Below are 109,091 nucleotides of genomic sequence, written 5' to 3' on the forward strand. Positions count from 1 at the left end.
AAATCACCATCCTTGGTATTACCGTCATCATCATATTAACTACCACTTACTGAGTCATCACTATAGTAGGTACTCTACTGAGCCTTTTACATGAATTAGCTATTCATGTAATTTTAACCTTCACAACAACTCTATGGAGCAGATTCTACAATTTTTTTACAGATAGTGAAATTGAAACTCAAAGAAGCTAAAAAACTTATCCAATATCACAGGCCTACAAAGACAGGATTCAAAACCAGGTCACCTCTAGTTTCAAATCCTCATGATAATCCCCCATTAAATATATATAATACACACACACAGGAATATAGGAGTTGAGTTGCAGCTGACTATTTGATATAAAATCATATTTTGTAGATTTATTTAAACATTTGTTAATGATTTTATGGTTTTTTTTTTAACCTTTTGGGGTCAATAAATATTTTTGATGCATCCAACACTTGTCAGCTCTTGAAACATTCTTAGGGTCTATAAGCTAGGTCTCTGGTTTCTAACAAGTGAAAGATGCCATTGAATAACAATAGCATTTAAAGAACATGGACAAGCTGCTCTGAAAAATTCCTATTTTGGGGGAAAGGGAATAGTATAGAGTATGCTTTTAAATTTACATAGTATAGAGTATGCTTTTAAATTAAACTTAAAATTTTTAGATTGTTGTAGATGCACATGCAGTTGTAATAAATAATAGAGAGGGATCCTGTGCACCTTTTACCCAGTTTCTCCAGAATTAACGTCTTGCAAAACTACAGTACAATTTCCCAGCCAGGATATTGAATTAGTAGAATTCACAGATTTTAGCTCTTATTTCATATATCATACTTAAAAACACACACACACACACTTAAAATCCACATACCATAAAATTAACCAATTTAAGTATACAGTTCAATGATTTTAGTATATTCACAGAATTGTACAAACATTACCACTATCTAATTCCAGAACATTTTCATCACCCCCTAAAGAAACTCCAAACCCATCAGCAGTTACTCATCTCTTCTCTCAACTCCATCTCCACTAAAACGGACCAACACTAATCTACTTTCTGTCTCTATGGATTTGCCTATTCTGGACATTTCATATAAATACAATCATAATATAACACAGCCTTTTGTGACTGGCTTCCTTAATGTTTTCAAAGTTTATATTGTAGAATGAATCAGAATTTTATTCCTTTTTAAGGCAAAGTAATATTTCATTGTATGAAATATATCACATTTTATTTATCCATTTACCAGGCGATGAACGTTTATGTTGTTTCTACTTTTTAGCCATTGTGAATAATGTTGCTATGAATATTGCTGTACATGTTTTTATGTGGACATATGTTTTCATTTCTGTGGGTATACACTCAGGAGTGGAATTGCTGAGTCATAGGGTAACTCAATATGTCAAACTCTTTTCTATAGCATGTGCACCATGTTACATTCACACCAGCAATGTAAGAGGGTTCCAATTATTCCACATCCTCATCAACACATTATCTGTCTTTTTGATTATAGCCATCCTAGTGGGTATGGAGTAGCGACTCATTGTGGTTTTGATTTGTATTGCCGTAATGGCTAATGATGTTGAGTATCTTTTCATGTGCCTATTGATCATATGTATATCTTCTTTAGATGGAGGTAGATTACCTTTAAAAGTACTAAATGTACTTAATGACAAAATGAATGTAACAATATGCTTACTACATTTTGATGTTAGAAGAAAAAATATTTGTTTTTTATCCATTTACTCATTCACTCATTAGACATATTCTGAGCACTTATGATATTTCAACTACCAGGAGGTATAGAGAGAAGAAACCAGACAGTCAATCATGAGAGGTGGCATACAGTCAGGTTCCTGGCACTTTTATAAAGATCTGTTTCTGACTTATCACCCAGATGATTCATCTACATTCTTGGCAGGGGCAGAAAGGCAATGAGACAAGGTCCCTGAACTCTAGTATCTCACTGTCTAGTGGGGAAGACAAACACATCATTGCAATCACAATACGATGTCGGTCGTCTGTCCAAAGAGTTATAGAAGCACAGAAGAGGGAACAATGAATTCTGTTGGGCATCTAGGAAGGGTGCGTAGGGGAAGTGACATTTGAATTTGGTGTTAAAGAATGTTTAGAGGTTTGACAAATGGAGAAAGTGGGTGTTCTAGGCATCAGGCACAGCGTGAGCCAAGGTGGAGGGTGCAAAGTAGGGATGGAAGGGAGTGTGAGCCAAGTTGTATAGAGCCACACTAAGGAGTTTCTGTCTACAGTGTGGATTTTCATTTTTTTAAAGCAGAACAGTGGTGTGATTGGATCTGAGGTTTAAAAGATTGCTCTGGGAGTAGCCGGGTAAATGAATCAAGAAGTTGGTAAACTCTGTAAAGTGCCAAATAGTAAATATTTTTGGCCTTGCCAAAATATGATCTTTGTCACAACTTCTCAGCTCTGCTGTTGTAATGTGAAAGCATCCATAGACAATACTTAAATATATAAGCCTGGCTGTGTCCTAATACAGCTTTATTTACAAAAACCAGGCAGAGTGGATTTCTCAGGAAGACCATGGTTTACTGACTCCTAGATTAAGCCAAGGGAAGAATAAAAGCAAGGAGACCTAACTATCCAGAAGTTTTCTCATTAGCTGTGAAAATCAAAATGGAGCAAGGAAAGTGAAACCTTGAACCAAGGCACAGGGTATCTTTAGACTTTAAGAATCAGGTCTTCGACATGGGTTGGGCTGGAAAGTAGAACTCTGCTCCCCACCGAGGGTGGGGTGTTTCCTACAAGGCAAGGCAGAAGCCCCTAGAACCACCAAAGCACACTTCTCAGTCAGGCCACCTGCAGGTCCTTGTGTCAGTAACGTGGGAGGTGTAGTGCCTAAGCCAGTGACAGTCCTGAGAAGGAACCCACAGCCACAGCAAAGAGAAGCCTCATAACGAGGCAGAAAGTCTTGGCAAAGGTCATTTGTTCTGAGACAGAAAGCCTTGATTCCAATTAATTTAAGTAAAGAAGAATTTGTTCAGGGCACTTTTAGAACCCAGAGGGGATGCACGGGTGGGCCTGGACTAGAGCCACCAACTGGAACGTTAGGAGCAGGTGCCTCTGGGCCTCTCTCTGGCTACATGGACTCCTCTCTTGGTGTCTGCTGCAGGCTTTGCACACCAGCTTCTTGCCTCGGGGTGCAGCCAGCTCATCAGTTAGTGCGGGGTGGAGACATGGAGATTTATCAGTGGCCCCATAAAAATATGCAGGCTTTCATAAAGCCGTTTAAAAGGCTCTGCCTGCTGATGAAAACCGCCAAGTTTCTTTGCTCTTGGCTAGGATTATTTCAACTCAAGGTGGTAACACTGGTTAGCCCAGACTAATCCGATACTCTGATTGGCTACTGGTGACATAATAGAAGCTCGTGAATGCGATTGGTGGGCCAGCTGCCGGCTGAGCCCAGGAGCAGGAAGGCGGGGGATGTGAACAGCGCATGCCCATAATGAGAACAGCCGAATAGGGGACGGACGAACCAAGCAACCAACCAACAAACCAACATCTTTTAAAGCTTTGGACTGTGTTTTAAATAATAAAGAGATCTTCAAGACTGAAATCCATGTACCATTCCTGAGGTGCACCTGGGTTCCTTTGTGTTGCTTCTGCCTCACCTTGTCCCAGGTGTCTCTCTCGCGCTGTCTCTCTCCCTGGAGACTCGCAGACAGGTGCTAACACGTCTGCCTCCACTCCCAGTCCCTTTCTCTCTGCCCAAACCTGCTCTCTGGAGCCCTGAGGCGGGCATCCAGCTTACCCACTCTGCAGCCCAGGCTGGGCACCAGGGCCCTTCCCTACAACAGGTGGCCGCAGTATCAGCATCTCAAGCTGTGGCCTCGTGCGTCCTTGACAAACTCTCCAGAGCAAAGCCATTGTGGGAGGAATAAACATAACAGGAAACACAAATGTGTGGGCACAGTCAAAAGGGGAGTGTTTTCTTTAACAGGAACAGTAACTAGGGGTTGGAGACAGGCTCACCTGGTGAGTCATTGCACATTCTCTCCTTTTGGCTGGCTACCAAAAGGTAAGAGAACACACACAACAACTGGTGACCTCAAGGGACAATGTGGGGCATTTTAGAAAGGCTCTGAGTTTGCAGAAGAGAATAGCACAGCACAACATGGTGGGGAAGCTGCTGGGGGTAGGGATTCTGTGCCTGGTTCTAGAAGCAAACTTGCCAGTGTGATTTGGGGCTTCCTCTTTTTGATGCTCTGTTGCCCCACTGTTGAATGAAGGGAAATAATCCAATCATATCTAGGCCTTTTCCAGCTTTTTTTTTTTTTTTTTTTCCTTCTAATGGAACACTGGTGTTTCAGGAGCCAGAAATCTTCTGATACAAATAAGGTTAATAATGGTTAATATTATTTGTATCAGAACCCTTGATTCCTGTCCTTTAGTAAACCTCCTATTATGGGCCAGGCATTGTGCTAGAGTCTTTATATTTTAGTATGTGCTGCTGAGGCGAACACCAGTCTTCATGTACATTAACACTCATCTTGAAAATAATCCTGCCAAGTAGGTATTATCTCCATCTTAAAGGGAGCAGATTCCAAAAGGGTTAGTAACTTGCCCACTTTCACATAGCTAATATTCTAGATCTAAACCCACGTCTTCTGACTCCAAAGACCTTCAAATACAATATTTTTTTCTTTTTTCTTTTTTAAAAAAACAAATATAAACAAAACCAAAAAGCTAATAACAACTAGTACTTTGTCAATTTTCAAGTTTTTTCCCCATTTTTTTCCCCCCTAACTACTCTCAAGTCCTAGCAGAACATCCAAACCTACTGGCAAATGAATAATGAAAATGTCATGGAGACACTTGGAAGCTGGAACCTGAGCAGCTCAACAGCTTGTTTTCTTCATGAACCAGTATGCTTACGGGCGTGATTTTGTTACTTTAACAGTATGCACAATTAATTAAGCAGGCATTTCTACCCCAGCCCAGATGCTAAACCCATTGATATAGCTGAGTTAAATTATGGTTCACATGATAAGAAATAGAAATGCCACTGTTTCATCATCTTCTGCAAAAGCAGCTGACTTCCAGATGCTCTGCCACCTAAAACAGGTTTGAGGAACCTTGTTCTCCCATTCTATGAATACACACTTTATATGCAGGAAAACTTCCTGGACAAAACATAGAAAGGGAGAGTTCTCTCCTCACCTTAGAAGCCTTGTCCCTGGGGGTTGTTTTCTTTTCTCTGGAATCAGAAGATGTTCTTCCCTTTATATGTGCACCTGCAAAGTTCTCTATCAAACCATTCTAACACAGGCAGGCCCTCCACCCTGCCAACAAAAGTGGTTATTGAGTTCAGTGTGACTCTTAACTAGGTGGCCAGGCTAGCACAAGATTAACTAGTTGTGCAGTGGGCAGAGGGGGAGCACTTTCCATGAAGCAAGCACACGACACATGCCCAGGGGTGGAACCTGCAATTTCCTGGCTCCCAAGACTGCCTCTGACTTAATTTCTCTGAGGTTCAGGCCATGAGCTAGAATACTTTTATAACTATCTCCAAATGACGTCTGACATTCCCCGTGGACTTTGGAGCCCAGCTCACCATCTCCCTTTCTGTTGCATTCCCTGCCTGAATGAAGATTGTCAACATCCTGTGAACAACTCATTCTTCAACTGTTTTTCAAGACAGCTTTACAATTTCATCGAGGTGACCAGGATCCGGCTATTCTGTAGTCGCATTTTTACTATAAAAATTGCTACAATTTTTAAGAATGTGTGTGCCAAGTTTTCAAATAAAGTCATGCCAGTGTGCTGGTGGAAGCAATTCAGATCTGGATGTTATGATTATTTACCAAACTATTGTAAGCTAAGTGTTACCATGTGTGTTGTCTTAGTGGACCCTAAAGGTACCCATGTGAGCTTTCATTTTCTTATTTAGAGCCAATGTAAAGAATTTTTTGTTTCATTTTTTAATTCCCCAAAGACCTCCAAATCATATCATGAAGGCTCACCTTAATATTTGGCCAAGTTGGTACTGAAAAAAGACTAGCCATTAAAAACAGGTTGTGACACTATTATTCTGGAGATGATTGGATTAGCAGCATGTTCTTTATCAAGCTTACGTGCCTCATTGACAAGATTCAATGCTCAAATTTAAGCAAAACTTACTTGACTAATTTGGTGAAGCTGTCACAGAAATGATAAGTTTCAATACATTATATAACACATAAGACAAATGAACTGTAAATTAAGAACTGGAGATGTTAAAAAAAATGCTTACAATAGCTTTTAAATTCCAACAAACACAACCTGAGCAACTCTTTCAAATAGTAGTGGCTTGTTTTTAAATTTTTCTTCTCTTTCTTCCAGTTCTTGTCGGTATTCTCTCATCCTTTCCTTTTCACTCTTTCCCGTGGCTTGTTCTCTTCCTCTGGAAGATACTGTGGGCATTGGAGGGTTGCAGTTACACGGCACATGCTTTGCACTTGCACTTCTTACTAGTGACTTGTGCTTTGGAGACAGATAAGGCCAACATTTTTCTTTTAAATTTTCTTCATCTGCTTCAATGCCCGCCAATTTTTTTTTCTTTTAGTGGATGCATGTGAGGCTACGTGAAGATCAGGTGGTTTACAGACAGTTAGGGGTTTTAGATACTTCTATTTTAAGGGGTGTTTGTTATCTCTCAGAAACGTCTCCAGTCTGGCACCTAGCCTTGTGCTCACACTTCAACTTTTCAGTCTGTTCAGGACACTTGGGCTTCCTTGCAGCAAAACTTCCGTGAGCAGGTCTACGAGGTAAAGGGGGTGAATTAAGTAAAAGCTCTTGGGCTCTCAGCTGTGTCCTATTGTTTCTGTAGAGCTCTTCTTCTTTTAACCTGTCACTGGAAATTAAACCATAAGTAGATCGAGGTATAGGTCTGGCTTTAAATCAATGGTTTCTTTTTAGACTTAAAAAAGTCTCTCAGCTGCTTTTCCCGGATTGCTTGCTTCTGTTCCTCCCTTGCAATAAACTGAAAGGGCTTTTGTGAGGCCAAAAGAGCTTCTTTGTATTTCTCCTTCATAGTCCTCCGTTCTTCATTTTGGTTGACTGTATCATGATAACAGGGGAGAAAGACAAATGCTGGAACTGAATTGGCTCAGAATTTTTTCTTACACTCTGAATCTTCTTGTTTTTTTGAGCAGTTTTTGTACCATTTCAATATCTGATTTAGATTTCATGTTCTCTTTTCTTCTGTTCTCTAATCATCATTTGAAGAGGCTCAGGTACTGTAATCTTTGGCACCCATTCTTTTGGGTTCTTCTTTGTTTTTTCAACTGCCGGGAAGTCAGCATCTTCACACTAAATATAATCTTTAACAGAAAGTTTCTCCACATATTGTTGATGAGCTCCTTAGCATATCATCCTTCTGTTTTTCTCGGGATACTCCTTTTTTAAGTTGGGCAACTCATCTTCAGAGGAAGTCATCATCAAGGAGGAAGCATGACTTAAATCAGGCTCTGAAAGTGATGTTGTTAACGAGATAGGGTGACAGGAATTCTTTTCCAATACGGACATGGAAGAGACACTAGGCGCTTCTTTCCTGATGATCACTTCATTTAATTTATTCTGGTACATTTTCTTTAACTTCGCCATAGTTTCCATGTGGGCAGCCTTCGGCTCTTCTAGTTTCTTGAAATGTTCATTAGAGTAGTAAGAACCAGAAAAGTCCATGTTCTTCACTGCTTATATGTGTTTGTCCATCCACTCCCAAAACGTTGGTGTTAAAATCGGCTGCGTAAAGAGGGTCTGGACAGGGCGCTGCCCCTTCACTTCGCTCAGTCCAGCCGGGACACTCAGCTCTCAGCCTGCATCGGGCCCAAGGGCAACTGCTTGCAGGAGATCCTGGCAAGGGCAGGGTTTGGGAATCTCCAAAAAGGAGTTTAAGTGCTACCATATGATGTCAGGAGTAATACCACTGCAGCTTTACAAATAAGAAAACAGTATTAGGATAAATGTTGTCCCCAAGATCACATAGTAATTTGCATAATGAACACTTGAACTTAAATCTACAAGGTACAGGGAGAAGAGCAGAGTACAAAATAGGAAAATTAATACCTACCTGGCAGGGTAATTGTAAGGAAAATGACACAATTTATGTAAAGTCGGGGTGGGGGTGGGGTGCAGAAGGTTCTTTAGCAGTGTTACCTCCTTTCCCTTCCAGTCTTCAAATTTAGAGCTCTTTCCATTACACCACACTGCCCCATCACTTGAATTCATCAGAGGATATTACATATGTAAATTTTATAAAAAACTACAATAATAATTTAATTTGAGCCTCATCTCAACCCTTGCAAGGTAGGTATTATCCCTATTTTCCAGAAGAAGAAACCCAGATTCTTAGAGGATATGTGATCTCCCGGGGCCACTCAGCTGATAAGCAGTAGGGCCGGGATGGTGAACTCAGGTCTGACTACCCCAGAGACCATACCTTTCCTGTTAAACTGTGCAGTCACTTTCTGAGTTGATAATTAGGTTTCTAAGAGCATAGAATAGGATTTAGAATTAGGTTTCTAATAAGCATAGAAAGGATATTTATTTCCTTTAGATAAGTTAATAATATGTAGAACCATTATTTGGGAACAGAAAGTGGGAATGCTTTACCTTTTGTCCTGTGAATAAAAGGGAAGAAGAAACTGAAAGAGTGTTAGCTACATAATCCTATGTACATATGTAATCATGTGTAAAATAATCATATAGTTTAAGGTTCACATGCCAATCTGATGGAAACAAACAGCTTAGTACATGTTTTTAAAATAAATGTATTATAAATGTATAAATGAGTTTAACATTTCTAAAATGCTCATTCTTTTATTGGGAAACACCCCCTGCATTTTTGTCTTTAATAAAAATATCTGGACAACATATGTTTGTTGTTCTAGTCAAATAAAACCATCAACAATTGTACTGGTATAAAAACAGACATATAGATTAATGGAACAGAATAGAGTCCATAAATAAACCTAAGTATATATATATAGACAATTAATTAATGACAAAGGAACCAAGAATATACAATGGAGAAAGAACAGTCTCTTCAATAAGTGGTGCTGGAAAACTGGAGAGCATCACATCACGAAAGAGGATGAAACCGGACCATTATCGCACACTGTACACAAAAATAAACTCAAAATGGATTAAAGGCTTGAATTTAAGACCTGAAACCGTAAAATGTTCACTGTAGCATTATTTACAATAGCCAAGACATGAAAATAATCTGTGTTCCTTGATAAATGGATAAAGAAGATGGTATAAACAATGGTATATTGTTCAGCCCTAAAAAAAGAATGAAATCTTGCTAACTGCGACCACATGGATAGACCTCGAGGGCATTACATGAAGTGAAATAAATCAGACAAAGGCAAATACCATACAATATCACTTTTATGTGGAATCTAAAAACAAACAAAGAAACAAAAAACCAAAGCAAAGTTCATAATTACAAAGAACAGACTAGTGGTTGCCAGTGGCAGAGATAAGGGGTAGGTGAAACGGTAAAAGTCAACAGGCACAAAGTATCAGTTATGAATAAATCATGAGATGTAATGTACTGGCAACAACAGTTAGTAATACCGTATTGCATATTTGTAGTTGTTAATGTTTGGATAACATAGTCTGCAACTATGTAGACTAGTAACCAATGTTAACCAGACTTATGTGGTAACCATTTTGCAATATTTACAAATAGTGAATCATGTTACATACCTGAAATTAATATGTTGTATGTCAATTATGTACCTCAATTAAAAAAAAATTTGTGCTACCTCTACTCCTAATTAAAAGTGAAAATATTACCTCATACCCATGACTGAATTGAAAATGGGTCACCACTTCCCAGTGAAGTCATAGTTATCTGTTTCAATTAGCTTCATAACTCTACGATTTGAACAAATTATTTGCCGCATCTGGTCCTCCCAAAAAGGAAACCTTAAAATTATTTTTGAGTTAAGAAAGATGCATAATAAAGTTATGTTAAACAACTACAGTATATTTACGAAAGAAAAATTTAAATATAATCTCCTGTGCTAGGGATCAAATGGGATTCAAATAAATATTTAAATCACAATGTTAATGCATTTGATTAAAATTTTCAGTCAAGGACTTTGAAGTACAATATAGACTGGAATTCTACTCATTTGGTTTCAATCAGTTTTTCAATATAATAAATATGTAATTAGCCAAGGAACAGGGTCAAAACCTCAAATCCCATAGGGCCAGGAAGGTAAAGTAAACCAGATTTTGGAGAGAGTTTCCTCACTTATAAAATGAGGATAATAAAAATATACATATCACTATTATGAACATTAAATTAGATAATGGCTGTTTACAGATATTAAGACTCTGCAAATAGTACCCATTGTTATTCACCAACCGCTTTTTTTGGATGACATCACAATGTCCTAATAAGCTACCCTTTCCTTACACACCAACCACCCACCCACAATCTTTCTTCTTTCACATTTGTGATGAAGCTAAGAATCTGATGAAATAGCATAGCAGCATCTAAAAGAAGGAAGTAAAACAAAATTGGGATGTTCTTGCTTCATTGTTTTCCTCCAAAGACTTTTAGGAGAGCTTACTATGGGCAAAGCATGGTTGACTAGAAGAAATATAGTTCTTACCAGTCATCAAATGAAGAGAGAACTTTCTTCCCACTTCAGGAAGAAAACAGTGTAAACACAGTTTGAAAAGGTCCATGACAGCACTGCCCAGTAGAATCTAAATTGTTTAGTAGTAGTACATTTAAAAAAAAGCAGGAATAGATGAAATTGGTATTAATATTAACATTAATAATAATATAGTCAATGGATCCAAAATATTTTAATTACAATCAATATTAAAAATTATTGAACTTTCTACATTCTTTTTTCATACTAAGTCTTCAAAATGTGGTGTGTATTCTATACTTAGATGACACCTAAATTTGGACCAGTCATATTTCAAGGGCTCTATGGCTACACGTCATGGCCACCCTATTGCAGCACAGGTCTATGAGACCTTTGGAGAGAATCGCTAAAGAAAAGTTAACATATAAGTGTTTAATATCTGAAGGTTTGTCCTGTATTACAAGGGCTCTGAAGGTTTATAGCTGAGAAGGTCTGGAAGTCCCTTGTGATGCTCACACCAGCCAGATTCCCTCCAGAAATGGAGCGAATATTCCTCCAGCTGCCAGGCCTGTAACTGGCGTGGGGATGGGCAAGTAACTCAAATAGGGCCTTGAAACCAGACAGTGGCTTGCTGGGGGCTGCTGAAAAGTTTTCTTGCTTTTTAAAGAGGGCTTCTGAAAGGAGCCGTTTCCCTGAATGTGCATGGGAAAGCACATAGCCCCTGAAGTTGTTGCCAGCGGTCTCAGAATTAAGAGGGAAGCCAGCCTAAGGCACACTGTGGGGTTCAAATTCCAACATGGCAAATGGCAGGGAGAGGAGAGGTGGAAAAAGAGGGTCCTGGATGATTCTATTAATCTGCTGAATCAAACCAATTCTGAATTAAGCCCATCGCACCTCTAACTTATCAGTTCTTTGAACTGAATGAGTCTTGTTAATCAAGGCACTTTGCAGTGGGTTTCCTGTTATCCAAACATTCCTGTTACAATAGGGAAGGCTCTGCAAGGCGTCTGTGGCAGGCTCCTCATCCCAGTCACTGCCAAAGACCAAAATAAAAAACTTAGGTCCAGGAAAATGTTGATGCAACACTTGTGATCTCTTAGTGGAAAAAAGACAACTGAACAAGGATGGAGCCTAGGCAGAGAGAGAGAACACTTTCCCCGCCTGTAACCCCCGGAACTGGAACTGCATGTCCACAAGCATACACTCAACTTTTCAGGTCTCTTGACTCTCACATACTGGAAAATGCAGAACACAGCTAAAGCGCTTATGAAAGTGGATTGTTCTCTCTTGCTAAATCCTCAAAGGAATTTGGGTCCCCCCACCACTTAAATGTCTAATACATACATATAAAAACAAGTCAAGTGTAGTAGTAAATTCTTACTTAAGATTGCCAAAAGGTTGGAAAGTGCAACTTTAAGCAAAACATATAATGAAACCAATTTTACCTTCGCCTAATTGATATAAACAGGATTTAAGTCCCTACAGTAAATATATCTCTGATCATAAAATCATCACCAATCTTCTAAAGACTGAAAATACTTTCAATATTAAACACTGAAATAATTGTGAGCTATACATACATTTAAGAAAGATTAATAAAATCAAATAAGATCATTACTTTCCAACCCATTCATTCCAGTTCAGGGTCCTGAGTGGCCAGAGCTTATTCTGGAAGCTCTGGGTGCAAGGCAGGACTCAACCCTGGGCAGGATGCCCTTCCATTACAGGGCACACTCACTCACCTACCCACACTCAGACTGGGACAAGTTAGACACAACGACTCACTTCATGTGCACAGCTTTGGGATGTGGGAGGAAACTGGAGTCCCCAGAGAAAACCTGTGCAGAAATGGGGAGAACGCGCAAACTCCACACAGACAGTGGCTCCACCTGGAAATCAATTTTTTTCTTTCTCATCAACATTATAATCAAATGACATTGAAAGAAGTAATGTTATTGGATGATCTGCTGAATTTTACAAACCAAGGCATCTTCAAATTCAAACAATGGGTCAAAATAACAAACACTGTTTTGTCAAAAAGAAACTTTATTCATCTATGCATAACATATATAAAAGCAAGCAAAATCAGGATGTTTTCCTCAGCCATCCTTTCCACATTTTATGCAGTTTTAGCGAACTGTAAATCAATGATTTCTTCATGCCTAAAATAGAAAAGAAGACACAGTTGAGAAAATTAAGGCTTACTGGGTGGATACTCAGCTAGAGTTCATGATATGTGGACCAGAGACTTGTCTTCGTAGTGAAGCAGTGGGCTGACTGAAGGGTTTAGGAGACCCTGGGAGCTGAACGTCATTCAAAGTCACTATGATCAATATAAGGAGAAAAGATTCTGATTTAGGCATCTATTGAAACAATGATATTGATGTGAAACGTACCTGAGTTTTGGGGATAAGTGAAATCTTTTAAGGCACAAGCATATTGACAGCCTTTAAATTTAGCGGCTCTTTTTAAAAGGAGGAAAAAGGAAGAACAAAGAAGAAAATCTGTATGTAAGTGGGCATCCTTGGCCCCTTTACCTCCCAATGCCTGCATCCCAACCATCCCCAGCTCAGTGCTTTTGTGTCACTGTGTATGTGGCTGATCCGCCCAGAATGAGTACTGTTTCCATCACTTTCTGTTAGGTAGATATTGAAGCCCCTTTCAGATTTCTTCTCTAGAAGTGCCTTCCTTGACTCCCCAGGCCAATTCAGACACTTCTCCTAGTCCCAGAGAACCTGAGCTGACACACAGCAAAGAACGCTCTACTGTACAGTGCTTGTCAGTTTACTCACCTCACCCTCTGCCTAGACTCATAATTCCTGGGACAGGGATCTTGTCCTTTTCATCCCTGTATCCCCATGTCCCAGCATAGTACACAGCACAGAGCAGGTGCTCAGCAAATGCCTTTGAAATGACGAAAAAGATATCTGCACCTCATTCAGATATCTGACCTTCCAGTACCCTCTATCTACTTATTCACAAGTACCTGATGAAATAATCAGAGAAGAAGCTCTCTGGGGTCTTTTGAGAAATAAATAAACGTGATAGAATCAATGGGATGTTATTTGTCTGTCAGATCTAATAAGGTCCTCTTTGCAGACAGTATTATGGGCTTGACTTCTTTGTATTAAGGATGAGATCATCTAGTCTGTGTTTTGGGGTGTGGCTCAAAGATCCCAACAGTCTTTTTCACCATGAGATACAAACTGTGGTCTGTGCTGAGTCTGAAACGCGCCCCTGGCAGTGCACTTTGTAAGCACTGCTGATGAGATAACAGGATTAGTTCCGGAGACTCCCTAACACTAGGGTTTAAGCGATCTCTTGAAAGTACCTGGCCATGTTACCTTAAGCTGCCTAGTCCACTTAGGACCTTTAAAGAGGCTACTGTAGGCAGTGGCAGGTTAACAGGCAAAAGGTATCAGTAAAATCATTAGCAAGTACTTCTAGAAACTCTGGCCTGGCTTGTCTGCTGACTGCTTGCAAACTGACATAGCCTAGTCAAGAGGCTCAGAGCTCCTTTCCCTGCCTCCACCCCTTTTAATTTTCTCCCTGGAGCAACCACTCTGGTAAACCTCACCCACTTGAGCATTGAGACTGGAAACTTATTACATAAGGTGCTTTTTAAAATTCCAGCCAGAACCAATCAAGACACTAAGCAGAATACAGGTAGTTGCAAATGGTAAGGTTCAACACACCAACCCCAGGTCACAGCGTCCCAGCTAGAGGAAGTTGCATCAACCATGCTAAGTCCCAGTTCGACTTCAAAAACTTACTCATAGACTCCTTGGAGCTTAACATTTAAGGTAAATACATGAAGTACATGAGCAGCACCATACAGCCAGTTTTTGCTGTTAGGAAATAGAAACCTCCCTTAATTGAAAACAGTCTCTCTCTTCCATGGCTCTGTTAGAGAGAGATTCTCAGACCGCAGCAGAGAATCATTACAAAGAGCACTGGAAGAAGAGTCAAGAAACCTGGATTCTAGTCCCAGCTGGGCTACAAACTTACAGTGTGACTCCACCCTCTCTGGGCCTCGATTTCCTCACTGGCACAATGACTAGATTGGACTAGGTTAGGGGTTCTTGAACAAGGGGCCCATGAACAGGCTTCAATGTCAGTCTGTGAACACCCTGGAACTGTAGCAGTTTGTTGTGTAGATATACAAGCGCACTCCTGTGCAGAAGGTCCAGAGTTTTAGCCAGCTTTTCACAGGGAACCAGGATTTGCAAAAAGTTAAGAACCAGCAGATCACAATAAAGTGTTCTTTCTGCCTTAATATTCTAATTGCAACAAAGGTGGACTTAAACGTCATGAATCTGGAGTAGGCCAAATCTCCTAAACAGGACACAAAAAGCTGCTAACTATAAAGAACAAAATGGATAAGCTGTCTTTTCACCAAAAGACATCATTAAGAGAATGAAACAACAAACCCCAGAATGGAAGATTTTTGTATTACATATATCCCACAAAGGAGCCACATCTAGACTATACAGAGAATTCAGCAAGAAAAGGCAGACAACTCAACAGAAAAAAGAGCAAAAGACTAGAATAGGCACTTCACAAAAGAGGAGATCCAAATAAGCATATGAACAAATGCCCAATTTAATTAGTCATTAGGAAAATATAAATTATAACTCCAGTATGATACCACTACTCACTTACCAGTGTACCTAAAAGGAAAAAGACCCATATCGAGTTTTGGCCAAGAATCTGCTAAGTGAGAGCGCAATTCCGACAACTGTTTGGTAGTACCTACCTCAGTTAAACATTCACTCACTTTAGACCAAATAATTCTACCCCCAAGTTTATACCTAACAAAACTGCAGAAATACACTCACCAAAAGACAGGTATAAAAACATGCACGGCAGTACTACTTGTAATAACTCCAAACTGGAAACAACTCAAGAAATCATCAGAAGTAGAGTGGATAAATTGTGTACATTCATACAAATGGCCTGGATGCAATGAGAATAAATGAACCAGTACTATTCCCAACACCATAAGGAATCTCATTGATGTTATGGAGAGAAAGACACAAGAGAGTGCATATTTATATAAAATTCAAAAACAGAAACACGGCATTAGAAGTAAGGACAGCAGTTAGTTACTCTTGGAGGAGTAGTGGCTGTCACTGGGCACAGGGTGGGTTCTGGGGGACTAGTACTGTTTTATTTCTCATCTGAGTACTAGGCTCATGAATGTGTTCACTTTATGAAAATTCACCAAATGTATGATTTGTGTACTTTCCTGTATATCCGGAGATTTCCCATTCTACAGAAGGTCTAGAATCTTTAATTTATTCAGTTCCTGAAATACACTGAATGAGTATTTCTTGAGCACCCATATATATAAAACACTAAGTGAGTTGTTGGGGATACTGGTATGAACAACAGTTACGGTCTCTACCTTCATACAGCTTACACTCCATAGAATTCTACTTGGCCTATATAAAAGCTTACTTTCAGTTTCTTCTTCCTTTCTAAAAAAAGGATGGTGATTTGGGAAGTTTGTATTTAGAATGTGGCTTGAGGAAAGACAGCCTGATAGAGAAAACTGTCTTTTTTCCTTCCCCAATGGATAAAGATGCAACACCTCTTCAGATACACCTTCTTTAGACAGATCCTTATTTACCTACGGATGAAATGTTTTTAAACCATTTTTTACCTTATTTACCATTATGAATTCAGGATTTTGTTTTCGAAACATACAGAAATCTACTTCAATGTACAACTCCTAAGGTTTTTCTTCTGTTGCCTTCCTGCTTGCTTCACATGACCTACAGCAAAGTATGTAAGACTATAAATTCCCTGTGTGACCTTAAACTGATGGGTCCAATGGCAGACAAAATTCTCCAAGAAATAATGTGAGTCAGAGATGATTAAGTTGTGAGAGGTCTCTACCTTCCCATAATTCTATATTTTGGAACTTTAGGAGGGAAAAATCAGTAAGCTCTCAACATTTTTCCAATTAATATCCAAACACAGTTAGATATATCTACAAAGAAAACCTCTTCAGAGGCAGAAGTACAACTCATTTAAAAATGTTTTAGTTACAAGAAATCAGAACCGGAGGTCAATGAATGATCCATTCTATTGTGTTCCAGGAAAGGGCTGGTAAGAATCAACTAAGGCATGCCAGAATCTTTTTAGTAACAAGACTGAACCTGCCTTGTTAATTCAGTTGAATCTTTTGAAGCTAGAGAAGTAAACAGGTACCTGTCCCCAGAGTTAATTGTGATTGACCAGAAAATCAGGTGAGGAAAAATAAAGCCAGATTTCAAAAATTAAACTCTAACCTTCCTCACATCCTGGAATAGCACCATCTATTGCTTCCTAAGCCAGAAACCTGAGAGTTATCTGTTACTCATTTTTCTCCTTTATCTCCCATATCCCTCCAGCCACTAAGACCTGGTAATCTGCTTTCCAAATATTTCTTGCATCTTTTCTCTCTGCTTCTACTGTAATGACCTGAATCTGGGCTTCCAAAATTCCTCACCTGGCTGCAACCATATCTAACCAGTTTCCCAAGCAGTAGCTTTATCTTCCTTCAATCTGTTCTCTATTCTCTAGCTACAGTGGTCTTTCTATAGTTCTTCAGTGGCTTCCCTCTATTCTCAGAGAATAAACTCTGAATTCCTTTCCATGGCTTTTAATGCCTTCCCTTATCTGGCTCTGGCTTACTTCTCAGTCTAATCACTAAATTCCCCCACTTCTCTCCTAGTTCCCACACCAGAATACTCAAACAGTTCTATTTCTCTCCAATCAGATTAGAAACATAAAAGACTGCTGCTGCTCAGAATATGAGTTTGCTTTAGCTGGTCTTCTGTTACCGGTTTGAGATGTGATGCCATCTGCCGCTACTGTGAAAGGAGGAGCAGGCACGTGTTAGGAGGCCGAACAATCTCAGGCTACTCCTAAGCTGGCTGGCTCCAGCTGCTGATCCACTACCCCGATGATAACTCTGAAATTCTACCAAGATCACAGTCTAAGAGAGGGCAACATTATTTTTTAAATGATCAAATCTCAAGGTAAAGGGAAAAAAAGGGTTTGGTTTTGGAAGCATTTCTGTCCTTACTTCTCTGGGTGTATCTGATGGTCAGGGAATTTCAAGGGAACTTATAAAGACAGAATGTGAAAAGACTGCATAAGAATATGCTGCTGTGTTATCGAACATGGCTTATGAGAAAGGGCAATCCTCTGAGCTGGTTATAGATGCCTGGCTTCCAGCTTTTCTAGGAATAGAGTGAGATTTAGACTAGACTCACCTAAGTTTGGGTAACATACTGGAGACTCTCAGAACACCCTGTAAACTGGATATTAGTGGCCCTGCCATTTTAAGGCAGAGGGCTAACTAATATACCAAGGTTACAGAGCCAAAAAATGAGTAACTGCAACTTCAAGGCAATGTCTTCTGACCCCAAGCTTAGCTCCTGGCTAGCTACTTGTCTGAACTAAATTGTATTTGAATATAAAAGGTATTTGCTGGATAAGAGGAAGATTGAAACGTTTTTACCCCCATTATGAGTAGGAGGCTGCAAAGAAGTGGAGTGATAATGGCTACAAAGGAATAAAACTTCATCTACGGCCATGCTACCCTGAACAAGCCCGATCCTGTCTGATCTCGGAAGCTAAGCAGGGTCGGGCCTGGTTAGTATTTGGATGGGAGACCACTTAGGAAGAGCAGGTGCTGTAGGTGTAAAAAATAAAAAAATAAAGGATTGTAAGCTGACAAGGTCCTTGCAACCTATGAGGTCAATCAAGTGTTACCTCGCCTAAAAAGTAAAAAATAATAAAAAAATAAATAAAAATTCAACCAAACACACAGGTTTTCTCACCCTGCAGATGTACGTTGTTGACTTGAAAAGTGAACAGATGCAGAACTATGAAGATCTTGAAAAGATGAACCCAGCAAAAGTAAGGTGAAGCAACATCTAAATCTGCAATAAGAGGACTTCTAAAGAGCAAAGTGTGGAAGGATGGAGGTTCTGAAGCTTGCTGTGTAGTTAAGAGGAAAGAGAAACAAGCAAACCAGCCACTCAGTTCCTTTCGTTGCTAGTTTACTTCATCCAGGTAGAGGTTAAGGGATTGGCTAAAGGACTAATACGATTTGAATACTACAGTGCAAAAGAGCCATGTCCTAAAGGGAGGTCAGGAAACTTAGAAAATGATATCAAAAGAAGAAAGACTAGGCACAGTGTTAGATGCTTTTATATATTCAAGATACAATAATCTTCACAACCTGGAGAGGCAGGAATAATTACAGCTGTGAAATTAAAACTCAGAAAAATTATGTAACTTGCCTAAGTCATAGCAGTTAAGTTGGAATTTGAAACCTAGTCTCTGGGGTTCACAAACCCTTGCCCGTAGCCTGTGCTCACTTCATCATAGCCCACAGCCACCATAAACCTGAGAAGCCAGAATGTGAAGGGATGCTCATCACTTTCCACAATTTCTTCAACCTCAGTGCAGGTTACAGACTTTCTGTTACTCTGGACTTCTCAAGCCAAAAAGGCATGTTTTAGAAGGGAAAGGGAAGCAAACAGTAAGCCATTAGAGGACCCTACAATGGGCACTCCACAGCCACACAGAAATCTGGGCTGTGTGTTCTGTGAGGTGTTCCCCACTGCCCTCTGGTGGCAACTGGGAAGGACGTGTGGAAAGAGGACCAAAGATTCATTCAGGTTGAAGTGTCAAGAGATGATGCTGGATTTTAAAAAACCTTTTATTAGAGAAAAATTAAAACTTATAAAAGAATAATACAATATGTCTCCATGTATCTTCATCCAGCTTCGACAATGTATTAACTCATGATCGATCTTGTGTCATTTACTCCTTACTTCCCTCCATGTTTTATTTTGAAGCAAATCTCAGACATTTCATCTGTAAATATTTTAGTATGTATTTCTAGAAGAAAAGGAACTTTTCAAAAACCCTGTCACACTACCATTCTCACAACTAAAAAAAAATCACCAATAAATGTAGTAATTTCTTATAGCACAGGAAACCAAAAAAAAACAAGAAAACAAAAAAACAAAAAACAAAAAAACCACAAGTAAAAAATTCAAGCATTCAGCCACACCCAAGGAGTATTATAGCAAGGGAGCTGCAATCATGCAAAACACATATTAATAGCCTGAACCACCCAAGCAAACAAAAGCACCTCATCTTCAGCCTTGCCAGGATAAATCAGCAGGAACACAGATTAAATAAATATCTTAGCTGGAAATGCAAAGCTATATACTCCTGAGTGGTAGGAAAATCTTCAGTTGAGAAGGTATGGCACAAGTACTACCAAATCTTTCTTGAATCTTTGGCTGAATCTTTCCAAAGATTCAGGAGAGCCACACAGTGTCCTTGAGGCCAAGTTCTCTGCTGTGTATCCAGGACGCTGGGTGAAACATTAAGGGGTGTGACCAAGACGGCTCCTTGGCTATCTCAACCCAGGGATCAGAATCAGGATACAAGACCACTCCCTTCTTTGCGTTAGCTCTGAGCCAATTATGCCTGTCTCCCTTTCTAGATTATGAACTTCTTGAAGGCGGGATGGTGTCTTGTGTTCACTTTCTAACCTGCATGGCTAGCACATGAGAGACGCTCAGTACATGGTTACGTAAGAAAGACTGAACTAGAAAAGGCCATCGGTTGACAGTTCCAAGTGTTGGAAAGAATGGGGAGAAACAAGAACTTCGTTTACTACCAGTGGGGCTATAAATTGATATAACCATCTGGGAGGGCAATGTGGCAAATATCCAAAGATATGTTCAAAGGCTTAAGTCCATAAAACAAGAACGGGATGTTTTAAAATTTATATATACATACATATACACACATATTTCAGAGAACGAAAAAAAGAAAACAAAAAGAACTGCTAGAAATTGAAAATGTAATAGCAGAAATTTAACTCAATAGAAGGGCTAGAAACTAAAGTTAAGAGAGCAAATCAAAAGGACAAAGAGATCAAAAATAGGAGAGAAAGAATGAAAACCAAAAGACTAGCCTAGGAAGTCCAATATTTGAACAAAAGGAGTTCCAGAAAGAAGAGAGAAAACAGATAGAAAGAAAGTAAAGAAAAAAGATTCTGAGTTTCCCAACTGAAAGAGCAATGAATACACAGTATAACAGATAAAAACAGACTCACATCGAAGCACATCACTGAGAAATTTCAGAACCCAGGGAGAGAATAAAGATCTAACATGCTTCTAGAAAGGATGTACACAAAGGATTAAGAATCAGAATGGCTTTGGATTTCGACAGCAATCCTGGAAGTTGGAAGAGAACTGGAGCAATGACCTCAAAATTATAAAGAAAAACTATTTCCATTCTATCTGTAGCCTAAGTCTCAATTAAGTGTGAAAGTAGAATAAAGATATGTTTAGACACACATAGTCTCCAAATTTGTCTTCCATGCACCCGTTCTTAGAATTTACTGCATGGTGTGCTGCACCATAACGAGAGTGTGTGCCATAAAGGCAAAGAATGTGATATGCAGAAAAGGAGATACACAGATGAGACAGGTAAAGACAAACCCCTTGGAAAAGGAAGTTGTGCAGAAAAGGAAAAGTATATTAGGTGGCTGACCCATGAATCTTATTAACATGGTCATACCATGTAAACTGTGAAGACTGACTTTACCAAAACTACAATATAACTAATATTAGGAGGACAGAGGGGTGTGAGAGGGTTGAGGGTGTGTCATAAGAGTGCATGGAAATATGATGGCTAGGTGGAGGGCCAGGGGAGGGAGGGAATAGTTAGGGGGATCGTTTTATGAACTATATAGATGTCTAACCAATGTATTATATACTTGAAACTAGAAGCTTCATTAAGTATACAGATTTTCTAAAGTTCTTAAGTAAATTTAAAAAAAAAAAGAGTGCATGGAAGAGTTAAATTCTATTCTACTACAGTGAGAAGGCAATAGATAATGCCTAAACTTGAAAAGCAAAGAAGCAGTAATATAAACATTATTTAGAGAACTAGCAGTGAAAACAAAAATAACCCACTAAGAGTTGAAAGTCATTTCTGGAGAGGGAAAATGGGGGAGAAGGGAAAGAAAGGTACTGCTGTTTCTGCAACAATATGCAACAATAACTTTCATAAGTAAAAAACATGAGAGAAAAACCTACACGTAAGGAGTTAATCAGAAAACTTAGAAAGGCAGTAAAGCCTTCCAACAGTACCTCACATAGTTTGACTTTTTTTAGATGACCAGATTACAGTGCTGTCTGCCTGTCTGTACGTTATTGCAATGTCTCAGTTTATGAACAGCAAAATTCAGCATTTCACAAGTACTTGCAGGATACAAACAAAGCTTTACGTTTTAACCAGGGATGCTGAGGTCACTCAGTCCAGAAGCTTCATTAAGTATACAGATTTTCTAAAATTCTTACCAGCAGTGAAAACGCCTTTGGTGCTCTGTCTCATACTAGAAGGTCTCACGATTGCTGAAAGCCCTGTGAGGAAAAACCAACAAGGATGCCAAATAAGCCAGATGTTAGTCATCTCAACACTTTTAAAACCTGGAACTAAATATTCTTTCTAGTTATCCAAATAAAATCAGCGAATCTATCTCTGTCCTAGGATCACAGAGTGACAGTGGAAAGGGTACCAAAATTGAGGGCCCGAAGACGAGAGCTGCCAGCCGTGTCACCAATGAGCTGTGTGAGCACAGGCGAACGACTGACCTCAACCTGGGCCTGGGCCTCCTCATCTTAAAGTGGGCTGGGTTAGTGACCCTCAAAGACCATTTTATGACTTTAAATCTGCTTAAGGCTGTTGTTTGTTATCAATTCCAAGATGTAAAAAGATAAAACAAAACAAATGTTTCTGCCCAGAGGAAAAACTTTCATTATGAAAACACATACAGAGGACTCTTCAGTGAGAAGCAACAGCACAGTCCCCCATGCTCTCAGAAAGGCAACAGAGATCACACTGTGACCGGAATTATATTAAAATGAAAAACGACAAATGATATGCCTCCATATTTACCTTCAGAATAGGTAGCTGGTGACCTAAACATATACTCTGACAACCTGGGGCAGGTCCCTGAAGGAAGGACTGTGCATGGAGCCCACTTACTGTAGCTAATTGTTCAATATTGTCACTATGAACTGCACCTAGCACATTGGTTTGCACCTTGGAGGAGCTCAGTAAATACGCACCCAATGAAATAGGAGAGCACACTCTTCTGAGGGAAGAAGTCATTTTCAATTTCCTAAATATCTCTTTACTGACTGACCTCATAAATTACCTTTAACACCTCAAAGGGAAGTGGGTCTCTGAAGATAAGGTTCAGAGTTTTGGGAAAACATTTGGGAGGTCCTGGGGATGATGTGTGGAACATGGGCCATGTCGGGCGTAAACTGCTGAACACACAATATAACATTGAATGGGAGTTGGCTGATGAAAGCTGTGTTCTTAATGGTATCTGATGAAAGCTGTGTTCTTGATGCTATAAAAGCATTAAAAATGTCACCAGTCTCCTTTCTTCTTAGACCACCATGAAGAAAACAGACATGTCTTTGAAATAACTTCTAGAAGTTATGTGCTTGGGACCAAAAGAAACATTGCTTTTCCCCTTTGACAGTGATTTAGGACCCATGAATCTGAAAATGGAAGTACTTTAACCACCCCTACTTCAAACAAATGAAAATTTAGATTTGGAAAAAATCCAGATTTTTACTGCTTTCTTCTTCCTAGAAGCAATCTATCTCTTGATCTTACTAGGTAAGAAAGAATAACGAATACATCTCAGTCACAAACAAAGTTTGCTTTTACCCACAGCCAGCACTTCCTCAACGTCAAATTCATAAACATACCTAGTCGCACTACCTCTCCACAGTCAGGATCATGAGCAACTTGTAATAAAGTTTCTTCTACATCTCTGTTTTTTCCAGGAGGGTCCATAATTTGATTTATTTGTTGCTGTAAGGTTTTGGGCAATGTCATCAGCTGAGTGAATTGTCCTTCAGGGCTTTTATCTATCTAAAAAAAACCAAAAAAACAAAAAAAAAACCCAGATGATGTCTATGGAAAGTACTTTGAATTCTATAAATACCCAAAGACACACAGCTTCTCTTTAAAGTCACACAAACATATATGAACCCACACCCTAGAATAGGCGGCATGCTAAGTAAACAGTCTCCTTTCTGAAACTGAATGTGTAAGTGTTCAGAATTCTAAGTTCCTTCAAAAAAGCCAATTCTTTTCCTTTTATTTCAGTTCTACAAGAGAAAAGAATATGAACTTCTTTTTAGGATCAATTCTGACTCGCGATTTTAAAGTTTCTACTTGTCTTAAATGCAGCAGTTAGAGGATGTGGGGCTGTAGTTAACATCTATTGAGGCCCTAGGAAATACCTCTTCCATAGTAAACACAGGCACTCAAATTACCTCTTCCATAGTAAACACAGGGACACAGAGTAACACAGCCAGGATCATGCAGCCAATAAGAGAGAGTGTCCCTTGCCTTTAGGGCTTTTACACATCATGCTGTATTTCATAAACTGTAGGAATAAAGTGATGACAAAAACTAATCTTATTCACTTTTAATCCCCTGGTATATAGGAGGTACTCAAAAACAATGGTTGAATAAGGGGATGGATAACTACATCAATAAAACATAGTTGTCATTATTTCTTAAATAGGAGTAAATTACATCAGTGCTTTCTGTTCTCAATGTATTCTAAAGTACATCAAATTGAAAAACAAAGAAATAAAACACATAAAACCATGTATCAGACTTTACTTGGAAACCTTAGAATCAAAAGTTAGCCACAGAGCTGAGGTCACACCTAGCTTCCCTAACTCCTAGTCTAATATACTTTACTTCATGGAACTAAATTTTCATAAAATTATGTAAATACTGACTACCTGCCAAGTTGAGAACCAGTAATACTGCCCTCAACAGCTCATCACATTATTTTCCAAGTAAGAATCTTTCCGGTATTTTTTAAATAAATGTTTAGGTTTTAACTTTAATGGTACGAAAAAATTAAACAAATGAATGTACTAAATTTTAGATTCAGATTTTCCACACATGACCAACTTTCTTAATAACTGAATTCACTCATTCTATCACTTTTTTTCATTCAACATTTATTTAGTACATGCCAATGTCTGGATTTTCTAGTTTTATCTATAAAATCTATGCAAAGTAGGAAATGCTATTATTTAGTGGCTCCAATAAAAGTAAAGAATTTTTTAAACCTACTTCACATTTATCATTCAAATGGTTCTAAATTATTAGGATTCAACCTCTAGTCAGCTTTGGCTAAATGGCAAAAAAAATGTGGATATTTCTGTAAAATATGTTAGAAATGATATTTACAGACTGAAATTTTAGGGCCAAGTATTGAGATTAGTCAAAAGGCTCTTATATTTCAATAAGGCTTTAATTATAAAACTTCCAGGAATATTAGAGATGTCAAAATGGCTTGAGTACTATAAGGAATCAGAAAATAGTAATAGCATTTGCTATTTTCTTTTGAGGAAAAGAATGCACTGGAATTTTTGCTTGAAAGCATGTGTCTAAAGACAAAATATCAGGTGACATGTCAAATAAACTGTTAAATTCTAATTATCCTTACTCTTTAATTCTTCATGTTTTAATGACATGAAAGCAAAAGCATTCAGTTAAATGGTGAGAGTCAAATTCCATTTTAAAAGCATCATGGGAAAGACCACATACTGTATGATTCTATTTATATGAAATGCCTACAACAGACAAATTCATAGAGGCAGAAAGTAAATTAGTGGTTGCCTCGGGGGAGGGGAAACTAGGGACTGCTAATAGGTATAAGGTTTCTTTTTGGAGTGATGGGACTGTTCTAAAATTAGGTTGTGATAATGGTTGCACAATTCTATGAATATACTAAAAACCACTGGATTTTATGGTATGTGAATTACATCTCAATAAAGCTGAAACTTAAAATAAAAAGCAAATATGGTCACATGATAGTGGATGCTGTGTTGCACCACCCAGATCCTGACTTCAGAGCCAAGGTACTCATTCCATAGCTGCTGGGACTTTCTCAGAGTCCCTCCTAGAACTGTACTTAGCTAAAGCAAGCTGCCTGCATCCAATGACTGGAAAAGCAGGAGTACAAAGGCCTATATTCTTTGTCCATGTTGGGACAACTAGGAAGGACCATCTAGCTCCATAGTGCCACGACAGGATCAGATGAGGTCTTTGTTTCAAGTCTGCCCAATCCTCCGCTTACACAATTGGTACCAGGAATGGTGCTATAAAGCATACTCTGCGATGGCTTTTTGGAGCTGTCATAGAAGGCCAAGTGGAAGCTTCTTAAGTTGCCATTCTCACATTCTGGCCAAAGGTGTTATTAAAAAATAAAAACATCCTGGGAGGAATGGCAGAGGTTAGTGTCACCTGTAGATCTAAAGGATACAGGGGTGTGATGTTTATTGCATCAACTTGGCTAGGCTATAGTGCCCAGTTGCTTCATTAAATATTAGTCTGGAAGTTACTGTCAAAATATTTTTTTAGATGTAATTAAGTCAGTAGACTTTAAATAAAGCAAATTACCCTCTATAATGTGGGTGGGCCTTATTTAATCAGTTACAGGCCCTAAGAAAAAAGACTACCGACTCCTGATGAAGAAGGAATTTTGCCTCCAGATTCCCCCCAGATTCTAGACTACAACATACTCTTCCCTGGGTCTCCTGCTTGTTGGTCTGCCCTGCAAATTTCAAACTTGCCAGCTCACCACCATCACGAGAGCTAATTCCTTAAAATAAATCTTTCCCCTTCTCGTTCTATATATCCTATTGGTCCTGTTTCTCTGAAGAACTCTGACTAATTCAAGAGTTGATGGTCTTTGCCATATTTCCATTAAGTCTGGCCCTCACATAATCCAAACAGATTCTCTAGACTGCAGTAGACTGCATATTCTGGCAGACTACCACAAACTCAACTGAGTAGAAGTCCTAATTGCATCTGCGTGCCAGAGGTGGTAAACCTGCCAGAGTAGATCAACAGAACTGCAGGTATCTGGACTGGGCCACAGACCTAGCAAGTACATTCTTTTCCATTAGGAAAGAGGATCAGAAGCAGCTCACATTCATATGGGACAGACAACAGTATACCTTACGGTTTGCCTCGGGGCTATGTTAACTCTCCCATCCTCTATCATATGATTTTCAAAGGAAACCAGACTATTTGGATTTTGGAGGCCTTGGTAGATATATGCACTACAGAGTGTAGAAGAGCAACCCTATAAAGTTTCAGGAGCCTATCACAGCAGTGAATTTTTTGGGGGTGTCAAGTGGCCTGGAGCATGCTGGGACGTCCTTTACAAAGTAGAGGTCAACTTACTGCATCTTGCACTTCTCACCACTAAGAAAGAAGAACAATGCCTGGTAGGCCTCTTCAGGTTCTAGAAGCAGCATCTCTCACTTGTGAAAAATGCTCAGACTCATTTACCAAGTGATATGAAAGGATGCCAGATTTGTGAGGGGTCCAGAGCAGACAAGAAATCTGCAATAGTCCAGGCAGCAGTGTAAGAAGATCTGCCACTTGAACCATACAAACCTATAAACTGCACTAATGGTAACTTCAGTGTAAAAAGAAGCCATGGAAAGCTTATGGTGGGCTCCTAGCAGGAGAATCACAATGTAGTCTGCTAGGGTTCTGGAGCAAGGTCATGCTATCTGCAATGAAGAACCATATACCATTTGAAATTAACTCCTAGATGCTAGACCTGGGTAAAGATAGAACTTCTAACCATGGGATAAAAAGACCTGGGATATAAAAAGAACTGCCCATTGTGAGCTTGGATTTGTCAGATTTACCAAGTCTTAAGGTAAGAAAGGCTCAACAGTGATCCACTATAAGATGGAAGAGGTACACTAGCATAAGACATGAGCAAGGATAGAGGGCAAAAGTAAGCTGCACAACCAGGAAACCTAAACTCTCATAATATCCACTATGCACTATTATATCATCTGTTCTTCTTACCCATTGGTTCATGCATATAACCACATGGAAGTCCCTCGTGACTGGTTTTTGGGGGAAGAACAAGGACAAGCTTGCTTCATAGATGATTTGGCTTAGTATGTATGAACTGAAAATGATGCAATACAGCCTCACTCAGGGATAGTCCTGAAAGACATTAATGAGAGGAAATCCTCCCAATGGGTATGCTTTGGGTGGTATACCAGGTAGGGCTGCTGATATACATCTATAAGTACCCCTTGCCAAATTTTGATGCGACATGGACAAGTACAGTAGCCACAGCCTGAGATGGGCATGGTGACCAGAGGTTTAGACTCCTCAGGGATGAGGTTCTGGGCTACCTCATTTGGACCAACAGAAGTGCTAGATGACGGTGAGGGGAATTTAGTATGGGTAGTAGAGGAGGAAGAAGACGGGTATCAGCTTCAGCCTCAAAACCCGATATAGTGCTGGAACTGTATGTAGCTCAGGCTACTAATCTTAGTTTCCCCAGGATAAGAAACCATTTAGAACCTAGATCATGTGGGATTTCATAGGCTATAGTAAAAAATTTGGAAAAGTTTACCTTCATAGTTAAAAGAAATTCCCAACCCTTTTCCCTTGCTTAGTTTCTAGAAAGTTGGCAGCCAGGCACATTATTCTTCCCATCTTCTAACCAGAACAGATGATGTCTTGCTGGAGAAAGTCTATAGATACTGACAACAGGAGTCCTCCAATAAAACAGCCAAGTCTTTATCCCAAAATTCTACAGTGAAGCTCACCAATTGATAAGACTTATCATTCACAAAGAACTTCTAGTCTCTATTTTTTAAAAATGTGTTGCTCTTTAAAACAGGCCACGAAGAACATCCAAACATTTGAGGAAAGTCTCTATTACAGCAGATGAGAATGAATCAATAGGAAAATGAACAAAGAGAAACAGAGACAACAGAGAGAGCAAGAAAATTTTTAAATCATAATAAAAATAGTTAAAGACTTTGAGGAAAAAAATGGTGTAGATGATAGAGGCTTTGTACATCCCTCTGGTGACCAAATCAAAGTTGTGATGAAAACAAGGAGCAGCAGCAAGGAAAAATCACCTGGGATGAACAAGCCATACAACTAGGGAGAAAACCAAGAAATCACCCTGCGACGGCAGAAGGTGGGACGGGGCAAGGACACAGGCCTACCTCGTCTCCAGAGGCTAAATGAGACAGAGGCTGCGGCAGCGGCAGAATCCTCATAAAGGGGCCGTGTTTGTGAGCGCATTTTCGTGGTGATGGACCTGCTCACTCTGAGCACCAGTGCCAATTAGGCTGTGCCCAGGGGCACCAGGGACTTACAGGGAGACATTGTCCAAGTGAGGGCCAAGGTGAGACTTTCTAGGTACAGAAGTACTGGCAGTATCCATTGTTCCCTGTTGAGTCCTTCTCCCAACCGAACATAGTACCCCCATAGCCATGACATCATCAAACTGGATAACAGAGGTTGATCCAGAGGATTCCCTGAACCCCGCCTTCCCCAACTTGCAGCCCCACCCAAGCCACATCTAGGTATATCCTCAACAAGTCAGGTGCTCCTTGCTGAGACTCACATTGGAGGAGGCAGCTGGCCTCGGTTTCTGGTGTGGCTTTTTGAGGCAACTATAAGCACAGCATCTGTGGATTGCTTGCTAAATCTTAACAGGTGGCTCCAGAGGGGTAGATGCCTGGGCTAAATTTGGCCTGAAGCTGAACCCCTCTCAGGACTGTGCCACTGAACACTTACTTTCAAATCCACACTAATAAGACTGGGAGACTTAGGAGCTTTGCTTAGTACATAGAAATAGACATGGAAAGGCAGCCAAAATGGAAAGACAATGAAGCAGAAACCTATGAGAGAAAAGAACAGAAATTCAAATATAATGGAGTCATGTAATCTAACAGATACAGAGTTCAAAACATTGGTTATAAAGATGCTCAATAAACTTTTGGGAGGTGTAGAACTCCAACAAGGAGATAAAAAACATAAAAATGGAAATGAAAATTGCAAAAGGGAAACAGTCTGAAATGGAGAACATATTACCTGAGAAGTATATTAAATGGAATAAACAAAGGAATAAACAAAGTGAATAAAGAAAAGGATCAAATGCCTTATCTAAAGGACAGGAAAGCCAAGAACACGCAATCATAATGGCAAGAGATAAGATGCCAAGACTATAAAAATAATTTAAGGAAAATATAGGACACCGGGGTAAGGGTCCAAATATCCGTTTGATAGGTGTAACTTATGAAAATCAAGATGTTGAACAACTGTTTGAAGAAATAATGATGGAAAACTTCCCTAACCTGGTGAAGAAAATAAAACCCCAGGAAGCTCAGAGAATTCCAAAAATGCCCTGATCCAAAGAGGCCCACACCAAGACACATCATAATTAAAATGCCAAAGGTTAAATACAAAGAAAGAATATTAAAAGCAGCAAGAGAAAAACAGATAGTTACTTATACGGGACCACCCATAAGACTGGCAGCTAATTTCTCAAAAGAAACTATGCAGGACAGAAGGGCTTGGCAAAAAGTATTCAACAAGATGAAGACCCAGGATCTACAACCAAGAATAATTTATCCAGCAAACCTATCATTTAGAATTGAAGGACAGATAAAGAGCTTCCCAGGCAAAAATAAGCTAGAGGAATTTATCGCCACCAAGCCAGTATTACAGGGACTTCTTAAAAAAAAAAAAAAAAAAAAAACCTGTATCAAAAACAGGAATAAAGAATAGTAACAACTACATTCCTATCAATAAGTACCTTAAATGGAAAAAAATTAAGTGCTCCAACCAAAAGATAGAGTGCCTGAAAGGACAGGAAAACAAGACCCCTACATATGAAAAGGAAGGAGATGGAAAAAGATATTGCTTTGATGGACTTAGAAGGTATTTAAGTCAGACAGAGAAAAATAAACACTATATGATTTCACTTATATGTGAAATCTAAGGAATAAAAAAAACAAACTAATCAGAAACAGACTCACAAATATAGTGGACGATTTGGTGATGGACAGAGGGGAGGGAGTTTTGGGGGACTGGGAGAATGAGATGAAGGGCTAAAGAAGTACAAATTAGTAGCTGATGGACGGTCACGGGGATGGGGAGCATGGCATAGGGAATACCGTTAGCATTAATAAGTTAGCTAGGTGGAGGGTCAGGGGAGGGAGGGAGCAGTGGGGAGGATCATTTTACAAACTATATAGCTGTCTAACCAATGTACTGTATATTTAAAACTAATTAAAATTTAAAAAAAATTTTAAAGACTTTAAAGAGATAAGGAAAGAAAACATGTTCATAAAAAAGAATAGAATGTGATAACAAAGAACATTCAGAGGAAATAGAAACATTGATTTAAGTGTCAGAAGATCAATTTGAAAAATTCTTCTGGAAAGCAGGGGGGAAAAAAACACCCCAAAGAAACAAAAAAGAGGAAAGAAAGAAAAACAAAAAAATCAAACCAGAAGGTCCAACAACCAACTAACAGGAATTTCAGAAAGAACAAACTAAGAAAGTGAATATAAAGAAATTATTACAGAAAAAATAAAAGAAAATTCGCTAGAATTGAAGGTCATTAATTTGTAGATTGAAAAGGCTCGTGAAAAAACAGACATATACAAAGACAAAGGCAAATCATCATGAAATGTATGGATACTGACTATGAAAAGGAAAGAGATCCTAAATGCTGTCAGAGAGGAAAAAAGGTTACATTCAAAGGATAAGGAATCTGAGTATCATTGGACTTCTTAATGTAACACTAAAAACTAGAAGAAATGAAGCTATGAGTTAAAAATTCTGAGGGAAAATTATTCCCAACCTAGAATTTGATATCTAGCCCAAACTATCAATCAGTGCAAGGGTAGAATTTTTAGATGTACACGGTCTTAAAAAATTTACTTCCTTTACAATCTATGCTAGCAAGATACACTTCATTGAAATTAAAGTATAATCATGGAAGGGGAAGACAAAAAATTCAGAAAAGAAAAAACTAGCAGAGGAGAAAGGCAAAAAATTTCTCAAGGTGACAATGAAAAGAAGTTTCAGAACAGTTGTGCAGTAAGCCTACAAAACTACCAGTCCAGAAAGGAATATGGGACACAAGGCTCCATGCAGATTGTCCCCCCAAAAAACAAGAAACAGAAAAAATACCTGATGTGTTTGTCTATAATGGGAGAAGTTTTACAGAATTCTCAGAGTATGAGGATGAACTAGTGGCAAGTATGAAGAAAACCTAGCAAGTGAAAAAAATGAGACAATTATTAACGCCGAGAAAAATAAAGTTATATGGGGAAGGGCATTTCATAGTCACATATCTCAGCAAAGAAGAAAAAGGAAGCTGTCATAATAAAGTAAATACTGAATATTAACCTAACCAAAACTCATGAATAACTATACGTGGAGCAACAATGAGGAGGGAGGAAAAGTGTGTGTGTGTGTGTGTTGATGAGGGTGGCATAAAAGAGTAAAATATCCTCACCTTTCATAGATGAATGACAAAAATAAAGTATAAGATTGGAAAAAATCAAGAAATGACAGTCAAATCACATTATTTAGATATATGGAGGTAAATATCAGAAGAATCAGCTAACGATATGAAAGCAGTTCCCTCCAGGAAGTAGCACTGAGATGTGAGAAGGTGTACAGCAGGGAATGCTACTTTTTGTTATAAACCTTAAGGCACCACTTGGTTTTTAAACCATGTGCATGCATTCCTTTAAGAAAAGTGAAAATTAAAAACAAAAAACCTAAATCTGAAGCAAATGCAGCAAAATCTGCTCAACACAGTGGTGGGTATTCTGGAAATTTCATGTTACTCTCTATTCTTTCCTTATGTTTAAAACAATTTCTCTTCTTTAAAGTCCCTTTAAGTTCTAGAAATTCTATTAATTTTTATTTAGTATTAGTCGCTCCTATTTGGAAGAAGAGGAGCATTAAAAAAGTAAAATACAGTATTTTTTATGCTAAAGATAAAAAATAGTGGTTTCTATAGTTAAAAAAATTCTAAATCTAAATTTTTTTCAAAAAAGGTTTTTAATAATTATTTTCAAATACTTAATATTATTTAAAAATACTTTGAAAGAAAGTTTTATTTGATATAGCAAAAGGAAAGTTCTAAGACAATAAACATAAGATGGGAAAAAAATAAGCTTCAGGATAATATGTATGAGTCCACTTACGTTAAAACAAAACCAAATTAAAAAAACTACCATTTCACTTCATGCACATGTATAGGTACAAATATATACAAAAAATGCATACAAAAAGATCTAGAAGAATAAATGCCAAACTGTCAGAAAGGTAACCCCTGGAGAAGCAAATAGGACTGGGGATGGAAAGAAGGTAATCTGAGTTTTTTCACTTGTTTTTGATTTGTAATTAATACACACAGTAAGAATTTCAAACGGCAAAAGAGATATACATGGTGAGGACAAGCTCTGCTCCCATTTCAGTCAGCCAATGGCCCAAAGTGGCCTCTTATTACTAGCCTCTTGTGTTACCTTTCAGCATTATTTAAAATATATAAAAGAACATGCTTACACACAAAACTTTAAAAAATATAAATGTTAATATACTAGTCATACTGCTCTAACCCTTACTTTCCCCCTTAATATAGCTCTTGTCTTAGAAACAACAGAAGTTACTTTCCACAGAGTTACCTCCAGTCTGCCTTGCTGGATTTTATACACCACTTGGGGATTCTTCTGTAGTATGTTGCCATAGAGCTCACGAAAGTGGACTATGTTGGGCTTTACAATATTCAACACTTTTGTTTTATCCTCTCCAACCACCATCCGAAAGTCGCCTGGTTAAAATAAATGGGAAAACAAATTTTCCATTGGTAACCCACATTCTGGACTATGAACTACAGCCCCCAATTGATCCTGCACTAGTTCAAGATGGCAGCATCCCCCATTCAAAACATTTCTTCTTCCTTAAAACCCATTCCATTACCCAAGGAATGCAGGCACTTGTTTGGAGGAAAAGAGAACCTCTCAAATCATAAAGCCCTTTATGACAGTTAAAATATAGTTATCTAAGTGCAAAAGGTAATCATCATTGAGAAGCTAATCTGTTTTTGTTTTTCCAACGCAGAAGTTTCTGTACGTGAAAACTTTCATCTTGTGGACAAAACTCTGCCTGTGACCAGGCATGGAGATAGGGGTTGTATCACCTTAGACATATCCTTGCTACTACTCAGCTTAGACATGTTTGCTGTGATTACATGAGGGCTTCTGAGGTGCTTTATGAATATAGACAACCTTATTATACAAGAGCAATGAATGTTAAAAGTCCTAGCATCTTGTTTACATTTAAGATCAACTTGAAAGCGGATACAATTTTAAAAATTGTAGGTGGGGAAAAAGGGGGCTGAATTGAGCTGTAAAATAGATAATTATAATGAACGAAGAGCAACTTCCGGCACAAATTTAAATTTGATAACAATCGGCAAATTATGGGGGGAAAAATGATAAAATGGGAAAACTTAAGTGAATACCTATTAGGCTAATGTTAATTCATAACAGGATGGGCACATGTGAGGACTTCCCAGGTTAAGTTTGGGAAAAGCAATGCGGCTGAAACCTTTGTTGGACAGAAAGTCACCTAAGGGAGTAGTGAGGCGGCAAGTGCAGGCAAGATAACGCAACTGCTGAGGAATCCCCTGGGATGAGGTGACCATATAATTTATTATCCAAACTAGGTCACTTTTGAGAGTGAAGGCGGGGGGGGGGGGGTTACTATGAATAATTCCACCAAGACAAGTATAAATTGGGCAAACCAGGACATATAGTTACCCTTGTTGATGCCTTTTCTCATGAAGGGAGGGGGAGCAAACTATTAGTTTTAGATAAGATAAAATGATACCCAACAGTATGTACTTCAATAAGGAATAAAACCCATTAGGTTTTTAAGCTTCAAAGGACCAACTTTTGCTACAATTTGGTGGAAAGCAGCTGGGGCCTGAAAGCTGCAGGAAAACAGATTTACAAATAGCCTCCAGAACCCAACTTTTGGGACATGAAGTATGACTGTTCAAGGCAATGAGCAGAAATGAGTCTAGGTCATAACAAGCTGCCCAAATATGGATGGACTTATTTTTCACTATTAAGGGAAAGAGAGTTACACATATAAACCCTGGGATGACTGCTGGTGAGGGTGTAGAGAAACTGGTCTTTTCTTATAATGGTGTTGACATCATAAACTGTTAAAATCTTTCTGGAAAGCAGTGAATAAGGAAACCCTATCTCTGGAGAGCGAACCTAAAGAAATAAACTCAAACAGAGGTTAAGAGGTAATGTTACTGAGCATCTGGTAAGTGTCAGGCACTGTTCCAAGTGCTTTGCTCTATTACCTCATTTAACCTACACAGCTATCTTCTCAGGTAGATACTATTTTAACCCCATTTAGCGTCAGGGCAACAAAGACAGAGAGATGAAGTAACCTTTGTCAGACTTCCCAGGGGCAAAGTGAATACACTACACACATACAACTCTTCACTGAAGTACTATTTATAATATTGCAACCCAAATGTTAAACTACGATGGTACACTCATACCTACCACAGAACAGTGTGCAATCATTAAAAATTACAGTAATCACACACAGTGAGATGGAAAATGATCATACAATAATGTGCAGTAAGAAACCAGGATACAAAAATACAAGAAAATAACTATAAAAAACAGGAAAAACAAGACAAAGGGACTATATATAAAAATTGTTATTTTTGCTCTAATAAGATACACATTTATTGTAGGTTTCTGTGTGTGTATACTTTACATTTGCTATTTCATTTAGTCCTGGCAAAGCCTCATAAAGTCTAATTATTCTCAATTCTACATATGGGAAGATTGAGGTGGCAATGGCAACTTGTCCAAGGTCCAGCTGCCTCTCAGTACCAGGGCAGTTACATTTTTAGTGACTAGTTTTACCCTACTTTGTAATTTTCCTCCATTTCCCTCACTTCTGTAATGTTGGCATATCACTTTTAACATTTTAAAGTAAATTCATGGGATGCAGAGATGTGATGACTTGGCAAATGGAAATGGAGAGCAGCCAAATTGCATTATGTAAAATCTTATGCTTTTATTTAGAGCCTAAATGAATCCTATTAATCTGAGAAAGGGTGAACTGTCATCACATTCTGGATCTAACATGACTGGCTCTGAAGTGAAAGATCAGTTTGTATCACCGTTGAGTTCTAAACATTTGTGTCATTTTTCTTTTTGTACATTCAACAAACAAAAAGTTCTTATACCTTAGATAGCAACTTTCTGAGAGAGAGACTGTATTTTACCAAAATATAAAACGAATCCAAATCCTCCCAAAAGAACAACTGCATCCATTATTAAAGGATCTAGAAAATACTATGGACCCTCTGAGAACAAGGACTGGGGCTTACTCATCTCTTTCTCCCAAGCTCCTTGCATACTGCCTTGCACATGGAAGGCACATCAATAAATTTCTGCTGAATTGAATTTCTCCAACTGTTGTGCAGCAGAACTAGCTTAGCCACAGGGAACAGCAAGTAAATGGGCTTATTATCTGTTTCTTCAGAATGAAATAAATAAAATCGTGGGCACAGCATGAACTAGCATCTGATAAGAATTGATTTTTCTTACTCCAGAGATATTTGCGACAGAACACAAGGATTGAAGAAAACTGACTACTGATTTATTTTATTTATGCCTTTTCTGATGGGTTTAACTCTTGACTGCTCAAGTCAGAAAACTAACAATCAAATATAATGGGTAACCAAAAGGATAATTTCTCTTTGACTCTGAAATGAGACAAACTCAGAGGCTTGTAAACTATCTGCAATTGGCCTGCTCTGTGATTCTAGCCACCAGTGGTCAGGGACCTAATTATGAATGTAGGGATGTGAGGGGCTGGGGAGTACAGTGGGAAAGCACTGGCTTTCAAATCTGGCGATACCCCAGGGTACTAGGGATTAACCTTCCTGAGTCAGTTTCCTTCTCTGCAAAATGGCTGTAATGGTCATATTAGCCTCACTAGATTGCTTTTAGATTTAAATGAGTTAATGTATTTGATAATGCTTTGTAAACACTAAAGCAGATGTTGTTACGAGACACATATATGGGATGGGCATAGGATAGAAGAAGCCCTGAGTCTTTGAAAATCATGACTGGCTAACTCCCCCCTCCCCGCCCCCCCGCTTAAACTAACTGGAATTATGCTATCATTTCAGTTCAATAAATATTGGAGTGGCCATTAAGTACTAGGAACTGTGCTAGACATTGGAGATATAAAGATATACACTCTACCTCAAGCTGCAAGTGACGTGAAAAACAGATCTTCAGTGCAGGTTATGGAAGTGGGTGTTTCTTATGTAGTGTTTAAGAACAGTAGCCCAAAATGGAGGTTAGTGTGGCAAAATAATATTCATTTTGAACAGCTTTTGGCAATATAATTCATTTACCATATAATACACCCATGTAAAGTATACAATTCAATGTATTTAAGTATATTTATAGAGTTACACAACCATCTAATTTTAGAAAATTTTGGCTTTCCTAAAAGAAATGCTGTATCCATTAGCAGTCACTCTCTATCTCCTTCCACCCTTCCACCCCTAGGAAAAGACAAATCTACTTTGTTTCTACTGAATTGCCTATTCTGGACATTTTAAATAAAAGAAATTGTACAACATATGGTCTTTTATGTCTTAGCATAATCTTTTCAAAGTTCATCATGTTGAAGCATTTATCAGTACTTATTCCTATTTATAGCTAAATAATATTCCATTGAATGGATGTATCTCATTTTATTTATCCATTCCTTAGCTGATAGACATTTGGGTTGTTTCCACTTTTAGGCTATTATGAATAATGCTGCTATGAACATTTGTGTACAATTTTTGCATGTGGATATAGGTTCTCATTTCTCCTGTGTAGATACTTAGGAGCAGAATTGCTGGATCATCTGGTAACTCTATGTTTAATACTTTGAGGAACAGATAAACTGTTTCTCCAAAGCAGCTGTACCATTTTACAATCCCACCAGCAATGTATGAGAGTTTCAACTTCTCTAGATCCTTATCAACGCTTGTTCTCATTTGTCTTTATGAGCATAGCCATTATAGTGGGTGTGAAGTGGTGCCTCTGTGGTTTTGATTGGCATTTTTCTAATGACTAACGATGCTGAGCATCTTTTCATGTGCTTGTTTGTTATTTGCATACTCTTTGAAAAAATGTTTATTAAATCCTTTACCTATTTCTATACCGAGTTGTCTTTTTATTGCATTCTAAGAATCTTTATATATCCTGGATACTAGTCCCTTAGGATAAGATACGTGATTTGTAAATCTTTTATCCCATTTTTTGGTTGCCTTTTCACTTTCTTCCGAGATCAGACAAGATCGGGCGCATTCAGGGTGGTATGGCTGTAGACATCTTTTCACTTTCTTGATGGTATTGTTTACAGCATAAAACTTTAATTTTTTTTAGTCCTATGTATCTATTTTTTCCTTTGTTGACTTGTGCTTTTGGTGTACATCTAAGAAACTACTGCCTAATACAAAGTCACTCTTCTAAGAGTTTTATAGTTTTAGTTCTTACATCCATGATCCATTTTGAGTTAATTTTGTGGACAGTGCAAGTTAGGGGTCCAACCTCATTCTTTTTCATGTAGACAAAATTATACTTATTTAAACAAAGATGACTAAGGCAGTGTTTCTAGGAGGTAGTCTAACACGCCATTCAAATGCATCCTCTAAAATATCTCCATGGCTGCAGAAGACACCCTATTGCCCTAATGCACATGTGGAAGAGAATGAGATAGAATAAATAACTGACGTAAATTTGATGTAATAGTGATGTAAATTTGAACCACTTTTATATACTTTACAGAACACAAAATGGATGGGGATGGGGAGGGATGGGGAAGAATCAGGTTTATAATAATGGTTAAGGAAGGAACCAATATCACGACTATTCATTTATTTATTCATTCATTCCTTATTTACTGAGTACCTAGTATTCTAAGCATTGGGGTACAGTGAGCAAAACAAGACAAAAATTTCTGCCCTCTGCATTCTAGTGGTAGAACATACACCAACGACAAACGAATCTACGAACGAATAAACAGTATTTCAGATGATAGAAAATGCTATGAAGAAAACACAAGGAGAAAAAGATGACAGGCAAGCTACACAGGTCCCTGGGGAAAGAGTGCACCAGGTATGAACTAGGAATGATACTCATCATGACAAACCCTTTGTAGAACAGTGAAGAGTTAAGAGTGAGGGTTCTAGAACCAGACCACCAGTGTGCAAATCTTAGCTGGGCACTTACAAGATATATGACTCAGGACAAGCTACTTAACTTCTCGGGGCTTTGGTATCCTCAAATGTAGAATGAAAGCAATAATAGTAGCTAGTTTATAAGTTTCAGGGATTGAACACATTAACATATGTAAAACACTCAGAACAATATCTGACAAACAGTAAGTAATCCATGAATATTAGATATTATTGACAATATTCCTTCGTGAGTGTTGCATTCTCAGAAATTATTGATGAGTACACAGAGTTCCAACTGAGACTTCAGCAAAAGCTTAAGCTTGCCAAGCATAGAGAAATATGCTTCCAACTTACTGAAACAGCCAATCCCCAATATACAAGTCATTCTGTCAAATGATACTGTCTGCAAGGTTTCACATGGTGTGAATTTCATGGAATAAATTTTAATAGCTTTCACTCCAGAGAAAAAGTTTCTTTACTGACTTGTACCAGGATGCAGAAATGGGGATGTTCACTCACACTTTAGAGGGCTGGAACCCATTTCCAATTTTTTTCCTCCAAGAATCACTCAACTGGCAACTAAACTTCTTCACTGCTTTGTTTTATTCCTAGAAGTAGCTGAGCCTGTGTTTAGACAATATGGCATTGAAAGAAACCCATTCTCTCTCTTACACAAGAGTGCTTGAAGTGTTTTTCATTCTTAAGGACTATAAAGGGCCAAATGAGTCCACCTGATCTAAGTATTCTGCTAATTTTGTCAACGTGTAATAAGTTTTATAATTCTTATAACTGACACAATTCCACTTTAGAGAACATGTCCAAGGAAGTAAGTGACCCCTTGGATCCTTTCCCCATGACAAAGTAATTTGTCCAAAGTGATTCGTAGCAGTGTCATTAATAAAACAATGATAAGTTGAGCCAGCCTGAGTGTCCATCAATCACTGAATGATTGAGCAAAACATGGTGTCTCAACCTACGGAAAACCTATGTAGCCAGCAGTAACACATAATAATAGTGATAAATAACAACAATCATTTTCTGAGCACCAACTATCAATACAGTATGATCTTGGGGGCTTTTATATGTTATTTCGTTGAAAAACTTTTTATGAGATAGTTATTTTCACTTTACAAATAAGTTATTTCCATTTTACAAATAAGAAAACTAGGGCTCAGAAAGAATTAAGCACCTCTAGAAAGCTAGTACTCAAATTCAGGTCTGACCACAGTCTTTCCCTTTCTGTTGTCTATTATATAAAATGACCGTGTTAATATAAGCAAACACATATCTAAATTAATAATGGTTAACATTTAATAAGCATTTATTATGTGCCAGCACTATGCTAAGCACTTTATATGTATAATTTAATTTACTCTGTATAAAAACCTTCTTTAGAGACAAAGAAACTGAGTCATAAGGAAATAAGAAACTTGCCCAAAGGTGGAAAGCTAATTAAGGGTACAACTAAGATTGAAGCCAGGCGTCTGACTCCAGAGAACCTGCTTTAAACATTTCTTTAACGCTATCTTCCATGAAGTAATATTACATTAAAAACAACAAAACAAAACAAAAAGCAAGGTTCAAAATAGGATGCTTAATTTAAGTAGTTAAGGGTTTAACACGGATTATTTTCACATGAAGTTTCTCACTTCACTGAGGCACTGCTCTGGTTCAAGCCCTCATCATCATTAACACTCATTGGTCTCTTTGTCCATCCGTCCAACAAATATGTAGTGTACCTACTATCTGCTACACAGTGTTCCAGAGGCTGAGGTTACAAAGGCGAGCGAATACAGACACAGCCCTAACTATGCTCCCAGCAGGCTCCTCTCTGCCTAGACAGCTCTCATCTGAGCTTTCCTCACAAGTCCTCATTTGTTGGTGCTCAGATCAAATGTCACCTCCTAGAGAGGCCTTCCCTGGTTACATTAAAGTAAGCCATGTTCACCTTCTTCCCCTATTTTAGTGCTGCCACTTGTTTGCTGTCTGACTTTTCAACTGGAATGAAAGCCCCACAAGGGCAGGGACCATGCCTGCCTTGTTTTGCTTCCTTCACTTCCACAGCTTAGAAGAGCTCTTGGCATAAGAAACTCTTGTAATTATTTGCTGAATAAAACTTTTCACCTTTTTAGTCTTTTTTCCTCCTGCACAGTGCTGCCAAAATTATCTTTCCACAACAATAAATCTCAGACCATCTTATAATGCTTGAAACCTTTTTATGGCTTCTAGTTGTGTATAGCTTATCAAATTCCAATATTTTTCACTTTGGTATTCAATGTCCAGCCCAACCTGGCCTAGGTCTAACCTCTTCTCCAAAATACCAGAGAGGCAGTGAAGTTAAATGATTAAGAGTGTGGGCTAAAATTTCAGCTCACTGCCTACAAACTTACCTTACAACTGACGTTAGAGAGATTTGGGCCCCAGTTTTCTGTAAAATAAGGCAATATAATACAGCACCCAAATCAAAGGGTTGTTGTGAGGATTGAACAAGCTATTAGATCAAAAGTATTGAGAGTCATTCCTCATACACAGTAATAAATGCTGTTTTCTCTTGCCATAAGTCTTGGACTTTAGTCATACCAATGTACTCCTTCTTCCCTAAACAAGCCATGTTCTTTCACACCTCCCTTGCCTTTTTCACACGTGTTATTTTGGAAGTCTACCACTGACTCACTATGACTGCATGTGTTTACTAGTGTGAAGTTCCTTCACACTAGCAAAAATTGTATCTTCAATTCTTTATAAGGTATGAAATGCTGATTCACTTGATAAATTAAACCAGGATCATTACCTAAAATTAGGTATTTTAATAGTTTGTACTTACATAAGAAAGTTCAGAGAGAATCTTTAAAGTTTTTCATTTTCCTTTTCTATTCACTTAAATACTGACTTCTAAGAACAACTGAAGGATTAGAAAGCTTTCTCCTCCACAATTTTGCAGGCTCTCATCTTCCACCTACTCCTTTCTCACCATCATTTACAACAATAATGCCATAAATATTGACCCCAGGGTAGTCAAAATGATCCTTAAATACTATATTAAATGTAAAAGGCTATTATTACTACTAGTAATACTGACAGGTCTTGCCTCTACCAGCAATTCCTAGCAGGAACTTGTCCACTAACATGGAGAAACACTGTTTTCCGTCTTTCCTGCGCCCCCTTCCTGGGAGAAATGTTTAACTTCTCAGGTTGGAGCCAACATATTATCGCTTAGCTAGAAACAGGTGGAAAATAAATATCTAAGTAGTAAGCAAAAATGAGATTGGTGGGTAAAGTTTGGACTATTCTGAGGGCTTAGGAGTTTTGGATGATTTGCCAAAGGGATAGAACCCTATTAGTTCAAGGACACTGGGTTCTCCAAAGCCTAGTAAAGGCAGAAGAAAAAGCTTCCTTTCAACACATCTCCTGGGGTAAGTCTCATAGCTGTGAAAGATATCTACCTTCAGGGGTTAGATCTTTCCGTATTCTCACTATTCTAATCTAATTCCATCTTTCTACAGACTAGGTAACTGTTAATTATATTGTGTCCTGGCTTGGGAACAACCATCATGTATAATGTTATTTCAATGGGAAAATGGTCCCAGTTCTAAACAACTGACTTATAGCAGACTTTTTGGAAAATGTCTCATTCATAAGCTATGGACTACACAGAGTTATAACCAGTTCCCTCCAGAGAGGATTTGCCAAGCATCGTGTCCTAAGTTTTGCGGTAAGAAGCAGCCAACTTCACTGAACTGAGTAATATAGGATACTAGGCCAAATTCTCAGATCCAAATCTGGGTTAAGCAATAAATAATATCACGGCAAGAAAACAAGATACTAGATTTGAAATGAGAGGGACCAGAGGCTGAGAAAGCCAGGGTCAGATACAGCAAGGTTTGAAACCTGGCTCTAGGGAAGCAACTCCCTTTCTCTGATTGCTCTTTTCCCAACAGCCCAGGGCTACTCTTTATCAGTTTAGATCTCAGCTCAGATGACACCACCTCAGAGAGCCATCTCTGACTCTCCACTGTAAAGACTAAAGACGGCCCTACTCTCATTCTGATTTATTTTCTTCTCTTCATAGCATTTAAGCACTACCTGAAATTACCTTATTGCTTCTTTAATGTCTGTTTCTCCCTAAAAGAACATAAACTCCATGAGATGTTTCACTCATGCCATGTTCATTAGTGTCAGCTCACTAGGGGTAAGGCCTTGCACAGTATAAGAAAGACGATAAATATTTGTTAAACAAATAGGGCTGTCGTGTGAAAAATTAATGGTGGAATAAATTATCTACTTATTTGTCTGTCTGTCCATCCATCTGCCCACCTGCCCACCCACTTACCTGCTATATAGCAGCTCTTAATAAATATTCTAAAGGGAGCAAAACAGAAGATGATACTGTTATGAATCAGCAAATATTTACTAAATAACTTGTATATGTCTCAAAGCCAAGGAGAAACCAGGTGTATGAAACACAGTCCTTTCAGGAGGCAAAGCAAAAATCAGCTGAAGACTGATAGCAGCTTGAATGCTAACTTAAGGTTTGCAATTAGGTGAAAATAGTTATGTCATTTGGTAAACATCTTTAGTTAATGTTCAGAATTTATAGATAACTAGAAGCGGCCTTATACTTTGCTAATGTTGATTATAGGGGAAAAAAATATAGGAGTGGTCATGGTATGAGCAAAGTAGATAACAGTTCTGCATTTTCTCCCACCAAGTCAATAAAAGGCTTCTGGTCCATCTTTCTCACAGGGAGCACGAGGAGGGGATTATGCTAACATAAGTGACTCCTTTCCCCACATGCTGCGTGTAGGACCATTCACCTAGGCACACAGTCATATCGCTCTTTGCTCCCCTACCTTTTGTTAAATGGCAGGGTTGCTGCCAGGTGAAGCGGAAGCAGCCAAAGATAGAGTTATTTCATTTTCTTTCTCCCATGTCGTAATTATAGTTGTGGTCATGCTAGACACATTTTGGAAAAACGCTGAAGAATTGGACTATTAAGGTCTCTTTCAGCATTACATTTCCATGAAATCTTATCTGTACAGGGATGTAGCAAAGGGGCAAACTGCTTTTGTAATATTTTGAACATAGGGTTCTTTGACTCATAACTGAAAGCTGGGAAAGAGGATATTTACTTAAGATAGTGATTTTCAAACTATTTTTTGAGTAGTTGACTACTTTTTGTAAACAAAATTTTACATAGATCCTCAACATGTTAAACAGGTAAGTGTGACATTCTTCTGGTTACAGTTAGGGTGAGGGGCCAGGGCTCTATCCTCTCAGCTTTCCTCTTGCCCTCTGAAGAAGCCTCTGACATCTCTGAGGGACATAACTGTTTAAGTAGAGGGGGAAAGAAGTCAATATTTAGGTAAAGGAAGGAAGGAAGGAAGGAAGGAAGGAAGGAAGGAAGGGAGGGAGGGAGGGGAAGCTTTTCCTTAATGTGGAGGAAGAGGTGGAGGTGGAAAGTCACCACTTTATAACCATCATAGAAAAGATGGGTTTGAGCAAGAATCATCAATGGATACTCAACCTAGAAGGGAAAGTTTGATAAGAAGCGGGATATTTATATGATCTTCAAATGTCTCTCCATAGATTGCTTAGAAGGGAGAAAACACTGCTTATCAGTGCACAAACATCACTAGTGTGTAGACTTCAAAGATGTGAATGTCATTTCAGAAAAAGAAAGGCCGAGGAAGCATTCCAGATTAAAAGATAAAAGAGACATGACATTGCAACACAATGTATGATTCTTGACTGGATCATGTACTGGAGGGGAAAAAAATACTAGAAAGGACATAATTGGGACAAGCGACAACACTTGGAATACGGATTGTCAATTTGATAAAAGTACTGTATCAGTACTTTAAAATTTTTATCAGTACTATTAAATTTCCTGAATTTGATAATTGTACTATGGCTATATAAGAGAATGTCCTTGCTCTCTGAGAACACATACTGAAGTATCTGGACTAAAGGGGACATGATAAGTGTGACCTATTCGCAAATAGTTCAGAAAAAAATACATAATACAGTGTATTTACATATACAGAGAGAGCAGTGGGATCCTTGAAGAAGCATTAGGATTACCCGATAACTTGCTAGAAATACAAATTCTTGGGCCACACCCCAAACCTAGTAAAATCAGCTGTCTGGGAGTGGGTCTAGTAGTCTATTTTAACAAGCTCTCCAGGAGATTCTGATGCACACAAAGTTTGAACACCATTGATACGGAGAGAATGATAAAACAAATGTGGTAAAATGTTAAAATGTAATGAAATGTTCAATTGGTAAATCTGGGGAGACAGTATATGGGTTTTCTGTATTATTATTGAAACTCTTCTGTTGAGTTTCAAATTGTTTCAAAGTAAAAATAACAACAACTAAAAGATTACCCTGGGGTAATCTGTGTACAGATGTGGAGAGGAATAGAACTTGGAGGTAAGATTAATCACAGTAACCTACACAGGAAGTAATGGGATTCTGAACTAATGTTGCTGCAGCTCCAGTGTAGATAGAGTGAGGAGTAGGGTGTTTGCATGGCCTTCAAACAACAAATCTTCTTGGAGAAAACATGGGCACCAAACCTACTAACCTGAATAGGAGAGTCCGGCAATCGCTATAAAGAGGTCTTCTTCAGAAAAGCTTTCAGGGAGCATGAGAAAAGCAGCAGTCACAGCACTCTTTAGATTTTTATCAAGGGCTGACCTAAGAGTGACATTCTCATTCATTGCTATGATTTTCACCTGAAATAAAAAGCAGAACATTCAGAAGAAAAATTCCAGAAGTATATTACTCAAGCTATGGGTTTATCCACCTAATGAAACTGTCCCAAATTAGTCCTGAAGATCTTGCAATATTAAGCCAGTTGACACAAAATAATTATTATTCTAATATGCAATCCTAGAATCTCATTTTATGCCAAAATCAGAGAAATCATGACACAGGAAAGAAAACAAGTATTTCTGTTACGTGAATAAAACTCTCAATGGGTTTTAAAAAAGAAGTTAAAGTCTATAGCCATGCCACCCTGAACAAGCCTGATCCTGTGGGTTTCTGAAGCTAAGCAGGGTTAGGCCTGGTTAGTACTTGGATGGGAGACCACCTATGAAGACCAGGTGCTGTAGGCAGAAAAAATAAGGGATTGTAAACTGATAAGTTTTTGCAATCTGTGAGGTCAACCAAGGGTTGCCTCACCTAAAAAAAATAAAAATAAAATAATAAAATAATAAATATAAAGAAGTCAGTAGAAATGGAATAAATATCCTTTGGAAATTTAATGTTTTATAATCTCATTATTCTTCACTTAATTTAATGGTGGACAAAGGCAGTTTACTTTATATAGAACTCATCTCTTCTGTAACACATAGATAACCTGAGTAGTTCATGCTCTATTTTGAACTGATTTCGAACTTGACTAAGGAAAAGGGAATGAAAATTAGCTACAAAAGAAAGAACATGGGTTTTGGGTATAGTATGGCTCAAGTCCAGGTATTTACTAGCTTTGTGAATTTGGGCAATTACTTAACTTCTTATCCATAAAACGGGAATAGACATGCATCAATGAATTGTTACAAAGATTAAATAAGATAATAAATGTAAAATCCCTAATAACTAGTGAATGCCTTGATCAATAAAAAGAATTTTTCTCCTGAATAAACAACAAAGCTGCTCTCTTTGATTTTCTCCAAATTCATGAAAAATGAAAATTACCCTAGTCTGTTTGGAGATTCTTAGTTTTAATGACTGCACTATAGTTGAGAATGTATTTGAGTCCAAGCTCTCTTACTAGCTCTGTGACTATGGGCATGATTCCTTATCAGTAAAGCAGGGTTAATAACAGAATCAAGCTCATATGGTTGCTGGGGAGACTAAATAAGATATTACATATGAATCCTTAGCTGAAGTGAGCTTTCTTATGTGTATTTCTTGGGGCAACTGTAAGAGTTTCTCTAAGCCAGAGGTTCTTACCTTTAGCAAGAATCACCTGGAGGGCTTGTTAAACTACTTACTAGACCCATCCCCTTGAGTTTTTCTGTTCAGTAAGCCTTGGTAAGCCCTGAAACTGTACATTTCTAAGAAGTTCCCGGGCAATGTTGATGCTGCTGGTCCAGGGACCACAATTTGAGAACCACTGTTTTAAGGAATATACTTAGAAGTAGAATTGCCAAATTGCTCTCGGAGTAGTTGTGCCAATTTACATTCCTGCCCTACACTTTTTAAAACATCATGCCATTTCTGACTAATTTTCTAAACAAAGGTCCAGAATTCCCTAATAACTCCATAAATCTGAAATGTATCCACTATCTCTAAACCATTCAGTGCTGTCACCAAATTTCCTCCTATTCTAGAAAAAAGGGCTTAAGTTGGACAATTTCTGACAAAATTAAGACACATACACTATAAGAAATTGCATATTAAAATTTTAATAAAATTTTATTAGCAAGGAAAGAGAATGATGTATATATCAAAGTATAGTTTCTTTTTTAAAAATTATATAAGGCAATATTATAAAACATAACTATTTTACAAATTAGGCTTAAGAACCTAATTCTATCTCTTAACTTTGGTCTCTACTTTTTATCTAAGGGAATATTTATAACATAAAAACCTCTCATATGGTAGGTAAGCCACTTTTTTCACTACTACTACCTCCTCCCTTATAATTACAAGGACTTAATAGCCCTTAATTAAGCCTTTCAGCACTTGGGTGATTTAGCATTATTGCAATCATCTGCAGAAAGTAAAACCAAGGAGCAGCCCAGTAGCATGAGCTCAAGGTTGCATAATGAGTCGATGGCAAAATATGGGTAACACCCTATGCCTGGCAAATCCAGCTCTAAATATTTTGAATTATTCTCATACATTCATTTAGGGATCTGCTCTGATTAATTTTTCTTTTCTCAAAAGATGATTAAAACAAATGTCAAGGTCCTATAATAACTTCCATAGTTACTCCTTGAAAACCTTTCCCGAACCTTGTATTCCAAATAGAATCATTGATCTAGGAGATAACCTCCCCATTTTACTAATGGGGAAACAGGCCCAGACAATTAGGATTTTCTGAGAAGTAGTGGCACACTGAATGAGAACTTTGGTCCCTGATTCATCCAGAGCTCTTTCCACAACTCTGTGAAGCCTCTTTACTTCCAAATTCTTTTTCTTTATCATCATTCACCAAGTCCTGCTCAATAATTCCTTGCCCCCCTCCTTTTTTTGGTAGATTTTACTAAAACTCCATGAAAACAGAAGCTATTTGGAGATGCTACAAATCAAAGATGCAAAGAAAAGAGTACATTTGGGGAAATTTTCCTATTCAACGAAATATCACTTGTTCTCCAAGAAAGTTGTTCTACTTAGATTGTAAAAAAGCAGTCTGTTTGCTGTTTAAGGTTAAGAGAGTGTAAATAAAAGCATCCTTACTCAAAGAAAAAAATGTCAATTCAGAAGACAATACTACTGTGCTGATCTGGTTCTCCAGTGTAAGGTGAACGAGGAACTTGTCTCAGCAGCACTGTTATTTGTTGTCTAGAGTGAAAAGCCCAATGAACTCTTGGGACACTGCCAGAGAGGCCTGGGATAAAAAGAAAGCCCTCAGATTTGTGAATAGCTGTTTGTATCTTACTGGGAATGCCCTGACCTGAACCGCATAGATAGCATTGGCACTACTGCCAAGGAGAAAATCTTTACTGAGGAAGGGCCAAGGCTTGAAGGGACTTTCAAAAGCCCAACTTCAGAGATTTGTGAGTACCTTTCAAGATAGAAAAGAAAAAAAGAAAAAAAAGACGTCACGTGTGGTCTCCTCTATAACCCAGGCACATAGAGACAGTACTTGAATTGCAAAGAGTGAAATTTTATGGTCACAAAGAACATAGCCCTACCTAGTGTTTAAATACTCAACCATTAACCAAATGACACTTCCTGCAGAAGTTTTCCATTCCAAATGACCAGAAAGTCTAATTTTTCTAAATGGTCATTGCCTGAGGACCTAGAACAGACACTGAACATTCGAGCTGGATGAAACCTTATTACTGACCTGTTGGACTGTGGGCTCTTCCAGGACAAGCAATGTGGTGTTATTTTTTTATTCCTTTCGCATAGACAGAAAAGAAACTTAGTTGTCAATAAGTAAGTGAATGGCTCAATCTTTGCACTTCAAAGGCTAGAGGCACAAAGATTTGCTCACAACTGAGCAGACCGAGACTATTAAGCCAGGTTTTCCAACTCCTGGTCAGAGATCTTACATAGTGCTGCGATTTTTCTAATCATAAAAAGTAAACCAATAAAATTACAATATGGTGATGGTTGCAAAACTGAACATATACTAAAAACCATTGAACTGTTCACTTTAAATGGTTGAATTGTATAGTATGTGAATTATATCTCAATGAAGCTATTATTTTTTAAAAGCTACATTATTAGCAAATATATTGCAATGAATACATTAAAATAAACTAAAATCTTCTTAACAAGGTGGCAAAATATCATTGTATGTCAATGCAAATACTTTAAAAATTCAAGCCAAATTATCTACACACTAAAAAACAATATGAAATACAAAATTCCAAACATGTTAAATAAATTAGGAAAATGACTATTATTCATATTAAAGTTCTTTTGACTTAAGCCAGGTTTTCCAACTCCTGGTCAGAGATCTTTCATAGCGCTGCGATTTTTCTAATCATAAAAAGTAAATCAATAAAATTACAATATGGTGATGGTTGCAAAACTGAAAATATACTAAAAACCACTGAACTGTTCACTTTGAATGGTTGAGTTGGACTTGAAAAGGACTTGCCACAAGCCTTTATTAAATACTTAAATTTCATGAAAAATGACTTGGTAAATGACTTGGAAAATGAGTTGGTAAATGACTCAGAAACTCAAGGCTGCACTAAAAATAAATATGGGTTATCTTCTCAATTAGAGGTAAGCTAATGGTAAAGTATGAGAGAAATTTAATTTACGCTTAACTTTTTGCAGAAATGTCTATCCTTTATATATTTTTTTGATTAATAAACTTTATTTTTAGAACAGTTTTAGATTCACAGCAAAATTAAATGGAGAGTACAGAGAGTTCCCACAAGCCCTTTATATTTTAAAGATAAAATTGCTAGTGATTGAGAAATTCTATTCTATTTCCAATATGGAAGATACTTTTAGAGCTTTAGACAATAAAATTTAATGTAACTCTTTCTTTTAAAACACACAAAAACCAAGAATTCACACTCATAGTCTCGCAATTCTTTCAATTAAGACATTCACTCATTATTTTTTGTCCAAAATGCTAACACTTTCATCAGATTTGTTCGTTTGATTAATATTTGCTGCCACCTAGAGGTAAAAATAGTTTATTTAAAGATAGTTATCACTGAGAATTCTGATTACCAGTGATTTCCACTAGAGAGAAACGGTCCAAGAGTGGGTGGAAGAGTTAATTTATCTATTTATCATTTTTTATTTTCTTTTTAGCATGTGTAATAGTCAATACTTTCAAATGATTTTTAAGATAGCCTAATTTTCTTGTCTATAAGTTTAATAAGCCTGAGGGATAGTCACTGTTATCAATAACATTTTCTTCTCCAAGTTACCTGAGAAATGCAAATTTGTATGAGTATAGCTGCTACTACTTTTCTTGAATTGCTGTTTTTATTTTATCAGAATATATGACATTGAGATGAAATCTGAGGTCATTTCTTGTGCTTACATTCTGAGATTTCATGGTATTTCGTTTTCTAAAGACTATTTAAAAAACTTTTGAAATAGTCAAAGCAGAGTACACAGAATAATACGTTTTCGTATTCAATATTTCATTTTATCTCAAAATAACTCTGAGGAAGGCAATGACAAAGAGAAGGGAAAGAGCATTTCCCAAGTGTCTATTAAGTGCCAGGCATTTCAGATCCAGCATTTCTCGAACGCCTTTTGAGGTCCGTTCCATCAGCCTTATCCACAGATGAGGATGTTCCAAGGCTCAGGAAGATCAAGTCACTGGTACAGAGTCACATAGCTGAGAGTATCAGAGCTGGGACCCAAGCCCTAGATCTGTCTGATTCTAAAACACCTGTGTTCATTCCAGCATTACCATTCTGCTTCCATTTTTCAACACCTTCATGAAGTAGGCAGGGCAAATATTGTTTCCCCATTCTATAGATAAATTACCTGAAGTTCAGAAAGATGTCAAGTTGCCCAAGTTCATATATATAGCTAATGAGTGGCAGGAATGAATAAGGCCCAAAGCTTCTCATTCCATGTTCATTACTCTTCTCATCAAGCTACATATTCCAAAAAAAAAAAAAAAAACCTTGGAAAGAAAATGAATATTTAAAATTTTTCAATGACATTTATTTGCTCAATTATGAGCTTTACTAGTTATCCTGTTTAGAAATAAGGATTTCATCTACATACATATGAAGTTATTTCAGTGAGCCTGTTTCTGCACTTAAAAAATAAAGTTTTTACTGAAGTAAAAATTACATACAGTATACAAATCTAACAGAAAGAGCTTGACAAATTTTTACATATGGATATATACATGTAACTAGTGCCCTGATCAAGTGTTTCTGGATGTTTTAATGAGCTACACCATTAAATTTTAAGCCCAGACACAAGGCAAGAGAATCTTGACCACCTATAAGTATCAATAGAAATTTTTATAATACCACAATATAAGCTAAGATTGAATAAATCTCTAATTTTTTTGCCATAACTGACAAAGGGGGGAGCGGCCCAGTCACCCTCATGCGAGACATTTGAGAAAAATCTATGTATCCTCTTTTGGAGTCTGAGACTCTCCGACAGCACAAAGAAAATTTTTCCTTGCTGTGAGATTAGTAACTATGACTATTTTGCATAGTTCTTGAACTATGAAAAGACCCCTTCTCAGAAAATAGACTGTAAAAGCTGCAAAAAAGAAGAAACATAATATTTGCAAATACATGACAAAAGTTCAAGTCCTCTCTACTGTTTTCCATTTTTGTTTTCTGTTTCTATTAAAGCACAGGGAGACACCTGCCCTCTACAGCCTCCTCTAGCAGTATCCCAAATGAAGGACACCATGACAGGATTTCAACATTGGCCTGAGAATAATAATAAAGGAAATCAGAATCCATCCCCCTCAAAATGACTACCTGGTTCATTCAACAAGTATTTGCTGAATGCTTACAGTGTGCCAGGCATTGTCCCAGGTACTGCTGGGATATATCAATGGACAAAAAATGCCTCATGGCACTTAAATTTTAGAAGAGAAGGTGATCTAGGTCGAGATGACAGAGGCCCCACTGGGGCACTAGGTGCTTCTGCCATCCTCCCCAGCCCAAATGGACTCTGAGTCTGATTTATCTAGTATCTAGACAACTGAAGAATCTTTAGAGAGAGCAGTAGTAGTGTGAGTAATATCTAGACATGGTATGGCAATAAATTCTGTAGGCAGTGAAAGGAGTCTGACACTTATTTCTATTTCTTGGACTTCCATCTCTTTGCAATCAAAGATCAAAGTAAGATCAGGTTCAGGGAGAAGAGATATCCCTAATTGTGGCAGCCAATAAAACACTCACCGGTTTTTGGAGTCGTCCAGCAATATACAAGTTATTCCAATTGAGGAGATCGTCAATCAAAATACTAGTGCTAATAACTCCATATTTGATAAGCTGGAAAAGAAACAGACATGAGAAAGAACAAAATACCATATTGTTGATTATGTAAATGCAAAATATAAGAAAATAAATTTCTGCCCAGAGTAGTACCTTGATTTCCAAAGCCACTCAAAATGCCTACTTTGTAAAAAACACGTATTTCCACCAAAAATTTTTATAAAAAATTAGTTTTCAAGACTGATTTGTCCCCTCAGATATATGAGGTGAAGTGACGACTATTTTAATGCAGACTCTTGTGATGTTAAAGGCCTAATGGTTCTTAGAGGCTATCTAGTATTGGTCCTCAATGGATTGTAAACAAAAAATTGGTCCTTTACCACAGACAATTTGAGAAATGATAACAAAGTTCCTGGCTCTCATTTAAGAAATAAGAAACTTAAGGCTCAGAGAGAATTAATGATGTGCACAAAATGGCACTATTAGTAACAGAGACAAAACTAAGTCCCTGAATTTTAGTCTGGGCTTCCAATGTTTATTTCATCACAAAGTATAAGACATTTACTTTAATTAAAAGTTTTTACTGACATTCTTTACATGGTGAGATGAATTTCCTTTTCATGATGAACTATTTCAAACACTTTTATAATTACAAAGCAACATGCATATATAAAACCTCTTTATCAGTGCTAAACAAATGGAATTATGGTCAAGCTCATTCAAAAGCAATTTGTACAAACCCTGAATGTAGCTGTTATAAAATACCATTCACTTCAACAAATATCTTTGGACTCACTCTGCTGAACTTCGGTATCCCAACAGCCCTCTCAGGCTGCAAATATCTAAAAAGTAGCTAAAGAATTTTAATTAAAAAGTGCAGTCAATTAGGCATAATTATGCCCAAATATTTGGTTACTGAAGCTTGTAATATTTTTTAAAACTATTAATTAGAGATAGGCTCAGTATAATATTAATTAAGGAGAAAGAACAAAGCTACCTGTTTGGCATGACCTAAGTGGACATGGAAGGTTGTGTATAACGAATAACCTCTTCCTGCCACTCTGGCCACAGCATTGCAGAAGCCCTTCTTGCTGCAGGCACGTAATGGCTGGGAGGTAACAGAAATATCATTGACCTGGAAGTCAGAGGCCTGTCACTAACTAGCTGCATGACCTTATGGAAGTCATTTTCTCTCTCTGAACCTTGGTTTTTCTCATCTGTAAAGCACAGGTGGAGCAGGACTGGACCTTAACCAGAAAGGTAAATATATACAGGGCCCAAAAGCCATGCAGGCATCACCAATAAATCATACCACTCACTCCTGCCAAGTTCAGATAGGTCTTCAAAATCCTTCTCAAGTCAGTACTCCTACCTCTTGCCTCTCAAAGTGCGGTTCACTGATCAGTAGAATCAGCATCGCCCGGGAGCTTGTAAAAAATGCAGAATCTCAGACTCCATTCCAGATCAAATGAATCATAATCTGCATTGCAACAAGATCCTCAGGTGATTCATCCGCACATTCAAGCATGACTGCTCTAAGCAACCAGCAGCACTGAGAAGTGCTGGCACAGCTAGTGGAACCCATTTGTCATCCATAGCCCAGTTTATCTCTAGGAGGCATCTGATTTGTTCCCTTTGGTCCTCTTAGTTTGGGATCCTGCCTAGTCCTTCAGAGCCCTCTTAGAGACTGGACCCCTTCATCCTACCTGGATCTGTGCATCTTACCTGCTCTCTAACACCTCATCGCCAAATTGAACCCACTTGCTGGTACCAAGAGATTCCCACTTGGCACCACGTGCTCCCAACTACCTATGATATCCTCTTCACTTCCAAATTCTTCTTGAGAGTGTCGACCCCTCTGTATAGATAAGATTAATTTTCACCCTGATCTTTATAGGCCTGCCTATTACTCCCACTGACCAAACCACTGGTTCTCAAAGTGTGTTTTCCAGACCAGTGGCATTGGCATCATTTGGAAGCTTCTTAGAAATGCCAATCCTCATTACTAAGAAAGTAAATATCAAAAGTTCTCATCACAAGAAAAATATTGTAACTATGTGTGGCCATGGATATTAACTTATTATGGTAATCATCTCTTAATATGTACATATATCTATGTTATACACCTAAAATTAATACAATGTTACATGATAATTATACCTCAATTTAAAAAATGCAAATCTTCAAACCCCACCCCAGACCTACCGAATCAGAAACTCTGGGGTGGGGCTCAGGAATGTGTATCCAAGAGGTACTATAGGGGATTCTGATGAACACTAAAAATTGAGAATCACTTGGCCAAATGCAAAAAATAAAGACAATCACACTTGACTACCTTCATCTAGCAGAAGCTTACCATTTCTTGACTGCAAAAACATATATATTTAGCTGGTATTCTAATAACAAAGGTTAATAACAACCCAAGTTAAGACAAAGGCCCCAAATCACTTACCTTACCATCGCACATAATCAATGGATTGTAGTAAACTCCAGCGCCATAGTTATTCTGGACAGTGGTGATAACCTTGGCCCCCAAAACTTTTAGGAAAGAGTAATGGTTCCAATTTTTCTTCAAATTCTTTGAATGCCATGCAACAGGGTCATCTACCGTGAATACAAAGTCCAGCATGGCATTCTGGGAGGTGAAGAAAAAGAGAAGGATTTTAGTTTTAATTCCTAGAAAGGTGCCTAGTATGGAAAGCTCTAATATTCTATGCCATTTTGATTAATAAAAGACCTGAGGTTGTCATCAGAAATTTAAGCAAGTCTCTGGAACCAATCTGAACTTTTTTTTTCATCAATACACAGAATAACAGCAATGCTTATTTAATATGTATTGTCATGCCAGCACTTTTCTAAACACTTTATGATATATCCAGTTACTCATTTTATCCTTAAAACAATCCTACAAGGTAGGTACTGTTACTATCCCAATTTTATAGGAAAAGAAAACAAGGCACAAAGTTCATTGCCCAAGAACACAAAGCTAGTGAGTGACAAAGTATGCTTCCAAATTCTGTGTGCTGAACTACTATAATACACTGCCTTTCATCTAAATGTTGCTAAATATGCTCCACTTTTCTTCCAGATGAAATAATCTCATATGGATAAGCTCTATAAACTATTACATAAAGAGAAATATTATTTTAACTCTCACTTATTCACCAACCACTCACAGAGAACATACAATGAGCTCTGATAGGTCCTGGGGTAGTGTACTGGGGAGAATAAACAAATTATCACATAATGGACTTGACAGAGGAATGCAAACTGTATTAATGTCACTCAAATTGTGTCAGAACAGGTCGGTGAAATTCTCCTATAAAATTACATTCTTCAAGAATCTGATAAATCACAGCTTTGAAGAATGTGCAAGAATTAAGCGGGCTTGGTGGAAGTTATTAGATGTGTGGGGAAAGGGAAGGAGTTCTGTTAGAGGAAAACACTCCTGTGAATATGGGAGCTGGCATGTTCTGGGTGCTGCGTTTAGTTTGATATGGCTGGAACAGAATGCAGACAAAGGACTGATGGGAGGTGACATTAGAGAGAAAGGAAGAAATTTTTCTACAGAACTCAATGTGAAGAAATTTTTCTACAGAACTCAATGAAGGAAGAATAAAGGCCAGGAAACCACACAGGAGGCTAACCTCAACATTCCAGGTGAGAAAAGAAAAGGCACAAAGGAGTAGGGACTGATCTGAGAGAGATTTAGGTATTGGAATCTATAAGACTTGTTAACTTGTAGTGAATGATGGTAAAGGAAAAGGAAGGACCTTTTCTCAAAGGGAATTCCACATCTGCTCAAAGGAAAACTTTCCTGGAAAAATACAGAAGTGACCACAGAATCAGGAGGTGAAGGCCTGCTCTGAGTTTCCCATGTGATTCGCAAACCACTGTTGATACATCAGATTTGGGGTGGACATTTTTTTTTAAATTTATGACGAAATTTTTGAAAAATTTATAACTATTAGAAAATTAGCCTATAATAATCTGTAATCTTAAATACTTATAACCTATAACTTCAAGACATCAGCTTAAAGAAAATTATGCTTAAATACTAGTATAGGTGGGAAAGAGCAAATCCAAGCAACAGTATAGATGGCCAGACATTATAGCCGGGTATCTAAATCCAGGAGGCCCTACTGCAATCTGCACACTTCTATTTCCTGTTTATTAAAGATGACAGTGAACTGTTAGGCTGTGCAAGGACTAAAGCAAGTAGAAATCCAGTTCAGAACATACGTGGCACACACAGAGAACACCTCTATCTAGACTTTTGTTCCTTTTGTTAATTCAGCAAAAGCTCTAAAGCCTTGACAGAAGTTAATAACAGCTTCATTTGAAAAGTATTTGCCTGCCACTCTTCTGCTATCTTGAATCTTGTCTCCCCCTTGAAAGCAAACTGTATTTTCCCTTTATTTTCAGAAAAAACCAAAACTACAAGAACTGTACCCCCGCTGCTGTTGTGCTCAACCAGCTTTGAAGAGTACCAATGCCTAGTCCTAAACAGACTCTTGTTAAATGTCCAGAGCATGGGTAATATACTGGCCACCCACGAAATGTTGCTCACAGTTAACGTCAGTTGCTCCTGCTGGGCCTACAACTGTCCCACAGCTTCCTAAAGTCAGGAGGGATTTTGTTTTTTCTCCTACAGCTATAGGCAGTAACTCTCATGCCTGGTGAACCATTAGAATCAACCTAGGAAGGTTTTGAAACTCTTGAAGCCAAGACCTCATCCCAGACCAATTAAAACAGACTCTCCACAGGTGGAACCCAAACATGAGTATTTTTTAGAGCTTCTTAGAAGCTTTCAGCCAAGGCTTGGAACACTGAACTAGTACCTGGCAAATATTTTTTTTTTTTCCTTTTCTTCCACTTTGCCTATGCATAAGTGCATCTCCTGCTCCAAACCAAAGTAGACTCCTATTTACCCTTCAAATCTCAGCTTAACACGTTCAAACAGTTTGTATTTTGCTAGTTGATACGTGGAGTGCGCAGGGCACATAGGCAGCTAGCTGTAGGGCTCTGGAGAGATGGTAGGCAAAAGGGAACTCGTGAAAACAGGCCGATTCTCGGCGTGGGGCTGGCCCCAGGCCGGGCTCACCTTCTGGTTTGAACTGGGCCCCGCCTGGCGGTACACCCCAGAGCCGTAGGCGAAAGCCAGGCTCAGCTCCTCGGGAAAGTGAGACAGGATCTTGCGGAAGGCCACTCCCGAGCTCTGCAGCGCCTGCAGCGCCATAGGGTCGAGGCTCAGAGATACGGACCCCTGGCGGAGCAGGGCAGAGGACAGCGTGGCAGGGAATGGGTACCGGGGCAGATGGTTAAAGGTGGGGACATAGAAGTCCGGGACCAGCCCGAAAACGAGAAGGCTGGGGCCAGAGGGGGAGAACTGAAGGGACCGGCAAGGACTAAGGTGACGGTCACACCGGGGAACCACCAGTTCCGGCCACGCCTCTCAAAGGCATACGGGTTCCCAAGGCGCAAGAGAAGGCGCTCGCTCGAGTGTAGGACGTGAAGACTTCGCTGAGACCTCCTCGTGGTCGGAGGAGCGTTCTGCAGGCTGGCGGCCAGGGACTGTGACTCAACATATGGGTGGGGGGTCAGCTAATTGAACTTTTTTCGAGCCTTGAGAATCCGTTTTTGTTCTCGCCTCAAGCCGCGTTTTAATAAATGACTATAAAATCATGCATGTGTATTGGAGAAAAAATTTTTAATCAGTCGAAATTCACATAACATAAAATTGTACATGTTCTGTACACTTCAGTGGCATTTAGCACATTCACAATGTTGTGCTATCATCATCTCTATCCAGCTCCAAAATGTAGATTTTCAAGGTTTAGGAAAACACAAGTAGAATTACAATCACGCCCAATTCCACCACCCACAGATTATCACTGTTAAGATTTGGCTGTGATATTATTCGATTAAAGCCCTTTTCAAGTCTGATGATAGGTATGAAAGCGCTCCATAAATGGTAAAGGACTCACCAATATTCTCTGATATTTGTATTTAATTTTAAGGATGAAAAAGAGTTTCTGCCCCTTTACTCTGGGGATTGGTTTCACAAAAGGGCACATTAAATGTTTCCTGGGAGGAAATGGGACCCCAGGTGAGAACCCAGCTCTTTATGTATAATGAGATAAACTTGCTGAAGATCACAGGGCCATTCAGGGTGTAATTTGACTTCTAGGACAGAGACTTTTCAGATACCCTTACCTTCTTCCCTACGTACACTGCCTGTCACAAATAACAGAGGTAGTAATAGCTAGATCTGGGTAATATTAATGTATTTCACATGCAATTTTCATTGAGTCTCCTCTGCTACCCTGTGGGAGGAGGTTATCACTTCTATTTTAGGGATGAAGAAGTTAAGTCTTAGAGAAAGCCATGTGCTTAGGATCAGAACTGCCTGGGGCATAACAGAGCTAAAAACCAGGTTTGGCTCCATGTCCTATGATTCTACTCTGTCCTTGAAGAGTTTTAAGCAGAGACCTGCCAGCCTCAAATGTTAGCCTGGACTGGGGTGGGGAAAGAAGGGGCAGGAAGATGAGTTAGGACGCTGTTACCATAGTTTCACCATGAACGAAAGAGGCTGGCCTGAAGTGATAGAGGCATTAATGAGATTAATTCAATTTGAAAAATTATTATTTGAATTCAAACCCTGGACCTGGCACTGAGATAAGTGCTGAGGATTCGAAGTGACTAGAACAGGGCCACTGTCTTGCAGGAGCCCAGGGTCTACAGAGGAGACAGACAAGCAAACCCAGAATATAATGCACAGTATGAAGCTGGATATCCAGTGCCCTGCAGGACCTTCGATGAGGGCGTGCTAATTAGTTCTGTGTGTGCTAGCGACCAAGGCAGGTTAGTTGGCCTAGGGAAGTACTCTGTCCCCTCCAGGTGGCATGAGAAACAAGCCAAGGCCCAGAGACACGATAGATGGCCTTGGGCTGTACCCTCCCCTCCAGAATTAGGCTTTGGAGTCTTTCCCTTGTCCTTTGTTTAGCTTTGGCTAATCATAACATCATTATATTACCCATACAGCAAGTATGTCTCCATCACCACCCCCAAGAAAACAAAAGCCCATAATTCAGACAGCTCAGAGCAACACTTTTCTCTTAAGTGTGTACTTTTGCTTTAATGAAACTTGCACTTTCCTGTTTGCTGTTTGTCATGTCCTTGTATTCTTTCTGGTGGCGTAAAGAACCTGGTCACAGGAGATCCAGGCCAGGGTCCCCCTTTGGACTCTCGCATCATGAGAGACTAGAGGAGGTTTCGCAGTGATGGTATTTGAGCCAGGCTTTCAAGGATGAGTAGGTGTTTATCAGGCAGGAGTTAGGTGGGAGAGATTCTACGAAGGAAGAACTGATAGAACATGGTGACAATAACAACAGGTGATATTTGTTTCTTTACTATTTCCAAGCACCTTCTATACTTATCTCTTTTCATCATTCAAAAAGACCCCATGAGGCAGCTTCTCTGAGTATCATTTTTCACATGAAGACACAGAAGGCCTAAAAGGAGAAGTAAATTTCCCAAAGTCACACGTTTAGGGAATTTGAACCCACAGCTCCTGAATTCCAAAGGCCAAGCCCTTTACCAACTTGTTTTAGTGCCTGCTAAAACAGGCAGCTTGTGAGGCAAGAGAAAGAAGTGGAAAATCAACTGGTTCTACTCCATTAGCCAAGGACAAAGAACAGTAGCAGCAGCCGAGACCAGGATAAGGGCAGCAGGAGGGAGACAGAGTGAATCTCAGCCTCTCTATGTGAGCACAGTCATTCTGGTTCATTCTGACTAAATGTCACCCTTGCCCAATTGCCAGAATCTGAAATGCATTCACTGTGCAATTACACTGAAACCTTTTACTCAAAGACAGTGAATAAATCTCTGCCAGCCATATCACTTTTTTTTTCTTCCTTCCCTCTAGGTAATAATTCAACCTTATTGTTGTTTTTTCTCCCTCTCTTTGGAAAAGTAATCCATGCTCATAAAAATGTAAATACTACCACCCCCCAGAGATAGCCACTGATGATCTTTGGTACATATTCTTCCAGATGTTTTTCTATGACTATATTATCATTAAAAACATTTTTAATGGAGTCATGGAATAGCAACTAGTTTACAATTTGCTTTCTTTTTTTTTTTTAACTACCCCATCAAGGACATATTTCCATGTCATAAGATACAGATCTATCTCATTCTATTTATTATTAGCAGAAAATTTTTCTAAAATATGTATATACTATCATTTGTTTAAACCTTTTCATATTGATAGATACCGAGTACTTCTATTTTTCATGCATGCAAATAATGCTACAGTGAATATTCTTGTATATAGACTTTTGCGTACATGTGCAAGTATTGCTATAAAGTCAATTCCTAGAAGTGGAATTGCTGAGTCGAAGTGTCAGCACATTGCTAATATACCCTAGAAAAGATTATGCCAATTTGCAGTACCAATGGGGTTCGGTCCTTGATATAAAAATTCTGCAGTTTCTCCATTTTTCAGTCTTACAGGCTTTCACAGCTAATTATCAATCATTTTTACAAACACTTTCCTTCCTGATAATGCAAAATCACCAGCTGGAAAGTTCCATCACATTCCTGTGTGTATTTTGCCTCTCCAGGAAGAGGCAGAAGCAGTGTATCAGAGAACACATTTGTATTCTCTGGCAGAAAACTCCCCACTCCTAGCAGTTCATCCGCTCCCTTTTAAATTACCATGGCTTGTGAAGTTAGAGGCTATTAAAAAACCCCAATGTTCTATATAATCGCTTTAGGGTTCTGTTGGAACTCTCATACCAATGAAGAGAGCCATTTAAAAGTACAGATAAATGCCACTTGATTTGAGTAAATGTGGGTCCTCATTTTTCTGATTCATCCAGCTGCTGGCTTTGTGTTTCTTAACAACGACTTTGTCATGCTAGGTTTCACTAGGAGGATGCTGACCTATTTCGTTTTTTAAAAAGCCCTGTAAAAATCTCTATAACTTTTATGTCTCTGTTTTTCTTCTAATCAATGTTTGGGGGAAAAAATCCAAGCTCTGTGGTTCTTACAATTAGCTATGTATTCAACTTATCTGCTGATGCAGGTGAAGGAGAGGGGTCTTAAGCTCCATCTTGTCAGAGGAGGGTCGCTTCGTTGCACCTGTCCGTTTCTAGCTGATTGATGTGTCATAACTTGGCTAGGCTGAGAGCATCTTTAATATCTCTTTAGTCTCTGAAGTATCACCCAGGTTTGAATCTGAGCCCCAGAAGTTAATAGCTGTTTGATCTTGGTCAACACAACTGAAACTCTGTTTCTTCTTTTCCTTGTTTATAGAATGTGCAGAGTAATAACAGTTTATTTTATGGGATTGCTGGGATAGTAAATGAAATAGTATCAAGAAAGTACATAGAATGGTGCCTGACCTAGAGTTAGCTCTCAATAAATGTTTTCCATCTTGTTGAATTCTTAAGAGACCATGTACAAGAAGAATTTAAAAGCATAATTATACTTAAATCTTTATGGCATTCAGCATTTTACACAAAGCACTTTTCCAGACATGATTTTATTTAATGCTTAAAACAAATCCTGGGAAATGAGTGGATATTATTCCAATTTTACAAGGGATAAACCGAAACATGAAAAAATGAAGTGAGTTGCCTGAAGTCACAGGGCTATTGGCAGCCCTGCCAATACAGTCTCCAAGTTTAATCCTTTTCATCTTGTACCATAGAAACAACACAAATCGTTCGTTCTCCCGTTGAAATCTTCCTCATCCTTTAGTTCTAGCTCAAATATCACCTCTTGCCAATCGGAAATAATTTTTCTGTCCTCTCTGCCCACATAACCCTTTGTTTATAGCCCTTCAGCTCTTGTCTTAAATATTAGCTACATCCATCAGCTACATATAGAAAGCTTGAGACTCTCTGAGGTGTTTGAGGGACCATATCTCACTTATTTTCTACCTTTTAGGGCCAAACACAGTGCCTGAAGCAAAATTTCTGCAATTGGGAATGGCATAGGCTGGTGACAAAAAATCAACACGTATACAAAGCAATTATAGTAAAAGAGAGATGACGTCTGCACCACGGTTGTGGTAAGACAGCTCTTTAGTTTTCCTGAGAAAGCTCCCTGGGTGGGGGTTGATATTTGGGCTAGTTCTTGAAAGATGACCAGATCATTAGATAGGAAAGAGTAGTGAAAACCTTCATAAGAGAAAGAATAGCCTCTATACCAGGTCTTAGAATTCTTTGTCTGGAAGGATACTGTGTTTTTCAATGGAGTTCTGGAAGACCACACACTCTTAACACCAAAGAAATGAATGGATAATGTAGAATTTCAGGGAACAGAGTGGGCATCTCATCTAAATGGCAGTATAATATCATAGTTAAAAGTGTAAACTCCGGCTTCAGACTTCCTAGTTTGAATCTGGGCTCAACTGTTGAGTTTTGTGAGTTCTTTATATGTTCTGGGTACAAGTCCTTTGTCAGATATGTGATTTGCAAATACTTTCTCCTACTCTAGTTAATCTTTTCATTCTCTTGACAATGTCTGTAATAGAGCAAAAGCTTTAATTTTCATTGAGTCCAATTTATCAACAGGGGATAAACTTTCCTTTTAAGGATCATGCTTTTGTGTCATGCCTCAAGTCTTTGCCTAACCCTAGAACATAAAGATTTTTCTTCTTAAAACGCTATAATTTTAAGTTTTACAATTAGGCCTATAATCCATTTTGAATTAATTTCTGTATAGGTTGTACAGTTTTAAGTCAAGGTTCATTTTTTTACATATGGATATATAATTTTCCTACTACAATTTGTTGAAAAAATTGTGTTTCTTCATTGAATTGTCTTTGCACTTTTGTGAAAAATCAATTTGTTGTATTTCTGGACTCTATTCTGTTCCATTTTTCTATATGTCCATTCCTCCTCTAGTGCTACGTTATCTTGATTAATGAAGATTTATAATGTCCTACAATTGGGTAGTGTAATTCCTTAAATTTTATTCCTCTTTTTCAAAATTGTCTTGCATTCTAGTTTTTTTGCCTTTTCTTATGTCTATATTTGCAAATATTCCATTGGGATTTTACTGGAATTATGTAAAATCTATAGATCAATATGGGAAGAATTTACTGTGTTGGGTTTTCTGATCCATGAACATAGTATGTCAGTTTCTCCATTATTTAGATTTCTTTTGTAGTTTCTTTCTTTCAACACTTTAAATATTTTCTGCCTCTTAGCCAGAAAGATAGAATTTATTTATTTTGCTCTGCTGCTCACTTCCAATAAGTACACCTGCACCTGGGGTCAAGAAAGAGAAAAATAAACATTGCCTCACTGTTCTGGGACTATATCTTCTCTAAACAGAGAGGAACTTTTCCCTTTCTCAGAGTATTAGGCTCCTACGAGTTCCTGTTGCCACTGCTGTTACTGCCGCTGGCACACGATTGCTTGGGGACTAATGCAGGACAACTTAGAAGAGAAAAAAAAATCCCTAAGGGTTTCTTCCCACTTTCCCTGAGCACCAGGACATCCTTATCCTGCTCCTAGAGCTTTAACTAGAGAACTTCTCTCTGTCCATGTGAATGTCCACTTCTGGGTTGGGGTTGTGTTGAGTACGGGCTAGGAGACATTGGAGTAAAAAAAAAGTGGTAACACTATTTCAGTTTAGTGGTACTTTGAATTAGTTTGCTTTCCTAATTTAACTGCTAGTATTGGCTTTTCAGAGACCTCCAAGCATCATGCATAGGCTTTATATCAGCATTCAGTGGGTAAAAGAGGGTAAGATGTTTATCTTACCCAGAACAAAAAATACTCTGATATTATTTAGATGATGAAACTTAGGCCTTGATAGATTAAAGAAACATCTTTAAAGTTACAGAGAAAGTGATGAAGCAAGAATTTAAAACCAAATCTTTATGAATTCAATCTATAAAATCTGTATGTTAAATTTTTTTTAAAAGCCAGATTTACTGAGATATAATTCAATTACTGTTAAAGTCACCCTTTTAAGTGCATGGTTCAATGAGTTTTGACAAGTACATTTTTGTGTAACCAACACTGTAATCAATATATAGAATATTTCCATCACTCTGAAAAGTTCTGTTATACTATTGTTAGTTAATCTTCTACTCATATCCCCAGCTGTTGGAAGCCACTCATATGATTTCTGTCTCTAGAGTTTCACCTTTTGAAAATGTCGTATAATGCTATATAATAGAATCATATAGAATGTAGGCTTTTGTCTCCTAGCATTAATGGTTTTGAAATTTATCCATGTCGTGTGTGTATGAAGTCCTATGATTGAGATCTGATCAATGGGAGGCAAGAAGGGTGATATAATCCTCTTTCAGGCCTTAAAAATCTCTCATGCACTTTCGCTGGACTCTTTCTGTTGGGCAGTACACTTGATGTGGGTACAATATAGAGAAAGGCTATCAAAACTGCATTGGATTGAGATGTGAGGAAGAAATTAACTTTTATGGTGTTCAGCTATTGAGATTTGGGGGTTATTTCTTAGTGAAACATGGCATAACCTATTCTGATCAATACAATAGGGCAGTGATTTTCAAAACATGGTCCTCAAACCAGCAGGTTTGGCACTGCCTGGGACCTTGTTAGATGTAAATTCTCTGGTCCCCACCCCAGGCCTATTGAAATAAACTATCTAGGGGGCAGAACCCAGCACTCTGAGCTTTAATAAGCTCCCCAGGTAACTTTGATGCACGCTGCAGTGTGAGAACCCTAACTTAGGGAATCCACAGTGTCAGGAATGGCTCTCTGCTCTTCTCAGCTGCCATGTTCCTCCTCTCCTTCCCCAGTTGCTGATCTCAATTCCAGCTGTCATAGAACCTGAAGGAACTACTGCTTTAACTGATGACATTTTTGCCTGCCACAGGTACCTGTGCCTATTCAAGTGTGGCATCCTTTCTTTTTCAGCGGTAGGTGATACAGTCCATACACAAATTGCTATGCCTTTTGTGGGCTTCAAAGGACTTCTCCAGTTAGCCTCCATGGTGACAGTCCTCTCCCCTGTACCAGTAGCAGCTATTACATAAGCAGCTTGTAACTGTCCCTCTCTCCTCTGTAAAAATAATAACTAATAACCTTCAAGTCCACTCTGAAGTCCTATAATTCCAGTCTGCAGAAAAGACAGGAGTCTGATAGTTTTTATTACTCTGGGCAGGCTTTTGAAAAGTAAAAGAATAATTTTATTAGGTTTTTATTTGGATATATTGAAAGTAACCAAGGGATCTTTTAAAATTACATTTGGAGTCCACAGAGGTCCGGAGACTCCTAGCTGGGAGTAGGACTGATATAGTCCTATTCACCTCATTTTAAAGATGAAACCACAAGGTCCAGGGAGGTGCATGGGCCTCCCAGTGCTTCCAAATTTAGTATCAGTGACTTTAATAGTGTTTTGACCTGTAATGATTCACATGCTTTTTTCTTTTTAAACAAAATAGTAAGCTTAGGCCAGAGTAAACTTTTTTTTTTTTTATTGTAGTAAGTACATATAACATAGAATTTACCATTTTAACTATTTTGAAGTGTACAGTTCAGTGGCATTAAGTACATTCACACTTGCACAACTGCCACCACCATCCATCTTCAAAACTTTTTCATTATCCCCAACTAAAATTCTGTACCTATTAAAAATAATACCTCATTCCCCTCTAGCCCCTGGAAACCGCCATTCTACTTTCTGTATCTATGAATTTGACTACTCTAAGTACCTTACATAATTGAAATCAATATTTGTCCTTTAGTGATTGGATTTTTTCAACTTAGCATAATGTCCTCGAGTTTCATCCATGTTGAAGCATGTGTCAGAATGTCCTTTTTAAAGGCTGAGTAATATTCCATTACATGTATAGATCACATTGTTTTTATCCATTCATCTGTCAATGGACACTTGGATTGCTTCCTTCCACCTTCTGGCCATTGTGAGTAATGTTACTATAAACACAGGTGTGCAAATATTTGTTCGAGTCCCTACTTTCAATTCTTTTGGGTATATGCCCAGAGATGGAGTTGCTGGATCATATAATAATTCCATGATTAATTTTTGGGGGAGCTGCCATACTTATCTCCCTTTTTGATTATAGGCATCCTAGTGGGTGTGAAATGGTACCTCATTGTGATTTTGATTTACATTTCACTAATGGGATTTTTTAAAAAATTTTATCCAGAATTTTCTTCTAAGAGTTTTATAATTTTAGGTCTTACATTTAGGTCTTTGGTCCATTTTGAGTTAATTTGTGTATATGATGAGGTAGAGCGCTATTCCTTTGCATGTACATATCCAGCTGTCCCAGTACCATTTGTTAGAAAGACTATTCATTTTTCAATGAATTATCTTGGCATCCTTGTCAAAAATCAATTGACCCTAGATGTAGAAGTTTAATTCTGGATCATCAATTTTATTTCATCGACCTATGTGTGTTTCCTTATGCTAATATCATTGTGTCTTGATTACTGTAGCTTTGTCTATTCTAGATCCCTTAAATTTTCATATAAATTTTAGAATTGACTTTTCAGCTTCTGCAAAAAAAAAAAAAAAAAGCCAACTCGTGTTTTGATAGGAATTTCACTGAATCTATAGATCAATTTGGGGAGTCCTGACTATTTCATAGAATCTAGTTTATGTTGTGGTTGAGGGAAATACAGAGAGAATAAAGGCTACCCTGAGTCTCAGAGGTGATTCCTAAAAGGGGTTTGAAGCACAAATAGAAGTTAGCTAGGAGAAAGGCAGAGGGAGATGAGAGCATTCAAAAACGCTGAATAAGCTACTACAGAGTCTGGTGTGTGTGTGTTGGGGGGGGTGAGGAGAGAGAGGAGGGAGATACAGAGACAGCATGTGATTGGTAGATGAGGGACCCAGAAAAAGATGAAGAACAGAGAGACAGACCAGGACTGGTGACGCGAGAGACGGAAGAGAATAGAGAGAGAGAGAGAGAGAGAGAGAGAGAGAGAGAGAGAGAGAGAGAGAGAGAGAGATTTAAGGGGGTAGTGAGAAAGAGAAAGAGAGAGAGAGAGATGGGAGAGAACTAGAAGAGAGGTAAGACAGAGAGAGACAGAGATAGAGATTGAAAGAGATATTGAGATTGAAAGAGAGAATGGGGTTGGGAGACGAATCATTAAGGAAATATAAGTAACTCAGTTCTGTGGAGAAAGTGAAATAAGTGCTGAGAGATGAGTCTGGAAAAATAGCAAAAACTGGAATATTAAGGACTTCTTAAAGCAGACTAAGTCATTTTCTTGTTTTCAGGAAAATACAGAGAGAATCTCTTTATTACCTTGTTTCCAATGCCCCCACTCTAACAGGGGGAGAGTGGCACTTTAGGTTTCTAGTTAACAGTGTCACTTCAGACCTTGTGTTCGACAGTTCTCAAAATATTTCTGTATTCACCTTTCCCCAGAGAACAGTTACCAGAGTAAATGGCTGCAGGTCCCTTTAGGGAAAGACCAGGGGATCATTATTGTGTATATTAGCTATGTTGTTGCATGGGTTCTTCCTCCAAGGGACCTGGTCTCCTATTTAGTCAGTGAATGTTAAGTCCAAAAACTGCCTCATGTCTAGAACTGGGCGAGAGATCAGGCTGTTTCTTAAGACAACTGTCCTAAGTCTCCAGATCACCTCTCCTTGGTTTCCTCTGATGACACAAGCTGCCCATCTATTTTGCCCTGGGACGTTGTGTACTATTAACTAGCTCTGTGAGTCAGAACCCTGGGCTGCCACTCCAGCCCTGCTGTTCACTGTGATAATTGCATCACCTGCCTTTTGGCAATTAAGTACCACCACCTGGACGCTATTTTGGGGTCCTGTCTTCTTCACTGCTGTCAATGAGCCTAGCTCTTACTAGTTTTTCCTACTGTCAGTCCTGGTTTCGAAGGAAAGCTATCGATTACCCAATTTTTTACTCATTTTTTTTCAGTCTTGGTAGACACTGTAGCTGCTAGGCCTTCCTATGGAACACAATCTTCTGGTGGGTCTTTTGGTCTGTCACAGTCTATGCACTCCCCTGAGCATTTTATACTTTCTTCCATGTCATCTATGGCAATTGTAATTTCACTTAGCATGGGCCATCACTTTTCCCATGCTTTTAGAAACCATCCTAAGAAAGAGTTTGCATCATCTACTGGAGTTTTATGTTGGTGTGTAATCTCTGTATCTTGGGAAAGTACTTTAAAATAAATCCACTTTCCAGAATCCAATCTTGTGTTCTTGATCATAAGCCCCCTTACTCAAACATCATCAAATCCAGCCCTACATGTACCCCTGGGCTTCTGCAGATACATGCTTGTTGGATCTTAGAGGGGTGTAGTCCCTTTCCTTTTTTATCAGGCACAGGATGTCACCTAGCTATAGGCCTGGTACTGTTGTCTTATTGGAGAGTGGCAGCCGTGAGGAAATGGCAAGGACTAGATTTTCCTTCAGAGCCACCTTTCTAACACTTTGATTTTGAACTTCTTGCCTCCAGAACTTTGAGAGAATGTATTTCTATTGGTTTAAACTGCCAAATTTATGGGATTTTGTTACAGCAGCCCTAAAAAACTAATACTCCATCCAATCCCATTGTCCTCATAGCTACTACTTTCTGGTACTTCTCAAACACCTGATACTCCATCCAATCCCATTGTCCTCATAGCTACTACTTTCTGGTACTTCTCAAACACCTGATACATCACACCAGCTTATGCTTCTCTTCCATCAGCGCATGCCATCCCAGTTCACCACAGTTGAGTGTTTTAACAACTGGACCATTATCAATTTGTTCTCTCCTGCCATTAATGTCATGGTCTTGATTGATGAGTGGTCTAGCTCCAAACCTTCGTCTGTTGCCTGCTTTCTCAGACTCCTCCTGATACTGTCACAGTTTGGGTTCTCTATAAACAGTCACTGAGATGGAGTTTGGCATGCACGATATTTATTAGGGATCATTAGCTATAGAAAGGAGAGAGAGAAAGACACTGGGCAGAGAGAGTAGTTGAACAGTGATGTAGACTTGATGAAGTTTTGGCCAGCCCCATCAGAGCTATGCTGCAGTGGGCTAAACTAGACCTTATATCTCAGTTGCAATCAGTCTCCAGATGAGGACGTGCCCTGAAGCCCAGCCTATAGGAGATGACAGCTGGGACTTCCTTGAGTTTCTTCCTTGAACATAGAGGTGAGCTGGGACTAGCTTACCTCTATGTTCACTATTTCAGCATGAAGATGAAAGGAAGTGTTATCCTCATCGAAGATGAGGAAACAGGTTGAAAAAGCTTAAGTAGCTCACTAGCAGAATCAAACTATGATTCTTTGAGAAAGAAGGATATTATGATTGTGAGTGACTATGTGCCAGGCACTTTTAGGAAATTTCATGTACATTTTCTTGTTGTTTCTGCATAACAAACTTGAAAGGCATTCATTACTTCCTCTAATTTTGGAGAGAAGGAAACTAAAGCCCAGAGGAGCTAAGTATTTTGCTCAAGGTCAATAGAGTTGGTAAGAAATGGAAACAGCCAGAATTTGAACCTAGGTCTGTCCATAATCATTTAAGAAGCCTCACAAGCACTTATAGCCAAAATCCACAGAGGAGAATACCATAATTAGCTAGAGCTCAACTATTATCTAGTGAAAGGCAAAGTATGTTTCTAGTCTGTATTTAGAACAACAAGATTGCAGGCAAAGTCTGAATCAGAGATATCATCTGGGCAGCTTTGCAAGAGGCTCCTCGTTGGAAGGCTTGATTCCTTCTTGGATGATGTGGAATGGGCTGAGTGCTTAGTCACAATATGTGACAGAAAAACAAGACTCGCTTATTGGCAAAAGCTAAAAAAAAGGGGAGGGGCTTTCAAAAAGGTACTGACAGTTTGCTATGAAAAAATTCTGATGTTGGAGTCAGAACGCCTTGGATTAAAATTTTTTTTTCTGATTACAAAAATAATTTATGTTTATTATATAAGAATACTGAGCAGCAAATAGGAGAAAATTACAATCATTTAGATTCCCACCACATAGATAATCATTGCTAACATTTTGATGCTGAGCCTTCTAGTCTTTTCTCTTGTGAATAAATAACTGTTGATGTAACAAATATAGTTATGTAAAATTTATATGTGCACTTATGTATAATTATATGTTTTATAGGTTTTATTTTACCACTATGAGACCATAAGGTGCAATTTAAAAAAAAATAGCAACTTATTTTTTCTGATTAAAAAGCAACACATTTATGAGGAGATATGGAAAATATAGAAAAACAAAGGAAATGAAAGTTATCTTTAATGTTACTTTCCATACTATTGACTATTTTGTAATCTGATTTTAAGTTACTGCTAAAATGAAGTTCTTCAATCAGATTTTCAAGATCCCAATCTTGACCCTTCAGTTTCCTGCATAACCAAAGGCAATTCCAAATTCTCTCTCTAAGCCATCTGAGAAATGAAAGTTATGATAGTGCCTACCCTGCAAGGTGGTTTTGAACAGTGCAGGTAACATGCTTGGTTTAGTTCACTGTACATCATAAGTCAAATACATTAACTACAACAATTAGTTGTTATTTTAGAGGTGAGTGTATTTAAAATAATGACTGATTTGGTTTCCCTTAACATTTTCAATTCCTCCTCGACTTCAAAATAAAAAAGGTAAAGAAAAATACTGAGGGACACTTCATAGTGATAAAGGGAACCATGTACCAAGAAGATATAATACTTATTACTATATATGCTCCCAATCAGGGAGCCCTGAAATATGTAAAGCAACTACTAACAGAACTAAGGGGAGAAACAGTCCAAAACACTATCACAGTAGGGGACCTAAATACCCCACTGTCAGGTATGGACAGATCATCCAAACAGAAAATCAATAAGGAAATAACATCTTTAAATGACACATTAGACCAACTGGACATAATTGACATATACAGAACCTTCCATCTCAAAACAGCTGCTTATACATTTTTCTCTAGTGCACATGGAACATTCTCAAGAATCAACCACATACTGGGACACAGAGATAGCCTCAACAAATATAAGAGAGTTGAAACCATATCAACCATATTCTCTGATCATAATGCTTTGAACTGGAGATCAACTGCAAAAAGAAATTAGGAAGGACTACAAATACATGGAGATTAAACAACATGCTACTGAAGAATAACTATGTCAGAGAAGAAATAAAAAGAGAGATCAAGAGATACATAGAAACAAATGATAATGATAGTTCAACAAATTAAAACTTTTGAGACATGGCAAAAGTGGTCATAAGAGGAAAGTTCATATCATTACAGGCCTATCTTCAAAAACAAGAATGAGCCCAAATAAACAACCTAAAGCTTCATCTTTAAAAGCTAGGAAAGGAAGAACAAATGAAGCCTAAAGTCAGCAGAAAGAAAGAAATAATCAAAACTAGAGAAGGAATAAATGAAATTGAAAACAACAACAACAAAAAATAAATGCAACAAAGAGCTGGTTCTTCGAGAAAGTTTAGAAAATTGAGAACCCCTTGGCTAGACTCACTAAAGAAAAAAGAGAAAGGATACAAATAAACAAAATCAAGGATGAAAGAGGGGAAATTATGACTGACATCACAAAAATACAAAGGATCATACAAGGATACAATGAAAAAGTATATAACATCAAATTTAATAACCTAGAAGAAATGGACCAGTACTTAGAAAAATACAATCTTCCTAGATTGAACTAAGAAGAACTGGAAAATCTAAATAGACCAATCAGCAGTATGGATATTGAAACAATTATCAAAAACCTACCAAAAAGTAAAAGTCCATGACCAGATGGCTTCACTAGTGAAATCTACCAAACATTCAAAGAAGATTTAATATCTATCCTCCTCAAACTTTTCCAAAAAATCAAAGAAGAGGCAATACTTCCCAACTCATTTTATGAGGCCAATATTACTCTGATACCAAAACCTAGTAAAGATAAGACAAAAAAAAGAAAACTACAGACCAATATCTCTCATGAACACAGATGCAAAAATCCTAAATAAGATATGAACAAACCGAATACGGCAACAAATTAAAAAGATTATACACCATGATCAAGTGGGCTTCATCTCGGAGGCACAGAGATAGTTCAATGCAAATCGATTAATGTGATATACCACATAAACACATTAAAAAATAAAAATCATATGATCATATCAATAGATCCAGAAAAAGCCTTCAACAAGATACAGCATCCATTTATGATCAAAACACTTAACGAAATTGGTATAGAAGGAAAGTACCTTAACATAATAAAGGAACATAATAAAGGCCATATATGACAAACCCTTAGCCAATATTATACTTAATGATGAAAAACTAAAAAACTTCCCTCTAAGATCCGGAACAAGGCAAGGCTGCCCACTATTGCCACTGTTATTCAGTATAACATTGAAGGTCCTAGCGAGTGCACTCAGGCAAGAGAAAGATATAAAAAGCATTTAAATAGGAAATGAAAGAGTCAAACTGCCACAATTTGTGGATGACATGATTCTCTACATGGAAAACCCTAAAGACTCCACAAGAATACTGCTAGGAACAATAAGCAAATACAGTAAAGTTTCTGGATACAAAATCAATGTTCAAAAATCCATAAAGTTCAAATATCTATAATGATGAAATGTCAGAAAGAGAAATGAAAAAAATAATTCCTTTTGTAATTGCAACAGAAAGAATAAAACACCTAGATATAAATTTAACTAGACATGTGAAGGACCAATATAATGAAAACAACAAGACCCTATTGAAATCAAAGAAGATACAAAGAAACGGAAAGACATTCCAAGTTTTTGGATTGGAAGAAGCAACATAGTTTAAGTGATCATAAAATTACCTAAAATCTCATAAGCATTTTTTAAAGAAATAGAACAAAAAAATCATCAGGTTTGTATGGAGGCACAAAAGACCCCGAATTGCAAAGCCATCCTGAGAAAAAAAGAATAAGACTGGAGACATCACTCACTCTACCCAACTTCAAATTGTACTACAAAGCAACAGCAATCAAAATGGCATGGTATTGGCAGCAAAACAGACACACAGACCAATGGAATAGAATCGAGAGTCCAGAATTAACCCCATATTTATATGGCAAATAATTTTTGACAAAAAAGCCAAAAACATACAGTGAAGAAAGGAAAGCCTCTTCAATAAATGATGCTGGGAAAACTGGAAAGCCACATGCAAAAGAATGAAACTAGACTGTTGTTTATTACCACACACCAAAACTAACTCAAAATGGATTAAGGACCTGAATATACAACCTGAAACAATAAAATGCATAGAAGAAAACATAGGAACTAAACTCAAGGACATTGGACTTAAAGAGGATTTTATGAATTTGACCTCAAAAGCAAGGGAAGTACAAGCTTAAAAAATTAATGGTACTACATGAAACTAAAAAGCTTCTGATCAGCAAAATAAACTGTCAAGGTAAAGAAACAACCATTCGAATGGGAAAATATATTTGCAAGCAATGCCTCCAATAAGGGCCTAATATCCAAAATATACAAAGAACTCATACAACTCAATAATAACAACAAAAAAACAAACAATCCAATCAAAAAATGGGCAGAGGACCTGAACAGACACTTCTCCATAGAAGATATACAAACGGTCAACAAATATATGAAAAGATGCTCAACATCACTAGCTATTAGGGAAATGCAAATCAAAATCACAATAAGATACCATCTCACACCTGTTAGAATAGCTATAATCAACAGGACAAGTAATAACCAATGTTGGAGAGGATGTGGAGAAAAAGGAACCTTCATATGCTGCTGATGGGACTGCAAATTGGTACAGCCAGTATGGAAAACAGTATGGAGTTTTCTCAAAAAACTAAGAATTTATTTACATATGATCCAGCAATTCCTCCACTGGGTATTTACCCCAAAGATTTGAAAGCCTGTATCCGAAAAGATATTTGCACACTGATGTTCATAGCAGCATTATTCACAGTGGCCAGGATATGGAAACAACCGAAATGTTCTACAATGGATGTTTGGCTAAAGAAACAGTGGTACGTATATACAATGGAATATCACTCAGCCATAGAAGAGGTGAAATACTGCCATTTGTGACAACATGGATGGATCTCAAGATAATCATGTTAAGTGAAATAAGCCAGATAGAAAAAATTGAAAATCACATGATATCACTTATATGTGGGATATAAACCTAAAAGCAACAAACAAATAGGACAAACAAACAGAGACTCATGGACATTGACTAAAGACTAGTGGGGACCAGAGAGAAGGGGGTCAGGGAGGATGGGAAAGGTAGATGGGGTAAAGGGAGTCAAATTTAGGGAGGTAGGAGAGGGTAAAGTGAGTAAAGAGGATCAGATATATGGTAGCTGAAGGAAACTAGTCTTTGGGTGGTAAACACAATAACATATACAGATGTCAAATTATAATGTACACCTGAAAATTATATAATTGTATTAGCCAATGTTATCCCAATAAACTTAATTAAAAAAAAAAAAACGCATTACTGAGCCCCACTCCTTCAGCTGCTGACTCAGTAGGTCTGGGATGGGGCCTGAGAACTTGCAATTGTAACAAGTTTCCAGGTGATGCAGTTATTGCTAGTTACTTTGAGAACCACTAGGCTAGATTATTCTGAGACAAATTATCCCAGGGAAGGTGCTTGGCAGAGGAAAGAGTAATGCTTTGGCTTTTGAGTTCCCAAAGCCTTCACAGTCAAAGGAATGAAAGAATTTAGAGCATACTCAATGCATTTGGGGAAAAAAAATTGAGGATTCAAATCAAGGCCTCTTGTACTCAAAACTACAGAATAGTTTTTCATATTAGAGGGGAGAAGGAGAGAGTCAGAGGGGAAATCAGGAGGTAGAGGGTTTGAGGATGTGAACATGAAAGGACCACACAGACGGGAGGTAAGCCAACTTCTATTCACCGTATGGTTTCTATCTGTGCAAATGTTGTCAATTACCTGCAACCAGGAGCTTTTGGGAAATGAGTTAATGTCTGTGGGCTTCCTTGCTCTGTTTTAAGGGCTTTGCTGTCCTCTTACTGTTGAGAATTGAGGACCTTCTTCAACAGAGTCTCATGGGAATAATGCCCACTTGTGCCCCAAGGCTTGACTTCAGTCCCTGTGCATTGTCCAGAGCATAGGTAACTATACCAATAACTCTCACTTCCACATCCAAAGACATCTTGCTATGATAAAGGACTGCGGCCTTGATCCAAGTACCCAACATCCTCAGGTAGCATGTACCCCATAAACTTTTCTCCTTAGAATTCTTCTCCCAAGCCTCCAACCTGAACATGGGTAGGTGGTGGATCTGAGCCTTGGGGAGGGCAGATACTGAGAACAGGAGGGACCATTCTCATGCTGGGTACTTTTGCATATATATCTCATTGAATCCCCACCACAGTTCTGACAGGTATGCATAATAAAGCCAGTTTAACAGGAGAGAACTGGGGTTCAGAAAGCGGAAGTAACGGGTTCAAATTCATACTCCGAATGTTGGAAAAGTACATACACCATGAAGATTCTTTACCTGCCAAGATGTTTTTAAACTCCAGACATCTCCTATCCCTCGGGGCAGTGATAGCATCTTCTCTTTTGTGTGCTGACCTTGCAATGCATCACACACAGCCTGGGTCTTCTCAAAGGAGGGTGAGTGCCATGCTTGGAAACTTGACCTGGACCAATTAACAGTGACAAGAACTGAACTAGAGCTGTAGGAGTGAGTCATTTACTAGCTTATGGTTTTCTGAGCAAGAGACAACCCCTAAGTTTCCACGATTATAAAATAGTGATAAGGCTATGTGCCTTGTAGGATTGTTGTGACAGCCAAAGGAAATAACATTTGAAAAACAGAATTTCTGACACCTGGGGAAGGAATAGGAAGACTCAGAAAAATTTATATTTTGTTGATTCCTTTTCCTGGCTGCACAACCTGATATTTCTATATCTGAGTTTCTTTGTGGGGTTGGGAGGATTAAATAAAAAACTTTAGTCTACGGCCATGCCTCCCTGAACATGCCTGATCTCATCTGATCTCAGAAGCTAAGCAGGGTCCGGCCTAGTTAGTACTTGGTTGGGAGACCATCTAGGAAGACCAGGTGCTGTAGGCATTAAAAAAATAAATAAGAATAGAAAACTTTAAATGAAGGTGTTTGCTACAGTATCATTGGACCCTTAACAAAGTGAATTTCCTGGTCCTTCTTCCCTTTTAATCCTAAATGATCAGTAGATGATGGATGGGATGGGTGGATAAATAAAATGGCACCTACACATTTTTCCAAAACACTGTGTCTGCTTTCACTTACATCTATTTTAGCACTCATAGAAAACCCCTGGAGATGGATATGGTTTTCCCTGGTCTGCAGATAAAAAAACCCCAGAAACCAATGTTCAGTGAGGTTGAGCGATTTGTCCAGGATTCATATGCTGGGAAGTAGAAACACAAATTTCAAGTCTAAGTCTGTTTTAGTTTGAGAAAAGAGAGGAGTAAAGAGAGGATAATCAAAAGAGTGAGAAAAAATGATGTTCGCAGTGGATTTCCAGAAGTAGAAAATGAATAGAAACTAGTAGGACTGAATTTACCATACATTACCTTCTGCATTCTTCTCATTTACTTTGTTGTTACTGATTTATGCATGGTATGACTTTATTCATTTAAAAAAATTAAAGTATAATTTACATATAGTAAAATTCTTCAAGTGTACAGTTCTGTAAGTTTTGACAAATGCATACGGTTTTGTAACCACTTCCATGATCAAGATATAGAACACTTCTATTCCTCCCCTCCCACTCCCCCCACCCCCATCTCCAGTTTACCAACCCTTCAACCCCTGGAACACTAATTTGTTTTTAGATCTTATAGTTTTACCTTTGTAAGAATGTCATATAAATGAAATTATATGATATTTGTCCTGTTGAGTCTGACTTCTATTATTTGGCATATCTGCATAGTACATCTTCAAATGTTTCTTCGGCTCAGTTCCTTGGTTGTAATTCTTGTAAACTGTTTTTTTTTGTGTGTGTGTGTTTTGTTTTTTTCTTGTTCTTTAGGGTGCAGAAGGGAAAACTCTGTAATTTTCCAAAGGCAATTTCTCTTTGCACAGTGGGAAAATAAAGGAAAGGTGGGGGGAAGGAAGGAAGGTTCAGTTGTTTTTTTCTTCCAATCTTCTATGCCCTAGGATATAGAGCAGAGAATTTGGTTAACTTTTTCTAATGTCAGATATGAAAACCCACATAATCCTAGGTCATCAGTCATTGCTAATTAAAACTTCAGGAGACTCCTAGGAATTGGGACAACTAAAGAGAAATGTCTTGATTTTAAGCAACATAAAGACTAACCCCTTTAAATAAGGTACTTGCTTGGAAGATAGGTTAGGTGGTAAATTAATTAGAGGTGAAGTAGGGCAGATGGGAGATGGATAATAAGGATAATGAAGGGTGTAGACTTTCACTGGCCAAAAGATATGGAGACCAAGGAATAAGTTTTATATCCATCTATCTATTCATCAACCCATTCATCATTCATCTATCCATCCATATATTCAACAATTATTTTCTGAGCACATATGTTACATGAGAGTGAACAAGATAAGTCCTCCTGCTCCTCAAAGGGGTCACAGGTAGGCTTTCAGATACAGTTGTGTAGGATATACACTGTATAACTCTGTAAAGGGGCCACCCTTTACATCATTGTATCTTGGGGGTTGTGCAATGTATAACCTGTGCAGCTATGCCACAACTTAAAGGGGAAAACAAACAAGCAAACAGGTGATTATGGTATAGTAAGTAAGATAAGAAGGGAGACTGTGGGAGAAGAGGGGAGGGACACTTAATCAAGTCATTGGACATGGGGGTGGGTTTCAAATGAGGTTTTCTGGAGGAAATGATATCTAAACTGAGCCCCATGGATAAATGGAAGCTAGCCAGGTGACTATGTGGGAAGGAAGAGTTCCAAACAGCTTTTAAAAACCAGCTTTTGAAAGGCCCTGGAGGCAAGAGAATGCTTGGTACATTTAGGGATTTGCAAGCAGTTTATGGAATGAGAGGAAGGGATGGGGATGGAATATGACAGATGAGTTTAGAGAGGGTGGCAAGCGCCACATCTTAGAAGGTTTTGTAGGACCAGCTCAGGAGCGCAAACTTTCTCTTGAGGCAAGTGAAGACCAGCTGAAGGAGGAATGTGGTCAGAGATACTCTTTAGAATGATCACTCTGGCTATTGGGTGGAAGATAGGTTGGAAGAGGACTAGACAGGAAGTGTGGAGTTTAGTTAGGAGGCTGAGGCAGTAAGCCAGTGCAAGATGAGAGGGCCCAGAGTAAGGTCTTGGTAGTGCATTTAGAAAGAAGGGGATGGAGATGAAATGTTAGGAGGTTGAATGTCAGGATTTGGTGGTTGGTTAGATGCCAGAAATGCTAGAAGGGTGAGGAATGAAGAATAATCCCTGGGTTCCTGGTAAATAGTGAGACCATATACTAAGCTGAACAAAGGAGGTGTGGCATTCATGAGTACAGTGATGAGCTCCATTTTGGATATGTTGAGTTCGAGGTGACTGTGGGATCCACAAGTGGAGATAACGGTGGCAGATATAGCTCTGATGCTCAGGAGGGTGATATGGGGGTACTCAAACTCCCACAGTCATTGGAGTTGATCACCCACAGACCTTGTGAGGAATGAGAGGAAATGAAGACCTAGATGAGAACTCCATAAAGTACCGAGGTGTATGGGACAGACTAGTTCAAGGAGAGAGACTGAGGAGAGTGACATCATTGTTTTCCTTCGTCCTGCTACTTTCTGGATTGCCAAGTTTGGCTTTGGGTAAAGTAGAGTGAAGTCAGGGTGATCTCTGAGCTCTTAAAATATTCATCACTGCACTCCCAACTTTTGGCAGAGAGCCTGGCAAATAGAGGTACTGATTGAATGTTAGTTTTTAAAAAATGATTGAATAAATACATTAAAAAGTGCGACTACAAAGTACTGAGACTTTGAAAACAATATATCAGTGTTTATACATCTAAAAACATGTTGTTCTCTGCAAAGCAGTTGCCTTTGTGAATCCATTTTAGAAATGCCTTTCGAAGTATATAAGCAAAGACAGATACCATATAGGAAAAGATCTATATATCTGACTACATGAAAGTAAAAAAGCAATTTAAAAAATCATTAAAGATTGAAAGGCAGCTAACAAATTAGAGAAAATGAAATACATGACATACAAAGGGTTTGCTTTTTTTTGTATATGAACATTTCTTTAAAAAACAACATAAATATTTCAATATAAAAATAAGCTAAAGTCATGAACAGGCAACCCACAAAAGAACAACTGCAAATAAATAAATCTATAAAAGTTACATCTTATTAATGATTAAAACATACACCTTAACATAATATTTTTTACTTATCAATGTGGCAATGAATTTTGAAAGTTTTTAAAAACTGCACATAAACTTGGTCCAGAAATCTTACTTCTAGAAATTTATATTAAGTAAATAATCAGGGATGCACAAAAATATATATATAAATACAAGACTATTCATTAATTTTAATGGCAACAAAATTGGAAACACAAAAATAATAACAGGAAATTTCAAATAATTTTGTTTTTGATTTTTTCTATTATCTACTTTTTACAGTAAAAATGGCCTTTGCAATATTAGAAAACGAATACATACTACTTTCTTTTTGCATAGGGAAAAAAGTCACCTTGACTATAAATATTCTTTTTGAGGCCTACCACTATTCAAAAACATTCCAGGGACCCCTATTTATCAGTCTTAAGCGCTAATTTCTGAGCTACTTAGGAAATTGATCTTATTACTCTATAGTTACCATTTCATTTGGATCAAATACAGCTGTCACTTAGTTCCATTGCCCACCTTATTCGTCTGCCTCTATACCAAAAGACTTTAGGGTCTTGTGAAAAATCACTTTCTCAAAGTATGAAAATTTCCCCTTCACCGAAGAAATACAAAGGAATATTGTTTGGATTTTAGGAATATATATACTCTTGCATGTATATTTTTATGCTTATCATGGCACTTGGCATATGGAACTCAATAAATAGTAGCAGTTGTTATTCTCCTTTTCTTATTTTGTTTTATTTATTTCCGCAGTTGTCTAGGAGGCCAGATTGCCGAGGCCAGATGGGTGAATTCTCCAGCCAATGCTTTTGATGAAATACTGACTCATTCTATCAGTATTTTGGGGTGGACACTCTGTAGCCTCCTACCTTAAAATGTCAAGATTCCAAGACCCAGACAAGCAAATGAATAATGTCCAAATAACTACCCTAGCAACATCCATGGACTGTGGGATTGGACACTGTAATTCTTCAACACTTATCAATAAATTATCTTTAAGATAAAAGGCTGAGTTTGAGGCCGAGCCTTGGTCTGCCCTCCATTGCCATTTAGGGGTAAGGAGGGGAAGTGCTGCCTCTCCTTCTGGTAGTACCATTTGGAAAAGACTGTGGATTACACAAATGTTACCATTTGCTTGTCTCCCTCAGTTCCAAAGCTGCATCTGGAGGGGGAAGAGAAATCAGTGAATCTAAGTTCTATCATAGCTGCATGACCTCGAGTAGTCACCTTCTTTCTCTGTGTTTCAGCCTGTTAAAACGAGCATATAGTAATGGCTATTTCATTGGGGTATTATATGATGAATTGAGGTAGCAAAATAATCACATAAAATAAGGTCTGATACACTGCAGGCTCCACAGATGGTATCTCTAGTATAAGATTCAAAGCACATGATTAAACCATATTTCCTGGGGGGTTAGAGGTAGGTGTGTAAAGACATCATAAATAGGACTAGATGGGGTTAGAAACTCTCTTTTCTTTCCTTGAAATGTCATCATTGCACTTCTCGCTATTCTCTTCAATGAATTCAGTGCTGCGGCTGCCTCCCTAACAGGCAGGCTCTGACCCCCTGGAAGACCTATTTGGTTTGGAGAGAGTGGAGGAGAGCAGGGAGTGGAAGGCTTGGAACACAGAATCAAAAAAGCCAGAACCAGAGTGTAGAGCTGGAAAAAGGGAATCAGGGATAGCAAATCGTTTTTGTTTTGCATATCCAATCTGATTTGGGGAGTGGATTAATGTGCTGAAAAGGGATCTGCGCCTGCATCGAAGAATGAATATTTTCAATGGAGTATACAGATGTCGTGTTATAAAGTTGTACACCTGAAATTTATATTACACTGTTAACTAACATTACCCCAATAAACTTAGTAAAATAAATAAAATGAAAATTACAAAAAATTTAAAAAGAATGAGCGTCGTGGTCAATTATCAATGTCTGCTGTTGGTTGTGGGATAGGGAACTGGTGATGCGTATGCCACGTATTTGCCCCTCTGTGGTCTGGCAAAGTGCTGTTCAGTTGTGTGGTCCATGGACCAATGCTGATCTGTAAGCTGTCTGAACTGGTTTGCAACAAGGTAGAAACTGAAATAGAGAGTGTTTAGAAATTTGTATAGCTATTTGACCGAGTAATTTTATTGAATCTATTAAATCTAACTCAACCTGTTGAATTTATTGACTCTAACAATATAATATTCAGGCTTCTATTCTGTATGTCTTTTTTCTTATTTTTTTTTTCTAGTAATTACCTCTATTGTATTTTATAAAATTGTCAGTCCATGACAGATTGGAAAAATAAATGGTACTTCACCGAAGAGACTTTAAAAAGCACTGTCTAAGAGCTTCAGGCAAAGGGGCAAACAGAGTCTTTTCTGCTTCTATTTGAACTACCCAGCTTATTAGAATAGAAGAGAACAGAATAATAAGGAATAGGTATTACTTAGTTTTCTGCAAATCTCCTTCAGGGACATGCAGTGGTGCCTGGTGGAGAGGTCAGACGTTTGGGATCCTGGCTGCCTTTGACTCAGAGAATGGTCAGTAAACTAAAACTGTCTTTTTTTTTTTTTTTTACCTTTTGTTTTCCTTAACATTGATTGCTTTTAGGGGGAAAAATACAAATACAACAAGTTCTCACAAGAATTTCTGATGTGGAATTGTTTCCATCTATATAGCTCTCGTGGAGAATATGGGAAGAAGATGCACACATGTGTATTTAAATGCCTCATGTGTGGCTGGCCCTAAGATGCCCCACTGAGTGAATGATACAGGTGGCAGATGTGGTGGACTGCCTGCTATCTCAGTTCTGGTTCTTAGAGCTAAGGGTACATTTACTTCCTCTATTCAACTTAGCTGCGGGTTTGTGCAATTTGCTTTCTATAGCAGGCTGAGCAGTTTGTGGAATGACAATTACCAGTAAATCATTTATATTGAAATCATAAAATAAGAAGCCTATGGTGGGGAAAGCAGAGCAAAGCTGAAGGCTTAGAAAATTGTAATCATGTGGGCAGACAACTCACAGGAAGGGTGGGTAGGTGGATGACAGCCCTGCCCCTCACCTGGGAGCTATTCAGCTCCACCCAGAAGCAAGAATATCTTCTCTGTAGCTGAGGCTTTGCACCGTGGCTCAATTCTCAGTGAGTGTGGGACCAGTATTGATAGAGGTTGCATAACATAGTGGTCCATAGCCAGGATAGAGTGAGACAGACCTAGCTTCAAATTCTGATCCACTGCTTACTAGCTGTGCCATCTTGGGTAAGCTGCCTGCCTTACCTTCATGACTAACAGTTTCCAGATTTTTAATATGGGGATAATATTAGGACCTCCTTCTAGGGTACTCAAAATCTAAACTCACAAATAGTCAGGGCCCACTGGGGCATTTCCTTAGCATATTTTCATGGAGTGGGCTCTAAAAAAAAGTTGAGCTGGGTTGAATATGAGAGGCTATCTTGTCCAACTCTCTTATGTTTTCACTTGGGGAAACAGAAGCCCAGAGATGAGAGTGAAATTACTTGAGATTAATTATCCAATTAGTATCAGGATCGAGTCTAGATCCCAGGTTTCTTGACTTTCCAGCTAGCTAAGAAATTCAATACTGCTTTGTCATTCAAGTTCAAAAGTGCTCTGAAGCCAAAATGGTTTCCTAGTTTTTAGCTTACTTAGTGTCTGTAGCCAAGGTCTCAGCTTGATCTTGAGTGGGACTTCAGATCAGAATCCCAGCTCACCAGAACATCAGTGTCTCCTGGGAAAGAACTCATCCTAAGAGGGGAAGGCACCCAACATAACCAGCTTGATTCATAGCAAATTATGGTCCTCAGAGGGGTCTCTGTGCACAGTGTGGTGGTTCTCCCTTGGTTCTGGGCTCAGTGCCAAACACTTGTGTCAAGGTCCTTGCAAGGACTGTAAGTGACATGTTTTATTAAAAATTCTGAATGTTTTGAGCATGATCAGCACTACTGTGTGACAATTCTCACAGAGAGTAGCATGATAGGAAGTGAGAACCATTCACCCCACTTGGCCACTATATCACAGGACAGCTTGATCACCTGGAGGCAGAAGATGTTGCTGTTCAGAGGAGACACAGGGACAGTGTGGGGTTCATTCAAAATATAGCCCCTCCACATACTCAGAAGACCAAAAGGGCTCCTTAGTCCCAAGGAGGACAGTGGACAGTGGACATGGTTCTCTCTCGGCAATGCCTGCTTCCAAGGACATTCTGTGCTGTTCCCGTGGGAACTCTCTGTTCCCATGGATATTATCTGCTCACTGTATTAGAGAGGGTGGCTGGGCCACCATTCTCTTGGACGCTATCTGCAAGTCCCCCTCCCTGGCTTGGGAATAAAACATTGCTTGCCTTTGGCCGGGTGCCTTCTCCTGTAGCTCCAACCAATCAAGTGCTGAAGCTTCTCTGTATCATGAGTAATAAATGGCATGTCTCACTCATTTTGTCTTCCTGTTGGTCCAGGTACAGGTTCCTGGCCTGGAGCTACTGCGTTATAGACACCTAATGGGTTCAAGAGAGAGCAGGCAGAGGCCTTCTATGGTGGAGATAACTCTATTTGTGATGTATTAGACGCTGCTAGTTGACTACCTAAATACCATTCCCTCTTTGCTAACTGAACTAATAGAGGCAATGTGTCTGGCCCAGATTATGGATGTGGTCAATTATAAGAATTCCATACCCCACTTTCCCAGGCTTCCTTGAGGTTAGGAATGACCATGTGATCTAGTTCTGACCAATGCATCCTAAGTGACAATCTGGGGAACTTTGGGACTTTGGGAAAATATTTGGGGTATAAGCTTGTGGGTCTTGACTCCTTTCTTTCCTGCCTCGAATGTAGATTTGATAACTGGAGCTGCAGCAGCCATTTATTTAGGATCTCTGTTGGGTGATTCAGGCAAAACAAAACAAAACAAAACTACTTCCTATTTATTTATGCCACAAATGTCAGGGTTTTGTTGTTGTTGTTGTTGTTGTTGTTCTTTGGGGTAGAAAGCAGTCCTAACTTGATAAATGAACACGCATAAAGAACACACACTGGGGGATTCCAGGAATGAAAGTCTTGGAAGGCAAATGAGGTCTAAAGAGAGCAATTTGGATTATAGTATAGTATTTCAGTAATGAGCTTCAAAGCAAAAAAGATTAATAAGAGGCATAGCATTGGAAAGGAAGCAACAAATATGTCACCATTTGTAGATATTTTGATTGTGTCTGTAAGAAAGTCAAAAAATTCTATGCAAAAACAATTACATTAAGTGAATTTAAGGTCACTGGATGCAGGGACAATGCAGACAAATCATTTCATTTCTCAATACTAGCAACGAACAAAAAACGAAATTAAAAAAATCTATTTATAATGGCATAAAAGACAATTTATCTAAGAATAAATTGAATCAACGATGTATAAGACCAAAGAAAACATTCCTACAAAACATCATTGAAAGAAATTACACATGATCCAAAAATAGAGGGCTATTTCATTTGGAAGACTCGCTATTGTAAAAAGGACAATTCTTACCAAATTTGCCGATAATTTTAATGTAATCCTAATTTTAAAAAATCCCACAAGTATTTTGGTAGAGATTAACAAGCTTGGGAAAGAGTTAAGAGCCAAAGCAATCCTGAAGAACAAGGCTGTGTTAATTACTATAGCTTTGTTACCATTAGATGTGAAGATGTAACATAAAGCTATAGTAATTAAGACAGCGTGATGTTGGTCCAAGGACTGGTCCCAGAATGGGACAGAGAAACAACTACACGGATGAAGCACAAATATTATTAGGAATAAAAGAAGCTAGACACAAAAGGTTATATATTGTGTAACTATATTTATATAAAGTTCAAAAATGGGCAAAGATAGTAGGATCTTAGATGGTAAAAAAATCAGATTGCTAGTTACCTGGGGCCAGAATTGAGGGTAGAGGTGGGGTGGCAGCAGAGGTAGGGACTGGAATTGAACAGGAGGGCAGTTTTGGGCTCTGATCATCTTCTGTTTCTTGATCTGAGTATTGGTACTGAGTTTTCACTTTGTGGAAAATTCTTTGAGCTGTACATTTGTGATGTGCACTTTCCTGTATGTCCGTTATCCTTTTATAAAACACTAACAATTAAAATTTTAAAAGAGTGTGGGCTGCAGAATCAGACAATTTGGTTCAAATTCTGGCTTGGACTGTATTATTGTGTCCTTGAACAAGTCTCATGTGTAAATTGGAGATGAAAATGTTACCTGCTTCTAGAACTGTTGCAAGGAGCAAATGAGTTTATTCATACATGTAAAACCCTTAAAGCTGTATCTGGTAACTAGTAAGCACTCCATCAAGATTGGCTATTCCTATTATGTGACTGATTTGCAACCCAAGCCAGGTGAGAAACAAAGGTTACACTTGATAGTTAGGGAAAGAACAGGAAAGAGATTAATGTCTGGGTTTTGCAGTTTAAATGATCAAAAAATCAAGATGGTCTCCCAAACTATTTCCTTGTACATTTGCTAGCTAAAGATTTTCCAAATCAAGATGGATTTGAGCCCCTCTCAAAAGACCTTGAGATCCATCACGGAGTCTAATTATTCATGAGCTTGTTAGTTAGTTCTGAACTTGAAGAAAAAAGTTTCCTCATTAAGCTTGCAAAATTAAAAAAAAATGATAATTCAAATTATCTGCTCACTAATTTGCTGACTGGCTAAAAGCCTAAAATTGAGTACTACTCTTAGCTTTTGGCTTACAATTGCCCTCTCCAAGATATTCCTAGTTATAAATTGCTAAAGGGCAGACTCAGGATTCGTGATAATTCTAGGTCATTGCTGGCTAGAAAGACCTCACTCTGCCTTTCACCTGGCTATCTACCTTTAATTATGAAAGGAAAGCTTTTGTCCTCCAATAAGAGGGTTTTGAGGTTTCAGAGATCAGCCAGGGAAGGTAGAGAACGTTGTGTCCTGGGAATCACCTTGGTGGAGGACATAGAACCATGGATCCCCTGCGGTGGAGGGACAAAGTAAGAGCTAGTAACAATCCTGCTCTTTAGAACAAAAGCCTGCTGGCTGGTTCAAATGTCACCTGCTCTTTTTCTTTTTTCTAAAGATAGGAAATTAAATGACCACACCCGCATGAAGCCTTTGGAACACAGGGCTTATCTTTGCAGAACCCCGGGGCAAATTAAAACAGTAGAAAGCTCTGATACAAAACCAAAGCTGCTCAGAATAATGTTACTTTCTCTGGTACTGGCAACCTATAAAGGCAGTACATGCATTCATTTCTTTTTGGGGGGCCCTGCAGCCATCTCAAAGTCAGTCCCTTTCCTAGCTAGAGAGAAATGGATGTGGGTATGGAGGAACAGCTGGGCTCAGTGGGGATAATTATTACACTTCATAGTCAGAGGAAGACTCTTTGTTTAAAGGCCAAAGTAGGCAGTGATCTATGAAGCTCAGCTACACAAAGTAAGAAGGAAAATAAAAAGTGGTTAAGAGCTGGTGTGGGGTTCCAACCCAGTTTTGCCAATTAATAGATGTGTGACCTTAAGGCTTGTGAACTTGAATCCCCTCACCTATTCAGAGGGTCCAAGAGCACCTCCTTCACAGGTGGTGGTGAGAATTAAATGAGAAAATGTGTGGAGAGTACTTAACACATTCTGGCACATGGCAGGCCCTCTGTGAATGATAGCTTTGTGTTTATTATTCATGTCAAGTGATGCCTCTCATGGATTCTGAAATTATAGCCAGTCTTTGACATCCCTTCTCCGCCTTGAGTCTTCCAAATGAATTTTGTGGTTGGAATGTTTGCCTGTCTCCGGTGGTCTGGTGTTCTAGTTAATCAGGCCATGAATGTCTGTCCCTTTGGAGACATTTCGCTGGGATAATTGGTAAGAAATTGAGTTAGGGGCTGCTACAGTTTTCTCAAGGTCATCCAATCATGCATCTCTCACGTCTGCCTGGGTAGCCTGGCTTTTGTCTCCATCTTCAAAAAGCTGTAAGCGTGGGTGTGAGGTGAGTTGAGACCTCAGCAGCTGCTCCTGCCATTTGGAGAGGTGCCAGTGAGAGAGGGAAGAGGCGCACGCCCACGTTTGTTTGCTTTTGTCTGTCCACAGCTGGGAGAATAAGAGCTGGGAGCTCTCTCCTAGACTATATCCTGTTTATACTGCTGGCTTGGCCCATTCATGCTTGCAAATTCCAGATTTTGACCCTACCTTTCTTTCTGGGGTCCTCCCTCAAAAAACGATAATATCAATAATAATAATATCAGTTACCATTTTGTATCCCCTTCTCACAAGAGATAGCTATGGGATCACATACTGACTTGGTCATTTATTAGCTCTATGAATTCCAATAATATGCCTTATTGGAATCAGTGATTCTCAAAACTTGCTATATAGTAGAATCATCTAAGGAGACTTTAAACATTCCAATGCCCAGGCCACACCTACTAATTACACCAGAATCTTTAGGGCAGGACCCAAGCATCAGCATTTTTAGCTGACACCCGTGTGCAGTGAGCTAACTCTCCAAGATAGCTCCTTGTACTCAGTGTAGTCCCCAGACCAGCTGTATTCATATAACCTGGAAGCTTGCTAGAACTCCTGTACCCCAAGCCCCACCCAGACCTACTGAATTAGAATCCCCAGATAATTCTCCTGTACATTAAAGTGCATGGAGAAAAACACTGGCCTTATTAGTAAATTATAGGTAATAATAGCCACTGTTTTTCTCAAACTTACCTGCTCATAAGGGCCACCAGGAGTGCCTGATGAAACTGCAATTTCTGTAGGCCTCATCCCAGTTTCACAGAATCAGAATGTCCAGGGAGAGAGTTTGGGAAACCATATTTATACCGTGTTCCCCCCAGGTGATTCTTATAACCGGGCAAGTTTGTGAAACACTGAGTTGAATCTTCAAAGAATTATTGTCAGGATTAAGTGAGAAAATAAAGCTCTATTTTCATTATTATTATTATTATTATTATTATTATTATTATATATTGAGGGTACATTATTGTGTGATACAATGCTAGCTGCTTTGTGTTAACTTTCATTGAATGAGATAAATATTTTTGTCTTAATTTTACAGAGAAAGAAAACGAGTTTCAGAGAAGGAAAGTGACTTGCTCTAGGTCACACAGCTGGGGCACAACTTAAGCCAGGCTGACTCCAAAGCCTGAACTCACCATTCTCATGGGAGTTCGGTTCATGCTTTTCTTTCCTTTTAGAATGAATTTCACCTTCAAGTGAGCTATTAAAATTTCGGATTCATCTACCGATTCACATACCCACCCACCTGGTTTACTCATCAAATATTTTTTGAGTGCCTACTTGTGGGTGAGACACTGTGCTAGGCAGTGAGGGTGTAGCTATGAACAACACTAGCATGGTTCATTGGAATGTAGAGTTCAGTGAGGGAGACAGATGATGTACAGCTCATCCCACAAGCAGTTAATTAATTACAATTGAAACAAGTGCTAGAAACACAGCATACTTTGAAAGCACAAAATAAGGGACCCTAACCTAGTCTGTGGAGCCAGGGTAGGCTTCCTAGGGGAAGCCACATTGATGATGCAATTTGAAGGATGAGAAGGAGTTAGTGGGGAAGAGGTGAGGGAACAGTGTAGCAGGCAGAGGGACCAGCATATGTGAGGCTTGATAGCATGATATATTTGTGGAACAATAGACTCAGGCTCCAGGCTTCCGACACAGAGTTTTACTTACATGAATACAGTCTCTGCCCTGGTACCAGAGTGAGCTAAAATACAGATATTCCCACTCCAACTCGCTGTTTATAAACCCTCAAAAGTTCTCTTTCTCTGACTAGATCAAGTCCCAACACCTTGGCCAGGAATTTAAGGTACTTTATTGTCTTATCACTGTCATCTTAATGATGATATCTCATATTCTGGTCATGCCAAACTATGTATGGTTTCCTTAATATCTTTTTTCAATGAGTCCATGTCTTATCATAAGTGACTCATGATCTACCTACCTGTCTATCTTTTTTCCTTCCTTTTTTCCTTCCTCTCTTCCTCCTTCCTTCCTCTGTCCCTCCTTCCTTCCCTTCCTTCCTTCTTTCCTTTCTCCATGCATCCATCTACTCATCCATCCATCTATTTATTTTGGAAGGAAGAGGTGACTATTCTACTCATTACAGAATTAAATGTTCTTCCTTTTTTCATCACTCCCCAAGTGGAGTTACTTGACTCAAGCACTATGCTCCCATGGTACTTCATTCATACTTTCTTATAGTTAAGGCTAACTCAGACACATGGGCACCTTGGGCAGTGTTTTATCTAGGATAGGCCAGATTATGCTTCAGTAGTAACAAATTAGCCCTGAAATTTCAGTGGTTGAACTTAACAAAAATTTGTTTATTTTTTTTAAACAACTGTATTGAGATAAAACTCACACACTGTAAAATTCAACCATTTAAATTCAATGTACAGTGTTCAATTCAATCGCTTTTTTTAATTTTTATTTTTTTTTTTATCCTTTGAGAAGATTCACTTTGGGCCTGCGTTACAACTAGAAACAAGGGCATCTTATATTGGCTAATACGAGTATTAACATGCATTTATGGGATTCCAGTAGATAGAGCAAATGACTTTTAATATGCTCAGATTTGTACAACTATCATTACTATTTAATTTTAGAACATTTCATCACCTCAGAAAGAAACTCTGTACCTATTAACAGTCTCTTCCTAGTCCCTCTCCCAACCCAGCCCTAGGCAACCACTAATCTAAGATTTGCCTATTCTGGATATGCCATGTAAATGGCATCATGTAACATGTGGCCCGCTGTGTCCAGTTTCTTTCATGTAACGTAATGTTTTCAAGGTTTGTCCATGCTGTATCACGTGTCAATAGTTCTTTCCTTTTTATTACTGAATAATATTCCGGTTTATTATGTACCACATTTTATTTATCCAATTATCAGTTGATGAACAGTTGTTTCACTTTCGAGTTTTTATGGACAAATTTATTTCTTGATTGGTCAGAGTCCACTGAAACCTCATTCAACCCCCTTCCTGCTCCATGTGCTGACACTGAACGATGTAGGCAGCTTCAGTTTTCTGGCTTCACCGACTCAACACAAGACCTCCATATTCGCCATGGCAATGGGAAGAGAAAAGCAATGAGAACTCATATCTGCTCTTGGGTGCTTAGGTCTAGAAGTGACACATGTTGCCTCTGTTTACAGCCTGCTGACCAGATGTAGTCACAAGGACTCTGGTAGTGTACTCTTCCTGAGGGCTCAGAAAAAGGAAGAGAAGCACCAGATACTAGTGAGCCCAAGTAATGTCTATCCCTGGAAGGCTAATAATTTGGCATCTCTTCAAACCATTATTCTTAAAATATTTGTTAAAAGGGTATTTAGAGAAGAGGCTGAATATTGTTGGGTATTAAGAATGAAAATAAATAGGACTCCTCTTGGCAGTATTTAGTCTTTCCGTTGTCCAAGCAAAACAGCTCTGGAATCAAACTTACATCTCCATTTAGCATAACAGAAGGCCTGCCATTAATTTGAAACTTCCTCTCTGAAAGATGAGTTAGGGACCCATAATTATTGGCTGTGCTTTTTAGGTGTCTTATCACCTACATAAGTGGTTCATCAGAAAATCCTTCCCAACTATCCACAGTACTCTCCTCAGAAGGAATTCTAAGAATGGAGTGGTAGAGACAGCTAACTGCCTACCTAACACCCATTCTCCTTATCTTATTTCTGAGGATAGTATGGTAGCAAGAGTTAGCTGCCTACCTAGTTACCATTCTCCTTCTTTTTCCATAATCACAGGACTCCGTTGGGAGTAACAACATACCCACATTAAAAACTATATTTCTTAGTCTCCCCTGAAGATAAGAGTGGCCAAATGACAATACTTAGGTGGGGCTTCCAGGAAAGCTCTTCCAAAGCCATTGACTGTGCTGAGTCACCTCTCATAATCTTGTCTCTTGCTACTACTTGGAACATAGATATGATGGCTTGAAATATAGCATTAGTCTTGTCACTAGGAGGTGATTTTGAGCATAGAAACTATTAGATAAACAATATTTCTGGATATTGGAGTTATCACACCTGCCCTGAACTATCCACTTCCAGACTTCTTTTATGTAAAAAAAGCAGAAGAGAAAATAAAGATATGATTAAGCTATTGGAGTTGGGTCTCTGATTCAGCTGGTGTTACAGTCAATCCTCAGCTCCAGGCTTGTGGCGGAGGAAATGATTTGGAGAAGTAAGGATAAAAGTTGCCAAAATGGTCAAAGACAAGACAAGGACTTGCATCCTATGAACAAGGGGGAAGTGTTGGGATTGCGAAGGGAAGGGGATGAGAAAAGGGAGGGACAAGTTAGAGACGTTAGACAAAGGCTGGTTACTAGTTAGGAGAGTCGATTCGGAATCAGACAGTGCTGAGTTTAAATCTTGGCTTCACTCATTACTAGCTTCATGTCCTTGGGCATATAGTAGGTGTTCAATATAATGTAATAGTAATATTAATAGTAAAGAGTTATATAACAGTTTTGATGTGTCAGGCACTGTACTTTACATATATTAATTCATTGAATCCTCACAACAACCCTCTAAGGTAAATATTATTATCCTCATTTTCTTTCTTTTTTTCTTTTTTGCTTTGTATTTATTTATTTATATTTTATATTAGTTTCAGGTTTACAGGACAATGGTTAGACATTTATATAATTTATAAAAGTGATCCCCTCAGTTACTCTAGAATCCATCTGGCACTACTCACAGCCATTTCAATAATATTGACTATATATTCCTTATGCCGTACTCAACGTCCCCATGACTATTTTGTAGCTACTAAGTTGTACTTCTTCGTCCCATTCCCATTTTCTAAATAAGCAAACTGTGACACAGAGACTTTAGGTAATTTTACCAAGGTCGCAGCTTATAAGTGTCGGAGGCATGATTTCAACCATCTGCGCTCAAAACTATATATTATTAAGAAATTTATCTACTTAGCAAATTGATTGGATTTTCAGTCTCCTAAATCCACTTGCTTTAAGTCCAAAGTGACACTGTATAAATGACTGCTTTGTTGACAAGGAGCAGAGTTGATTACCTTCTCTGGCATATGCTTGCCCTAGTTCATAACAATGCAAAATTGGCAATAACTACTATTATTGTGGTTAATTGAGCGCATATCAAGCATCAAATGCCATTTAAGAGGCTTTCACTTATGCTGTTTTCTAAAATCACTAAATTAGTCCTATGAGACAGGTAATACTATTTTTACTTAATAAATGTAGAATTCTGGCCCTAGAGAATTGAAGCAACTTGCTCAAGTTTTCATGGGTAATAAGTGGAATCAGGACTCAGACTCAGGTGTAGCTGAAGGCAAAACTGGAGCTCTTTCTACTGAGTGACACTCTGTTTGTGGCAGGTGGCAGGTTGGAAAGGCTGGGTAGAGAGTGCAAGCAGGTTGGGCAGAGGAGAGAAGAGGCGAGAGGGAGGTAGGGAGGCATGAACAATCAGTATAGGGTTAATGGGAACCAGACTCAGAGTTGCTCAAATCATGGGAGTTAGGGCTTTGGTGCCTGTGCTTAATTAATCTTCACGAGCCTCTCTGTCAGTGTAACTGTTAAGTTTTATTTATAAGCTTCTGAATCTCTAACAGCAAGTTGGTAGAGTAGAAAAATCAGAGGGTTTGAATATCTGTATTCTTTGTTCAGTGTTGTCAATAATTTGCCCTGTATTCTCAGAAAAAAAAAAATTTTATTCCTGTACTTTACTTCTCTTAAAATAAAGTTAGGATTATTTAGGACAAGCCGTTGGGAGGATCAAATGAAGCATTTGATTTCTAAACATTACTTATTTGTATTTAATTAAATAGAACACTTATTATACATTCAAAATTTGTCAGCGGAAAAAATTAGAGGCCTGAAAGAAGCAAGAAGGAAAAAGAATGTAAATATCCTTTGTGGTACCCACCATTCCTTGTCTAATCCATGCCAACCTGTCCCCCAATTTTCCCAGCTTTTTTTTGCAGCTGGGGTTGCCATGTGACCCAGTTCTAGCCAATGAGATAAAAGTGTAAGGCTTTTGCTTTTCTGGCTCCAATGAGCAGATGGAGCTCATGTCATCTCTTGTCCCTTGAATGTGGGATGTAACGTGTGGAGCTGCAACCATCTTGAGACCACAGGGAAAGGCCAAGGGAACTGCACAGATGGCTGGCCTTGACAATGCTGTCTTGCTGAGCCAGTTCCAGCAACCACCTACCTCCAGACTTCTTATTTTGTGAAAAGAATAAACCCTTGTTATATTAAGCCACTGTTAGTTGGGTTTTCTGTAGACTCAATAATGCTATCAAGGACCCATACTTTTGTTCTCTTTTTGCTCTGCTCTGCTTAGCTTTTTGTCTTGTCGCCTGATGGTTACAAAATGGCTGCTGCAGCTCCAGGTATCATATTCTTGTTTAAGGCAGGATGAAGAGGTTAAAGGTAGTTCACTTTTATCAAGAAAGCAGCGTTCTGTTTAAGTCTCAATAGCCAGAACTAGATAACATGTCTGTAGATCTATAAAGAAGACTGAAAAAGTAAACATTTAGTTTTCCCAGACTTTTTTTTAGTGGGAGCAGTTAAGGGAGAAGAGTGGTGGTGGTGGCTTTTTGGTTAATCGGTCTGCCACACGAGGCCCAAGTTTCTAAGCATTTTTAAAGAGTTGATCTACAGAAGTAACATTCTTGAAAGGGCTTTATAAACCAAAAACTTCTGTGCAAATTTGAAGTATATAATTTATTAGAAGTGATGCTTTGTTCCTCGGCAGATTGAATATGTAGTTTTATTGCTAATCCCTGAGCAACTGCTTTGCTAATTGGCCACCTCTGGTCAGAAAGACATTGTTAAAATATTCTTTTTATAGAAATAGCTTTCTTAAACCCAGTGACCAAATTACTTGTTTATACCCTGTTTTGATATTTAGTCATCTACCACTGGGGTGTTAGAGAAACAGCATTAGGCATGGGATCCAAAGACCTGAGTTTATTTCTTAGCTCTGTCACCTGACCACAAGGAAGACAATTCTTCAGGCCTTGGGTTCCTTACCTGTAGGGTGTGAAAAGTAACTTCTACTCATGGCATTGCTAGGGGGAGAAGAGGAGATTATGGATGAGGAAGTGCTGTGAAATGGAATAGAAATACTGGTAGTTGTTGTTTAGCAGTCATTCTTACTGGCCACTTTGAGAACTATTGAATCAGAAACAGAGTCTATGGTTCGCTGGTAAACATATTCTCCAAGAAGAGGGGAAAAAAAACCCAAAACTTGATTTGTACTGTTTGACAATATCCATGGAAAGAATACTCTCACCATGGCTGATTGATTTCAAGCTACCAACAGTTTAAAAAACAACTGCAAAATTTCCAAATATTTAACACATCTTGTTAGCTGGTATAAGCCGGCTCTAGCATACCATTGGCCCAGAGCACAGAATCAGCCACCTTGTAGTAAAGTGTTCTGACTAGGCCAGAATCGACATTTGGATACACTTGGCAGGTATAGTTATCAGTCATCTCTCATTTCATTCTCCCTTTCTCCAATATCTATTTTCACACACACACACACACACACACACACACGTGAAAGGGATTTATAAACTCCAAAAGACCATATTCATGCAAATTGTTTCATGAACTGATTTTTAGTTGTGAATAGTTCTAGGCCTATAAAGAAGGGATTAGAATTACAAGTGGAGAGAAGTCATTGAGAACTAATCTGCATGTGCTATTCACTCGATTGGTAAGTCATAGAAACCCAGCTCTAACTGATTTAATAAATAAAGTAAGTTTATTGGCTCGCATAACTGACATGTTTAGGGATCGCTTCAGGCAAGGCTTGATCCAGGTGCTCAAACAATGTAACCAGGATCTCAGGCAGGTTTTCACTTTACTGTGACAAAATGGCTACTAGCAGTTCCCGTTTAGCCACCCTGGTGAAAACAGAGCACTTCTTTCCTGATAGGCCCAGTGAAACTCCTAGGAATTTCTGATTTTTTTTTTTCAGCTGGGGTCATGTGCTAATCTCTAAGCCAACCACAGTTAACCAGAGAAGATATAGTACTCTCAGTGGCCAGGCCTGAGCTATGTGATCATTCCTGGAGCTGGGGATGTAGTCTGCTTATATAAGCCAATGAGCTGAGAATGATGATGCTGGTTTCCCAAAGAAAAAATGAAATTTTGTTACTAGATGAAGAGGGGATCAGTGCTTGGCATATCAAAACACCAGATGTCTATTACAAATCTGATGTGCTTCCTGTTGTCTTGGGGATATCTGCATGGCATGAAAGACAGAAGTTCCAATTATAGATCAGCTATTCCTTGGCTTCAGCAGCCTGTGGTACCCAAGGAGGTTGGTTATATTGACATTAATACTCATACTTTTTTCATTAAAAAATTTGCTTTTAGAGATAGGCCCTATGATATTTCTGAAAAGCCCTCTAGAGTATATCCACATGGACTCACAAATCAGTCTGGGTTAATTAATGTTACAGCAAAACTATCCAGCTTATACTCTGCTGTTCATTGCTATACTCCAGGGCTGGAAAGATGAAAAGTTTGTGGGCGCTGTTCCCTGAGCCCATGGTCCAAGTGGGAGAAGAAATGAACCATAAACACTATGTACTGAACACTTACTATAGACATGCCTTTTCTCCTTTAATCCTCCCAACAACCCTTTGAGGTATGTATTATCACTTACACTTTATACATGATGAAGATCTTGTTTAGGCTAGCTCAGTTAGTAAGAGGTATGATTTGATGATCAGGCCCTCTAAATTTTAGTCTAGCACTCTTTCTCATCTCCCTATCTACCTTCTAACCAGAATCAAGTCCAACCCAATTTGATGCTATCCCCAACCCTAGAACAGTCTTTCCTTCAAGAGATGGTCAATCAAAGTTGAATGAATATAAGAACTTGTACATGTTTCTCATAGAACTGCTGGTTTGAAGAGGTGAATTTATCAGCCTAGGGTGGTGTTTTAGGTTGAACTGTATCCTCCAAAATTCATTTGTTGACGTCCTATCTTCCAGTACCTCAGAATGTGACTGTAATTGGAGATAGGATGTTTAAAGAGTAGATTAAGTTAAAATGAGGTCATTGGGGTGGGCCTGGATCCAATATGACTGGCATCCTTGTAGTAAGAAAAGATTAGGACACAGACATGTACAAAAGGAAGACACAGAGAGAAGGTGGCCACCTACAAGGCAAGTAGAGAGGCTTCAGAAGACACCGAATCTGTAGACACCTTGATTTTGGACTTCTAGTCCCCAGGACTGTCAGAAAATAGATTTCTATTGTTTAAGGCATCAAGTCTGCGTTACTTTGTTATGGCAGCCTAGCAAATGAATACACCCAGGAATATCTTGGAAAGAGAAGAGTTGGAATTAAACTGTATTGAGATGGAGGAATAATGCCTTTTGTTGATTTTTTAAAAATTGCCTGGGCAATAATACATGCACATTCAAAAGGCATAAAATCTCTTTCCTTTGCCCCACCCCCATCCCCACCAGGTTTCTCTCCTGGGAGGCAAATGGTTACCAATATCTCATGTTTCCTCCCAGAGTTATTCATTCCTCCTCTCTTCACAAAAACAAATGTATATTTAAATTATTTTTCTCACCTTATACACACTGTTTTACACCTTGCTTTTCTGTTTAATAAAACATCCTGAAAATCCTGCAAGAATGACTTTAACAAAGCATGTTTGGAAAGTCAGAGTGAATCACCAACATGATTAGAAACTAAAAGCAATGCATTAAAACAGCATCACCACCCCTGTCAGATATTTTAAGCCTACTGCATTCTGCGGAGCAGGGAGGAGAGACATCATAAGCAGATAAGCTGGACACTGTCTGAACTGTTAGCATGTTTGAGATGAGCCTGCCTCTTTCAGGAGAGCACACCTTTGGTTATTTGCTCCCTTTGCTGCCTTTCTCCCCGCTTCACACACACAAAGTAGGTCAGCTGAAGAGACATTGCCTTGAGCAAGCAGGAGGGAGAATGGTCCATGCTGAGTGGGAGGGCACAATTCTGGGCCCATATTGGGATGCCATCTGTAATTGTAGATTCTCAGAGCTGCAAGAGATCTTAAAGATCATCTTGTCTAATTCCTTCATTTTACAGATGGGAAAGCTAAGCCCAGGGGAAATAAAAAGGAACATATCTAAGGTCACATAGCTAGGGCGAACAGAGCAGAGACTAGAATGTTGATCTCTTGCCTCTCAGGCCTGTGCTCTTTTCATGTTGCCACAATGTCTCTGTTGGTTCTATAGTCTTTCCTAGATGTCCTTACTTTATATTGTCTCCATCGTTATGCCCTTTATATCTCTCCTCTTCAATTAGAAAAAAGAGAACAGATCCTGAAGGGAGACTGACTGGGTCTCAATACTGGTTCCACTCACCAGCTGCTTGGTGTGGGGCAAGTTAATTAACCTTTTCGTGCCTCAGTTTCCTCTTCCATAAAATGGAGACTATACACCCCTTAGGGTTGTTGACAGGGTGGCCACATTGCATGGCTCCAAGCAGCACCATTCACAGCACAGTCCATTATGTAGTGATATGTGAGTGATACAATCTAGAGTTGCACAGTGCAGTGCACAGCGTGGGATGTCGCCCATGGTGACTCTGGCTGTGAAGAATTAAACGAGATCATGCTTGTCAACCTCTTACTTAGCATGTTAAGAGCTCATTAAATGTTGGCCATCATAATCATCATCATCATCATCATTTTTATTGTCATCATAAAGAACCAATGATCTCATCTTTAGAAGCAAAGAAAAGGAGAACTGAGGAGAAAGCCATCTTTTAATAAGTTTCATTTCTGTTTCAAAGGTAATAAACATTGAATAAGTAAAACCTGGAAAACATATTAGAACAAGCCAACCAACAAAAACAATATAATTCTATCAACCAGAAAGAATCTCTTTTGATTTATGGTATATATTTTTTCTACCTGCTCCTTCACTTACCAGTACATTGAGAATGCTTTTCCATGTCAATGAACTTTTGTCTACAACATCAACTTCAATGAGAGGGCTACAACATAATGGTTAAGAACATGGACTCTGGATCTAGATGGCCTGGGTTCAAATGTCACTTCTACCACTTACTAGCTATGTGACCTTGGGCAAGATAATTAACCTCTCTGTGCTTTAGTTTCCTCACCTGCAAAATGGGGCTAATAATAATATCTTCTACTTCATAGGTTTGTTGTGAGGATTAAATGAGTTAACATATCTGAAGTCTTTAGAGAAGTACTTGGTACAGAGTGTCATATTTTTGTTTTTTGAGTATGCTATAATTTGTCAAGCTGGTCCCCTATTGTTTGCCCTTTAGATGATTTTCAATTTTTTCCTATCGTAAATAATGTGGCCAAAAATATTCTCAACCATGTATCTTTGAGGATATCTATGATTATTTTATGAAATTCCTAAAAATGGACTTGCTGATTTATAGAGGAAGTGCTTACCAAATTATCCAGAGTTTGTACCAATTTACATTCTGGCAGCATTTGAAAGGACAGAAGAACAGCATGAGTCCCTAGGGGTCCTTCCTGGGAAACAGAACAGGGGACTGTGGGGACAAAATTTGGGACTAGGAAATGTATTTTAGTAGTTGGTAGATCCATGTAGTTCCCTGGAGATGTTATCCACATCTACCCTTTGCAATCTAATACCATGTTTCCCAAACTTCAGTCATTTAAGTACCACCTTCGTGATATCCATAGAACCATCTATACCATAATATATGTAATATTTAAAAATAGATTACTTAAAAATACATTTACTTTAAAAGAAAACTTTAAATTGGTACTATAAATATAAAACCAGAATTAATCCCATAATAAGAGAATAACTGTAAAAAAATAAATACAACAAATACAAATGTAATTAAATTGTAGCTGGACACTGTTGCCTGAGAAGGCTCTTAGCTCCAGGCCCTGAACTTTGTATTGTTAAATGAGCGGACTGGCAAATTAGCAAGTGCTAGAGAGGTGTTAAAGACTTACTAGCTCCAAGCTGATACTTTCTTTTTGAAAGTATTTTTTTTAGGGGGGGGGGGGGCGGTGGAGAGGGGATGAGGCATGAGATTTTAAGTGAAAGGACCTGTGAATTTACCTCCTAAAATTGTCATTATAACTATTGTTTTTCTCACTTTGGTAAACATCAGCCAGAATTGCTTCACTAAAAGACAGCTTCCTGGTGTGAAATAACTCTTACTGCCCATGCTCATGTAATCTTCTCAATAACCTTATAAAAAGAGTGCTGTATCACCTCTGTTTTACAGATGAAGAAACTGAAGCATAGAAAGGTTAATTAACATGCCCAATATTGCTATTGCTAATTGGTGGAAGAGCTGAAATTTAGAAACCAGGTGTTCTGGTTCCAGAGCCTAAGCTTCTAAATAATATATTATAGTGGCACTGGTTGGTCTCATTACCAGTTGTGAGTTGCATCCCAGGTTTCTTATTCTCATATTTAGACAGTAGGCCTCACCTTGGACTCCCTTAACCTTGTCTGATAATTGGTTAAGGAGAGAACTCAAATATTGCATGGAGGTGAGAGAAAGCAAGGCAGGGATTGGATTACAGGATAGTGAACAAGATTATGCACTTTCTTTAGGATTAATGCCCCATTTAAGGTGTATTACCTCTGGTATTTCAAAAGTGTATTCACCTAGATACACAAGAGCAATGCACATGGTTGTCCTAAAACCTTTCACTGAAGTTATACACCTGGGATATGACTACTCGCCAAGACCTGCCCAGCTAGGGATTTATGATCAGGTCACCCTGTGAGGTTACTTTTCATAGAACCCCTTTTTTGGTCCACATATCAAAGGTGCACCCAGTTTCAGGGAGAGATAACATGGACCCCACTTCTCAGTAGAAAAATATCGATGTTACATTATAAAAAGAACATGTGGGATGAATATTTATTGGTGCAGCTATCTTTGGAAAATACAATCTGACATAACTCTCTATTGGTGGGACTTTATGCACATGTTTGGTCTGTAGGATAGGTTTTTGCACAATGAGGGCCCTCTTGGTGAGGCTCTAGTCAGATCCCATTGCTCCTGGGTGGCTTTGCTCCAGCTTCTTGCATTCATCATTCTGCTTTTCTCTGCTCTGCATTTATACTGCAGTTAGTTTGTGTGAATTTTTCTCAGAGGCTCAGACAATCCTCACCACTGGTCGGCAGGGGCAAGAGGAACTGACATTGACAAAAAAAAAACAGAAACAAAAAGTGTGATCTGCTTCTGTGCCATCTAGTCAGTAATGACTAGAAAGTTTCCTGCTTTGAAGTAGGCCTTCTCTGGACCTTAAGACTGAAGGTGGGCTAAACTCTGGGTAAGGAGTATGTGTGTTGGTGGTAGGGAGGGGTTGGGGTATCAAGATCTGTCCGGCAAAGTAGTGGTGTCACCAGAATTTCTATATAAGGGGTTTTTATAGGCAGCAATCTGGTTGGAAGAAAGGATAAGAAGTTTCATTTGCATGACACTTTATATATTAGGAAGCATTAATTTGCCTATTAAAGGGTTTGGGAATGGGGGCTGTCTTAGTTTAGATTTGCTCAGAAACAAACCCTGAGATAAAGATTCAAGAATGGGGAAGTGAGAGAAGCAAGAGAAGGCAGGCGATAAAAGGCATGTTATCAAGCCAGCTATCATTGTGGGTGAATGGAGCTTATCTTGCTCGGGAAACAATGACAGCCAGTGTAAAACACTCACCTTATGAGTTATCCCACTGGAGAGGTGACAGAACTGGGGTATTGGTATTCCAATTGCCATTAGAGCTGCTTCTGAGTGGCAGGGTTTAACTCCATCTTACTGTTCTGAGCAAAACAGGCTTTCAAAGCTTTGGAGAAAGCCCTTAGACAAAGAGATGCAAGAACTGGCAGTGGAAAGGAGGCTGGCGCACTCCCAAGTGGTAAGGGATATGGGCAGGACATTGATGATATATTCTACAGGTAAGGTGAACAACTTTCCCTGTTTTCTCACAACTAAGAAGGTTCTGGGTTGTGGGACTTTCAGTTCTAGAACCAGGAAGGTCCCATACAAACCAGAATGAGGTGGTCACCGTAGCTAAAGGGGCAAAACAAAATGGAAAATTAAAACCTGTCCATCATCAAAACTACTGTCTGGAGAAAAGGAGTAAACAAATGATTTATAGATGATAAAAATGTTCTGAAAGGAGATAGCAGTGATAGTTGCACAATTTTGTGAATATACTAAAAACCCCTGCACTGTACAATTTGAAAATGTGTGAATTCTATGGTATGTGAATTATAGCTCAAAAAAAAAAATTCCCATAAGGATAGACATATAGATCAAGGAATAGAAGTGGGAATCCAGAAATAAACTCTTATTGTTATGGTCAATTAATCTTTGACTCTTGTCATTAGATTTAGAACCCATTGGGTAATCCGGGATGATCTTATCCCCAAAACTTTAATTTAATTACATCTACAAAGATCCTTTTTTTTTCAAATAAGATTACATTAATAGGTTTTAGGTATTAGTATGTGGACATATCTTTTGGGGACTACCATTTAATATACCACAACTCCATTTTACAGATGATGAAACTGAATATCTTACTAAAGCAATACCGCTAATAATAGCAGGGCAAAGATGTAAATCCAGGCAATCTATCTCCAAAGACTATGTTCTTAACAGAGAAACAAAGGGACAGACCAGGTAAGAACTCTCCGGCTGCATGGTGAAGGATGATGGGAGAAAAGAGATTGGTGACACATAGACCAATCAGGAGGCTGTTATAAGAATCCAGAATAAACACCGAGGAAGGATTGGACCAAGACAGTGACAAAGTGGGTAGAGGAAAGGGGAAGAGACCCTTCATTAAATCCCATTAATTGGTTCTTCTCCAGCTTTCCAAGATCAGATGGCCCCCCTGAGCTTCATACCACGAAACTGTTTTCCTCAGGGGCTGAATTCTGCCTTTCCTGCCAGCAGAAGTCATCAAAATGTAGCCATAAAATTGCTTATCTTCCCACCCTTCCAAGTACACACACTTAAGTAAAACTGGTAAACTGGTGAAAATGAACCTCCAAAGGTGGTCTTGACTTGGATGTGTGTCTTAGCTCAGGTGTGTGTCTTGGGTTATGTGTCTAGACTTGAGTATGTGTCTTAGTTTTTGCCATTACATAATACCAAAGACTGGGTAGCTTACATAATGGAAATTTATTTCTCACAATTCTGGAAGTTAGAAGTCCAAGATCTGCAGTTGGCAAGCTGGAGATGGTAAAGTTCCAGTCTGAGTCTGACAGTCTCCAGAACCAAAAGAGCTGGTGGTGTAAGTTCCAGTTTATGTCTGAGTATGAAGGCAGGAGAAGACTGAAATCCCAGCTTGAAAGCAGTCAGGGAGAGAGAAAGAATTCTTTTCAACTCAAACTTTTATTCTATCCAGGTCTTCATTGGATTGGATGAAGCCCATCCACATTGGGGAGGGGGATCTGCTTAACTCAGCTACTCATTCAAATATTAATCTCATCCAGAATCGCCCTCACGGACACACCCAGAAATAATGTTTAACCAAATGCTTGGGCATTCCATGGACTGGTAAAGTTGACACACGAAAATGACTATTACAAGTCAAAATCTGTCTTAGTCAATTCAGGCTACCATAACAAAATGCCAGAGATTGGGAGACTTACCTATTGAAATTTATATTTTCATAGTCTGGAGGCTGAAAGTTCCAGATCAGGGTACCAGCATGGTTGGGTTCTGGTGAGAACTCTCTTCCTGGCTTGCAGATGGCTGCTTTCTCTCTGTACCCTTACATGGTAAAGAAAGAGCAAGTTCTCTGGCATCTCTTCTTATAAGGGCACTAATATCACCATAAGGGCCCCGTCTTCATGACCTCATCTAAACCTAATTATCTCCCAAAGGCTCCATCTCCAAATACCAACACATTGGGTGCTAGGTCTTCAACATATGAATTGGGGGAGGGGGTGGGGTGGGAAAGGGCACAATCCAGTCCATAGCAGTATGAGAATGGGGAGAGCTGCCTTTTACCATGACTTCCCTCCAAGCATCAGTAGTTCCCTCTGACCACAGCCTAAAGGCCAACTTCTGAAATCTAGCGCCTGCCTACTTTCCAGAACTTACCTCTTATGTTCAGTTTCATTACTATTACCCTCTGCTCTATCAGATGACATATGGCTTATACTAATTAAATGAGAAGCAAGACTAATGGCTAAGGCCACAAAAGTAATGGATCTTGCTTAGCCACTGAGACTGATAGGTGAATCCTGAGATTGTAGAATGAGGCATAGTTCAACAGATAGAACGGGGGATTGGATTCCAACAAATCTAGGTTCATATCATGGCTCTGCCACTTGTTCTGAGACTTCAGCCAAGCTACTTAATGGCTTTGAGCCTCAGTGTTCTCACTTATGAAAAAGTAATAATAATAATACCTATCTCAGGGGGTTGTTGTGAGGATTCCGATATTACCATTATGAGTCTTCCTAAATTCTTCACTCTGCTTGTTGCTGTAGACAAGCTAGAGGGGAAACCAGGTTATAGGGCTGAGCTGATTGAGAATGTCTTTGAAGGCAGCATAAGTTTGGGGTAGAAGAGCTTATTTCACCGAGGCTTCCTTAACCAGAAGGAGGAGTGTTTTGGCCGAATTTCAAGCATTCTTGCTCTCTCAGCACACTCAGAGGTTGCCTCCTGGGTCAAATCCTATAGCACTGTAATCATCTGTGTCTGGCTTCCTGCCTTTAATCTTTTTCTTATCCACAGCTGACATTCCTATTGCCCCTGCAGCCTCAATACCACCCCAACTTCAGGCAGAATCTAAGATCAAGGACAGAGGCGGGGGGTGGGGCATTATCATTACCAGTGAAATATCATTTTCATGGCTTATATTAATTGTATTGGCTATCCACCAGGTACTGTGCTTCATACTTTACATGTGTGACCTCATTTAGTCCTCCCAATAAATTTAAGAGGTAGGTATTGCTATTACTCTCATTTTACTGATAAAGTAACTGAGGTCTAAGAAATTTATGTAAATTGCCAAAGCCACTTAACTGATTAGGGGACTGGATCAGATTGGACAACTAACTCAAACTTGATCACTCAGATTCTCTCTCTCAGAAATTTGGACTTGAATTTGAGATGGAGTGTTCACTCTAAATGAAAATATACAACCTTGGAAACTATGGGGTAATCTTTAATGGCCATATATACACACAAAGGTAAAAACTCTGTAGAGAGAAAATAATGAGGCAGACACAGAGAAAAAGAGAGATGAATTGGGCCTTTGGAGAAAGAGAAGGCAAGAGAGACTGACTCCCTGAATTCCTCAGTTATACTTTTTGCCTGTTATTCAGGACTCTAGGAAGTAAATGATAGAAATCTGACTCCTACTGGCTTAAATTAAAGAGACTCCATTGGCTCTAAGAATAACACAGACTTTAGGCATGGCCGGATTTAGTATTCAATGTTATCAGGAACCCGTCTCTATTCCTTGGATTTACTTCCTTCTGTGTTGGTGTGATTTACTTCCTTCTGTGTTGGTGTCAGCTTCAGGCAGGCTCTTTTCATGGATGTTGGAAGGTGGCTGTTGGAAATACCAGGCATAGAGTTCTACATTTTCATTCCCAGTAGCGACTGTCTCTTTCCCAAAAGTTCCAGAAAGGTGTCACCATTGAGCCACTGGCTGTCTTGAGTTATATGTCTGAGGCTATCACTGTATTCAAGAGATGGAATGTCTAATTGGCCAGACATGGTTCCATGAGTTGGGGTCAGTTCCACTCACATGGACTGAGAGTGGGACAGATGGCTTCCCAAAGAAATAATGCCATCATTAGAGGAAAAGGGACTGGATACGGGGCAATAAATACAATAGATGTTCATTACATGCTGCTCTATTCTTAAAATATTTTTTTCCCTTTCTTTTAGCCAGTTTAAGATGATTTTGAGGAGGATTATGTTATTTGGAATCTAAATAATCTTTGACTGTGATAACCAGATTTCTATGTGCTTCCAGATCTCCTGCCCTACCTTCTAATACCCACCTAGCCACCAGCCCCAGGGCCTTGTTCCACCTGCTCTGACATCTAATTTTAATCATAGAAAAGATTGCTACATTCTTTCCCTTTCCACTAGCCTGATGCAGACTAGAATCTTGGAAGCCATGCTGAAGATGCCAGAATCTCAGGTAGAAAAAGCTTGGCTTTTTAAGGAAGAGCCACCTGGTAATCAGGCACATACATATTGGAGTATATATATATATATATATATATATATATATATATATATACACACAGTAGTCTATTTTGTTAAACTGAGATTTGAGAGTTGATGCATTTCAGCAGATACTATTACTTTAATATGAAAATAAGGATGGCCAGGTTAAGAAGTTTAGACTTCATTTTAACAGCTGGTTAGTCTTACCAGTCAAGGGTCTTAGTTGCAACAGAAACCGGCTCTGTATTATAGAAGCAGGAAAGAAATTATTTTAAAGGACAGTGGGTAGCTCTCTGAATTGCCAGCAAGGTTGGGGATCCAGGATTGGAGAGCAGGAACAGAAGAAGAAAATTGGATAGCCAGAATTACAGGCAAAGGTCAGCCTCAGAACCAGACAGTTGGGGACACTGCCACTCTTAACTGCTGAACACTGGACATGCCAGTCCCACCCCTAGAAATTGGGTATTGCACCTTTGTTTGTTTATTTTCATCACCAGCTCCAGATTCAAAACCCTAAGAGGGAGCCTCAGTTTGGTCAGACCTATCTAGGTAATATGCCCAGTTGCCAGAAGTTCTGAGAAAGAAAGTATATCTGGGCTTTTCATCTTCTATTTGAGGGAGTGGGCACTTTTGCCTTCCAACAAGATTTAGAGAGTAGGGTATTTCCCAAGCTAGGAAGGGGATCTACCAAATTTCCCCTCAAAAGCAATGAAAACCCAAATAACAGTTAGACTATTACTATTATAATTACCGCTGCTGCTGCTGCTGCTACTACTACTACTACTACTACTACTACTACTACTACTACTACTATTGCTACTGCTACTACTAAAACAAATGTCCAGTCCAGGGACCATTAAAGGGTTTTAAGCAAGAAAGTGACATTAATAAATATGCTTTAGGAAGATTCCTTTACTGGCTAAAGTGGATTGGATTGGAAGAAGGCCAGGCTGGGGGTAAAGAAACAAATGAGAAGCCACCCAAAGCATGTCTGGCAGAGCCAAATTCGACATCATCTGAGAGCTCTTAGAAATGCAGAATCTGGGCCCCCACTTTGACCTAGTCTAGTGCTGTGCTCTTCAAATTTTAAAGTATGAGTTACCCAGGGATCTTGTTAAAATGCAGATCCTGATTCAGTAGGTCTGGGGTGGGACCTATGACTCTGCATTTCTAACAAGTTCTCAGGTGGTGCCAATGTTTTTGGTTCCTGGATCACATTTGATGTATCAAGGGTATAGATCAGACAGGACGAACGCTTGACTTAGGTTAGTGGCTGCAGGACAGAGAGCTTCCAGATTTCAGAACTATTAAGGAGGTGGAATTGACAAAATCAAGCCATTGTTCTGATGTGCAGAGAAATGAAGGATTTATGGTTTGGGTAGAGTTTGGGGGATTTGCTTTTCTTTTTGCTGATCTACAGTTTTTTATAAAGAACCTGCATTTATCTGTGCATTAAAAAGAGGGGATGGAAAAGAAATCAGTGAAGTTGTTAAGAACTCAGGTAAGTAAGGAGATATTTTGGCATATGAAAAATATTTTAGCTTTCGAAGAATAAAATATGTACTTTTCTGTTAAATAGTTTCTTGGATATGATCCATGCTGAATTGTTACAAACCACTGAATTGCTAGAATTCAACTTTATTCCCAAGACGATTTAATAAAATGTGATATTTTTTTTCTCCTTGTTAATTTAAGAACTAATCATGTCATAATACTGACCAGGTGTGACATACTGATTTCTCTTTAAAATTACTTCCCAGGGAGCTGATTATGAAACGTAAAGGTAATAATGTGCCTCTTTCAATAACAAACCCAATTATTTTCAGTGGCTCATGAATGCTAGGGTGAAACCTTAGATTATAAGGCTCCATTTGTTTAAGAAAGAAATCGTTTTCATTCTTCTCAGAAGAATTCCAGTTGTTCTAAACATAAATTTCTCCCTGAAGTTAGGTTAGAGAATTCAGTAAAACTAAAGAAAGTTTCACCCTCAAACTTTATTGAAACAATATCCAACTATAAAATGATAGGCTGCTGGCTGAGGAAGAACCGATGCCCCCTTAACAGGAGGCAATGGTTATAATAACTAATATTTAATAATCCCTTTCATGTGCCACACAACTTGTTGGATTTCTCATTATACTTTGAGGTAGGTGCTTTTAATCCCAGTACATAGATGGGGAAAAGAAGGTTAGCATGGTTCAATGACTTGCCAAATTCTCCCAGATGTAGGTGACAGAAATGTTACCCTAATCCAGATATGACTGCTTGTAGAGCTGTGACCCTTAAAAATCCACCCATGAATTCTAGGATGTTAAGCCAAAAGGTGATAAGATAGAACCTCCAATGCTTACATATGAGGAAAACAAAGTTCAAATGATTCCTGGTCCACTGTGGTTTCTGATGCACCATGCTACCTTTTACTGAAACTGGCCCAAATTTATAAAGCAGATGAAACGAATCTGATGTATAATGTATAAAGCTGGTTCCATACTGGTACAACTTTGAGAGCCCTGGGAGGTCTTTGTTTTCTCCAAGATATGCTTCCCCTCATTGGATAGTCTCTGCCATTAAATAGTCACCTCTGTTCTTATATCCGTGTTAAAATGAAGTTGCTCAAACAGTCCAATGAGAATATGTGCACCCTTGATGAGAGCAGGTTTTAATTCAAGAGAGGGAAATGAGAGGGAGAATGGGAACACACTGAGACGAATCTTGGGGCAAGAGTAAGAGGAATAAGGAAAAGGGTGAAAAATGAGGCATCTGAGGTCCTGAAAGACAAATCTCCTCTCTTAACAACTTTGCTGAAAAAATAGATTTAGACTAAAAAAAAAAAAAAGATAAATTTTTGTTTTGAATTGGGATCAAGACAGCATTAAGTAGACCTTGATTCTCTAAGACCACCTATAAATACAATATAAATGTGGAGCATAGCTATAAGGAGGTTGGTTGGAGAAAAAGCCCCAAATCCGACACTTCTTTGTTCTGTGACCCTGAGCAAATTGTTCCACCCCTCTACCCAGTTTTAGCTTTTAACCAGAGTTGCTGCCAGAACCGAGGATTTGGATTCTGGGTAGATGATATTTTTAAACACTCTGAATCTCTTCTAGCAATTAATCCTTCTAGAGT

General features: G+C 38.6%; 1 protein-coding gene and 4 pseudogenes across 4 annotated transcripts; 3 read left to right on the forward strand and 2 right to left on the reverse strand.

Annotated features, from left to right (window-relative positions):
* Positions 1-6,265: 6,265 nt before the first annotated feature.
* On the reverse strand, positions 6,266-8,962 carry LOC107500303 (annotated as a pseudogene).
* A 3,683-nt stretch (positions 8,963-12,645) lies between these two features.
* Positions 12,646-57,874, reverse strand: TAMM41 (TAM41 mitochondrial translocator assembly and maintenance homolog). 4 transcript variants are annotated; one of them, XM_016125410.2, is made up of 8 exons: positions 57,539-57,874; positions 54,887-55,069; positions 52,399-52,491; positions 45,438-45,588; positions 33,249-33,394; positions 23,436-23,601; positions 22,008-22,070; positions 12,646-12,779 (listed from the first exon to the last, which is right to left on the reverse strand). In XM_016125410.2, exons 1-8 carry the CDS (start codon positions 57,671-57,673, stop codon positions 12,703-12,705), a joined length of 1,014 nt encoding a protein of 337 aa, XP_015980896.1. In that variant the 5' UTR covers positions 57,674-57,874; the 3' UTR covers positions 12,646-12,702. The 4 variants fall into 4 exon arrangements, with proteins under 4 accessions (XP_015980896.1, XP_015980897.1, XP_036075209.1 ...); XM_016125411.2 differs by lacking the exon at positions 57,539-57,874 and adding an exon at positions 53,807-53,914 and having other exon boundaries at positions 54,887-54,991; XM_036219316.1 differs by lacking the exon at positions 33,249-33,394 and having other exon boundaries at positions 23,436-23,597.
* Positions 18,195-18,313, forward strand: LOC118602248 (annotated as a pseudogene).
* Positions 45,855-45,972, forward strand: LOC118601922 (annotated as a pseudogene).
* An 18,525-nt stretch (positions 57,875-76,399) lies between the features above and the next one.
* Positions 76,400-76,518, forward strand: LOC118602001 (annotated as a pseudogene).
* The last annotated feature ends 32,573 nt before the right edge of the window (positions 76,519-109,091 follow it).

This window comes from Rousettus aegyptiacus, unplaced genomic scaffold (assembly GCF_014176215.1).
Source record: "Rousettus aegyptiacus isolate mRouAeg1 unplaced genomic scaffold, mRouAeg1.p scaffold_m13_p_4, whole genome shotgun sequence".
Lineage (NCBI taxonomy): Eukaryota > Metazoa > Chordata > Mammalia > Chiroptera > Pteropodidae > Rousettus > Rousettus aegyptiacus.

What these genes read in the sequence shown, in the direction of transcription:
- TAMM41 (XM_016125410.2), bottom strand. Translation starts at nt 57,673, where the DNA reads ATGGCGCTGCAGGCGCTGCAGAGCTCGGGAGTGGCCTTCCGCAAGATC. An exon ending in GGCCCAGTTCAAACCAGAAG is followed by an intron (nt 55,070 to 57,538) that starts GTGAGCCCGGCC and finishes TTCACCTCCCAG; the next exon opens with AATGCCATGCTGGACTTTGT. An exon ending in CAAAGGCGTTTTCACTGCTG is followed by an intron (nt 12,780 to 22,007) that starts GTAAGAATTTTA and finishes TTTCTATTTTAG; the next exon opens with GCATGAAGAAATCATTGATT.